At 39.8% G+C, this 121,896-nt stretch overlaps 1 protein-coding gene across 1 annotated transcript; it reads left to right on the plus strand.

Moving 5' to 3' along the window:
• Window positions 1–17,459: 17,459 nt before the first annotated feature.
• On the plus strand, window positions 17,460–112,101 carry usp43b (ubiquitin specific peptidase 43b; the record flags this gene model as incomplete). The annotated part of the gene is made up of 15 exons (XM_079252678.1): window positions 17,460–18,086; window positions 23,129–23,275; window positions 51,141–51,244; window positions 63,019–63,111; window positions 71,972–72,107; window positions 74,540–74,684; window positions 83,099–83,261; window positions 87,537–87,648; window positions 97,280–97,383; window positions 106,561–106,638; window positions 106,717–106,846; window positions 108,566–108,908; window positions 109,022–109,180; window positions 109,273–109,446; window positions 110,954–112,101. 15 exons carry the CDS (start codon window positions 17,460–17,462, stop codon window positions 112,099–112,101), a joined length of 3,663 nt encoding a protein of 1,220 aa, XP_079108804.1.
• Between the last annotated feature and the right edge of the window lie 9,795 nt (window positions 112,102–121,896).

Here is a 121,896-nt window from a genome sequence, read left to right on the forward strand (position 1 = left end):
TAATGATGACGCTAACATGGAATTGTGTTTATCTTGATCACCGTCATGGCTTAGTGTTCAGGGATGCTCAAACGTGCCAACTGGCACTAAACACTTGATTGCAAAATAAATCTGAGAGTGATGATTGCAGGTTTTTACTGCTATTTGTCATCTGGGAAACGTGGATGTGGTGACGTATTTTTGTGAAAAATACTAATGTCACCTTCAGGGTACGTGGGAACTTCAGGGAAAATTGAAAGTCTGCATGCAAATAAAAAGTTTTCCAGCTGATGGTTGATGAGACAGTTTTAGTCTTGAGTGTGTGATGATGTGATTGACATTTCTCCAGCCAATAAAAAAGGATTTTCTCCAGTTGCTCCATCTTTGCATCTACAGTGAGATTTTTCTCTCTTCTTCTTAAGAAGTCAGATGCTAAAACTGAGCACTTCACATAAAAAGCAACGTTATATTTGAAAATGAGCAGAAAATGTTTTTTTTGTTTTTTTTTTAAGCATTAAAACATGTAAACTAGGGGTGGAAGAAAAAATCTATTCGCATAAAAATTTGGGCTCTTTTGTTTTACAGTTTTTAAATAAATTGTTTTGGTCAAAAATATATATTTTTTTGTTTTATTTTAAATGTTAATACTTTAAAATGCCAGATGAAGAAGTAGTTACCGCTTTTTTCCAGCAGAGGGCGAAATGTTTCTCTTTGACTAACGTTATATCCATTTTGGAAAACACCAAAACAGAAGACAAAGCATGACGGACAATCTGAAAAGATGCACCACAATCTAATTTTATGTCAAAAGTGTGGACACATTCTGGATTTTTTGCTTTAAAGGGAAAAGCAGACCTGGATATGTCAAAAGCTATTTGTAAACTCTGTAACGCACATATCGTGTACTGCGGTAACACGACTAACATTACTTCCCTCCTAGCAAGACGTATCCTGAGGTAAAGGCAGCGCTAACAGCCAAACGTAGCGCAGCAGGAAGCCAAGAGACACTCAAACCAGCACTTTTATATGCAGTTCAAGCTTTTGAAACAGAGTAAGTCTGAACAGCTGGTTCAGATATATTACTGCTAAATAAATCTTTAAAAATGACACAGTTGATTTTCTTTTTATTTGGGAAATCTGGCTCGTGATACAATCTGTAAACTTGGACATTGTGTGACTATTTTACACTTTTTTGCTCTGGGAATTAAAAAAAGCAAACAAAAAATTGCAATTTAAATCAAATCAGCACCCAAACAATGGTTAAAAATCAAATTGCGAGAAAAGCACATCGTCCCAACCCTAATGTAAACCTAATTCAAGTCCAGGACTTGATCACTAAATCATGTATCTATAATTGAATTATGAAAATGTGTGTTTAATTTTACAAAAACAATGTCTGAGAGTTTCTGAGAGTTGAGAAGCTTGACACCTCTGGATTTTATAAGACAATATTTCATTTTTCTTTTCTTTAAATGATGCAAAAGCACTAAAAATTAATAATTTGCTACTGTAAATTTTATTTACCAAACGAAAAAGGCTGGACAGGAGATGTTTTTCAGAAGCTTTTCTTTAACTATATTTCTTAAAATCCCCTTCACACCCGAATTGCAGCCAAATAATTAAATGTTCCAACACACACACAAAAATAGTTACCAGTGGACTAAAAACACCATTCAATCATTTTAACCAACCTCTTCTAGACAGTTGAATGGTGTTATGTCTATCATACTAACATGCCATTTGTCCCTCCCGTTTTACACTTGTAAAGGCAACGGAGCAAGAGCCAGAGCTTGGCTAGCTACGTTAGCGAGGATTCATGAAAATCCTGTGAACCCCCTGCAACATTTTGTGTTTTGGAGCCGTGGCCTCAGGAAGAAGTCTGAAGAAAGCGCCCTAGACGTTTGTATTGTGTAATACCAACTTTCTGAAACCATTTTTCAGGGTCTCATACCTTTGTCTCATCTCCTTGTCAGTCGGTTTTACTAAATAAAAAAAACGTTGGAAATTTGTGTTTTGTAGATCACATCTTTGTTGTAACTATTCCCATGGCAAGAAACCTACTACTGTTGAAAGCCTGTTTATTTTAAATGATGTCACATTTGTAAGTAAAATACACTAGGAAAAGCAGCTGTTCACTATGTGGTTTGTACCCAAGAAAAACTTGCCAAATCTTGTCTGCCAATGCCAAACATCATCACCGTTTTCTTGTTTGTCTTTCTTTTTCTACTAGACCATTAGAAAATGATCAGATAAGCCTAATTCTTTAAATATGAAGTCATATTTTTCCCAAAATGTCCAATAAAAAGTACCAATTTCTTTTTAAGTTATATTCGATTTATTACCATATATCTCAATTTTTATAGTGTAATCTTCTGCTTCCTGGTGTCCATTAAAGGAGAGAAGAAATAAATCCCGTTTACAGGACTTTAAGCAAAGTTTGTACCATAGTGATGCCAAATGTCTCACAAACTGCATTTATAATGAACACCTGACTTAAATCAATGTAATTAGGAGACTTGTGGAGCGCTGCATGTCAAGCTCTGCACAAGTCTGATGTGTGTCGGGTGTGTTGAGACGAAGTCAGTTGAGTTGAGTGGCAGAATGAGATGAATGGTGGAGAAGGTTTTTCAGGGTGGCCACAATACACAGTTCTTTTCTCATCCCACAAATGCACTTTCCTTACAAAAGTAGCATCAATAACAGAGAGAAACAGACATTCCAACAGTATAACAGCAAAGAAGAAATTATATACTGTATATATTATGTTTATGTATGTATATATGTGTTACATGTAGAAAATTTAACATTCAGTGAGAGAATTTTCAATAAAGTCACAAAATTGTTAATAAACCACTTTTATTCAGTCTATGTATAACTCCATAATAAATGTATTTTTGCTATCTTCTCATGTTTAAATTTTACATGTAAGGTTTTCTTCTCCACAGGATTTCATCAAACAGGACAGACAGATGTACTGATACTCAAAAAGTGCTACAAGTAGACATGAATAAGGGAGTCATCACTGTTTTACAGCAGGGGTGTCCAAGTTCGGTCCTCGAGATGAAATGAAATGAAATGAAAAATACTTTATTAATCCCCAAAGAGAAATTCAATATTGTACTAGATAATAATTAACTAGAGGAGGTCTTGTTCCGGAGGCTGATGGCTGCTGGCAGGAATGATCTTCTGTATCTTTCAGTCTTACATCGGACCTGAAGAAGCCTCTCACTGAACACACTTTGTTGTTTCATCACTGTGTTGTGGAGAGGGTGTGAAGAATCCTCCATCATCTTCATCATCTTGTGCAGCATTCTTCTTTGGACAATCAGCTCCAGCGGCTCCAGAGTTACTCCAAGCACAGAAGCAGCTTTCTGGATCAGTTTGTTGATTCTCTTCAAGTCTCTGGTTCTGATGCTACTACCCCAGCAGATGCTGCAAAGCTGACTGCACTCTCCACAACAGACTTATAGAAGATATGCAACATCTTGGTGCAGACGTTAAAAGATCTCAGCTTCCTTAAGAAGTACAGTCTGCTCTGACCTTTCTTGTAGATGTAGTCAGTGTTGCATTTCCAGTCCAGTTTGTTGTCCAGCTGAACTCCAAGATACTTGTATTCCTCCACCACCTCCACCTCCTCTCCCAGGATGGAAACAGTGCTTTGTTTATTCTTCTTCCTCCTGAAGTCAACAATCATCTCTTTTGTTTTGCTGCTATTTAATATGAGATGATTGTCACCGCACCATGTAACAAACTGACTGACCAGTTCTCTGTACTCTGCTTCTTGTCCATCCCTGATACACCCCACAACTGCAGAGTCATCAGAGTATTTCTGCAGATGACAGGACTCAGAGTTGTACTGGAAGTCTGAGGTGCACAGAGATCTACTATCCTGAAACTTTTAGATGCAACCCTTGTCCAAAACACCTGAATCACATGAACGTCTTGTTACCAGGCCTCTGCAGAGCTGGAAGACATGCAGAAGAGGGAATTCAGCTATTTGATTCAGATGTCCTGGACAAGGGTTGCACCAAAAAGTTGCAGGATGGTAGATCTCCAGGAGCACCTCTGTTTTACACCGGTGCATCTTATCTTAATTAACAATGAAAATAACATCAAATTCATTCATTTTTCATTTATATAAACATAAGCAAGTATTTTTTTTTATTAATTTCAGTCATGTAGTAAAATGTAACTAAACAATCTGCTTGGACAAATAAAATGGTTTAGATGTTACATGATTTGATTTTTTCATGCAATGTGAGGACAATGAGTTTCATGAAAAAGAAATGCATTTATTAGACATAAAAATGGTGAAAATTGATCATGGAGATTAGTGAACTATTATCTATCACCAATCCACAGATTAGAAAACAATTCTGAGGGCAGAAATAGAGATGTATGTTCGAGATAATATTCTGTTTAGTCAGCTCTAACGACTACAAACATAATCAGTACAGCAGAAACATCACAGAGGATTTCATTAAACTGAAGATATAAAAGATAAAAGTCAGTAAAATCGTTACAAAGAGCAACACAAGCTCTTTCACACCAAAGAGAAGCATTACAGCCTGTCAAGGTTGCATGTTGTGATGCATTACAGTGAAAATCACTAACAAGGAAGATCATCACATGCAAACGAGGGATTGTTCAGAGCAATCAGTCTGTTGTATTGCTATTCTCAGAGTACACTGACTGGGAAACACAATGTGGAAGAGTTACGTTCTGCCTACGAAAAAACACTTAACCATGGGACTTGTAGTCGTTTGAAAATGTGGTGAACCCAATTATTTCCAGGATGTGAGCTCATCACAAGAATTTCAGATTAGACACTTTGCCGACTGCAAAGCCACATGTGTTGATGAGAAATTAGAGTTCTAAATGTGGAAAACATACTGAGAGAAGACTGAAAGGTAGCTGAACACAAAAAATGCCCTGTGGAGAAAAAAAAAAAAAAAAGCGGAGTCATGCTGTGTCACTACATTAAATGCAAATGGGACGTGATGATCCCAGTATGGTGCAGGACCAATATCAGAGGCAGTGTTCGTATATGAAGACTGGAAACATGTAACCTTTTGAATTATATAACTGAAAACAACAACACAACTTAAACTAATGGGTGAAAACATTTTCTTCATTTTAACCCACAGAGACCCGACCCATGAAAAAATGATTGTTCATTCATTCATTCATTTTCCTAACTGCTTAATCCAATTCAGCGTCGTGGAGAAGCTCCAATTTTTTTAATATGAGTTCTTCATTTGTCCCTTCAACAAAATGTAAATCTAGAAAAGCACCAACCTTTTTTTTTAGGTGTATTTATTATTTAATATTATGCAATATGTCAAATATTTTGGGCTGCGCGGTGGCCTCACATGTCGCTGGTTCGATCCTTGGCTGGGGCCAGTCTTGAACATTGGCCTTTCTGTGTGGACTTTGCACGTTCTCTCCAGGTACTCTGGCATCTTCCCACTGTCCAAAGACATACATGTTAGGTTGATTGGTTACTCTAAATTGCCCCTAGGTGGGAGTGTGAGTGGTTGTTTGTCTCTGTGTGGCCCTGTGATGGACTGGCGAGCTGTCCAGGGTGTACCCTGCATTTAACCCAAAGACTGCTGGGATAGGCTCCAGCTTCCCTGCGACCCTTCATCAGACTATGTGGTTAGGAAAATGAATGATTGTCAAATTTTTTATAGTGTAATCATCAGTTTTCTGGTTTCCATTAAGGCTTTGTACCATAAAGGAATGCCAAATATCTCAGAAACTGTACATATCATATATGTCACACGGGGTTCTTATGGCTTTAGTGAAATGCTGTCAATGATGAACAAGTTTTGTTTTAGGATCTTATGGATAAAGCCAGAAAAACCTCACAGAAAGAAAATATGACAAAGACCCTCCATTGGAATCCTGATACCAATCAAAACTTATTTCCTGTCATTCCTCTCAACTACTGGTTGACAGGAATGATTACATTTCCAAATTTTTACCTTAATATAATATAAATTAAAAAAAATTGTGTGAGTAGAGGGACAGAGTACAAAACTTAGTTTATAAAAAGAATTTTTTTTTTTTTAAATGGATAAAGATAATATTAGCATTCTTACCATTTTTGCAAATTAATTGCAACAAGTCATGTCAATATCATGCGTCAACATCACTCATACCAATTACTCTGAATATGATTTGATCCTGTTTCATGTATTCTTGGAGTGATGGAGGACAAACAAACTCAAACTCATCCCACACTTTTGCAATGATAATTCCCAGAGGTAAGGCAATGTTTATGTGGACTTAAGTAGTTGTCAGTTTCGGACACTACAGAGGGGGTCAGAAGCTATTAACCTGCTGAAATCTGACTTTTTCTGTCACTTGTTAAAGTGGATGGATTTGAAAACACATCAGTTGTGTCCCTTGCGACTTGCAAACCTGCAACTGGAGCTCCAGTCACAGGAAAAGTTTATAGGCATATGTACATTTAAAACAACTTCCTTTTTCATAATAATGTTTAATGTAAAAATGTAAAATACATAAAACATATAAATAAAATAACAAACAATTTTTCAATAAATTAAAATCAATAAAAACATGTTTATATGAATAAGGAATAAAAATATAATGTAGACAGTACAATATAAATTATATTAAGTTGATCAAATCTTTTTTAAATTATATATTTATTTTAAAAATAAATTTTACTTTAAAAAAGTTAGATTTATTTGATAAATATTTATATGATAAAATATTAATATATATTGTATTTAATATATTCTGTATAAAATATATATAATAAAATCAAATAAAATATATCAATATCTAAAATAAATTATATAAATATGTAAATTAGTTTACAGTTCATAAATTTCTAAAAGAATAGTTATATAAATACTGTGATGATGTGATTATTTGCACTAATTACAAAGGGGAAAATTTGGATGTTTTATTGTTTATTATCTTGTTTTGAACTGGTCCATCCTATCTGAAGCCAAAATGTGCCGAATATGAACCTGCCGATAAACCGGCACGCCTGGTTTAGAGGGTTCTGGGCTGAAATATCACTATTGACACAGCCAAAGATATTGTTTTAATAAGACTCGTGGTGTTCACGCACACTTGCACTGTGTGGATTGCTTAAATCAAACCCTGATCTGCTTCCACTGTACTGTTTCTTTAGAGTGGTGTAAATGCACATTTTAACTCAGATAAGGACAAAACATCTGAACTCTAGTCCACCTGGAAACCAACAGTCCTGGTTCACTTGTAAACAAATCCTGGTGCGTAGTTTACTTCCAGTGTGAAAGCAAATGTACAATCCGATGAACTAAAGAGAGGAAGGGATGTTGAACGTGACGTTGCGCAACATGCTGAACGTCTCGCTGTCTCTGATCACACTGGACAGATTCTTCTGAAAACTGGTTTTAGGTGTGAACATCAACGTTAAAACAGAAATCCCAGGACTGCACAGACGTGACGTTCCACACTTGTTTACTAACAGTGAACAGGTAGCCAACTGATGAGCTGGATTTTTGTCTTCTTTCTGATTTATCAGCAGTCCTTTAGGGGAATATCACCCCGTGTGAGTCTGCAGTCTCTGCATGACATTGTCCAGGCGGTTTGGTCGGCCTGGGTAAGTGCAGTGTGAAAGCAAACTAAATGTAAGGTTTGTTTGGAATGACCCGTCCAACTGGACCAAGTTTCCTGGACTGTCCGTATGCACACTTCATCATCCAATTCTTATTTTAGTCAGTGGAAAATGTATTTTTAATCCTGTTATGCATGTAATGAAATACTGTCAAATACCACAAAACTGGTTAAGTTTTGTCTAATTTCTAGTTATACTGTTTTAGTCCTACTGGCCAACACTACCATATAAAATAAAGGCTGTTACAAGGACCCAGAAGTGCATCCACAACCATGTCTTTCTGCTTTATGCAGTAAAAAATCTTTTTGTGCCCTGTTTCATTTTGTCTTTTCACTCCTTTTCCTGAATCTGTTCATGCATTTTTGCTTGTAATGTTTTTTTTCTTACTTGCATCAAGACATCATGTCTTTTTACTGATGTTTATAAACTTGTGCCGTCCAAATTAAATGCATAAATAAGTAAAAGCAGTTTTGTGTGACTGTTGCTGCATGAACATGTTTGCATTATGTCAGTAAGGATCTCAGTATAAAGCTGAATCAATAGGAGAGTTGGAGAGGAGCTTATGTTTCGCTTTTGCAAAAAAAAAACCAAAAAAAAAAAAAACCCAAGCTGTGTAGTGCAGGTAAGCTGTGTAAAATCTGTACACAGAGATATATCAAATGCATACCTAACATTTTCACAGAATAAATAGCTCACTTACATCCTGCTGTAACAATCCAGATAGGCACCAATTACAAGAGAATACTGTTTAGTCATAGCTGCATATTTCTTCCCCCATAATTATATCTTCAAAAAAAGAGAAAAAACAGTATCAAAGACATAAAACCTCTGAAGATGTGTTTCATTCATAACCTGCCAGCTGATATCAAAACAAACAAACAAACAAAAAAAAAAAAAAACATCTCTTATTCTTTTACCTTTCGATGATAAAAAAAAAAAATAAAAATAAAAAAAGATAAATAAATGTTAAAAATCTTCTTGGAAACAGGAGTGTGATGATGCTGTGAAGATTCGCAGCTTATCCAATTTGCTTTGTGCTAAGAGCAGCTAAGCCAATCAGACACATCTGAGGATCACGGTCACACTGAGGAGCTTCCAGATATTTAAAAAATTTAGATATAACTGCATTAAAGTACAAAGTGTTTTGTAGAGACCACGCAGTTGGTTTTTCTTATGGTTCTCAGATATCATTTGAAATAAAAGAGAAGAAAAATAAGAAAGTTTAAAGTGTAAAAATAAATGTTATTGCTACATTAAAGATAAGAGATTACATTTTGAGATTTTGGACCACCTAAGTGGTTTTCACATGTGGATTCTGAGTTCTTAGAAACTTCCTGTTTGGCTAAATTCGCTGCTAAATACTGCCCTCTTCAGGACAGAATCGGTACAAACTAGGTGAGTAGGAAAACACTACTGAATCTTTTTTTATACAGTCTATGCATTGAATCCATGGGTCATGAAGGAAGACCTTTTTAATTCTTGCATGTCTTTGGTCATGCTACCCACTCGGAGCCTAATGTCACACACATGGACTTCTAAAGCCAGTTTTGTGACTTTCATGTTTGGTATCATTCATTCTGCAAAGACGCCACCCTGAAAGTCAGCTATGGCGTTCCACTGAAGGCTCTTTGACTCAAGTCAGGTCATGTCTGTCATGGAGAGAATTATGACTACTTTTTTCGTCATTTGTCTTACATGGTGCAAAGACGCAAATGTGTCTCCACCCACGCAGCTGGGTGGTCTCCTGAGCTGAATGTGACCCCAGTAAAGACCTTTGTGCTGAGCAGTTGAGAGCAACGTCTGCTCTGCCATCAACCTCACTATTGTTCAAGTGTCATGGGGCAATGATTCACATCACACTATGGTAAGTATAAAGGAACAAATAAAATCTTTGTTTGTGGCTGAAATGAAGTGCAGGAATATTTGCTGAATTTCATGATATGGTGTAAAATGCTACTTATGTTCCTGGAATGATCGTTTTGTTTTTGTGCGTTTTTTGTAAGACTAATAGATCCGTCGTGAAATGGAACCAGGAGACCTGTCTAGACTAAATCATCACAGCATTGTGGCTCTTGTTTCTCCAGATGTGACCCTGAAATGTGGACCAACCCTCATCTTTTCAGCTTTTATTGGGCGTGTTGAAGTGAAATCTGGTGTCATTCTGCATGAAAAATAAATAAGTAATGCTTCATATCTACTTAGTCACTTATCACTGATTTGTAAGGGTGTGGTCCTGTGCCACTGCAGCTTAAAACCAACTTCCCAGCAGTCCCAGTGATGGGGTCTGGCTCTTTTCAAACTTTTGCTTTGGCTTGGTTCCCATATCAGAGCTCCCAAACTGTTTCATTTAATATCACTCTCACTCTTTAGCCTTTTTGTTTTCATTCAGTGCTTCATAAAAGTGTTAGTTTTAGTCATTTATTCATCAAAAGTACTGTCACTTTTGTTGAGGTTGAGATAGATAGATGATGAATATCCATCTATTCATGATAGATGATGAATAGATAGATAGATAGATAGATAGATAGATAGATAGATAGATAGATAGATAGATAGATAGATAGATAGATAGATAGATAGATAGATAGATAGATAGATAGATGGATGGATGGATGGATGGATGGATGGATGGATGGATGGATGGATAGATAGATAGATAGATAGATAGATAGATAGATAGATAGATAGATAGATAGATAGATAGATAGATAGATAGATAGATAGATAGATAGATAGATAGATAGATAGATAGATGGATAGATAGACAAACAGACAGATAGATGTCACATTCAGTCACATCAATCCCATTTCTTCCTCATCCTGATGCTCAGTTTAAACTTCAGCAGCTCATATTTATCATGTTTATCCTGCAAGGTTTTTTGTTTCGCACATTTCATAGATGACACGGTGTGTATATTAAATGTGGTTTAGCTAGTTGACCATCTGGTTTTGCTAAAAAGCAAATGAATAAGTGTACATAATGATACTACATATATGTATATACATATATATGTATACACATGTATATATGTATATACATATATATGTATACACATGTATATATACATATATATATGTATACACATGTATATATATATATATATATATATATACACATGTATATATATATATATATATATATATATATATATATATATATATATATATATATATATATATATATATATATATATGTATATATTAAACATACAGAGGTTTTAGAATAACAGAGCCAGTTGAAATCAGAAAACTCATCCTTTCAGGTTCTTTAAGAAGCAAATACTTATTAGGTAAAGTGATGTGCAAAGGAGGAAATGAGGCTGTTTTTATGGTCATTAGATTGGTGTGTTGATGTGCAGTTTTATGTTGCATTGATTTCTGTGGTTCTTTTATAATTTATAAACACTTGTAAATCCTGCAGCCAAGCAGACAGAACTGATTAATCAGGGAGTTTTTTCAGAGAAAATTCAAACACCTGAAATTGCATCAGTGTGTTTTTGGGTAAAGCATGAGCTTGTTATTCATCAGGAACACATCCCAACATGGGATCCACACTAACGAGGCCATATTTGCTGTTCAGGTGATGTCATGGTACAAGACTGGAGCTATGCAAAGACGTGGCATGATTTGTTTTGGTTGCAGGCGTTTGATAAGAGTGCCAGGTGGTGTAACTATGCCAGCTCAGCAGGTCCCTTTAACATGCACAGAACCAGTTTCCTGAATGACGCTGCAAACAACATGAGCTGGCATTTCTGTCAGACTCTCACAAACTGTGACAGTTCAGCTGCTGAGCTGTGCATGTCGTCACTCTGTTCAGCTGTTAAATATTCATTTATTGTTTCATCTCCTGATCTGAAATAAAAACAGCTGCATGCGTGCTTTACAGTCTAACAGTAGAGGGGGCCGTAACCTAATTAGTTAGAAGTTGCAGCATGCACTGTATGGTATCATCCATGCAGAATTTGTTTTTCTACATAAATAATTATCCCTTTTACAAGATGAATGAAACGGTTTGCAGTGGAGATCTTTCATACTGCATGCAACAACTCCATACTTCAGCAATTTACACATGATTAACACGGAATTATGGGAATTTTCTCTTGGTTTTTTCTAGGGATGCACTGATATAGATACCAGTATCAGTATCGACTCAATACCAAGCGTGTGTACTCATACTTGGTATTAATAAAAGTGTACCGATACCACACTGGTCAAGTCAGCACAGGTGTGTGTGATGACATGCTTCGGACATGTTTAAAAAGAAATAAGTGCCTTAAATGTTAAAATATGACATTTTTTGTTACGCTAAAAACTAGATCTTTGTTTCAAAACCACACATTTACAGTTGTATTTAGGTAAAATGTGCCAAATCAGAATAAAACATGTTGAAATAGTTTGATCTGTAATGTTATTATATCTGTATTGGTGAGGTAACTTCAGAAAGGATGGGTCATTTATTACAACCTAATGAAATCTTACATAGTTATAACAGCAACAATAACCATAGTCACAATAGTGTTCACATAAACAGATTTAGTATCGGCAAATATTGGTATCTGCAGATATTCAAATTTCAGATATCGAATCAGAACTCCCAAAAAGTGGATCGGTGCATCCCTAGTTTTTTCTAATATGGTGTGAAATATCTGTGTTTACTGCTTAAAATGCAGAACTGATGCTCATTTCTTTGTCTTTTTTTAACTGCCACATTGTTGCCTCTTTCTGAGGAGCAAGCGAGTGATGAGGAGGAAGAAGAGTAAAACCTGCAGTAGATCTGAATGAAAACTAGGTGTTATGTACACACTCACAGCAGAGGCTTGTGTAGAGGGAATAAAGAGCCTTCCTGCTGTAGCGGTAAATACGAGCCGGTTCAGTTCCTTGCATGCTTTTCTGGCTTCTCTCTGTAACTGGTAACAGATCAGATACAATGAAATCAGGACTGGTGGTGGATGAAATAGGGCATGAATAGAAATAGCTCTGTAGCCTGGCTCCACAGTCTCTGGAGGGAGTGCTGTGTCAGTTGCCTCGTGTGTGCTGTTAAGCTGATGGCTGTCTGTTCTCTGTCCAGGTGTGTGTATATGTGTGTGTGTGTGTGTGTGTGTGTGTGTGTGTGTGTGTGTGTGTGTGTATGATGCAGGAGATCCTGCCTGGGCCTCACATGCTCCTGGAAACCATGAGAAAGCATAAGGCCTCTGCCAAAGGCATTAAGATTAAAGGCACTGACAAGGAATGTGTTATTGCCAGCTCAGATGGGGCCTGCATAATCTGGGACCTGGTGGAAGCCAGGACTCGCCCACTCAACACCCTCCACTTTCTGCTGCGACGAATTCACGTCACAGTCGACTTTTAGCTACCATGAAGGTGATCATCTTGTTAAACCTTGAAAAAGTTTTGGGTGGAGCGGCGTATTTAGTCAGCGCTATAGAAACACATTAAGCAGCGTGGCTATTGATTTCCTCCCAGGGTGTGCTGTTTCATCACTCTGTCTGTGTAGGCATTTTGTGAGGACTCAGGTGGTCCCGAAACACAGTCATCAGCACTGTCCACTTTTTTTTTTTTTTTTTTTGGTGTTGTTATTTTTGTTGTTTTTATCAGCCTGGTGGGAAAAAAAAAAAACAAAAAAACAGGATTGTTGTAAAAGCAACAGAAAGCTGCAGGGCTATGAATCCAACATAACCTCAAAACATTTTATTGTGCTCAGAAGCCACAAAACTTGTGTTCTCATGTGTGTATGTGTGTGTGTGGAGTTTACTGTGCACAGGCAGTAAGTGCATTGTTCCTTTAGTTAAGGGATTGTTTGTTCCCTAAGCAGACACTGTATATGACTCAGGCAACCAGATGGTCTCCGTTGCCTACTTCAACTTTAAAGATGGCATCTTTTTTTTTTTTCTTCTCAGTGCATCATGGAGGCAGATTATCTCTCCTTTATAGTCATTATACTACTTCATTATTATCCCATAATACAGCCAAAACAATGCAATAACACTGCATGTACAGTGCCTGTCAACTTTTCAAAGTGTGTCCAGACTGATAGCGAATATTCAGCTCGATGCATCTTATTTGTTTGCTACTGTTTAATAAAGATCTAACATGAAAAGGGCTGCAGAATGCAGGCACTGAGAGGGGAAATGCTGCTGCAGATGCTGCAGCTTTCTCACCTGCCAGACGAGATTCTGCTTTTCATTTCACCATAAAAACTGACTCTGGAAAAGAAAATGTCAAATTGAACTGAGTTGGACTCTCCAACTCAATCTGTTGGTTTCCTTATATAGGCTATTATCATTAGCCTATATAGGCTATTAGCCTTATATAGGCTATTATCATATTATTGGCTTTCATTATGTTTTTTTTTTCTGTCTGAAAAGTGTCTTGAGACGGCATTGCCGTGATTTGACGCTATATAAATAAAGTTGAATTGAAAAAGAAAAAAAGCTTTAAATAACTAAAATATAAGAAAAATAAATCATAAAAAAAAAGCTTCCAAACAGGGTTGATTACTGCTTTACCACACATTTCTCCACAGCAGATGGCAGCAGCTCAGAAGAGCCCCTCGGTTACTGTTAACAGAGAGTAAAACAAAGTCACATGTTGGTGTGATCCAGTCTCTTGGAGTAAAATTATAAACAAAACAAAAAAAAAAAAGACCCTTCTGATCTTGGTCTTTTGGCAGCTTTGACACATCTTCTCTGTTCTGCCAGTGTTAGCTACCGCTAAGGTTATTTTAGCTGCAAAGTTACAAAGACTGTGTCTTCAGGTTGTCTTTGAAGCCCATCAGGGATTACACACGTCACATTCTGGAGTGAAGCTGGTTAGTACGGCTTACCGCCATTGGCTCAGACGGAGACATTTAATAGAAGTTTAGATTTACTTGATTATAGTTTGCTGCATCAGTTCACAGGAGCACGAGACATGTTTGTCACTTTGTGCGTAAGAGAGAAGATTATTATTTGCCTCCCATTCTTTGAGTCAGACGCTGCTGTGAAAGGAGGGCTTTGGCTTTGCTTGGCTGTATAGAGGACTCAGAAAATTAAGTTTGGGGTGCACTCATGGCTCTGTAACTCTCAGCTAAAAGGATTTCATGACTTTGTTCTCTCTTGGATCTGCGCTCCTGGTTAGATCCTTGCATCCCACAAACAACAACAGCAGTTCCTCTGTATTCTCATCAGCGCTAAAGGATGGGAAACATAGTTAGGAGGCAAAGACTTGGCTCCGTCTCACTCTTCAGGTCGTGTTAGCAGAAGAGGAGGAGGAGAGCTGGTCATATTGCCTTTGCTCACTACTGCAATAAATCTGCAGTTTTTAATGTTATTATATGTGACAACCCCGTGTGATTAAACATATCTATGTAGCGAGCGCAGAGATAAGCTCTCTTATAATTCACGGCCCAGTAATGAGAGTAATAATCCAGAATGCTGTAACCTGTGATAAATGTCTTTCCAGGCTGACTTAATGAATTTCCACTGAAGGCTGCTGCTGTCACTCACACACACACACACACACACACACACACACACACACACACACACAGCCACATGCAAGATATTTCTTTTTTAGCCTTTTTTCCAATTAGAATTGGAAGAAATCTTCCCATTAGACCGCCAGTGTCATTAACTGCTACTTCTTTAGGCAAAGCGAGAGAAAGAGAGTTTTTATTGTTTTTGCCTCGGCAGGAAAAAGTGTGTGTGTGTGAGGGAGCGACAGCAGCCACTGTTATCCAAGTGCATCATTTATTAAGTTTTAGTTTTTATAACCATGTCTCAGTTTCCTGAGAGCATGTGGATAGCATGAGTTCAGCATGACAGCACTAATGCAGCCTTTAGACAGAATATTGTCAGACTCAGATGGGAAAAAAAATCTCCATGACGCTGGGTGCTCTGGCTTGGGTCTTCCTCTGCCATCGTCTGGGTGGGTAGATGGTTGCCCCTGGGTGGGCTGGCTGGGTTTAATCCATAGGAGTTGCTTGTTTTTGAGGTCCTTTTTGTCTCTGATCCTTGGATGACGCTTGTGACATTTGCATCATCATTGTTCACAACTTGTTCTTTATATTTTGCACTCATTCATTAACATACATGTAGCTACAGGTATGTTTTCATATACTTGTTGTTATTGCTTTTTGTGTTTTTATAGGTGCTCCTGATGATTCTCTGCTTTGTTTTTTATTAATCTTCCATTAAGCTTCTCTGCAGGAAAAGCTGCTCTAAACTTGTTCTTTATATTTTGCACTCACTCACTAACATGCATGTTTTTTCTACAGGTTTTCATATACTTGTTGTTGTTATTGCTTTTTGTGTTTTTATAGGTGCTCCTGATGATTCTCTGCTTTGTTTTTATTAATCTTCCATTAAGCTTCTCTGCAGGAAAAGCTGCTCTGGTTTTCGTCTGTTTCTGTTGTACGACTGTTTTTGTTGATTTTTATGTTTTGTGTCTTTGTCTGGTTTTTCTGACTCTTACTCACCTTTTCCCCTCTTCTCCTCACTCTTCCACTTCCCCTGGTTTCCCCTGTCAGGTCCAACATTGACACGTAACTCAACCAAAACAAATAACGAAGAGTTTTAAAGAACTTTTTTCCTTCTGAATATCCATAAAGCTCCTCTGGACAAAGCATATTTGTTTGGTTCAAACATGGCAGACCATCATTCTGCTTAACATTTTGTTAAATGGGACAAGAGTTTAAACAAAAAAGTCCAAGTTATTTGTGCTGAGAGGAATGACGTCTTGTCGATGACACTGGAATTTGACTGCTTCAACTTTTCATCTGTCACGAGAAAAAAAAAAAATTGCTTCTGAGATAGTTGACAGTTTCCTTCCACATACAGCCCATTTCAAATTTCTCACAGCATTTTTTCTTAAAATCCGGATTTAGACTGAGACTTCTTCTTGTTTTCCTACACATCATTGTGAGCCGTTCCTGTTGTGCTAAGGATCATCATCCAGTTTAAAGGTCCACCTTTAGTCTCATCTACTCTTCTTTTTAGACAGATCTCCGAGGCTTTGAAGCAACGTTTAACCACACTTCTCCAGAAACAGATTTCTTTGGCCTCTCATGGCAAACATGTGCTTACAACGTAATCAAACAACACACTTTTCCAAACTATCTCTGCAATCTATTCCTGATTGGAGCTTCTATGCACTTTGACACCAAACAGCTGCAAGAACTGCCTGCAGATGCTGTGATGTGATTGGACATTTGAAGGCTTTTCTCTTTTAAAAAAAAAAACAAACAAACAAACACTTATCATAACTGTATATTGACTACATCACGGAGCCATTCATCTGCAGGGTAAATCTTTTAAGCACATTATGCAGATGATCCTATAGGCATATTTGTGTAAGCTCCTGAATGAAAGAAATAACATGACTTAACCAAACTATCCTCCATGATCTCTGAAAAAATGTAATCAAATCTCCACCATGAGTCTCAATTTTTATCCCTTGAATGCGCTGGAAAGTGGGATGGAAGGGGTGCAAGTGTGTGTGTGAGAGAGTGAGATGGGGGGGGGGGCTGACACACAATCGCAGGCATTTTCCAGGCGAAGTTAGTGGCGCAACTGGATGGTGTCGCGGCTCCTGTTGTGCTGGACATGACAGCCCTGCCGGAGCTCTAATGAAGGCTTTCTGTAAGTGTTGGGATGGACGAAGGAGGTGATTTAACTGCGCGGAATAACAGCCTGCCGTCGCGTCTCCTGGCTCAGAGATGGTGGCACCTTTGCGCGCATTCCCGTCTTCCGTCCGGGACCAGGGACACCGGCACCGACAAATAAGTCAGACGCCAGCCTCAACATTTGCACGACTTGACAGTGCCAGTGTCACAATAGAGGGCTAAGAGAGAGGTGCTGCTGCCATGGAAAGACAAAGCAGAGTCAAGGAGGAAATGCCGACGTCGAAGGAGGAGAAGCGCAAAGAGAAGAAGGCGAAATCCGGCAAGCTTTTCCGAAAGAAGTCGCTGAAATCCGTGGGGAGCTTCATGAACAGAATCATCAAAACTTTGGGCACTTTCGCCCACTTTGGAGACACTGACGCGCAGGACGCGGAGGATGACGACGGGGGGTTTGGAAATGGCGCACCTTGCACCCTCAGCGCCAGCTCAGGGATGGCGAAAGATGACGCGCAGGTGACTTGGGATCGAGCGGTGAAAACGCCATCGTGCGCGTCCTCTTCTCTGTGCACCGGCAGGGAGAAACTACTTTACCAGTACGGGGAGAAAATCCCAGGTGTTCTGGGGCTGAAAAACCACGGGAACACCTGTTTCATGAACGCGGTGGTCCAGTGTCTGAGTAACACCGACCTGCTGGCGGAGTATCTGGGCCTGGAGCGGTACAAGATGGACCTGAGTCAGAGCAGAGTGAACGGGCTGGTTAAAGGGGATGAGAGCCGAGTGCTGAAGGGAGAAGTCACGGAGCAGCTGGCATCACTTGTCAGGGCTCTGTGGACTCTGGAGTACACTCCTCAGCTGTCAGTGGACTTCAAGGTACAGAAAACGTAACTTAACCAAACCAAACCTGCAGGTGCACGCGAGTTGTGTCGACTAATGTTCAGTTTTTCTAGTGACAGAAGAGTTTAAATTCATCCAACCTGCTCTTCAGCCAAACATAAACACAAACAACGAGTTGGTTGAGTTCTGAACAGACATGTGATGCAGCACTTATTTGCACGCCACACCATGCAGTGTTGTGCCCTTTGACCTTAGTGCCTCCCTGCTAGGTGTTAATGAGGTCGCAGCACAAGTTCAGCAGGTGCCCGACTCACATGCTGCACTGGGAATCCTCCAGCAGAACGCCTCATATGCCAGTAAAAAAACCCAAAAGCTCAATAAAAAGCTGCATTCTGCAGAGATCAGAGTGGATGTTGTTACGATGCAGAGTGTGTCATCACATAAAGGGGCTGATTTACTTTCCACTATAGACTCTTTCCTCTGAGGATCAGGAGGGCTGTGACAGAGCACTATAAGGGGACCCTCAGGCTTTCCTATCTGCCCACGCTGGGGCGGGGGAATGCAATTTTATCCGCCTGCAGCGTTTTGCTCTGGATTTCTCAGAGACGTGGTTTAAGGCAAGAAGTAGATAATGTGGAGCGGGCGAACAAAGAAACTCACAATAGATCTATTCTTGGAAATGCTAATTACTCTGCAAAGATGACTGCTGGAGTGTCTTGACCACTTCTGCGTGCACATTTAGAGGCAAGTTAGATGTTTACCTGTGAGAAGAGCCGAGAAGGGTTGTCAGATTTGTGTTTTTTTCCCTTCATTTAAATCGGTTGTATTTAATTCTTTTGGTTTTTGTGCTCTGAAAAGCTCCCCCGTGAACACAAATCCATAATGCCTCCTCTTATCTCACATCGCTCTGATATTACATTTTAGTGGGATCAGCGCAGAGAATCTTGCAGAGATTAAAAGATAAATTAAAAGGAAAAAGACTGAACACGGCTCTTTGTGTGCGATGAGATGTTTTGGTGTATTAAAAGTGCAAAACACCGACACGCACTGCTGTTACTCTTGGCTGTGATTTGGTCACAGGAGGTCCTGAGTTTGCACAGGCCAAACCCTCTGAAATTGCCTGTTGAGTAATACCACAGCTGCCTGGAGGAAGGATTATGAAATGATCAGATAGCTCTGAGGTTTGTGTCTGGGAGGATGATATAACTCCCAATTGTAGGAACTCAAAACTGCAGAAAAAGGTTTGGTCTTTGTTTCAATTACTCGGTTAATTTGTTGCCTTTGTACGTTGATTATCAGTCATGCTATCCTTTAAAAGCAACCTCTGAAAACCATGCATTTTGCAGCTAAAGCATCCAGATTAAACCATTACAAACATTACAAACCTCTAAACTTGCAAGACAGTGTGCTGCCTATGGACTTTGTCTTTTTTTCACCCAACTTAAACATTCCTGCTCTTGTTTGCAGCTCATGTCTATGTTCTTTTGTAATCATATTATAAAAGTTACCACCCAGGTCATCTGGATTCAATGTCCCGCTGAGGAAAGAGATAAAACAACAAAGATCTCGCTCTAAGCCACATTCCAGAACCACCAGGCTCAAAAGACAATACAGGTGGAAGGAGGGAGGCAGCTTTAATAAAGGGTTCGCGAAAGATTAAACACCACTTGAGTGCTCGGGGATAAGTAAAGCATTCAGTGTGACTTCAGCTCCCACTCTCACAGATGTGTCTCTGCTGTTGCCGTTAAAGGGCCGAGTTTCTTCAACCTGGGAGCAGATGTGCAGGCTTTTGATCTGGACAGTACACTTGGCTATTTCTGACCATCCCCCCACCTTGCCCCGCACCCATCAGGGTTAGATGTTTGCACAGAGGGGCCTGGACAGGGATGGAGCCAGAAACTCAAACAGTAACTCCACAGTCACTGTCTCATTTAGCATGAAGGCAGACGGACGGCAGTGAGGGTGGAACAAAGAAGTCAGCATGTATTAATAGGCCATTTAAACAGGCCGCCATTGTTGGATTTTACCTGTCAGGATATATTAAAAGTTAATAGATCAGGTAGATACTCTGATGAACAACCATAAACAACATATTGGACCAGAGGTGCCCAGCTCTTGAGGGCCACAATCCTACATGCATCCCTGCTCCAACACACATGACTCAAATCAATCAGTCGTCGTGAAGAACGTCACAGGTTGCTCATTTAATGGACGCCAGGTGTGTTGGAACAGGAATCCAGCAAAAACCTGCAGGTCTTCAGCCCTCAAGGACACACTGTGGACACCCCTGTTGTTGACTGTTGGTAACAACATATTAGATTATTTACTTCACAAAAGTGATAAATAATTTGTAGTAATTATTCCATGGTCTATGTTATGAGTCTTTCTTCATCATGGAGGAATTTGGCTCCACTTTTCTTTGCAATGTTTTAGCTTACTGAGGTTTGCGAGGATACTTTAAAGCAGAGTATATATTCTTTTTTTTAAAGGTTTGTTGCAGCATTTCAGTCAGGTTGAGCTTCAGACTTTGACTTTGACCTTTGACTTTTGCAACATTGTGATTTCTTTGCTGGTATTGTGGCTACAAGGCAAGCCCAGATCATCAGCCCTCCACCATCGTGCTTGACAGTGTGTCTGAGGTTGTGTGCTGATGAACATGCTGCTCATTAAGGCCAGAAATCTTGTCTGCCAAATGGACATTCTCACAAAAATCTTATAGACTGTTTAGATGAAGTTTTACAAGCTGTGCTGTCATGTTGTCTTGTTTTTTTATGAGAAGAAACTTTTTTCTGCAATCCTTCCAAAGAAATCATACTTGTTCAGCCTTTTAGAAATCTTGTCATCATGAATGTTAATACTGAACATGCTGAGGGCTGGCAAGTCTGAGATGTAGATCCTGGTTTTTACAGTTCCTCTGTGTACTAGCTGGTCTGGTCTTGGGGTGAAATTACTAGAACATCTACTCCTGGGAAGGTTGGCAGCTGTCTTAAATGTTTTCAACTTGTTCAAACCTTTTTCACCGAGGAATAATGAAGCTAGAGACACCTGTTTTTACATTGCTGATGTCTCTCCACAATGGTGTTGCGTTAACACACACCTGAATTCTCCACACCAATACATTCCCACTATGATCAGTTAAGTTAAAGGGATAATGCCCGACGAGGTGTCCATTATCAGAAATTAATGGACGACGTGGGGGCATGAACCGTCCGACACAAAGCATATTCACCAAGACCATGGTATAATACTTTTTAAACGACAACCTGCAGCCAATCAGAATAAAGTATTTGCCACCATCACCACCACCATCATCATCATTTATTTGATCAGTAATACCTGGTTTGCTTATAACCCTTTTAATTCTTATGGAGGCTCCAAGGGTGTACATAGTTTTCCACGCATTGCTTCTGCAGTCTGGGAGTAAAATGTCAGCCGATGTTGGGTCTACCTCATGTCAAGACCATGTTAGATAGTTTTAAAAGGTAATTGGTTGAAATACACAACCAACAATAGCTGTTTAAACATTTATCCAGTAATGGATTGATGGTTTAATATTTAACAACGGCAACTTTTTTTGTTGTTGTTTTGTTTTAATCTTTTGTTAAATGCTAACGTGCATTAGCGTTGCAGGATGACCATTATGCCAGAGACGGCAATAAAAACCTCATGGCCTTTCCACCAGCCATAATTATATCACTGAGACAATTGCCACCTTCAACGAGCTGATGGTAATCACTGTTATTGCTCTTCAGTAATGACTGGCTGTGCAGTGGCTTTAAGTTAGTGCAGGTCATGCTTCGCCATTAATGCAAGCCTGAACGTTTCAAGAGCATCTGTAACGAGAAAAAGTAGCTGCTGCATTAGCTTGGATCTATGCAATAAAGTCAGATTCAGGCTGGTGAATAAGATGAGACGTTGTGTTGCATACAGTGCATCATGCAGCAAGATGGACATCCACATCCACACCACCCCAGCTTGGAGGTGTGCCAGGTGTGTGTTGATGCTTTTCTTGCTCTAAGTTGGCATGCAAGGTTTTGGTTGAATTAAAAATGCTGCTCGGCTTCATCATGAGCTCTGTTTTCAACCCCGTGATGTTTCCTAACTTACTTATCTGTCAGTTATCGTACAGGGTTTGATTGTTTGTTGACTTCCTTGAGATCTGTCAGGCAGAAGAAGCTTCACTTTCAACTCAAGATCATGAGATAATCTTATCGTGCTGAGAGTCAACAAGCAGTTTTTCATGTTTGTTCACATCTTTTGTTTGATCTCTTGTCCACATCTCAGTAACTACTCTGAACATGCAGAATGGCTTTGCTTCTGTTTAGATATTAATATGGTCATGCTTAACGTCTACTGCTTTGCTGAAGTGCACTTCAGTGCCTGCTAAGCTGAGATTTAATTCAGTGACTCGAACGTCTGGCTCTCCATTCACAAACGTGCAGCTTCATCAACCGATACGCTGCAGCATGTTGGCGTGCAGCAGCCGTAAGAGGTGTATCACATGTTAGTGATTACAGTGTGTCTTCCCTATGCCGTGATCTCTCATCGCTGCCTCTGCTTCCAGCTGCAGCTCATGAGGTGAAGTCTTTGTGAGAAAGAACCTAATTTTTTTTTTTTTTTTTTTTTTAATGAGCATGTTTTATTTTTTTCTTTTATAGTCTTAAGCAAAGGCAGAGCTGGCTAATCCAGAATCACAAATGACTCTGCTGGAGTCAAAGTGTGTGTTGGTTGGGGAAGCGTGAAGAGTATTAGTGGAAATTTGCAATTCTAGGATTCCTCTGATCAGCGTTCTGTGAAGAGGGCAGGGAAAGCCACCCATTCAGTAACCGCTGTTAAAATAACAAACCTATCCGGCCTGTGCTTGAGCTTCATATTTTTGTAAGAAAAGGACTTGCAAACCAAAGCAGGCATCATGGGAAGGTAATTCTTTTAGACTTTTTTTTTATTAAAACCTATCTTCAAATCATCAGATCTTTTTTCTATTGGTTACCATCACCAGCCGTTGGTGGATCTACACTACATCCACCAAAGTTTCATAACGACTCAGTCACCACATCGTCTTTTTCTCTTCCTTTCAGAATGTTGTGTCCAAGTACGGGTCGCAGTTTCGTGGTAACTCCCAACACGATGCCCTGGAATTCCTCTTGTGGCTGCTGGATCGCGTCCATGAAGATGTCATCCTGGCGTCTCACAATAACAACAACAAGACCAAAGCTCCTGGAAAGGTAAGCAAGCAGGAAACCACGCTGTGTTGCAGGCACGAGGTGAAGAAAATCCTCTTGTGCTTCTCCACAACAGATATGTGCAGTATACTTCCTTACAGTAGCGCTAAAAACAGCACTTTGGCAGAATTTGTGTTTATTTCCTTGTATGGGAATGCTGCAGCGGTTGTAGTCTGGGCAACCAGGTAGACAGAGACTGGCACGCCACGAGGGTGTGTGGGCATGAACGCAGTAGGGACTGAACATGGTCTGCACTAAGTGTATCACAGTGTACCGATTTTGACAATACAGCAATGAAAAATCAATAATGTGTTGATAATTGACATATATGGTTATGACTACATTCATTCTTCATTCATTATCCTAACTGCTTAGTTCAATTCGGGTTCGCCAGGAAGCTGGAGCCTATCCCAGCGGTCTTTGGGCGAAAGGCAGGGTACACCCTGGACAGCTTGCCAGTCCATCGAGGATGATTGTGACGTGATAACAGCTATTGAAATAAAAACTTTAATATAATCAGGTGGATTTATATACTATTTATTAAGTTTCATTCATCTATCCAACAGTTTCATTCATTTGATTCATAAAGTACACATCTATTTATTAGAGATGTCCGATATTATCAGCATGTCGATAATATCGGCATGCCGATATTATCGGCCAATATATACATTGAGATGCAATATTGGAAATGATTGGTATTGGATTTTACTTTTTTAATGACATAATGTTTACACAACATGCATATATTATATATCAAACTTTTAATCTACGTCTCCTTAAACTAAAAATGACAAAAATATATGAAATGCAATGCATAGGTATCCAGATATTTTTGTTTGTTTGGCAGAACTCGCCCCAAAAATATCAATATTGGTGGATCTCGTTGTCGGAAATTAAGAGTTGGACAAAATAAGGTGTTTAGGATATCGGTAAAAAAGCCAAAAACATCTCTACTAACTATCCATCTTTAAATCTATCTAAATATCTGCTCTATTGTCATTCAACTGCTTAACCAAATAAAAAAGGAGGAATCAGGTTGATAACAGTTCCTTTTTTTTTTATTGTAGTATTGTAATATTGTAAGTATGAATTTTTTTTTTTTGCCAGAATAATTGTGTTAGAAATTGAATATCCTAATAGCCATAACTGCTACGTGAACCTCATTTCCCAAAACGTTGTGAGACTGGGTTGAATGATGTTTAACATTGTGTAGCAACCCCTCCTCTTTTAGCAAGGTTCTGTAATCGTCTGGAAGTGGGATTAGCTGCTGGAGTCATTCCCATCCAGAACAACTAACATTGTTCTGGATAGGAGCAGATGTTACTCTAAAAGCTCCATCTACTTTCAGCATTGATGGAGCTTCACAGATGTGGAAGATGGCCACACAGGCACTCATGCAACCCCATGCTATCAGAGAAGCAGGCTTTTGTACGCTAACTAGCTGGATGGTTCCCATTCTCTTTAGCCAGCCGAACAGAGTCCATAGTTTCAAGAATGGGAACTTTTGATTGATCTGACCACAGATTTGCTTTCAGCTTAGTCTCTTTGGTCCAGGGTAGACAGGGTAGACATGTTCACCTCTGGCTTCTGCTTTTCATGATGGAGCGTTAACCTTTAACCTGCATTTGTGGATTTCAGTTCGAACTGTGTTCAGTCGGTGATTTCTGCAGGGATTTCCTGGAGAGAATCACTCACACAGAAATTCCTCCTGATTCTCTGAGTCTGTCGATGACGTTATGCTCCGCAGATAGTGGGATTCCCAAAGTATTATCAACATTATAAACCTAATTAGTGGTCAAATGCCGCAGCAGTTGTTCTTTGATTTGTGCCAACTACGTTTAAAGCCTTTTGTTGTCCTGTTACACCTTCTTACAGATGTGTTGCTGCCATAAAAGGAAAAAATGAGTTAAGATTTTACATAAAGTGATAAAATGTCTCAGTTTCAGTATCAGATTTGTTGTTTATATTCTGTTGGGAACATAGACTGTATATAAAGAGATGGACATAGACTCCGTGACGTCACCTGTAGGTTTCTGAAGAGCTGAATTGAAGCTCGGTGGGCGGTTCCTACCGTCGGCATCTTGGCAGCGTCATGCATGTCGTCTCACCCGGAAAATACATATATGGGCAAAGAGGTGGAGCTAAGAGGGGGGCTGTGAGCGTCATGGCTGATGATTGACATCAAACAGGAGCTAGGGCTAAAGCTAAGTCACGTTGTTAACCAGATAAAAACCGCGGTTTTTCTACATTCTTTTGACTTGAAGCGGGAGATCAGGTACCTGTCAATCAAAATGACACGCCCCTAAATATGCCGAACTTCTAGATTAAATTACTTTCAAACGGACGAGTTATAAAAAAAAATTCACTCCCCCTACAGTTGTCATGAAGGTAAACCTGACCTATAAACCAAAAATGGATTTTTGAACCAGGCTGTAAACATGTTTATTTCTGCCGCGAAGTTGGTCTTTTTAACCTGGGAGCCTATGGGGATTTGCTCTGTTTTGCAGCCCCTAGTGGATGAAGGGGGAACTGCTGTTTTATGCACTTCCACATAGACTTCACTTTTAACCGCCGGAGGTTGCCGCTTTGTTGGGAATAAAATATGTCTTTGTGGGATTTTTAAGTCATTGCATTGTTGTTGTAATTTAACATATTACACAGCATGATAATGTTCTTGGAATTGGGGTTATGAAACATTACGCATGTTTAATTGATGTACAGCTACGACATTAGTCATTATGATTAAATATGAGAAGATGAATTCCAGTGAAATAATGTGAGATAAACTCTTCACTGGTTAATGGCATTATAAAATCTTTAAGAGGTCATTACTGTGTGACATTTGAGGTGCACCTCGGCTAAATGTTTTATGTTACTGTCTTAAATGAGAACGTTTGTTTAGCTCTCTTCTTTTACAGTTTTATCAAGCTTTTTTTTCAAGCTAAAAAGTTTTTTAAGCAACTGAATGTGTTCATAAGAACTTTAAAAGCATCCAGCAATGAAACTAATGAGACTTCAAACACCCAGCATGCAATGTTTATGTTGACAAATGATTCTTATCTTGTTTCTGCTGCTTATTGTCAACAATATTGAAAAGGGTTGTTATTTTTATCATTCCTTTGACAGGACCATGACATGACAGAGGTCCCGGTTTGTTCCGCAGACCAGTTTTCACGCAGCGTGCACCCTCGTGCTGTGCCTAATGCATTGCCTGCGAACAAGGCGAGAGCTAGTGTGGCGATGTGATGATTTTCTCTCAGCATGTTTCCTTCTGGAGGTACGCCTGCAGGCGCCGTGCATCCTCCTGCCTCCAGATTGCAACTTTGAACTGCTCTGCTGTGAGCCATTAAAGCAGAACATTCATGTATTATTTAGAATGTGTTTTTACTTAGAAATAGATATCCCTCTAATAATATAGCGGGTTTGGGTGAGCGCTAATTTACAAGGAGCGCTGTGTTGCTGTTGGTGAGTCGTGTGTGCAACTTGTTTCATCTCTTTAGCATCACGCGGGATTGTGAATAACTGGGATTTTTGTCGTTTGTGTAATTGTTACAGAGTATTTTCTTGTAATTTGAGATGTACTCAGTTTAAAACGGGAAAAAATACTTTGTTTAGGGAAATGCACACTCAGAAAAGTGTATTATTTTAAGTCCAAGGTCATGCTGCCAAGAATATAAGCTGCAGATCAGCTTTATTTCCCGTTTATTTGTGTTTTTAGCCGTATTTCAACTGTTCAGACAAACTTCTGATGTCAAATAAGTAAATCCCCCTCCCTGTGTCAGCTGAGCTTCCCTTCGGCATGAGATTAGTTTGGAGGATAAGGTGAGGCCTTTTGGCGAGCGTGGCAGTCTGGATTGGATCTTTCTGTGCACTTGGGTGTGCAGAGGACATGACGGGAGGCAGGGACTGCAGACTTGCTGATAAGGTCTGCCTTTGGCGCCCTGGGGAACGTGTCGCCACACCTTGTTAACACCTAGAAGAGCCAGTGAGGTGTGGAGGACATGAAGCTTAAAAAAAATCTGTGTTGACTTGGATCCTGCTACATGATGGTGTTTGGCATCGTGACTCATGGAGCTGAACTCTTCTTGTGTACTTCCTCTCTCAACGTTTAGCTCTCTTCTCAGCAATAAATACAAACAACATTGCAACATCATGTTAAGGAGATTTTCTGTTAAGGGTGTGTGTGTGTGTGGGGGGGGTGTTGATAAATATCTATCTTTTGATTTTAGGTATTTTCCAGTTACTTCAGTGACGTTTGGTGAATGTCAGTGGATGACAGCATGTCTCTTGGAGAGTTCAGAAACAGGGACTCAAACAACAGATTTGATCCGTGTGATAAAATCTCTTCACGCTGGAGGACGGATCTTAAAGCTGGAGAGGATAAATTACACATTGACATACTGAAACACTGACTGAGGTCAAATCAGCAAAAATCTGTGAGATTTGCTTAACAACCAGTTTAGTTGTGTTGACATATTTTGCTGTGTTTCCAAAGGCAACATGATCAGATAGAAGCAGCGCAACACTGTGTGAGATGGTTTTATCAGATGCACAACAGAAATCATAATAAAGACGCACAACACAGAGTTCTACACTGACATGTTTGATTTTAACATGGGGGGGCGGATGAAGATCTGATCTAGTTTTAGGGGTGGATATTGTCTTACTTCTAACTTAAAGGTGGAGCATGTAAGATTTTCAATATTTAAAAAAAAAATTAACTAATAAAATAACTACAATCATAATTAGAAAGTTTTTTGAACATGTAGGTTCCAGTCTGTCCATATTTGATGTGTTATTAAATTACAAGTTTAATTAATGACAAATGACAAAAAGCACTTTTTTTTACTGATAGGCAAACATTTAAGAAGGGTCTTTGTCATTAATTAAACTTGAAATTTAATAACACATCAAATATGGACAGACTGGAACCTACATGTTTAAAAAAAAACTATCTAATTATGATTGTAGTTATTTTTTAAGTTAATTTTTTTTTTTAAATATTGAAAATCTTACATACTCCACCTTTAAGGTTTATACTTACTCTGGAAGACAACAGAAATGGGTTTGCTTTCTCAGGGTAGGAAAAGTTGCAAGAAGAAAAGAATCTCATTCTGGGTTCAAGATCTCAGAGAAACCTTGCATGAGGTGCCTCAGCAGTTCCTGGATGCGTGTCTTTCTCTGCCTGACATGTATTGTTTACATGTTTATTCATCCTCATCTGTTCATTGTTGATGAATCTATCGTATCAGTTGAGACAAAAAAATATTCCTGTTTACCTTTTAGCTGATCCCTACGTGTCTTCGGCTCTTCTCTTTAAGTAAAATGAAGAACATAATCATATCAATATTTGTTAAAAGTTAGCTTGGTTTGATGCTTGGTCATGTTTCAAAAAAGGGTTTTTTGTTTTAACCCAACAAAAACAAAAAACTATTTTAATATAAATGAATAATCAGGCCCAACACAGGTCAACATAGCAAAGCTCCACGGCGTTCCTTTTTTTAAGGGGTCGCCACAGCGACGCATCTCCTCCTACCTACCAATTCAGTACGAAAGCCGTATTCGCATATTTTCGTTGGCACATGTTTTACGCTGGATGTGCTTCCTGACGCAACCCCTGCATTTATCCCGGCTTGGCACCGGCCCTCACGGAACACTGGCTTAGGCCTGCATCAGGGCTGCATTGAGAGGGGCTTGAACCACTGACCTTCAGGCCAGTGGGCGACTGGGGTCCACCCCATAGCTACCTGCTGGTTCGCAAGCCACTGAAACTCAAAGGAGAACCATAACACCACAAAATAAACCACAATGCGCTAATTTTAGAATAGAATGATGCTAAATTAAACTAATGTCAAACAAAATTATGTTGGTCTGTAAATGATCTCTCTGATGCATTAATTATAGAAAATCAATGCCACATTTTTTCACAGGCGGTTTTCTACAGACATGAAGACAGACGTTTTTCTTTGTCTTTAATAGTATTTAACTTTTTATTTAGTTTATTTATTTTATTTACAGTACCCGTTTGGACACACTTTCCCATGGGATTAAATGGGAAAGTGTGTCCAAACTTTTGACTGATACTGTATTCTATAGAAATATTTATAAAAACAATATATTGTCATATTTATATAATAAAAATCTTCAATAAAAATTGACTAGTATTATTTTCTTGTCCTGTTTCTCACTGAGGTAAAGTTGGCCATTACATATATGTGTATCTAGGAAATTTTATACTATATTAGTTTATTCTTCAGTGAGTGTCAGTCGGGTTGGGATGCCCACTGAAGTGGCAAAACTACAACCACCCTCACTTATGGATATACTTGAAGACAGCCTTTCGATAAGTGTCCACTTATTTAGTAGACATGATAAAAGGGTTAAAAAAACAAATATAAGTTTGAGTTGAAGCGTATATGTGATGCCAGTTACCACCTACACCACCAGTCAAAAGTTTGGGCAGACTTTCCCATTGGATTTAATGGGGAAAGTGTGTCTGAACTTTTAACTGGTACTGTATGTGTAGACAAAGCGGTAACCTCCGGTGGTGAAAAAGGGAAGCCAATGCCTAAGGGCCAAAATTGCAGTTCCCCCCTCATCCACTAGGGGCTCCAAAACAGTGTGAATCCCCATAGACTCCCATGTTAAAAAGACCAACTTCAGTGTAGAAATAAACATGTTTACAGCCTGGTTAAAAAATCCATTTTAGGTTTAATAGGTTGGGTTTACCTTCATGACAACTGTGGGGGGAATGAATTATTTTTCTAACCCCTCCTATAGAAGTAATTTAATCTTGAAATTCTGCAAATTTAGGGGCGTGTCCTTTTGACTGACAGGTACGCAATTTGCCTCTTCAAGAAGGAGGAATGTAGAATAACTGCAGTTTTTAACCAGTTAATAACGTGACTTAGCTTTACCCCGCTTACCTCCGTTAGCTCCTGTTAGCCCTGGATTATTCGGTTAGCTCTTAGCTAAAGGCAGGTCCGAGTTCACTAGATGTCAATCATCTACAATGACGCTTACAGCCCCGCTCCTGGCTCTACCTCTTTGCCCATATTTGTATTTTCCATGAAAGACGACACGCGTAACGCTGCCAAAAAGGATACAGTAGGAACTGCCCACCAACCTTCAATTCAGCTCTTTTAGAAACCTACAGGTGACCTCACGGAGGCTACTTTCATTTTTTGCATACAGTCTACGGTTTAGACACAGCCACACATCTCCCTTCATTTTTGGTTTTGCTGTTTGTTCTTAGTTCTCAGGTCTTTTTGCATGTTTTACACTTTTGGTTAAGCCCAGTAGAGTTTTAACGTCCTGTTTGAATGGCATACTTTCAACAGGTTCACATTCATGCTTCTGCTCTGGAAGCTGTTGCTCCTCCCTTATGATCCAGATCCACAATTGAGTCAAGTCCCAGGATAAATAATGACATCTAAAGTGGGAGGCAGAACATCGATGGACATTTCACTCCAATCCAAGATCCAAGATGACATCCTCCAAACTTGACTGATCGGAAATTTTGTGAACATGTCATGTTAGTGCTTCAGTCAATCTGTTCTTACCTGAAAAATGTTGCAGACATGTCTCATTTATTGTGTCACACATTTTAATTCATTCTCTCATTGACCTCTTCAGCCATCTTATTCCTACTGGCCTGACTCTTGACCACATTTTAAGACTCATTTCTAGTCTGAAACAAATCAGCGCTTGACTCATTGGTGACTCTGCAGCTTCATAGTTTGCTATTGTTCTGTCTTGTTTAATTTCTGCTAAACACTTTGACAAAGGACTTGATAGGTGCTGTAAAGATAAACAGTTTTAATTAAAACAATGACAGAGGAGATGCTCGCAGTTCAAATGAGATGACTCACGCTGTGCTGCTGCGTGCGAGCAGATATCTCCGCAGTGAGATAGCAGCAATATGGCCTCTGTCCAGAGCAGAAAATCGCTTGTGACAGTTGTCTCTTATGTTTGTCCAGGCCTTCTGCTATCAGCCAGGGTGGGCTCTTTGCAGACATCAAAAGTAGTCATGCATTTCACTTTTATCCGGGAGGAAACATGCAAGCGGAGAAGGGAAGTAATTCCAGTAACTCTCTCTCTCGCCGTGAATCACGGTTTACTCCTCGCCTTATCAACTGCTTTGTCCTTCTTAACTCTGACGTGGTTTACCTCTGTAGGAATGCTGCGGTATGCAGACTGATATCACTGTTCCTCCCACAAGTGGACTTTGAAGTACTTAGAAGGGTAGCTGCTAGAGAAGAGGGGAAAATCCGTCAGGATTATCTTTGGTCCTTATTTTATGTGTTGTTTTGTTTTTTTTATTGGTGTTTGTTGCAGCATGTCAGTGTTAATCTCCTCCACAGCCCGGCTATGGAGATGCTAGCGGAATGACAGAGCCATCCAGGGTCAAAGCCAGTTTACCGGTTTACCAGTCCACGCACGTTCTCACTCCCAGGCAAGGAGTCGGCAAGCTGCGTCCTCCACCCAAGAGCTTGTGGCCTTGTGCTAACTATTTTTTTTTTAAGTTGGCGTTATTAGACGCCTTCAGCAAATTAGAAAAAGAGCCTAAAGAAACGCCAAGGATGAGGGACACTCCTCCTCTTCCCTACAGTATCCTACTCCATCTGCAGTCCTGTTGTGCTGACTTTGTCTCTGCATCCACTAAGTGTGTTGAATGCTTTGCACTTTTGTATTTGTAATGGATGGTGACATCTACGCACACACAAACAACCGTACACTGTGCACATTCCAGCATTTGCCGCTGACTCCCCATGGCTCTGACTGATGCACTGCACATTCTGTCTTGGTTTGTTGATTGTTTATTGCTTAGGAAACACTACAAGAGTGGATATTTCACCCTGTGTGTGTGTGTGTGTGTGTATGTGTGTGTGTGCCTCTGTCTTGGCTCCATGAATGTGCCTCTTTGTAAGTGGCTGAAAGAAAGGGACACTTGTTGTGCACCCTGAGATACAGAAAGAGAATGGCAGTAGATAGAGTAACAGTAAACAGTAAATGTAATCAGAGATATGGGGAATACTAAGAGAATTTAGGCCTTTTCACACATCTATTGTGCAACATTTGGTGCAAAACGAGTATCCTTGTGTAGCCCCATTGTTCACCTTTGCTTGTGGCTTAGCAGCACATGAGCATGTGCTTTCAAAAAGCAACACCAGCGTCACAAAATAAGCCGCAGGACTGTTAGTTAGAGCAGTGTGTACCGCTATGCTGCCTTTTCCTTAAACACACACATCATTTCAGCTCTGTGATTACCTCCACTGATGTCTTAATGACTTAATTACTATAACCACCCCACTCCATCACTGTGCCTTGCAAACAGGATGTTGCTGCTCTACTAGTATTGGATCAGTTAATACCCAGATATACATTTACCTTTTGAAAAAAATGTCCACAAATGATGTGTAGTTGTAGTTGTAAATGAATCTTTGTCGCATTGCAAAATGGATCAGAGAAATTGAGGTTTGCGCATGTGGAGAAAAGATTGGTATTTATCTTGATTGTCAAGTTGCACAAATTGACTTAATAGAGCCCAGTGGGACGTACAGTTGATATGTACAGTTTCTGAGACATTTGGCATCATTATATGGTAACAAGTTTGCTCAAGATCCTGTTGAACACAATCTGATAACTGCCTTTGGCTCCCTTATAGATAGCAGAAAAGAGAAAACTACACTATGATGGTTTTGATTTGTTGAAGGTCATAGATGGTAAAGGTTAATTTGCTTTATTTATTTATTTATCTATTTTATTTTTATTTGATGGAGACAAGTATGCTCCATGAATGATGGCACATACTGCAGTATTTTAACCAAGGCAAATTTACAATGCCCGTCTCTAGTTGGGCTTTTACACAATAAGAAAGTATACACGGTTTACATTGCATTGCAAAATTAAAAGTTGCACATATGTGCCCTTATATATATATATACATACAAAATACAAATACCAAAATGTAAAATTAAGTAAAATACATTCACGCACACATTTTAACATTTTGTTAAAGAGACAAATAAAGATCCTATATATAAAAAAAAAAAAAAAAACCTTACCATTTTTTGATGTGTTGGTTCTCAAATTGCTAAAAATATGAAGCTCATATAAAGCTTCTCCAAAAGGAGAAACTTAGAAGATGCGACTGTTGTTAGCTTGTTTTAACATCCAATCATTGTATGAAATTCACGTGTTGCTCTGCATATTTATTTTAGGAAACTGAAGGTTATGTTGGAGCCTGACAGCTTAACCGTCAACTTTCATTACCAAATTTCCAATCTGTTTATGTTTACCTCTGCGAAGTAAAGTGGAAACTGGAACTGGAGCCAGAAACAGAATGGTGTCTGTCTGAAAGCACTACAAGTATACTCAGTGCTCCTCCCTGGTTTTGTCAAGGCGAAATGCAAATGATTTAGTTATGATTCTTGTATGTTTTCTTCTCACTCTGCCTTTAACTCCATCTGTCCTTCCAAGCTAAAACAGCTTCCTGTGGATTCAGAGCCGCACGGGTAAGAAAGCAGCAAATATGACCAGTCTGTGTTTGAGCTTCTCACCATGACCCGGTTCAGTGTTGAATAAGTTGCAGTGACATCAGGATAGTTCGCTAGACTTGGTCTGATTGGAGACTTGGCTCAGTTGTAGGGGGGCGTATCCATCAGACTGAGATCGCGTTCATGCTACAGTCGGTCAAACAAGCCAAACCTTTACAATAATATATCCCCATTCCCACCAAAGGTGGCGCTGCACTAGTATTTAGCAAAAGAGAGTACAAGACCGGCGTGAAGAAGAAAACTCTGCTGCGAGTTAAACATGGAGATGAAACTATCGCTGCTTTGGGTTTTTATTTATCTTATGCAAGTATACTGCAAAAATACACTGCAACAATGGACGCAGTATGAACAACAGACGGGGCAGAGGACTCTTAATGTGACTTTCTTTACTTACCCACAATGCAATGCTGTCAAATGCAGGAAGTGGGGTTTTTTTGTAGTCCACTTCCTGCATTTGGTCCACTTGAAACATGCCGAGACCTGCGTTTGTAGACGGACCAAGTCTACATCTTTGGTCCGAATCAGAGTTCGTTTGGCACATTCACAGCTCCCCAAACGAAGCGGACTTTCCGAGCAAACAGACTCTAACTTAGATCAAAATGGCTGATGTGAATGTGCTCTTAGGCTAATGTTATTAAGATCCGGATGTGGCAATTCTTGGTCCAGAAAGTAAAAGTCCTGCCATGTTTTTGAATCTACCTGTACATTCAGAACAGGTGTTTTCACTAACAGGCTTGTTTACCTGGCAAATAAACTCTGCTCATTAAATTCAGCTCATTTGGTGACTGGCTGGAACAGCTGCCGGACAGGACTTTTACTTTCTGGACCAGGAATTGCCACTGCCTCAAAAATCACTTTGCAAATAATGCACCAAAAGGACCTTTTTTTTCATCTAAGATGTCTCCATGTGCAACCAAAGTGTTAGCCACATTTTAGTCAGCACCTCTCTGTCAGTGCTCCTTGCTTCCAGAGGCAGCTCTTTAAGCCCAAGGTTTGCTGACTGTGGCACAGACGCAATTAAGTCCTAACCGTCTGAATGCCCCAGACAACACAATGTATCACCCTTGATTTAGATAACACTTAAAGGACAGACAACTTCTCGTTCTCCGGGGAGAGCAGCCCCTCCCGTAAGTTGTAGACAGCTTCCAAATGAAAGAAAGCAGTGGTTAGCGTTGGCTTTCATGTGATCTTTGAGTTGTGACACAGGCTACCAGTTCTATTACTTTACACATTAAAGCTCGAATAAGCAGCATACAAAGCTTCAAAGGTCATTGTTTGAACGCTCATTGATTCGTCTACAAACACGCTCTAAGAGAAAAACGGCGTGCTCCATCTTATTTCGCAAAGAGCTGTAGTTAAACCAGCTGACGGAGTCCTCGTTTAATATAAAGAAATCACTCACAACCCCGTTGGGTGTGATTGGCATCTAGTACCGAGCTGAACCGTTGAAAGGATTCAGATTTGCTGAGTGGAGGTTTTCCAAAGAGCATGTCAATTCAGGTGCCTGAGCCCAGGCAGACTGGAATGATTTAAACAGTTGTTGATAGAAATTATTTAGGCAAAGACGCTTGCCTGTCACACAAAGTCCAGTTTTATGTTTGGAGTTGAATTGAATCTGCCTGGAAAGCAGTTATTATCCATCCAGCATTGCTATAGAAATGCTAGTTTAGAAAATTAGTTTTTACGGAAGGAGCAACAGCTTCCAGAGCAGAAGCATGAATGTGAAACTGTTCAAAGTATGCCATTCAAACAGGAAGTTGAAAAGTCTACTGGCTCAACCAAAAGTGTATAACCAGCAAAAAGACCTGAGAACTAAGAACAAACACAACAAAACAAAAAATGAAAAAATAAAGGGAGATGTGTGGCTGTGTCTAAAGCATAGACTGTATGTAAAAGATGGACGGAGTCTCCATGACGTCTCCTGTAGGTTTCTAAAGAGCTAAATTGAAGGTCGGTGGGTGGTTCCGACGGTCTCCTTTTTGGCAGCGTCACATGTTTTGTCTTTCATGGAAAATACAAAAATGGGCAAAGAGGTAGAGCTGAGCGGGGTGGCTGTGAGCCTGGGGGTAGATGATTGACTTCTAGCAAACTCGGACCTGCCTGTAGTTAAGAGCTAATTGAGCTAACAGGAGCTAAACAGCTAACAAAGGTAAGTCGGCTAAAGCTAAGTTAACCGGCTGTTCTGCATTCCTCCATCTTGAAGTGGGATATTGGGTACCTGTCAATCAATGCATTTTATTTAGTCTGTGAAGATTATATATATATATATATATATATATATATATATATATATATATATATATATATATATATATATTATTAAATGTGTTTTTATGATGTAAAACACGTTGCAAAGCTTTTTATGAAAAGTGCTTTATAAATAAAGTTTGATTTGCCAAATGGGCACCTTCACAGATTCAGGATCATTAATTGCGCCTCTATTACCTATTAGAATTGCACAAGACCTAAATATCACATTTAAAAACTGGCATTGGACACCTACATTTAGAAAAACCTCTCAAGTATCAAAGTCTTTACACTGTCATGAGGTAAATTTTCAGACGTGCCAATACTAAAAAATATTGCAAAAATGTAATGGAATGACATTTTTCGCATTTAATAACATGGGAATGACAAAGAACCTGACATTTTCATTTCATGTAAAAATGGCACGGTAGGAATAGAAGAAAATCTCGTTACAAATAGTTAAATAGAAAAAAATCCCTGCAAATGGCAATTTTACTTTGTCAGTTTTTTAAATATTGTTTTTGTTTTGCCAAACACTGTGTGGAAATGCAGCTGAAATGCATCTGGTGAGATCACATTGTCACATGACCATTTCTCAAGTGACACCTGTGAGTTGCTTAAGCCTTTACTGTACTACCTCTGCCATTTGGTAGAGGTAAATTTGCAGTGACTTTGGTGAATTCATGATGAATGAAAGAATGAATTTCTGAACCATCTTTACCAACTGGTTTGGGTATGTAAAACCCAAACTAAGCGTGTTTTATAAAACTAATGTTTCAAACTTCAACCATTTCACTGTTGTTATATTATTATCAACTTCTTTTTAACATCTCAACCATTTGCTAAAAAAACATTTCTTCTTGTCCAAAACAAACGGAAGAACACAGAAACGTTTTTTTCTGGCTTTTTTGCTAGTGTGAAAGTTAAATGGTTAGCTGTCAAGTCACAAGGTCTAATGCGTGGATGGTTGTTAAACCTCTGTGGGAGGAGAGTCAATATTGTAGCTGCTGGGAAGAGAACCACTGAGACCGTCTCATGCAGGGGTCTCCATCTCCAGTCCTCATGAGCTACCATCCTGCAGGTTTTAGTGTTTCCCCGCTGTGACACATGACCCAAATCAATGGCTCATTAACAGGTTGGTGCTGAAGATGACCACAAGTTGCTGGTGATCCTTTTCATTTGAATCAATTGCGTTGGGAAACACTAAAACCTGCAGGATGGTAGCTCACGAGGACCGGAGTTGGAGATCCCTGGTCTAATGAGATGGTTTTCCAATTTAACATAGCTGGCTTCATTAATCCATCTCTCAAACCATCAATCTTCTATGTTCAAAATGTGGACATTAATGTATTCAATGAACTGAAGAAGCCTTTCAAATGAGTACTAAAATGTCTTCAAAAACCAAGAAAAAGCTTTCAAGAGTTATTTAGACCTTGTGGGCATGTATGTTTGACTTATACCACAAAGATACTACATATGTAAAAAACACGAGCTTGCATACCTACTTACCCCCCTGAAGTTATTACTTTGTAGAGCCACCTTTTGCAGCAATTACAGCTGGAAATCTCTCAGGGTATTTTGTTGCTTTGCACATACATTGGGATTTTTTTTTTCTTTTTTCAAAGTACAACTGCTTCCTCTCTTTTAAGTTGGATGTGTTCTGCCGACATAGACAATCTTTAAACCATGCTACAGATTCTTGATTGGATTGACTCGGTCAACCAAACACATTATCCATTCCCCTTTAACAGGTAATCTAATAACACTTTACTATCCTAAAATGTACAGTCAAAGTGACTCAGTCAAATGTAGCCGAGATGTCTGGACATATGAAAATTATATCCCCTATATTCGGCAAAATTCACCTCCTTCTCATATTTCTCTCACTAATTTGAAGTCTGACTCTGGTCCAAAACTAGCAAAACTGAGTTTGGGTTCTGTGTCTTTGCTGGAGTGTTGTTTTATTAAGCAAAGTAGTCAAGAGGCTTTAGAATCTATATGTTTTGAATACTCTGCTCTTTAATATAGTGGGCTTATCACTACGTTTTTGTGCAAACATGTAAAATGTCCATTTAAGAAGGTTAGCATAAGCGCTATCATGACAAGTTTCCAATCGCCATGGAATCAAAGTGAAGATTTGTGTATGTTTGTTGCATTAAACCAAAGAGAAAGCAATTTCTAAAACCTTTTTCAGGCATTTTCCAAAATGTTTGATTTCAGTGGCCAAAAATTGCATTTTCAAATTTATAATAGGCACAAGCATTTTTTAAAAAAAATGTTATTCACAAGGATAAAAACAACTAAAACCTCACATTTTCATTTTAGGTTGAACACACACTATATAACAGGGATTTTACACCTATCAGTCATCTGTCAGACAGTTGTTTATGTTATTTTTTCAGATGAAGAACTTCTGCATTGTCCCGTGGCTCTGCATAATGTATTTTGCTAATGTGATGCAAAAGGTTTCCAATTTAATTTCAAAATTCAAATCAAAGGCCAGGAAAAAAACTTATTATGTGTTTAATCTTTGCAAAAGTCATGCTGACACAGACCAGAAGCTATTTTGAAAATAGCTTCCAAATATGATGCTAATGCTAGCAACCTTTTAGCTAACCTTAGCACAAGGCAGAAAATGGAGGGAAACTCTTCATTCCTGTTCCTGAGATGATGCTGCAACTGGGTAAAAGTAATCTGCTGCAGTGCCACCATGTGAGGTGAAACTGTTGACCACTGCACCACACTCAATGCCGCCACAAGTGTTCAGCCCATTACAGCAGAATCCCACAAGCCAGAGAGTCTCTCAAAGGTGTAGTTGCACTTGTGAGCAATTTAGAGCTTGCGGTCCATTTCCTGGTGAGAAACGCTGAAAACTTAGCAGGGCAGTAAACCTCAGACAGAGAAATACAGCAGCAGGTAATAAGGTCTGGGTCTTTCTGGCTATGAAGGACTTCCCTCAGAGACTAACTGGTGTTCAGAGAGATGGAAAGATGAAGAATGAGGCTTGCTTTTTTAAATTGTTTTTTATTTTCAGTTTATTCTCTCTTTTATGTATATTTTTTATTCTTCTCATTATTATCTGTTTTTATTATTTTTTACAGTAATTTGGTCTTATTTTTAAGTTGTTTTTAGTTGTAGTTTTTTTTTTTTTTTTTTTAAACTCCAGTATTTTCCTTTTTGAGATCCTTCACACCTGCAGCTTTGCCTGCTCAGTCTGCAAGGTTGTTGTCATGGTGATTGTCCTTGACTGGGTGGTTGAGGGTCCTGCACTGCAGCCCTATAGCTGTGGTGTGGACTCCGACCCACCTTGATCTGGATGGTTCCTGTGGGGGTGCCCTGTGTGGTTATGGGTGGGCTGACTTCCAGTATAAATATATTCCCAAAATATTGCTTCCTTTACAGCAGCATCAAGGCAGATGTTTATTTCATTTGTACTTTCATACATGCTTTCAGACAGTAATAGGATTTGGATTTCATGTTTGCCAGTGAGGGGTGATTTGAGGGGAAATATAAGGAAACCTGCCTTCGCCATTTATCCCTGTAATTGTATTTGGTGAAATTCTGCTTTTTGCAGCCTTGGTCAACATCCTTTTTCTGTGTCACTCTGAGGTCAGATTATTTAGGCTGCTGACAAAAGGCTTTAAGCAAAGTTGATGTCCTATTCTCTATCACTGACTCCATCTTGAGCAGCTTTTATAACTTATTTGTAAGACTCCACACCTCCCATCCAAAAAAATATCATACTACACCAAAATGTCATAAGACCAGCTTCTTGTTTTGTCTTTGCTTTTCTCACCATGATGCCTCATTTGTTTCTCTGTTCCTTTCATTGCTCTTGTTGAAAGCATATGATGATGAAACCCATTTTGAAGCCTGTGCTCTTTTATAATGGAGTTTTTGCTCTCAACAGTGGATTTTCCATTAGCAACCTCTCTTTGCCATAGTGGCATTCAGTGGATCAACTTGTAGGGCAGGTTTTATTTGATAAACAGGATACCACAGCTACCTGTATATGTCATGGTTTGTCTGTCCTTTGGCCAGTTCATCAAATTAGTTTTTATGCTGCAGTTACACATGGTTTCTCTATATGATTACCAAGTCTGACCCTTATTTAATTAGTCCTCAATTTCCCAACTAGGCTGAATGGTGACGTAGTGGTTGACACTGTGGGCTTACAGGAAAAAGGTTGCTGGTTCAAGCCTCGGCGGGTGGGAGGAGGTTTGAACAGTGGCCTTTCTGTTCTGGCTCTGGCTTCCTCCCATCATCCATAGACATGCGTGTTGGGTTAATTGATTGCTATAAATTCTTCCTAGGAGTGAATGTGAGCATGAATGGTCATTTGTTCTTCTGTGTTGACCCTGTGAAGGACGGGCATCCTGTCCAAGGTGTACCCTGTTTCTCGCCTCATGGTTGCTAGGATAGTGTGCAGCTCCCCTGTGACACTAAATTATACAGCAGAAGGAAGGAATGACTTTCCTCAATATAATTTCATTTGTTCAGTGCCAGATTTTTGCCATATTCCCTGTCTAGCTTGCTAGTTTTCCTTTGTTCTTGCTCTGCTATTCTGCTGTGGCTGAGCCTTTTGTTGTTTTTAATGATCCTCGGTTAAGTTCGGTTAAGTACCTAAAGTTCTGCATTTGGTTGCCACCTCTGCTCTCAGCTTTGGATTGTGACATTATACATTCGGACAGTCAGCTGCATTACATTTTGTTTTTGTTGGCACATTTGACTTTTGAAACAGTTAGATGAATCGATATTGACTATTTTCTAACTGGCTGTAGCTCAGGTGGTAGATCAGGTATGCCCTTGAATCACTCTCCCGGCCGCATTTCTGTTCATTAAATCATGCTGTCTGTAGTCTCTGCACCTATTCTGAACTGGAGTCTGTCCAAGTTACCATAGAGAATGAGTAAGGTCAACCCAGGACCCGTCATAAGTCTATCACAGGTTTACACAGACAGGTAGCTGTCTGTGTAAGCCTGCTTATACGACTCTAAAATGCTTATACTTTCAGCAATTTAGAGTCAGCTCAGAATATGCGTGTCTTTGGAAAATTGGCATAAACTGCTGTCAGAATACACGCGACTGAGGAGCCAGAGATGCCTCCAGAAATGTACAAGGTTAGAGAGAATGAAACACAACAGTACAATGGAAAGAGGTACACACTCTTTAGACTTTACGCATCCGGCTTTAACCCAAGCACCTGCAGCGGCCATCTCCAGAAGTTTTCTGATAATGCTGTTCTTGCTGGTTGCATGTCAGAGTACTAACTGGAGTGCAGAGAGGCCATCAAGGACTTTGTCAACTGGTGTGGAACTAACTTCACATCAATACCAGCAAGACAAAGGAGATGGGGATTTCACCCTGCTCCAGTGAATATCCAGGAACTAGATACTGAGACAGTGGAGGTCTACAGGTACCTGGGGGTTCACTTAAAAAATAAACTGGACTAGTTAACCAACACAATGTCCTGTACAACAAGAGTCAAAGTCGTGCCCATCTACTCTAAGGACTCAGGTTTTTTGGAGTGTGCAGGAAGGAATTTAAGGACACCATTGTTGCTTTGATTGTTTTCTATGCAGCAGTCTGTTGGAGAGGTGGCCTAGCTGGTGAGGAGAGCTGATTCTGTCCTGGGCTTCCCTCTGGACTCAGTGGAGGTGGAAGTTAACCAGCTGACACACATCATAACAAAGACCTCTCAACCTGCGCACGAGACTGTTGGAGCAACGTGCAGCTAATTCTGCCAAATATGTCTACATCCATGATTTAAAAAGGAGCGCTTGAATCGCTCCTTCATTCCCACAGCAATTAGACCCTTTAATGAGCACTACCAACCAGTAAATTATTTAACTACATAATTACCAGAATGAAGACTTGTTTATAGTTTATTTTAATCCCACTATTTCCATATATCTTATAGAATTCATTTAAACATTTTGTTTTCCATTTGGAGTTGATCTGTGTTGTTTTTGTATTGTTTTTTGTTTTTTTATGTCAGCCTGCAATGTACTTGGAGCTGCTCAGGTGCTAGAATTTACTCGCTATAGGACAAATAGTCTTCTTTTATCCAAGAGGGAGTGATTAATGACATAAAACCTGCAGGAAATGAAGAAGTTTTACGATTGAATAATGACTTGCTGGAGGTTGTATAAAGAAGTTTTATTCTAGTGTTTTGGAGGGTGGCAAACACAAGTTAACATTTTAAATCCAGTAGACTTGTCGGCCAGTTAAATAATATTCATAAGAATTTACACTTTTTTTCTTCGGTGAAACCCTGCCATTTGAAAAGTCCTCATAAAATATTGATCAGTGATGGATTAGCACTTTCAGTTGAGGTTAACTTTCCAAAATGGGAAAAGACTGATCCATTTTTATGAAAAATATGATAGGGTCAAATATTAATATCAGGAATTGGGATTACAAAAGGAGCATGTGATAGTGGTACATATGAACTTTGGATGATCTTTGCACTTTAGTGCCCCCTGACAATGGCTATTTCACCAACTGCCTTGCATCCTGTCTCTTCTCTGAGCTCTCCACCCTGAAAAATTCAGTTCGATGCCAACTCTTGTATCATCCTTTGCTCTGTAAATTTTCTCATTCTTAGATCTTAGTGTCCTATTGCATCTTGTTGTTGAATCAGCCAATATGCTAATTCAAAACGGTGTCTTGATATCCAGTTCTGGCATGTGACGCGATATTGCAAAGGAAAACTGCAACGTGCTGCCCCAGGCTGGAACACAAACTTGTAGAGCGTGATCTTTCAGCCTTAGGAAGCTGCATAATGATGTTGGCTCCAGCAACGTGCATAATAAACGTCAGCGTCCCATTAACCAGTCAGAAGTATGGAGTTTGAAAACAAATGTAGTATTGCTTTAAGATTACAATTCAGCTTGCAATAGACTTGAATAAAATCCTCATCTTATTGCCGTATCCAACAAAATCAACATTTAAGTAACTTAAAGTCAGCATCTGCAGCATAAATTCAGCCATACTTATGACGCATTCACACTAGCCTTTTTAATTTGAATCCAAGTCCATTTGCTTGGAAAGTCCACTTTGGGGTATTGAGGGTGTAGAGTGATACAGGTGTTTTAAAAGGTCTGATCCATCTGATAAGTGCAGCATGAAACAATTTGGGTCTGGAATATTGTTGCACCCCCCACTAACTGCACCAAATCTCCAGTCAGACTTAGCATAGCAGGCTGTCTTGATACAAATGCACCCTCAGATCTACAAAGAAGTTAGTAGCTGCAGAAAAACTTAAACCTTTTTTTAAAAGAGCCCAAAGACTGCATCAAACATATGTCAGAGAAAAGCTCAATTCCCCTCCCATGAATGTTCACTGGGACAAAGCAGAGTAGGCAAGTTGACAGGCCGGCCCAAATGTCTGTGTATTTAGTGAGTGATTGTCAAAAATGATTTAAAACAAAGATACTGATGCAAGAGTTCATCATAGTGGGATTGTCAGGACTCATAATTACAGCACAGATAAGTTCTGACTTTCTTCAGGGCCAGCTTGCCCTTCCTTCTGACCTGTCAGTCAAAACTACAGCAGATTAAAGTTGTTATACTACAGAGCTTTTAGCACACAGCAATCATTTAGATACAACCCTGAGGTCATTTCGAGTGCGTACGCTGGCGTTCGGGCACTCTGCATGCATAAAGACGGCCCTCCCAGTGTGTTCGCTGGTGGGTAATAATGGGCTGAAGGGTCAGAGAGAAAAGCTTCCTGCATCACTATTATTTATAGACTATTTATAGAGAGGTAACCACATGGAAGAATGCTGTGCTGAGGGAGACAGTCCATTATTTATCAACGCTGCATGTCAGCTGAATACACTACTTACTCAATAACCCTCTTTGCTCCAGATCCATCTGTATGTGTCTATCAATAAAGACACACACATGCATTGTCTTTCCGGATGCCCTTCTTCTTCCCTTCTTGACCTGCTCAGTTACAATCACCACGGGGTTTGAGTTGCTGCAGGTTGCACGTTCCCAATCACTCCACTTTAGGGCTTTCTTCCCCGCAGAAGTGCATGTCCATCCTTGTGTCTGTGAGTTTCCACAGCTTGTTTGAATAATTCACCTCAGGGCCATTACTGAGATCTACCTCCCCTTATGTCCCTAAAAACCCATCAGGCATGAGACAGGTGGTCGTTCAGTGAAGTTGGGGGGCAGGGGCACATTGCATGACTTCAACCGCCCCATACACTGAAGTGAGAGCACCTGAGTTCTTTTACAGGGGATCAACTCGCAGAGATGAATCACCCCTCGCAACAATTTTTGGCTGAATTATTGAAAGCCTCCCTGGTGGGACAGTGTGCATGGTTAATCTGTGAGATTTCAGGCTTTTATAGCAGATGTCCAGGAGTTCAGTCTCAGATTTAACAGAGACTAGAGAGTTCTCTTGTTATCTGTGTGTCTATGTTATTACTGATTAAATGAGCAAGTACATGTAGTGCTGTGTGCTGCAGTAAACATAGTTTAGTGCTGAAAAGCTCCTTGATAAAAAAAAATGCAGTCATGATAAAGAAAATACACAATCATATAATTCGGCCATTTTTCATTAGGACATATTAATTTGGGATCTGGTCTTTCAGGTTTTAAAAGGAGTAAATACAACCTTTTATTCACAAGAACATATGACACATTACAAAGTATCATTAGATATTTAACAACTGAAAAAAATGTAGAAGCTATTTAAAAGAAACTAAGTATGTCTTATAATTCAATAGATTTTTAAACTTTCTGTTTGACCTTATCAGTCTAACATTGTTTTAGGGAGTTTTCGTCCACCTCTTTTTATTTTACAAAGGCATTAAAGTTCTTATAGCATTATTTAGACATGGCTTTCTTAAGGTCTCTTTACAGTTTTAAGTCAAGTTTTGGTCTGCCCTTTGGCGAAATCAATTCAGTTCAATTGAATTTTATTTGTATAGCGCATTAAAAACAGCCCCTGCTGACCAAAGTGCTTCACAGTACAGAAAATACAGTTAAAATTATTTAAATTAGATAAAATTATTCAGCATGTAACATGTAAACACAGGCCTGTAATTAACATGTAGCATGCTAACACAGGCCTTTATTGAGTATGCAACATGCTAACACGGGCCCAATTAACATGTAGCATGCTAACACAGGCCTTTATTGAGTATGCAACATGCTAACACGGGCCTAATTAACATGTAACATGCTAACACAGGCCTGTAATCAACATGTAGCTTACTAACACAGGCCTTTATTTAGTATGTAACATGCTAACAAAGGCCTGTAATTAACATGTAACATGCAAACACAGGCCTGTAATTAACATGTAGCATGCTAAGACAGACCTGTAATTAACATGTAACATGCTAACACGGGCCTGTAATTAACATGCAACATGCTAACATAGACCTGTAATCAACATGTAACATGCTAACACAGGCCTTTATTTAGTATGTAACATGCTAACACAGGCCTGTAATTAACATGTAACATGCTAACATAGACCTGTATTTAACATGTAACATCCTAACACAGTCCTGTATTTAACATGTAACATCCTAACACAGTCCTGTATTTAACATTAAATATAATTTAAAGGATTTACTCTAATCAATTAAAATAAATTAAATGCATCAAGTAACAGATATCTTAGCTTTTCAAGATAAATGTCTGTTTGGAAACTATTATTCCCCACATTGCTGCAAAGGAGTTATCCTTTACTTTTTTCTGCTCTCCTTTCAGGAAGTTATGACTTTCTTCACCACAACTCGTGCTTTCTTCCTGTTTCACTAAATAAATATTCCACTTAGTAAACGCTGATGGTGCTGAGCCAGCGTCCAGCCTCTGGACCACCACTCAGTTGCTTTTTGTATCTTTGTCATTTATCTAAATCCTAAAAATCACATCACTCGAAGGTGGCAGGGTGAGAGATTGGAATTTTAATTTTCTCTCCGCTCCATGGACACTGGTTTAGTTTCCCGGCTCTGAGGCGACGGATTAAGCGTAGGTGGACAATTCTCAGGCTTTGCATATTTTGGATATTAGCTGTTGCACATCCAGTATTTCTTTTTCTGCATGTAATTCATCAGGGTTTTTTTTTTTTTCCATTTCTTTCTTTCTTTTTTTGCTGAGTCATTATTTAGTGTTTAAGCCAACTGTTGATCATCACATGGCGCCTTCCTCCTTCTGAAACTATCTATCATCCTTTGAAATATTTTCAACAAAACCTGAAAAATAAAGAGCAACTCTGCATTTAGACCATCAGTCTCATGAAAGAACCTGCTATATGTAATTTACCCTGTCTAAAAATTCCTCCATTGCACCTCTGTTCAGGCCTGCAGCTAAGCTCATGCCTTCCAAAGAGGTCATTGCATCACCAGAGTAACTTTGGCAGCAACAACAGGCCAATATGTTGTTCACTCTTTCAAAACAAACATAATCAGCAGCCACTTTGTGTGTTACCCGAGTCCACCAAGCCAAACAGGTCACAGCCATATTATGAAAACTACAAATTTAGCCTGATGCTAATTTACTCCTGGTGAAATAAATTTACAGCAGACAAGTCCCAGCTTGTTTCAAGTTGCCTCACAATAGCTGATATTAAGGTGAAAGCCAAGTTAATGTGGTGATAAGATGGTATTTATATAAATAACTTGGAAATAAGAGGTAATTCTGCAGTTAGCTTAAGTAAACACTTAAAATGAGGAGCCATCAGGAGGGTGGATACATGAGAAATGTGTTACTGGACTGTAGGCTGTGAAATATCCAAACAAATTGTGTGTGTGTGTGTGTGTGTGTGTGTGTGTGTGTGTGTGTGTGTGTGTGTGTGTGTGTGTGTGTGTGTGTGTTTGTGTGTGTGTTGTGGTCTGTAGGAGAAAAGAAATCCTGCAAGGTAAGTGTAAAAAACCAAAAAAAGGAAAGGATATTTCACACCCTGTGCTTTTCGCTTTTTCCCCCTGTCCGTCCTCCCTTCTGCTAAAAATAACTCCTCAGAGTTTTTTCTTCCTCCCTCTTTTGCCTGCCTTTTTAGTTGCATTTTTATCATGTTGAAGTTGGCATATTTTTCTGACAGGCAATTTCAAAGATAGCATCTCAATTTCAGACTGGCTCATGGCATCTCTTGAGATGCCCCCACCTCCTGTTCTGCTGGGGTCATTTCCCAACCTGTAAAACAATTTCTTGCACCAGCAGCAGTCGCAGCTTACGCCACGAGAACTGATATCTGTCCACGATCATTTAGATGACTGAGTTCTTATCAGCATTACATGTCTGTGGGCATGTAAGCTGTTCCTCTTTCTCAGTCTGCACCCATGTCCAAACAGCTGCTGTTAACACACAGCTGACACCTTGCAGTCTATTGACTTTGCAGAGCAGGGCATGGATTTCTGAGAGGTGATAAGACCAACTGGGTCTGGACTCGGTGGCCTCAGTGCTGTTATGTTATCTCTACATAAAGATAGCAACGGAATCCATCAAGTATGTGAAAGGAAAGCAGGGGAGAGGAATCCTGCTCTGCCATGTCTGCTCTTTTGATTAAAATGTGCAAAGGTTGCACTTTTAACCTCTCACATGAATTTCTCACCTGAAGACGAGCATGTCAAACAGGCCTCTTTTGGCAGTCCTGACATAAAACTAAGAGGTTATGACCAAGGAGTGAAAACTCCACAAATAAAAAGAAGAAAGAAAAAACAGGTTTGCATGAAGCAGAAGCAGCCAGGAGGTCATGTTTCAGTCTCACGGTTGGTCTTTTCAAAACTCGCATGCTTTTAGAAGAATAGACTCAGGATTTGAAATAGTGCTGAATAGCAAAAGACTCTTCTGTCTCTGATTTCTCGGAAGCACACACACACACACACACACAGGACTTCCACTTCCCCCTCATCCGTAGAAATTCTAAACCTCTTTTCAGTTTGGTTTGTGAGTGGAGGTCACGGTCGAGCTGCCTGCCTGGGAACAGCAGCAGCCAGCGCAGGACCAGCAGATCCGAGGAATAGTAAACAGAGTGAGTGCCTGCGTCAACAGAGCAAGCTCGGAGAGTGCATTTCCTTTTGGCCAGGTCAGACCAGCGTAAAAGCCCAGACGATATGATATGATGACTTAATGCATTCTTAAATGCTTGACTTTTACAACAGGCTGCTGTGGGACTGGTGGCATGGAGAGATATACTGTAGAAGCTAATAAATCTACTGCAAAAAAAAAACCATGAAGAGTTTTCACACATATTTCCTCCATCCGAAAAGGTATGAAACTGACATGTTATTGCAGAGAACTGTCCAGACTCACATGGAAGATTTAAACAAATCAAGTGTATAATTATTAAACTAAATTGTGAACATGAGAAAAACTATGTTGATTCGCAGTGAAACTCAGAATATCCCCAAAAAACCTGGTAAATGAAAAAAATTACTTCATCTCACTCAAGATGTTGACTGTTTCAACGTATCTGATAGTTTCTGTTTGCTTTTCATTCTGCTGTCCATCCATCTATCCATCCATCCATCCATCCATCCATTCTTCCATCCATTCATCTGTCATCCATCCATGGGTTCATCCATCCATCATCTATCCATCCATCCAACCATCCATCATATCCATCTGTACATCCATCCATCCATCCATCCATCATCCATATCCATCCAACCATCCATCCATTCATCTGTCATCATCCATTCGTTCATCCATCCATCATCCATCCATCCAACCATCCATCATATCCATCTGTACATCCATCCATCCATCCATCCATCATCCATATCCATCCAACCATCCATCCATTCATCTGTCATCATCCATTCGTTCATCCATCCATCATCCATCCATCTATCCATCCATCATATCCATCTGTTCATCCGTCCATCCATCCATCTATCCATCCATCCATCCGTCCATCCATCCATCCATCCATCCATCCATCCATCCATCCATCCATCCATCATATCCATCTGTACATCCATCCATCCATCCATCCATCATCCATATCCATTCAACCATCCATCCATTCATTCATTCATCCATCCATCCATCCATCCATCCATCCTTCCATCCATCCATCCATCATATCCATCCATCAATCCATTCATCCATCCATCCATTCACCCATCTGTCATCCATCCATTCATTCATTCATCCATCCATCCATCCATCCTTCCATCCATCCATCCATCATATCCATCTGTACATCCATCCATCCATCCATCCATCCATCCATCTATCCATCATATCCATCTGTACATCCATCCATCCATCCATCTATCCATCCATCCGTCCATCCATCCATCATATCCATCTGTACATCCATCCATCCATCCATCCATCATATCCATCTGTACATCCGTCCATCCATCCATCCATCCGTCCATCCATTTATCCATCCATCCCTCCATCCATCCATCATATCCATCCATCCATCATCCATATCCATCCAACCATCCATCCATCCATCCATCCATTTTCTTAACTGCTTAGTCCAATTAAGGTTCACGAGGAAGCTGGAGCCCATCCCAGCAGTTAATCAGAGAGAGGCAGGGTACACCCTGGACAGGTCGCCATTCCATCACATATGTATTCAATCATAATTCACTTTATAATTTAAATTTACAAATAATATTTTGCCCATCCCATTTTTAAGACAATTTAAAGTCAAAATCTGCAGGTTATTCTGGCAAAGTGTCTGAAATTTAAATAAAAAAAGAGACAACTCATTGAAATGTGAGCTACAACCAACAGCTGCAAATAAAAGTGAATATTCAGACCTGATTTTAGTAAAGATATCAGAACAGAGTGAAGGTTTGTGCTTTACTGTTAAAGAAAGAAATGAATAAGAAACCCTACTGAATTATAGTGGCATTGTTGATATGATTTGGGTTTGTTTTGACAACTTTAAATTATACATCATATAAAAAGAGCACTGGATATTATGGCCCTTAAAACTATATAGTGAGCCAAGCAACATGTCAAACCAAGAGGAAGTTGAGCGTTGATACAATGATGAAGCTTAGATTTAAAATTGGGAGTAATAAAGCTTTTCTGCAGCTAAAGGGGTATTTTGCTTTAATATATTTTAAAGTCATAAAGCTGTATTTAAAAGTTTAAAATACCACAACTGAACTTTGACATATTTAAATGCTTTTCACTAATTCAGCATCAGTCTTGCATCATGTCTCTTCTCTGAGCTCTTTCTGACCAGAAAAAGTCAGTCCATTCTTTACACATCTCTTGCTCTGTCAATGTCTCTCTTTCTTTTCCTTGTTTCTCCTGATAACACCTTCTTTTCTGAAACAGCAACTATGCATATTCATAACCGCCACTGTGTTGACATACAGCTGCTGGTGTGTGACGTGAAATGGAAAACATCTGTCACATGTTGTGAAGTACGATTATTCACCCCGGGGACGTTGCAGCGAACTAACAACTCCAGGAAAGTGCATTTGGTGTTTAGAGGGTTAATAAAGAAAGCCGTTACACTGCTCTTTATTTCTCACATAGATGACAGATTTCATGCAGTCATAGGAAGTAGACAAATAAACTTCTTTCTGTCGTAGGCTTTAACATTTCAGGACTTACACTATTATTTGGCTCCTCCCAGGTTTTAAAATAAAATAAATGCAACTTTTTTATTTTTTTAAACTGCCTAAAACCTTAAAAATGAAAAATGTTTTACTCGTGACTGTAGTTGTGCCGTGAACACACTATGCTGTTAGCGGGACCTGCTCCGTCTGTGCCATCCCACACAATTGCTTTCTGACCTTGCAAGTCTTTGACTGATCAGTCAGTTTTTTTCTCTCTCATCCTTTTATCTTCATCCAAGGCCAGCCTCCCCCCTCTCTATTGTAGGTAAACAGATGAAAGAGTAAAGTCGGGGCCTCTCAGGGGCTTACATTATGTGAGGTCCGTGCTTTCTGCCTCTTTTGAACGTGGCTCTTTTTGCAAAAGGAAAAGCAAAATGTGTTCAAACTGTTTTCCACAGATTTCAACGCTGCTGTTCATCTTTTTTAATAGATAACGCTAAAAAACTAAGCAATGTGAGAATGAGACTGTGTTCATGGGTGACCTCCTCTCCTCTGCAGGGTCCTGGTGGAGCGGAGGAGGCGTTGTATCCCGATCCGATCCAGTCCCAGCAGCTTAAGATCCAGCACAGCTTTGTCCAGGAACATTTCCAGGCGCAATATAAGTGAGTTTTCTCTCTAAACACACAACACTCACACATGCTTGAAATGAAATCTGCAATTGCAACAATGAAACAGCAGGGTCTTTCAGCCCAAGCGGCCAGTAAAGAGTACGCACTGGCTTTCTGGGATCCTGAGTAACCCATCATGTGATGATGTGATGGTGTAAGAAGTGTCGGTTCATGAAGCACCTCCCCTGATGTTTTATTGTCCGACTTTAGCTCCGTGTAACCTGGAACAAAAGGTTAAGAGAAGCATTGCTTTTCTCATTTTGAGGACTTGTATAGTCTGTTTTTAAAGAGTCCAGCGGGGTCTTTTGTTTAATTTATCATTCTTTGCCTTGTGAGTCATGTTTACTGTACAATAGCTGTACTGCTGTGTTGTCAGATGGTGGAAATGTCAGGTTTCCCTGCAACAGAAAGGTCACAACTTAAATAGCTACTGCACACAAGCAGTCCAGCTTTACACCGTGTGGGAAAAAAAGTGCTAAAACGAAACTAAAAGTTGTGCACAGACATCATATCAGCCTGTTTTAAACTAAAATGGGATTCAGGTTTCTCAGGATATAGATTCCTTTAACACAGAGAGGAAATCTAAATACATACCAGTTATTACCAAGCTGAGAAAAACAGTAGCTCTTAAAATTCCCAATTAACCTGAATTATTTAATTTTTTTTACTAATTCCAATTATTATGTCTAGACGTCAAAGGTTAAAAGGTTAACATACACTTACCATCCACTTTATCAGGTCCACATTGCTAGCTCCAGGTTGGACCCCATTTTTCCTGCAGAGCTGCCTTTATTGCTGGTGTCAGTGATTATAAAAGTTGTTAGAAACATTCCTCAGAGATTTTGAACCATATTAAGATTAACATTAAGATTAAGATTAAGATTTACTTTATTTATCTCCGTAGGGAAATTGAATTGTAGCAGCAGCATATACATTGAAAAATATAAATACAGTATTACTATAGGTCCCATAAACACACACACACACACACACACATAGCAGCAAGTATATTTATATAGCATAGAAATAAGAATAAGATTAAATTCAAATTAAGACAGTTAATATAAATGAATAGGTTTGTAGGCACCTGAGATGATGCATTAATGCAGTTATGTGAGCACAGCACTGACAGAAAGGGATGAGTTATAGAGTCTGATGGCAGACGGCTGGAATGACTTCTTGTACTGTTACTTAGAGCAACGCGGCTGCAGGACTCTGTTGCTGAAGCTGCTCCTCAGTTTGTCCACAGTGTTGTTTAGGGGATGGGAGGGATTGTCCATGACTGTCAGCAGTTTTGACAACATCCTGTCCCTCAGCACCTCCTCCAGACTGGCGAGTTTGAAGCCCACAACAGAACCTGCCTTCTTCGTGAGTTTATTCAGTCTGTTGGGCTCGTCATAAGAGACTGATAGAACATGTGGAGCATCCTGCTGCAAACACTGAAGGACCTGAGTCTCCTGAGGAAATAGAGTCTCATGGCCTTCTTGTAAACAGCATCAGTGTTTGTGGACTGCTCCAGTCTATTGTCCAGCTCAACACCCAGGAACTTGTAAGATGGGAGTATTTCCACATCTTTCCCTCCAATGCAGACTGGGGAGGTTGGGGACTTACTCCTGCTGAAATCCACCACCATCTCCTTTGTTTTTGACACGTTCAGCTGCAGGGGATTCTCCTCACACCACCTGACAAAACTCTCCACAAGGTCCCTGTATTCGTCCTCACGTCCATCTTCCACACAGCCCACAATGACAGTGTCATCCAAGTACTTCTGGAAGTGACATGTCTCAGAGTAGTACTGGAAGTCAGCTGTGTAGGTGGTGAACAGAAAGGGGGACAGCACAGTTCCTAGAGGAGCCCCTGTGTTGCTTATCAGGGATTCAGACACACAGCTCTGCAGTCTCACAAACTGTGGTTGACCTGACATGTTAACATCATAAATTTGCTGCACATCACGATGAGAATCTCCCGTTCCACCACATCCCGAAGCTGCCTTGTTGGACTGAGATCTGATGACTGTGGAGGCCGTTGGAGGACAGTGAACTCATCGTCATGGTGGAGATGATGTGAGCTTTGTGACATGGTGCATCATCCTGCTGGAAGTTTCCATCAGAAGATGCTACGGTGTGCTCATAAAGGGATGGACACGGTCAGCAGCAATACTCAGGTAGACTGTGGTGTTTAAACCATGTCATGTTGGTACTAAGGAACCCAAAGAGTGCAGAGAAAATCTCCCTCACACCATCACACCACCAGCAGCCGGAACTGTTGCTACCAGGCAGGATGGAACCATCTTTCATGGTTTAACCACTATATTCTGATCCTACCATCTGAATGTGGAACTGAAATGGTAGACCAGTTTCTCCATCTTCTATTGTCCAGTTCTGGTGAGTGTGTGAATTGCAGCATCAGTTTCCTGTTCTTAGCTGACAGGAGTGGCACCCGGTGTGGTCTTCTGCTGCTGGAGACCATCTGCTTCAAGACTGGACATGTTGTGTGTTCAGAGTGTGATATTCTGTGTATCTTGCTTGGAACCAGTGATTATTTATGTTAATGTTGCCTCTCTATAATCTCCAACCAGTCTGCCCATTCTCCTCTGACATCAACAAGACATTCTGGTCCAGACAACTGCTGCTTGCTGGATATTTTCTCTTCTTCAGATCATTCTCTGTAAACCCTGGAGATGATTGTGTGTGAAAATCCCAGTAGATCAGCAGTTTCTGAAATAAGCAGACCAACAAACATGCCACAATTAAAGTCACTCAGATCCCCTTTCTTCCTCATTCTAATGCTTAGTTTTAACTTAAGCAAGTTGTCTTCACCACGTCTACAGGACTAAATGTATCAAATTGCTCCCCTGTGATTGGCTGATTAAATATCTGTGTTAATTAGCAGTTGAACAGGTGGTCTTAATGAAGCTGTGGGTGAGTGTAAAGCTAAGATTCTTATTGATTCTTCTGTATCCAGCGTAGATTTGCTGTTTACACACTGCAAATCCTCCACATTTCTAAAATAGTTTATTTATATCCTGGCCAGTAGAGAGAAAATTATGCTATTACATTCTAGTCGTGCTTTAGGGGATATTGTTTTAAAAAATTTCAGAGATTTTTCTTTCATACATTTTTAACAAACTTGAGATCTTCTGCATCGTTTTATTTCTATCCCAAATTTTCCATCCTAACATCTTTATTATGGAACATGTCACAAGAATAAATGAAATAGAAAAGACATCAAACACCATTTTTCTCTGTCATGACTAAGCGGCAACCTCCGGCGGTTAAAAGTGAAGCCTATGTGGAAGTGCACAAAACTGCAGTTCCCCCTTCATCCACTAGGGGCTCCAAAACAGAGCAAATCTCCATAGACTCCCATGTTAAAAACACCAACTTCATGGCAGAAATAAACATGTTTACAGCCTGGTTCAAAAATCCCTTTTCGGTTTATAGGTCAGGTTTACCTTCATGACAACTGTGGGGGGAGTGAATTTTTTTCTAACTTGTCCGTTTAAAAGTAATTTAGTCTCAAAGTTCGGCATATTTAGGGGCGCGTCCTTTTGATTGACAGGTACCAATCTCTTCAAGTCTTCAAGTCAGAAGAACGTAGAACAACCGCGGTTTTTAGCCGGTTAACAACGTAACTTAGCTTTAGCCTGCTTACCTCCGTTAGCTGGTTAGCTCCTGTTATCTCGGGGTTAGCTCGGTTAGCTTTTAGCTACAGAAAGCTCGTAGTTCGCTTGATGTCAATCATCCACCATGACGCTCACGGCTCCCTTCTCAGCTCCACCTCTTTGCCCATATTTGTATTTTCAGGGCAAGACAGCGTGCATGTCACTGACAAAATGGCGACGGTAGGAACCGCCCACCAAGCTTCAATTCAGCTCTTCAGAAACCTATGGGTGACATCACAGAGGCTACATCTATCTCTTTATATACAGTCTATGGTCGTGACCTAAAGTTAGAGTTAACAGAGTAATCACTGAATTTTACATTTGTTTTGTCATTTTCACAAACACTTTATGATTTCTATTGTATTTTTTGTTATGTAATACTTTATTAATTTCTTCATAGTTTAAACTACAAAGATTTTTTCCAGTTGCTGTTTGCTGAAAGCCTTTATGAATCTCATTTTAATCTCATTAATTTGGAAAACATATTTCTTCATAAAGCAGACTGTTGATGTTTTTAATAAGAGGCTCAAGACCCACCTTTTCAGCTTAGCATAAAGAATTTATTTATTTTTTTAATATAATTTCATTATATGATATTTACCCTATTTTTTTTAGCACATTATTTAGTCCTTTCAAACATATTTTTATTATTATTGCTCTTATTTTTTCTTACTGTTTCTTAATATTATTTAACTTTTTTAACTCCAGTGTTTTTCTTATAGGCATCCTCCACGCTGGGGGCTCTACCTGCTTGGTTTGGGGTTTGTTGCAATAGTGATTGCTCCTGTTTGAGTGGCAGGGGGTCCAACACCGCAGCCTTACGGCTGTGGGGTGGACCCCGGCCTGCCTGAGTGCTGGATGGTTCCTGGCGGCGGCCCCTTTGAGCATGGGTGGACTGGCTCCTGGTGTGGATGGATCCCAAAGATCTCATCAGTATCAAGTCAGATGTTTATAACTTAGTTTTGTGTTTTATTTTGTTCAGTTAAAGAGACAGTTAGGGAGTAAAGTTATTGAGAGGGGATGGGGGGGAGTTGTCTTTTCTTGCGTGTGTATGAGTGTGTTAAAGTGTCACAATCAGCCTTGCTTCCTCCAGCATTGCTGCTTGCTAGGTGTGCTAGGTGTCCACTCTGTCGGCCCAGAGGAAAGTTACTCTGCCCTGCTCTGCTCTACTCATTGGGAACCAGAGTTCAACTCCAGCACCAAACCTCACCAAGTGGCTGAAATAAAAACTGTTAATCTGCCCAGATCTGTTGTGCTGCTTTTGGGTCCTTTCTCCGATCATTTCATAAAGAGAACGTGTTGAATAAAGATAAAGGAAAAAGCTTCACACCAGTAAATGAAATATCTATATAGCTTGTGATGCTGTTTTTATTTACACTTTTATTTGTGTGTATTAGTGTTTTATATTTATATTTATGTTGAATTTTTTTTCATCCTGCACTTTATTCCATACCGAGAGCTGCTGTAACTTGTGAATTTCTCCACTGTGAGAATAAATAAAGTCTAAGTCTTCTAAATTGTACAATCCCGTCCCGTTTCATTTGTGGCCTGCTATCACATAGGTGAAGATCTCTCACAGCCTTGTAGCCTCCAGCCTTTCATCCGTTCCACAAATCAGCTCCTCGTCCCGTGTTCAGCTCCTGATGCTGATGTAAATCGCTGAACCTATTAGGACTGGATCAATAAACCATTCAATAAACTGACCAGTTATCAAGCTGTTAGATTCTATACCAAGATCTGATCTAATTACTGCGTCTTTTCAAAAGCGCAGTCCTTCCACACCGAGCAGCTATTATCTTGTTTGTCTGTACCTTCTTCCTTCTGCTAATTCTGTGGAAAATTGACAGCTCTGCGCGACTACCAGTAATGCATCTGTCTGAGCGCATCTCCTAATTGCTACCCTCATTGTCAAATTCTTCAGCCGTGACATGTCGGGTGTGTCTGCACAGGAAGCACCAGTCTGTTCCTTTCTCCCACTCAAACACTGCTCCAGCTAAGGAGTGTGGGTGAGATGGTACAGAGAGAGTGTATAAATTCTGTCCATGACCAGGTTGGCTTTGCAAAGGAATATAATGGACAGCTTGAGTCTGTTTTAAAAGTGCATGAGCTTGCATACATGTGCGTTCTAAAGGTGAGATTTTACATGAATACTGGCACTCAAATTTAATCAAATACATCTTGACTCCTGTCCCCCTTTTTCACTGAAGCAACTCATTCTGGAGGCTCCACTGCTTCCTCCGTAACACTTTGCAATGCAGTGTCCGATGTGATACAGCATCCAGAGTTGACAGACCGGAGAATTATTCTCAGAGCAGCCTAGTTTGTCACTGTACAATCATCACAGCCATTATACATGTTCAAACAAGTTGAATCACAGTGTGGGGGAGCCAAGCTGAGGGTTATTTGATCTTAATTTATGTTTCGTGTCATCACATTATGGATCTGATCAAAAGGGTTTTTTTTTTCCTTTCTGTCATTGCTGATTTAATAAATCTCACTCCTTTTACCGCCTCCTACAACAAATTGAATTATTCTAAGATTGAGATCTTTGACTCTGTGGATGACTCACCATTTGTGCGGTATGTTTGTGGAGACTGCAATGAAAATGTCTGTCAGGCTGCACTCGCTGCATTGAAGCCAAGTGACGGGCAGCCGAGCGTTTCGGATTACAGACGTGGGGCAGTTTCTGTGGGAGTGCAGCTCGTCTTACTCTGCGCCCACTTTCTCTCAGAGACTCTTCAAACTGGCCGTGGTGGGTTGTTTTGGCCAAAATTCTGTTATTTATTCACCGGGTTTCTTTCCAGCCCTGGTAACTGGGCTTTGTACTGCGTTGATGTACCATGCTAATGTGGAAAATAAATGGCTTTTTATCACCGGAGGCTAACTGAGAATCATTTTTATCGTCCACGTGAGACTCTTGTCATTGCTTTAGGAAGATAATGACTGGTTGGGTTGGTTTTATATAGAGATAACAAGTGTTTCTCTACAAAGTTCAAATCCCTGGCAGTGACCCCATCCCCCCCCCAACCCTTCATCTCTTCAGCATGGCTGCATTACAGACAGAAGGATACATACCTCTCAACCTTTGCACGCTTCCTCCATTAGAGTACCACCAGAATATCACCTCTTCCTCTTCTGATGTTTAGAGCATCACCGGGCACATCTATGTTTTAGTGGTGTCTGAGTGTGATTTGTATGCATGACGTGCAGTTACCCTCGCTCTTTCCTGGCGAGAATAAGACATCCGTAGGACAGCCATTCGACTCTGCCAAGAGGGATAGATCCACTAAGAGCCAGTGTCAGCTGGGCTTGCTTGAATAGAGCTTTAGTTACTCACCCGACTCTCCAACACTACCATCGCCACCCTCAGCACCCCCACCGAATCTTGGGGGTGCCCTCCAATATGGAAAACACATTTCAACAGGTCATTTATGGCTCACTTTCCCATGGTGGGACTCAGGTTTAGGGTGTTAGGTGCTGTTTGTAAAGCCGGTGAAACTTAAGCAACACCAGATCTACTAAGAGTGTGTCAGCTGGGCTGCTTGAATCAAGCTTTATTTACTTCCCTTTTAATTCTTTTTAGATTAAATTCCAAATTAGACCCATCTCCAAAAGAAAAAGAAGACAATGAGCAGAATATAGGCCCTTTTTTTGGGATAACTATACAATAAAATTGGTGTGTGTAGATTGGGCTGTATGGTATGAAGCAGGATTCACATCATGTATCATATATAGTTTGAACGTAGAAACACTTTTCTTAAGTTACAATCCAGGATAATGAAAAAAAAAAAACCTCAGAAGTCTCTAAACAAGCAAGAGCATGGTACGGTTTCTGAACTAACCAGATGATGCCAGTTTCATATCTCTACTCTAGCAGCTTGATTGGTCTAGAAGTTAAATAACTTGACTGATTACAGCCAGTTCACCCAGGCTGCAGCCTCATGAAAGAAACATACCTGCCAAGCGCCCTGTTTCGACTGGGAAACTCCCATTTTTTTACCCGTCTTTCCCGAATTGTTTTCCCGTAAATCTCCTGGATTATGACACGGGGAGGAGATACACACACACACACTCACACACACACACACCACCTGCCGATCAACCCGAAGAAAGGAACCTGTGACCGACACCTCCCTTTCTCCCACCACTACCTTCTTGGCTCATGGCGGGTGCAGGCAAATTTCCCTTATCTTCAAATCCAGAAGTTGACTTGTATGCAGCCGGGATTCAACATGCAAAGGAGGAAACTTTAAAAAAAAAAAAAAAAAAAGCCAGCAAGAAGTGTTTGACCCAATGTGTGACCCAAATGGGCATTTTTATTTTTCCCTAACTTGGTCCTGATTTGCAGTGATGACTAAATATGAATGTGGCTGCAAAAACTCAGCTGCAGAACCATCACACGTGACCAACAAGGAAAATGAGACAGGTTTCCTGCATTAGGACCACGTCTGGCCCATAAAATATTTGCTGTAATCCACATCCAGACCAACAACGGACTCCTGGATTACAGGAGACTTGCCATAACTCAAGTCAAATGACATCCGGTCCAGTTCAGACCCACACAACACTTGCCAGTGCCATAACTAAGCCATTAGTGCCAAAAGTAGCCCAGATTTGGCCTAGACATGTCTGCTATCAGGGAGACGTTTCCTTTGAGATGTTGGATGATTTGGTTGCAGCTGATAAATCTGCAGCTACTGTGTAATGCTTCATGTCAATATGGAGCAAAATCTCTGAGGAATGTTTCCAACACCTTGTTTAATCTGCAATAAAAAAAAAAAAGAAACACAAGTTCTGAAGGCAAAATGGAGTACGGACTGGTTTTTTAACACTAAAATACTAAAATGAATGTGAGTTCAGAATACCCAGTGCTCAGAGACACGGCCAGGGAGAGAAAAAAAGCTGAAAAATTACCACTATTGCATAAGATCCCAAACTGAAACCTCAGTGTTCAGCCAAGAAATGCCTGCAGACAGAGCTGTAGATGGATGTGGGTATGCTGGGATGCTAGCACTGAAAATGAGTCAACCTTTTCAGGGTGAAGATGGACTCAAAGTGAGCTCCCAAACCCACTGCTATTGCAACATGCTTTCTTTCAGCTGTAGTCAGAAATAAAATCCACAGAGTAAAGGAGGAAAATGAACTTTAAAAGACATGAAAGGTGACCAGACACTGACATTACTCCTTTTCTCACCTGAGTCAACTTGTGGTTCCTTCTTAAATGTGACCCTTAAAGCGAAGGAAGACAATACACCTCTGAGCAGGATTTTGGAGGCTGTGGTTGCTGCTTCAGCGAAAGATGATCATGAACATCGGGAAACTGACAGACTAATGGCATTTGATGTAAAAAAAAAAAAAAAAAAAAAAAAGTGTGTCTGTGTTCTAGTCACATTGTTTTAAAAAGCCAAAGAAGTGTAAAATTAGGAACCAAAAGCTGCGTTTCCTTTACATTTTTTTGCAAAATAAAATCGACAATTGAAAATTTTGACAAACAACATTTGTAATTTGAAGGTGTTTCCACTGAACTGTGTTTAGCGTATAAACCTCTCGTTGACTGGATGAAATTTTACGAGAATTACGGCTTGTGCAAGGTAGCCACGTAGAATATTTGTGGGTTTTCTACTTGCTACGGCTTTTCAAAGCTTTTGTGCCTGATTTTCATTTCTAAACCTCTGAAATTTGTCGTTGTTTACTGCACCATCTTTACCGGAGATAAACTGGTCACAACCCCCCTAGTCACGTCCGGGGACGCGTAAACATGAAAAAAGTGTTATTACACTTTTGCGATATGTTTCTATATCTAATGATCTCTCCCTATGAGAGCGTAAAACCAGAAGATATTTGAGACTTTTTTCTAAGTGTAGGTGTTTCCATCAGTTTGTTTATTGCTATATTTAGTTTTTTGCACAATTCTAGGTGTAATGGAAATGCAGCTAATCCATTCATATATTATCCATATCGCTTAGTCCGATTAAGGGTCGCGTAGGAACTGGAGTCTATCCCAGTAATCTGGGTAAGTGGCAGGATACACCCTGGACAGGTCACCAGTCCATTGCAGGGAAACACAGCTAATAAGTGTGTATGTTCTGATAAGAAAGTCTTTTGTAATTAACTTATATAGCAGATTAAAAGGGTCATGTTTTGAGTTTTCTGATCTTTCTACAGTGTTACAGTGCTGAATCCTCATCAGACATGTGAACGACACCATTTTTTTATCACCTAAACGCATGTTTGAGTTTGACTTTGAGTTCCAGCACTCTTTCCGTTCGGTTTCCATGGCAACGAAAAACGCGTCGTTTTAGAGAGTTTTTCGGGTGGAAAACATGGGATGAAGTTATTTCCAACGATGGCTGGTGAGTTTACCAAAGAGAGACATCCTGCTGCATTCGTTGCTGTGGGTTGCTGTTTTCCACTTTGTTTTCAGGGTCTGATTCAGGTTCCAACATGTAGGGCTGTATGCTATGTGTTGACATTGTATTTTGTTTTTTTATTGAGTTCATATGAGCCTAATCCTTCTGTTTATAAGATGTTACAATGACGGCGAAAGCAGGTGCGGTGCGCGCTCCCGATGTAGTGCAGTGGCGGGAGGCGGGGCTTAATGTGGAAGAGTCTCAATCCACTCGTTTTGCCCGCAGGCTGATCTGACAGCCTACGGAGAGGGTCGGTCTGAATATAGCGATTTGTGACAATAACTCGATCAATCCCAGCCCTTCTGGTCTCAGAAATAAAAAATAAATTAGCCTGAAATGCACATAATAGTTCCACTTTAAGCTTTCTGAGGTATATAGTTCAAGTTTACACTAACTATGCTGATAGTATAAAAAAAAAAAACCAGACAAAAAACCAGAACCAGCTGAATATATTTTACCCATCATTTCCTCTGATATAACATCTACAGGCATCCATCATGGTGAAACTCTCTGTTCTAGCAGAAAGGTTGCATTCCTGTAAATATGTTTCTAACTGGCCATCCTCCACATTTACACAGTGACTGAGTCACATCCAGGTCTGGCAGAGTGCAAGCGCAGTGTTTTACTGTTACGATTATGAAACTGAGCCCTCAAGAATCTTTTAACTTACCTTCCTGCAGAACATATTTCCCAGCTGGTTTGGAAATTAAACTTCCGAGCCTCCGAGGTGTCTTCCTTAACCCCTGGCTTCCGCTTTGCTCTTAGAAAGCAGATTAAATTGGTTATAGCTTCTAGTTGTGGATAATATGGAAAACATCCACAGAGGGTTGTGGCTTAAGCATCAGGAGCACGACTCAGTCTGTTAACTGCTGTCATGGTGGAGATCGGTGTACATGAGAGAGCCGGGTGCACCAGAGATGAACCCAGAATTAACACATCAGGTCTTTATGGGACTTTTAGACTATTTCAAGTGTTTAACTTTTAATGTGAAAAGTTTTGGGGTTTTTTTAAATTTGCGAAAGGTCTAAGTCCAACAAATTTTACACAGATTAACTTAAAAATACTGGACAAAAGATTGGCTTTACACACAGAACAGTTAACAAAATTATTGCCAGCAATCGGCCCCAGCGGGCCCTCTGAGTCATTGTTCAGGCAATTATCTCAGCTGAATGAATTATTTCTTCCAGTGAAATTGAGAGGGATTAATTAAAAGAAGCATAATCGTGTACAAAAGGCACCAAACGGAGAAGTGTTGAAGCAGAAAAATCAATGCCGTGTGCTTTCATTCATTTCTTTTGTTTTTGATTCAGATGCAAAAGGAACAAAGACCATCGCTGTGGAAACTTACTTCTACTTCTCACTAAAAGTGACGCAACATGATGGAAACCTCTTCGTGGGTTTTGCCTTTACAGTACCGTTAAGCCCAGGGGGGGCTTCCTGTACTAATTCTACCCCCACCCTCATCCTCTCGCGCTCTCACCAGTTGCATCACTCATCCTTTCTTTTCCCACAATCAGATCAACGCACCTGAATAGAACATTGTGTTCATTTTTACTGTGTTGTCCACTTGTGTAACAAGATTAGGCCGTCAACGTTCCTGCCAGACCTAATCAGGACTTTATTTGGAAGCTTGTGTCGAGTTGTTTTTATTTCTCCTATAACTGATGTGCTCATGTTTCTTCCTTTTTCCTCAGATCCTCCCTGACATGCCCCCACTGCCTGAAACAGAGCAACACCTTTGACCCTTTCCTCTGCATCTCGCTACCCATTCCACTTCGCCAGACCAGGTGAGATCAGCCGAAGCTGTGCTGAACAGTGCACAACTTATTAGTTAAATAATTGTATATTAAAGGGAATTCATGCTTTGCTCATTTGCTCACTTTTAAAACCCATATAACAAAACTTTAGCTGAAAAAAATTAGCCAGCGATGGGGTCTACTGGACACCTCTGCAGTCGACTGTGTGCAGCAGAAAAAATGCGTCAACCTAAAAAGTAAAATGAGAAAAGAAAAAGAAGACAGTGAGCAGAATTTAGGCCCTTTTTTTGAAAAATTATGCAATAAAATTGTGTTATTTACAACGGTGCAATGTAACATAGACTGATAACATGATGAAAATAGTCTGCATAGGACTGCATGCAGTTTCAGCTGGTTGACACAGAGAGCATGAATTCATGAATTCCTCTTGTGAACATAACTTCACAAACCAACTGGTAGTATCTGAAATGATTAGTTCTTCAGTTGTTAATAAAACAATTGTTCTCATATCAGATTATCTTTCCAGATTAATTTCTCGCCATAGGAAGCTAAGCAAGCTATCCAGTCTTTCTGTTCACCACAGAAACGTCGGCTTCTTTACATGGAGCACTTTTAATCCAATCAAGCGCCAGTCAGAATAAAAATCCATCATGTAAATTGCCAGCTGATCAGATCGAAATTTATCTGAAATTATTTTCCAACCGATCAAGAAGGGTGGTTTAAAAGCAGGAACATTTCACTATGTATACACTCCTGCCAATCATACCTGTGGTTGATGCCGCTCTGGGTAAGCTTGAGCCCAGTGGGGGTTGCCTGACGTAACTAGTTTCTGGAAAATGAATGGTGACAGCAAAATAGAATTGGACTTTGGCAGATACAAGTTGTTCATGCAGGTATTTGAAAAGAATGAAGGAAGCCATAAGCTACGGATCTGTTGATCAAATAAAAAAACTCCTGGAAAAATCTGAAGACTTCATATTAAAAGGCCAGAAGTCACAGCGGGAAAAGTGGTGCAGACTGAGCCAGTTTTACACTTTACAACCAAATGGATCAACTAATGAGAGATCGACTGCTAGCATGGTCGCATAGCTATGGTGTGGTTGTTCCATCGTGTAAACACGCAGCTGATTGGATCATTTTATCCGGCGTTCATGTGAACAGCTGGACTCTGATCGGACTCATTTTGATTGGATGTATTAATAATTTGTCCATGTAAACAAAGCTATTGAGGCAGGAGCTTTTTTTTTTTTTATTTATTTATTATTGTTTTTAAGTCCTAGTAGTCAGTGTCTTCCCATTGGCACACAGAATGCTCTCAGTCTGGAGAATCAGATGGTTTTGTGATTCGCAAGCTAAGTGTGAGAAGAGCAACTTTTCTGTTGCCATCAAAAGAAAACTTAAACCTGAAGAATTTCCTCCCGCATCAGAGAGTTAGACAACGAGTCAGAGTAACAGGACCCACGTAATAACACCCTGTTGCAGCCTGGACATTCTGCAGTTAAAGTGTAGAAAAGCTCTGTGTGAACCAGGACTGACAGGGTGTGGATATCTGCAGCATAACTCTCACTTGATCACTTAAAGCTCGGGGTAGGTCATGTTGGGGGGCTAGCAAGATTTGAAAGTGGCGTCCTGTCTTGGCTCCTCCCCCTCTGGTTTTGCTCCTTGCATGATCCAAGGCTTTTTTTGTTTGCAGCTTTTTCCACCAACAATTTTCTCTTTCTCAGCCGAGTTGGGAAATCGTTCCTGCATTTTCTCAGCCATGTTTGCCTTCCAAGTTTCTTCTTCACTACTTTGTATTTTCATCCTAACACGCTGTTTTATATGCAGGGTGCGGCTATCAGGTATGCACTGCTGGAGGGGGAGGAAGCCTACGAAATATAAGAAACTTCAATTCGGTCCAAATGTTTTGATTGGTCAGAGTTTTTACAGATTTACAGTAAACTGAGGGGTCTAACTATATTTCTTATTGTTCATGATTAAATAATGTACAGACTACTATCAGGACGAGGAACCACTTCACCCAGAGTAAAAGGAAATGTCTCGGAGCAAGATTACCTCCTGTAGGTTTGAAAGTTTTTCGGAATTTTATATGTTAGAAAGGTTTTTTCTGGTCCTCCTGGGAGTAGCTTTTAGCTTAAGGTTAGCTGTCAAGATTAGCCGTTTCTGACTTTTCAAAACTGGAAGCACTTCGTTTTCTGTCTACCACCGTTAAGACACTGACTACTCATAAGCATGACACACAGTCCCACTGTAGCAAAGAGGCCTTGTCACACATCCCGCCGAGCAACGCCACACACACACACACATGCCCACGTCCACACACCGGTACTTACCTGACGGTTGTCCCGTGGACCAGCACGCCACCGACAGACTATCTGCCATTAGCAGATTATTAGTGGTGCATACCTGGTTGTCTCACTATGAATACTGTGGATAAGCTGATGGACATTTACTTCCAGTGTGTCGCCATGCTGGTTGGTCAGTTGTGTAAACCAAGGCAACGTTTGCGCTGAAGACGCAGATGTATGCTGCAATGTGGCAGCGACATCACCATTATGTGACGCACTTAAACACCACATTGCATCATTTACCTTGTTTTTTTTCCCTCTGTATAATGCTGATTATCAGGATGTTAGGGTTGTTAAGATGTATATCCATTCTGGTTTGTTTTGGTATGTCTAGTTGTTATCAGTGTGCGATTTATGAAAAACCAGAGGGGGGATATTTTAAAAAATCTTTTTTTTTTTTTTTTTTTTTTAAATAAAATAACTGGCAACAAGTTATCTTTCACGCAGGTTTCCTCATTCCAAACTGGAAGAAAAATCTGGAAAATAAAAATAAAGTCAGTATAATGTACCCAAAATTTTGGCTTATTTAAAAGATTCCTATTATTTCTTAATGCCCTTACCTATAAACTTAGCAGAACAGTCTGGTATGGGGAGGGATCTTAGCTTTGTTTGACCTTTTCCCTGTGTATATAGTTTTTTTATAGAGCTTTCTGAGTGCCTCAACCAAAGACTGGAACATTAGTCTATCCCCCCCCAGGATAAAAAATGAATGACCAGGGGGGGCATCAAAATCAGAGGGGGGGGGTAAATCCCCCTCATTCCCACCAACAAATTGCACCCTGGTTGTTGTGCAGAACTGTCATTTAAGAAAAACCTTATTTTCCCTGATAATTGGGGTGCTTCCTGTAAGGGGAGGAGCTACAGGTTTAAAAGGAGCTAAACATGTGTGTATGTGTATGTGTGTGGATAGAGGTGTGTGTGTATATGTATGTATGTGTATATGTATATGTGTACATATGTATATATATGTGTATATGTATATATATATGTGTATACATGTGTGTGTATATGTATGTGTATGTATGCGTATGTATGTGTGTGTATGTATACATCTGTAAGTTGTTTTCTTTCTTTTTGTTTTTGGGTTATTTTTTAGTTGGTTTTTTTCTCTCCCTTTTCTCTCCCTTTATCTCTTTCACTTTTCTTATGAGGTGTTTTTTCTCCTTTCTCTTTCTGTCTTTCGTCTGTCCTCTCTGGTCCAGCAGTACAAACTCTACAATTCAAACAACAATACAAAATAAATATAGAAATAAAATAAAAATTCAGAAAGTCAAGGGGATCATTATATCTATAAAGCTTCCCTTGGCAGAGAAAATTTGCTCAGCAGAACACAGCATCCAAACCATCATTCTGCTTGCCTAAATGCTGGACAAGACAAAAAAAAAAAAAGGAGCTAAACAGGGTGGCGAGTAGTTTGGATTGTGTTGCAGAATTTGCATTTAGAGAACGTATGGTGAGAAACCCATACATATTGTAAATATTGTACATATTGCATGGGAACACTGTATATATTGCTGCACTTGGGAGGCGTTATAAATAAACCACTTCAACGGAACCACAACGTTGCCATCATTTATTGGGAAAAACAAAGAATTCGGTGACACCCACTTAAAACAATAAACATATCTTCAAGCTAAAGGTGGAAAAAAGGAAAAGATTGGGAGGTTCATTGCAACTGAAGGCTGAACAACACCCGGCTTTGTTTATCCACTACAATCAATAGGGACACAAATTTTGTGTCAAGCTGAAGGGGCTGGTATCAAAACGGAAATGCTGGTGGAAAACTCGCTCAGCGCTCAGGAACAATGTCTTATTCAACTTAACATCACTACACCCACCTAGCCTCAATGTCAGGTTACCAGGGGTCAGCCTGTTCAGGAAATCCTGACATTTTCCAACACGATGAATCTGTGGGAGTTAAACTGAGAAGCAAAGCTCTCCTCTTTTTTTTTTTTTTCTGTCCTGTCCTGCAGCTGAGCATTTATTTTCTGATGGAAAAAAAACTGGAGGAACTCCTGCTGAGACACGCAGCCCACCTACCGCTACCTGACACAAAACCTTGCATCATTAAACATAATTATCTGACATTAACATGTGTGGTTTTTACACTGTTTGATGCTCATTCAGCCATACTGAACACTCATCTGAATATTAACATCCGCTAACAGCGAGTTAGCTCAGCATTGTGGCCTGGAATGAGTCTGCATTGCTTTACTTAAATGGTAGAAAGTCAATACCATCATCTGTGAAGCTTGCTGATTGGTACTTAATAGTTAATCCTTACACAAAAAAAGGTGTGAAACTAGCTCATACCGCATATGAGTTAAGTGTTAGGCTGTCTCTTGGTTTGGCGAAAACCGACGATTTACACTTTGTTTTTATATAAATAGCCGATAACACATGCGGGGGATTGTTTTGGGTGGATTATATCAGCTTTACAGGAGAGCTTTCACTTATTACATCTCAGTGTCCGAACAAGGCACTCGTATAGTTCCTCAGTTTGGAAAATCAATCCTTTTTGCAACTTATTTTTCCTTTTCACTTTTAATAGCTTATAAAAGTTCAACCTTTTTAATTTAGGAAATTGTTTTTAAGAGCTTCATTTTGACAGGCGGTCACATTGAACGTCCTCTTTTCTTTGTCATCTGTGACAGCTAAGGCGACGGAAAAGCACTTGTGAAGGGGCAAACAGAGCAGAAGACAGATGGATTGTCTTTTATAGCTTTTTTTAAGATATTTTCTTGCGTGAAGAGTTCAGCTCGCGCTCAACCAGTCTGTCTGTAAGCCACAAGCACACACTGTTTGTTAGCAAACTAACATTTGCTGTGCTTTGGCCCAAACACCGCGCTCTGTCCCCCTCAGCAGTTATGTGTTATTTTCGTTTCAGAGAATATTTGCTCAGACTACACATATGGTCGCGTGAAAAAATAAAAATATCCAATGGAAAGTGTTGACTTCTTCAGCATACAAGAGATAAATTTCTTTAAGACAGTGCCATGTAATGAAGATTATAATTAAGGCTAATTTATTACAGAAAGAATATCCAATTTCTTCTTATTATTTGTTTTCATATTTCTAAAATATGAATATGGTACTTTAAATGTGCTCCCTTCTCTCCTGAGTGACAGTTCCCTGTTAAACCTCTGACATCTGTGGTCTGTTTTTGTCTTCGCTACTGAAGTGTAGAGTCTCATCCCAGGAGCTTAAGAACTCTCTAAGGCTCTGCTCTAGCTTGATTTCTTTTTATGCTCACTTGAAGCTCAGTAGAGGGTGTGCACATGATGTCATCCGCCATGTGACTGCTCCGTTACGCCTGGCTATGCCCCACCAAGTGGCAAAAAAACACAGATGTTTCTATGACTGTGGACTGTTAGACTAACTGGAGTTATTGGTAACATGATAATTAACACTAAAGACAGCTGAAATCTATGAAGAGTAATGTCATGGATTTATATCTTAATTAATCTATTCAGTGAGCTACATGTAAACAACTTCTCCTGGAGTTGACTTCATGTAGCTGTATCTAATATTGCAAGAATGTTTTAAGTTTTTAACTCATTCAGTTCATGTTATTCTATTCATTCCAATTATTATTATATAATACAATTGATATTATATTATATTATATTATATTATATTATATTATATTATATTATATTATATTATATTATATTATATTATATTATATTTAAATTACATATATAATACAGAAACAAATTCCACAATGTTTGTTGCATTGAACTGGGCTAAGTTCTCCAACTTGCGAATAGCGGAAAGCAAAGTTAAACTAAGCGCTGAGCTGTTCCTTGAAGAGCTGATTCTTCAATTTTCTCTTAGAAGTAGATAAGGACTCTGCAGATTGAACAGATTTGGCAGGTTGTTTCACCATAGTGGAACAACAGAGGAAAAGAGTCTGGCGACTGATTTAGCCCCATGTAGTGGTGGTAACGCTCGGTGTCTTTCACTGATAGAGCTGTTGAGAGGGAGTGTAGCTCTGGAGCTAGGAGTGACGGAAGACAGGAGCCATTCGAGGGGTTTTTTTTGTAAGCCAGAAGCAAAGCTTTAAAATTGATGCGTACTGCAACTGGGAGCCAGTGAAGTGGGATTAGCAGCAGAGTAACATGAGCTCTTTTGGGCTGGTTGAAGACCAGATGTTCTGCTGCATTTTGAATCATCTACAGAAGTTGTTGATACAACATGATGTGTCATCATGTGGTGTCAAATGATCTCCACAGGGGAGTTAGGGATGACTCTGACCAGATCAGTTCAAGCCATGCAGTAATGGTTCCAAAGCAGATGGTTTGTTTTGTTATTATATGCTGCACATGTGGCTGACACCTATTTGGACTGCGGCTTGAGGAATTAAGCCATTTTGGAGTCTCCACTTTCCAACCCAAACAGCAGAACAAAAGTATGCACTAACACTAGTGGATCACTCCCAAATCAAAATCTTTAAATGGTCTTCTACTTGGTTTTACTTGGCAACTTCAATGTGTTGCTCGTTGTAGGAGCCATAAATGTAGTTTATGTTGGGAATTATCACTGGTGGATGGTTGATGTTATATTGTCATGGTGATATGAATTGGGGTCACGTGGATGTGGATCGGTATAGGGCTGAGGAGTTAAAAGGGCACTGTCAGCCAGTCACTCGTGGGTTTTGCTAGAGAGGAGCGCTGGGAAGCTGTCATTTTTGTTGACCGCTCTAGATACACATTTGACGTTGCACACTGTGACATATTATGCTGGTGAAATAACATCGTACCCGATCATCAGGCAGTATTTGTAACAGTTTCGATAAATAAATCCACGATATCTGCGACCTATGTGCGTCTTTCATGGGAACCACCAACAGCGTGTCAAATAACAAATAGACCGGACCCAGTCGTCGCCTCAGTAGCAACTGTGGAAGTCGCTACACTCGTTTATGGATCACTTTATTGTTTTGTTCCAGAAAATATTTCTGCTCTGTCTGACTAATGTCATAGAGCTCTTCTATCTTTGAGGAAAAACACGGTTGATGGTGGCAAAACTAACATGAACTTAAAAGCTGTTTGGAGGCTGATGTTTAAAATTCAAATGTGAACATACTGAGATATTTTACAAAAATTATGGCCGAATGGACTGTCCAGTTTAATTAAGTATCTTCAAATCCAGTGGAAAGTCTCAGATCCTTCTGATGGGTCTCTCCACATTCTTCAGATCTTATTCTATTCTATTGAGTTTTAACTCTGTCAAAACCTCTGTCCTGGTTTTTCCAGCTCCCCCAAAAAAAACAAAACCAAAGAGAAACAAGTAATTTCTTTAAACTGCTCATTTGAAGAGAATCAGTTTTTGTCTTTTATAGCCCAGACTGTTGTAATTTACAATGCTTAGGTGTAAGTGTAGGCTGCCTCAGTGCCTTTAGTTGATTTGAAATGCTGCAACTAGGCTCATCAGGATAAATAAAACGAAAACACCACCTTTGTGTTTACTTTCTTACACTGGCCTCCTATTAGATATTATATTGATTTGTAAACATTATTTCTTACTTTCAAAGCCTTAAATGGCCTTCCCCTTCAAAAACATTGCAGAATCATTGACCTGGCATGTGCAGATTGAGATCTGTACACGTTGCCCTGCTGACTGTTCCCAGATCAGAGATCAAGGTTGTTGTTGTGGTTTCTTTTGCTTTTTATTTTACTGATAAATTAAATTACCTTTAATTTCCTATAAATAAAAAAGGCCTTTTTTTTTTTACTTACAAATCCCAGACCACTTTTACATTTATCCATCTCTCACATCAAGTCCAACATCCATTACTTTTTATTATGTTGGTCCAGATCCTCCTTGTAAATTCCAAGATCTCCTGTTTTTATATTATTTTCCTTAAAAGTCACAGAACTTTCATTTAAACTCAGGTTTATGATCAATAAACTCATATCCTGTCCTGTTATTTAAATAAACCTGGTACCTGGTTTAAATTTAAGGGTCATGGGTATTATTTTGTTTATTTGGCTCATAGTTAAACTGATATACATCTTTATTAGGGGTTGAGTTTAATGGTAACAGGGTACATCAAATTTTTGTGCCGTTTTCACATATTTATGAGTAGATTCTTGACCTTTTTTTGTTTGTTTAAATTATTTTCAACTAAATATAAGTGACAAAAAGAATAAATGAACTCTCCATCAATGTACTTTTTCTCAGTCACATCTTCCTTTGAGACCATTTCTTGCACAAATGGTGAGGTATAGACAGCTACTTCACACACTTCCTGTATCCCCTCAGTTTGTTGTTCCAAGACACTATTTTATCCCAGCTCATGTCAATGCTGCCTCTTGAGAGGTCAAAGCCAAGTGTTCCCTAGTTTTAAAAAATGCAATAGAGACTCCATTATTTTTCACAGATAAAACTAAAGTCCTAATGATTTATTATTAATGCTAGAAATGTCTTGATTTATTCATGAAAGTCTTCTTTTGTCCCCTCTTGGCTGTAGACGAAGCTGCAGTAAAAGTGGCACAGAAATCAAAGTTTAAGCCATCCTATGTCTTTGTTTACGGCAGGCCTTTGTGTGTGACGCTGGTGTTTAGCACCAAAGGACAGCGGTACCTGCGGGTCGGGCTGACTGTGCCTCTGTTTGGCTCGGTTGCCTGTCTGAGGAGGATGGTGGCTGACGAGGGGAAACTTTCCCCAGACCAGGTAACGTAAATAAGGAAGAAATAAATGCTGGATTCTTGGTTTGAAAATGATATATTACTCTATACAAGATTAAGGGGGATAATGTTTTAGAGGTTGATGCTCTAGTAGGGACGGCACTGGCCACCTCTGAAATCTGACTGGACATCCCAGGTGCTACATCAGGTATACGGCAGGTCACTGGAGGAGACATGGATCACCACTGTCTCTACATCCACCTGAAGTCAAAATTAGGTAGTTTCTTTTAAAAATATAAACAAATGGCTGCACATTTTGAGAGCACATTTTGTCCCTGTGTAAGTACGCCTTCTAATATTAAGTTGCATGAAGCAGCATAGCAGTGCTAATCAAGTTAGCCTATATGCTAGCATTAGATTAGTTTTAGGATAATGTGGGAAAACAAGTCATATTAAGTTTTTATTTAGTGTACTTAAGGACAACACATCAACTCAGTTGGGCAAGTTTTTCACATTGGAGCTGAAAATAAACTATAAAGATGTTCAAAGAGTACCTCAGAAACCATAATACTTAGCAATGACTAAGCTAGCGCTACATAACCCCGCCTAATTTAAACTAGAGGCTAGCAAGGCTGCTAGGTGATTTAAAAGTAGCTATAGCATTAAAATATGGAGAAATATAACTTGGAATAGGCTTATTTTATATAGTAAATCATAAAAATGAAGAGAAAGAGTTATATTTCAGATTTTTAATTAAAAGATAGGACACAGATCAGGATGAGGCAGGCCCCATCCTCTATATCAGCATGATAGCTCTCAACATGCAGATAGTCACACAAGGATCCAGTCTACTATTGGTGCCAAAACTGCCCACCCTACTACCCCGACTAGCACAACAAGCGCACATACTGCTACCAGAAACAACCAACATACCTTTCTATAAACTATTAGAAGATGTTGCAAATGTTTCCACTTGGTGATCCAGATTATTCATGTGGAAATGTTTTATTTCTCATGTCTCTCTAATGTGACCAGAAAGTATAACAGCAGTTTGTTTGTGCTAAGCTTGTTACATACTCCACGAGAAGCAAGAATTGAGTTCTGGCTCTCGAGGCGGCAAGAACAAGAAAGAAATTCTTGCAGCGGGGAGGGATCACTGCGGGGGGCGATGTCTGCTTTTATGTGCAATGAACCCGGTTGTTACCTCCACCAAGGAGGTTATGTTTATTCCCGGCGTCTTGTTGCTCAAGAAAACTTAAAAGGTTACAGAGGGATTTTTTTTTAAAATTTAAAGAGTTGTTAGAAATGGGAAAATGAAGAACTTGTTAAATTTTGGTGGTGATTCAGATCACCGTTTGGATCCAGGAATGTTTTAAAAGGATTCTTTAACATTGTGCTTGGCAGAGGTTTCCGCTCTACGAGTGCTTTGCTAGTTTCATATTTAACGAGCAGCTTCGTCCGCGGCGGGGCGGGTCGTGCACGCGGCTGGGTCCGAGTGTTTTAATGCCAGATGTAAAAATGTTCATACTTTCTCACCACCTCGATCAGCTGTTTCATCAAAACAATCAGTTTTACCTGCAACAGCAAAAACACGGAAGCAGCAACTCCGCCTCATGCTTTTTCCGTGTTAACGACGCCCACCTCATATGTCCAACCAATCACACGATACTTCTCAGAGCCCCGCAAGAAAAAAGTTCTGCCAGTCCGATGTGTTGCGAACTGTCTTCAAACGCGTCCGTGAGAACAAAATTACCTCATTTTCTTCTCCGAGCCTTGAGAACAAGAAAAAAGTTCTCACTTCTCATGGAGTATGTAACAATCTTAAGAGATTAACACAATCATTTCCTTTTGTAGTACATGGCACCCCCTAATGAAGTCTTGCCCATTACCACATGTATGAATGTCTAGCTCCACTACTAACCTCCAACAGGTGGATTCAAAGCAAATTTTGGAAAGTTTGTTTCTCCCTTTTTTATAATTCCACTGCATTTTATTGTTAATATAGAGTGTCCACAACATCTAAAACCAGTTGTCATAGAGTTGTAGTGGCTTATAAAACCCTCCACTGCTGAGTGAGCTTCAATGCTGGCTTGTTGAGGTAGCGTAAGGCCTTCAGTTCATCATGGAGGATATTTCTTTACAGACTAATTAATTAGAGAGTTTTTCTGTCACAAGGAGCTGTAAACCTGATGCTGCAAAAAGTGTTCCGTGGGGAGAAATAAATCATCTTGCTGCTCTTTCAAAATGTTGACTTGGCACCATGGAGACTTTTAGCTGTGTCACATCCGGTGCATCCGAAAGCTGGCAACTATATTCCCACGTGCAAATAAAGGGACAGCAACCGAAACCAACATGTGTAGGGTCGAGTTTTTGGAAAGGCCTGAATTGAGCTCTTGATGGTTGGATAATTTAATGTACAATGGCACCACTTTAATAAACTAAATTGTGTTTTGTGTGTTTGCATCTGTTGATACGCAGGTAATCCTGACAGAGATTTACTCCACCGGGTTCCAGCGCTCCTTCTTTGACGATGACAATTTAACTAGCATAGCCGAGAATGATGTCATCTACGCTTTTCAGGCTCCACCACTTTACATCAGAGGAGGCTCTGCTCGGATCTCAGGTACCACTGAGGACTGAAACTGAAGTCCTTTTTATCTTCATTCATATGCATATTGTTTTATTTTTAACCACAACACAAAGCATACATTATCTGAGTATTACAAGCAGTTTGTGGTGCTACATTTGTATTTTTTTTTTACTTCTTTAAAGTAGATGCGCGTGCAGATCTGTAAGCAAATAAACCCATTTTATTAATTTAGTTTGCTTAATGAAACCCTGAAGGATAGCACCTACCTGCATGAGGTCCTCGGGGAGCACATTAAAAAGTATATTACTGCAAAGAACTCTGTGAATTACATCCCCTCTTTGCAGGTTTCTCTTGTGCTATCAGATTTATGTCTTCATCTTTTCTCAGCCACTGATGTAAAATGTGCACTCAGAAGTACTTCAGTGCATAGTGACCCCTTATTTCTTCACTGCTGCCTGACAAGCTCCCCTGGCTTCTCCATGGCTTCATCTGCAAGATACAGCGACTCTTTATCAGCTTTCAACACTCTTGTGTGCACAGCGGATTTTCCTGTCAGTCACAGTGGCATTTTCTCCCTGTGAGAATACATGTTTCATCTTATAAGGAAATTGCAGGATGTTTGCTGTGAAGCGAACGCAGCACGTTAACCGAGCAGCCACAGCAGATTTAACCCTCCATCTGTGCCAGCACAAGTTGAATCCGGCCACCTGCATTTTTTTTCTGGAGTTTTGTGTTTTGTTTTGTTTTTATTTTTTTGTAGTTGTTTGTTTTTTCAGAGTGAAAAATCACAGTGATCCTGCATAAAGGAAATCTAGCATGTATTGCATGTTGAATATATTCTCAATAGAATCCCCAAAAGAGGAAAAAACAAGCATTGATGAATGTGGAAGTGTATCTGTTCCACCAGGCACCTCTTTACTGATCTGAATTTTAAAGATACATCAGCTTCATAAAATTATGATTGCAAATTAAACAAATCTTGGGTAATATTCACTTAACAAAAATTTTTGCAAAATTCACAACTTGTCCTTCAAGCTTTCCCACATTTCAGCGTGGTTGCATCAGATAGTATCAATGCAGCTTTAGCACATGGAATTTAGATACCTGTTATAAATATCTGCTTGCCTTTTTAAAATATTTTTTAAAAATCACTCATGCAAAAGTATTTCAGACTGGTACAGTTTTCTGAGCTAATAATTAAGTCTCTGAATCATACTTTGATTTAAAATAGGAGAATAATACCAGCTTCCTTTTGCTACCATGAAATTTCACCTTTATTCAAAGTTTCCTGGTGTACAGCAATAGAGTGACCCACTTACTTATCTGCACATCCCCTCCTGTGCAGGGTCAGCCTCTTGGAGCACATAAATAAACTTAGAGCTCAGGCTAGCACACAGGTAGCACACACAGCAAACCCAGCTCAGACTAGCACACACCAAAATGATTAGAAAAAATGTACTAATTTTTTTCTTTAAGAATAAATGAAAGAACAGCTGCATTTAGTTATGTTATGTTCAGTCATGTCCAGATGTGGCAACAGTACTGACATCCTGTACTGAAGTAGAAGTACAGTTACAGTGGTGCTCATAATTATTCATATCCTTTCATTAATGAAGGAAAAAAACAGCGGCCTCTAAAATAAGCTGAAATTGACTAAAGTGATAATTAAAATTTTATGAAAATCATTACATTATTTTCTAATTCTGGTTCAACAGAATTATTTTTTTAAAGCAAACAAATAAGATAATTTATTACATATTACATCACTCATAAACTAATATTTTGTTTAACTTTATTGTTTCCGCTACAGTCAGGTGTTTTCTGTTCCTCTCAGTCAGACTTCTGCACCTGTTGACAGATATTTTGTCCCACTGTTCAACAGAAAAGTGCTCTAATTTGTCCCGGACCAATTTGTTTGTTTGTTTGTCTTTTTCTTCCTTTAACTCAATTAAGTGAAAAAACAGTGTCTTATATTACTAAATTATATTTGTGCAAATTTTGAGTTATTGTTCCTTTTTTAAGTCTCCAGTTATTTGAGTGACTGTTGTAAATTCAGCCTTTTCTTTAATGAAAGGGGATGAATACATATGAGCACAACTGTACTTGTGTGAAAAAATACTTTTGCTGATAGTACTAATTCAACTTCTTTACTTAAGTTAAAAAATACAACTTCTTGACCGTAAGAACAAAAGTAAAATTACATTTTTGTCATCAGTGAAACAAAACTTCTTTGCTGCTCTTTGCTTTGTTAAAGGTTCCAGCCCCCTGCAACGCTGAGTTGGACTAATAGAAAATAAATGAATGACAATAATTTGAACTTAAATTTTCTTGAATATGAAGATGAGAAGGCTCCATAATTCCACTGAGACTGGATCCAGGGAACCCTCACCTAAACATTTGCTCTTGTGCACAGAAAAAAAATAGATATATTTATCATAATTTACCCCTTGTTTTAATGGTGGTGTATTTTTCTGGAGAAACACTGCATCTCTGCCAGTATTTTCTTATTATTATTTCAGCGGGCTGACATCAACCAATGACAGCACTAACTATGTAGCAACATCCTCCTAAGGTGGTTGCTCTTAAATTTCTGCTTCAAGCTGTAAAAACACAGAATCAATAGAGAACCAAGTTTATTTTTCTTCTGGGCTTGACTCTCAGATTGCAGTTATCTGTCTATTGTTGTTTCATTCTCTCTACTGCTGTAGCTTCATCTCTAACATTAACATTTGACTGGTGGTTATGAATGATGGCTGCAAATAAAACACATTTGCAACCATTTCACTGTAGAGATTTTTTTTAAATGCAGTAAAATCAAGCTGTAATAGGAGGAGAATTGCTTCATATTTCAGTTCAAACTTGGCTGCCATTTCACATAAAAATCTGTTCTTTTCATGGAACCTAAATATTGAATGCATAGCCCTTCAAAAACCGTTTATAGGTTACTCATAAATACTTAAAAGAAACTTGAAATCTCCTCACTAGGTCCTACTGACGAATAAAAGTAGAGTTTTATGTGCATTAGTAATGTAAAGGAAAGGTTATCACAGTAGCGGATGTCCTTGGACACTGAATCCAAGCAGACAGTACAATAAGTCTCGAGTCTGCAGAGTAGCTCCTTACAAATGCACATCTCTGTGTGCAAGAGAAGAATAAGAACTCTAACTCTGTTTTATTACGCCACACTACTTCTTTATGGGCAATTTCTCTGTTACACACTCCGGATTGGTCGACTTTCAGTATTTAAAGGTAACACTGAGGCACGGTCATAAGTTGGATTTAAAGCCTCCAGATGTGAAAGGTTGCTAGAGACAGCATGAGGTAAAGAGCTGTTGTGAATGATAAAATAGAAAAAAGAGACATACCCTTGGATTAAGCCAAAGGCGAACCAGTGACGGTATGATCTTTTCTTCCCTGCTGCAGTTTTCAAATGAGTCTCTTACATCATCTTTTCATCCCTGCATATATAATGTTTCCTCTGCTCACTAAAATCTATAGATTTTGGTCTCTTTCCTATCACTTCTTATAAAATCATATCAGATCTTAGCATTTTTAATTGCTCATCATTACTGGGATTGTTTTCTGTTGTCTTTTGTAATGCAGCTGTTTTTGCAGAATACTTGTATTAGCTTGTGACTGCATCGTCGCTTGAGGATGTTGGATCTTCCATGCTGTGTTCGAAATAGCCAGCTGAGCTGCAGATATTGCCCCCCCCCCCCCCCCCCCCCTCCTGCCATGTATGCCACGAGCCTGCTGTAAACAAGCTGGATCGGGTCATGGCCTCTTACCGTACCTGGATGGACAGGACATATCCAGAGCTGTGGAGATGAGCTCACAGCTTATTTGTTCGCTGTCTCTGTAGACGTTAATATCAAAGTCAAGCAGGGGGTTTCTTTAAATAATTCATGTAAATTTTGCACATAATTTTTTTCCCTGAAATTGTTGGGGTAAGAGACATCCTGGTTGTAGCTCAGCTGCATGTATGAAGTTCCGTCAGGTCTATAGTTGGTCTTAGACGTTATATATCATGAGTATGTGGACTACTACGTACGTCAGCAGCAGGTTTGATCAGAGTCTGAAATGAACAGGAAGTCTGGTCCAGTTGTTTTGGTTGATATCGAGCCTCTCCCTGCAGTTTGGATTGCACAAACATTTTTCCACTGAAAAAGCATAAAAATAAATAGTTGAATTTGAATTTATTTCAAACATGTAAAGGCACATAATAGTTATACAGTATTAACAGACAAAAACTAGTGCTTTTATAAAGCAAATATTGATATAAATGACAACTATATTATCTTTTTATATGAGTGGGAGAAAGTAAAAACTTATTTCATCCCACCCCTATCCTCATCATTCAGTAATAACATATCTCTTATCTTCCTGTCAATAGCATGATATTTGTAATGATTATGCAGGAAAAAGATGCATGAATCCATTATGTTGTTCGGGTCAGTGCAGGATTTTGCAGGTTGGTAGATCTACGTCTGATGGCCTGGTTGAAACACACAACTACCCACAGATTCTGGTATTTAGGAAAAAATGGCAAACACATTTTGTACAAATACTGATAATATTAAATAGTTACTGCATTTTATGTAGTGCTTTTCTATTCTTGCTGCATACTTGACGCTCATTTACACCACTTCACACTATTTACTCATTCAAGCTGCATTTTCTGCTGGCTTCAGACTGCAACGTGGTGTGTGTGTGTGTGTGTGTGTGTGTGTGTGTGTGTGTGTGTGTGTGTGTGTGTGTGTGTGTGTGTGTGTGTGTATACTCTGATGGTTTTGACCACCACGTTAATAGACTGGAGTTTTTTTCTGTAGCTGCGTGAGATCCTGCATTGCAGCCCACAGCTTGAGCCATGCGCCTTTGAGCGTTTCAGGAAGGATCCTGTTTTTAATCAGCATAGGTCAGCGTCCTGGAATCTGCTTTCTGCAAGATCCAAAAGGTAAAACAGATTTTGGCTATCACAATGTTTTTATTTTGTTTGTTTTGTTTTGTTTTTTTTAAAAATCAAACAATTCAGTTTTTACTTCAGTTCACAGCGCACGCACTGCTCATGATAAAGACAACTGAGGTGCCAACTGAGGTGTAAATTGTCGACCAATTACAGTTTAAACTATGAAACTCGTGATCTCCAAATGCAGGTGGAAACACAAAGAACTCAAGAACATAGAAAATCAATTTGCATTGAGCGAAATAAAAAAATTTTTAAAAAAGTCAAATACTGCACCTCTACATATTTACCAGGATTATAATATTTTGGAAGATTAGTCAGTGTTCATGAAGATAACTTTCAGGTCACGCTAAATATGTCCAATGAAAAAGCTGAAATCTAATCTGGTTGCGGATTTTTTTTTTTGTTGTGTGAACAAAATCCAGAAACCTTCCAGTTTATCTATGCAGACAATTTGGATCGGCTCTCATCTTTGACCAACTTACAGTAATATTACTCAAATTTGTTACCGGCCTTCTGCATTACTGGACACATTATGAATGAAGCTTTGATTATACCAAATCAAGCCACAGCAGCTTCACTGCTTTGCCCAATTAGAGTAAAAAGATTAAAAATGGACAATATAGCAATTTGGAAGATTAGATTATACATCATTAGTTCAATAGTAAACGTTGGAGAGAAGTTGCACGAACATACAAAGTTTGTAGTTAGCTTGAATGTATTTTATTATGCATAATATTCTCAGCCATAGGTGTATTTTAATTTAAAGTGGAACTATTATGTGCATTTCAGGCTAATTTATTTTTATTTCTGAGCCCAGAAGGGATGGGATTGATGGAGTTATTGTCACAAATCGCTTTATTTACTTCAGACCGACTCTCTCCGTAGGCTGTCAGATCAGCCTGCGGGCAAAACGAGTGGATTGAGACTCTTCCGCATTAAGCCCCGCCTCCCGCCACTGCACTACATCGGGAGCGCGCACCGCACCTGCTTTCGCCGTCATTGTAACATCTCATAAAAAGAAAGGATTAGGCGAATATGTTCTCAATAAAAAAAAACAAAATACATTGTCAACACATAGCATACAGCCCTACACGTTCGAACCTGAATCAGACCCTGAAAACAAAGTGGAAAACAGCAAGGAATGCAGCAGGATGTCTCTCTTTGGTAAACTCACCAGCCATCGTTGGAAATAACTTTATCCCACGTTTTCCACCCGCCTGATGTATTTGTACATGCCCTTGTTAACCAGTAGAAGGTAACCAATCACCTAACCTTATCCATCGGGACGTCACAAGGATTTCCAAGTAGAAAAAACTCTCTAAAACGACACGTTTTCCGTCACCATGGAAACCAAACGGAGAGAGTGCTGGAACTCAAACTCAAACTCAAACATGCGTTTAGGTGATAAAAAACAGTGTCGTTCACATGTCTGATGAGGATTTAACACTGTAACACTGTAGAAAGCTCAGAAAACTCCAAATACCATAATAGCACCCCTTTAACAGATGGTGTGTTTTGAGATAAAGACTTGTGTAACTGGAGCTCAATTTTTACTTTTCCCTCAATATCTGTGACGACTCGGAAGACAGGACCCAAAAGAATTAGACGACCTCAGGATCAGGTTTAAGATTTTGACATATGCTGGAGTCAGGGAAGCAGGAAGCCAATTCCAGTAGAGCAAGAATTTTTCTTTTGGTTTATCCACAATGAAGATGACAGGGTGGGGGGGGGCATTGAGTGGCACATAGAGAATGACACTCCAGGGAGAAATAATGTCCAAGAGGAACAAAAAATAATCTTCTCAGCAGAGACAAATAAGGGTAAGTCCAGGATCCAGGATCCAAATCCGAAAAGCAGTCCAAGGTCAAAGACTGACGAGGAGAAGAGATCAGGGAAACGTCGGGGCAGAACAGCCGTTTGGTTTTACAGGCTGGAGACAAACAGAGAAACTCGATGTGGCAATCAGCAGTCCTGGGCTTGCTGCTCAAACAGAGAGAAGTTCAGGTGGAACCATTCAGCAAATCAGCAGTGGAGGATGCCTTGAGGTACTGCTGGGAAAAAGCATGACAACATCACTGGAAATGTGCTGCAGGATTGTTTATGGTGCGTTTACAGGCGTCATTCAGCTACAAAGAATTAGTCTAAACATTGGGATCAACAGGTACTTAAGCAAAGTTAACTTTTATTGAAGTGTGTGTAAAGTCTATATTTCTGTAGCTGGTGTGTTTTTCTGTTGCAGAGCTCCCATAGTGTTAACCACACACACACACACACACACACACACACAACTCATTCTTTGATGATCATTATTCATCAGTGAAAGCAGGGGAGAAGTGGCAGGAGCCTTGATAAACTGTCTAGAAACAGTTCATTTTTTGACAGCTACTCATAAAAACTAGTGTTAAATGTGCAGTAAGCAGTATGCCCCCCCCCCTCCCTCCCTTCAGCTAGCTCTGTGTAAATCTTAGTGGGACAGGCCAGGAGGTGACCCCTGCATTTCACTGCTGTTTTTTTTTTTCTTAACCTGTGTCACATGGAATTTAAACAGAGATTTCCCACATAAATCTGTACTACAGCTGTCGGAGGTCTTTGCTCGTGTAAATTAAAGCCTGTCATTAAGCAAGGTTTCTCATTTTGCTTGATTAGAGCGACATTAATAAATGAAAAGCTCTGCATACTTATCATTACACTCTCATTCTCCAGGTCGAGACACTGCAATCAGAAGCCTCATGTTAAAGCTTCGGTGGTTTATACGTAGACTGATTAGTTTTAAACCGATCTTGCCCTTCATGCAGCCGCTGCTTAATGTTCTCACCATTTATTTGTGCGGTAAGGAGACGTATGCCAACAGGAGAGGAAGAGGTGGCATTTTCTTCGTCAGTGATGAATCATCCGTCTGGTAGAAACAAGGTGTTTGATGAAACTTTGTGGTTTTGACGCAGCCATCACGGCCAATCAGTACGTTTCTCGTCTGTGTCTGCAAGTCTAATTCGCCGTGTGATTTATCGCCTTAGACTTCTGCAGAGCCGACCCGCATGTTAAGTCCGTAGATTGTCAGCTGCGCGATGAGAAAGCGGCCTCGCTGACGTCACGTCTCGCGGGGACCTTATAATCTCGGCATTTCGCTCAGTCAGTCACACTTCTCTGTGCTGTGAGAGACACAAGGCGTAGAGAGAGAGGGAAAGACGCCGTTTCTTGGCGCCCCACCAAGGCAGGATGTGCAGCAGAAGCTGCATCAGATAATGCCTCCTGCTGCGAGTGCAGGCAGCCATTGGTCCATCTGCTCCCCCAACTGAATCACTGATCCTCAAATAGAAGGCTGTCTCACCACTTTAGATGTCTCAATCCTCTTTTCTCGCTCCTTCTCTGAGGTGTTAAGTTCAATAATCATATTTTTAGATCAAGAAATCAGTTCAGGGAGAAAATGTGAAACGTTTTCCTCCCCTGTCTCAGATTCTGTCCTGTGTTCGCCGTCATCCAGGGTACCATCACAGCTTGCCGTCGTCTCCATATTCCACTGGTCCGGAGGGTCAAAGGTTACCGACTTCTGGAGCATTATCGTCTGAGTTCCTGAACCAGGGAGTTCCTCTCAAGATTCTGCTGCTGGTGTGCAACGCTGCTGGAGCCGGCCAGCAGACCGTCAGGTAACTATGATAACTAGCGGTTCAAGCCTGTCCTCACACACGCAGCAGTTTGTTGACCAGACTGTACTTAGTCTTTATCCATTCTGCCCACGTAAAAGATAAAATATGAAATTTTAGATAAAACACAAACAATTAGGAGTGTTCGATGTTGACTTTTTTACTTATATCCAATGTGCTGATTTTGTCCAATTCTTAATGTCCAACACTGACAGCAACTGATACTGAGGTTTTTAGGAGTGAGCAGTACCAAACAAACAAAAATATCTGGAAAACTATGCTTGACATCTGTTATATCCTGTCATTTTGACTTGGAGGAAACTTAGCTAAAGAGTTTGATATATAATACGTGCATATTGTGTAAAAGTTGTGTCATTAAAAAAGCGAAGAGTGAAAAAAAAAAAACTGATAAATTCCAATATTGCATTTTAATGCCGACATTGCTCAATACCATTGGTAAGTCGAACAAAACATCTCTGTACAAAAAGTACGTCATTAGGGCAGCAGTGGCTCCTGTTGTAGAGCAGGTCATCCAATCAATGGAAGGTTTGAGTCCTGCTCCCCACAGTCAATGTGTCAACGGGCCAGACACTTCACCTTCCTTGCCTCCAGTGTCGCCATCGCTGGTGTATGAGTGTGCATAAATGTTCGATGGTGGTCAGAGAGGCCGTTGCCATGGATTCGCTTCCATATTTCTATCAGTCTGCCCCAGAACTGCTGTGGTTAAACATGTAGTTTCCCATCACCAGTAAGGATGAGTAGTGGATGAACACCGGTTTTAATGTAAAGGCCTTGAGAAGTGTTGTTGAAATCTGATCCATCGTTGTTATTATTATTATTATTATTATTATTATTATTATTATTATTATTAAGTAATAGTTATTCTGTAATACAGACTACTGGTCAGTTTACATAAACACGTACATTTATTTTGAATAAACAGCTACGGTATACAAACATTTGACTGCTTAACAATAATGGCCCATCATTACTTCCACCTTATGAGATTTTTTAATAAAAGAAAATACTTTATTAGTCCGAGGAGGTAATTGTAAGATAACGAGAAGACTTATTTATTTATTATTACCTTCTAATCATCGAAGCATCTATCTTGTATTATTAAATATTCTCTATTCTTTAATGTCGTCCTGAATATTGAATATTAAGTCAAAATTGGTGATTCTGTCTTCGTCTGTAGTTGTTTTTTTGTTTTGTTTTGTTTTTTTCTTTATTTATCTCAAATACATACACAATACAAAACAAAGATGCACATTTGTGTAACATTATACCTTGTTTGAGAAGGAGCAGAAGGAAGCCCAAGGCTTATTTAAATACTACTCCTCTCTTCAGGAAGATAAAAGTCCGGCATCCAGATAAACTTAAACTACAGTATTAAATTAGTCAAATTCGTCACTTATTATTTGTTTATTCTGAAGCTCACCATGTAAGACTTGCTGAAAATAAAAATATTATGCAGCTTTTCTTCTACAATCCTTTTCCCAAAGGGGTTCCCGTATCAAATTACAAAAAGAAGAGAATTCAGTGATTTTTCAAATCATTAAAACTTTCTTAAAATGATAAATATGGCAAATAAACATATTAAATATCAAAACTGAGACTTTTTATTGTTTTTATGCCCATTTTTAATGTGACATCATTTTTAAAAATTTGTTATAGGGGCATGTGAAGTGATTTAGTCAAATATAAGTTTAGATGAATTACATTCTGCTTTATTTGAGGCAGGGCTGAACATAAATAAGAAATGTAGAATATTTAGACCCCATTTTCAGACCTCTACTGTAAAACTAATAACTCCAAACAGCTGTTTGCATCTTTTGTGGATTTTTCCCTGTGAAGGAGCCGCTCAAGGTCTTGTTGGCTCCCTTTAAAAAAACAAAAAAAAAACCTCACATTTCACTTTGTGATGCGACTTGGTGAGATTAGTTCCAAATCAAACAGCTGAGGACTCTGACATCTGGCAGAAAAGTTCCATCAGACACCCGTCTCTCTGACAGAGTCCTGAAAGATCAATACGTAGGTGCTACACTGCTGTGAGAAAGTCCGATCCCATCCACAAGGCACGGTATCTCAGTTTCTCCTTCAAACGCCTCTGTCATTGCTCAAACCGCCCACACATCTCGCCCTCATCAGATGACAGCTGGAGCACCGAGCTGTGCCAAGAAAATGACATTGGAGTCACTTACTGGTTCTCACAGTGGTTCTGTGTGAAATATCATGGCAGGTATTTCAGAAAACCAATGCAAGAACTGGGGTTTGTTTATGTCTTTGAACTGTGAAACTGTATTTTATGTGCAGAAACCCAAATGTTCACAGTTCTTGCATCATATCTTGTCAAAGTCAACAATGAATCTGTGATTTTTCACCTCAGCTGCACCTTAATGCCTCTTCTGTGTGCGTGTGTGTATGTGTGTGTAGAGAATAAATACACTGCACACCAGGAAGTGGAGGATAGATTTCACTGCCTGATCCACATTTCTTTTTATGTAGATATGGAGTTGCAAATGTGTCTCGCTGAGAGAAAAATTAAAAGAAATTCCAACCTCTAAAGGTGCATTTGTTTATCTCATGGAGGTGCTCATTTTCTTTCTCTGTCAGTTTCCACTTCCACCATTGGCTGCTTCCGTCTTTTCTTTTTAATCTTCTGTTTAGTTAAAACTCCAGTTTTGAAAAAGGCTTGGACCCTGTGAAAAATAGGAATAAAAACATAATATAATGATATACAAGTATCAGAAAATCGTATTGTATTCCAACCAGAACATAATTAAAGTATCAGACATTGAAATCAGAACATTTTACTTGAGACATATTTGCTCATTTTGAATTTGATGGCAGCAGTGCATATTTAAAAAAAAAAAAAAAAAGGTGAAATAGGGGCAACCAAAGGCTGGAAAAATAACTGGGACACATGAAAACTGGAGGAACACTTGACAACTAATTAGGTTAATTGGCAACAGGTTAGTAATATGACTGGGTGTGAAAAAAGCATCTCAGAGACAAATGCTCACCAATGTGTTATAATGTTTCACAACATAAAATCAGCATCTACAATGAATAATATTATCTACTGATTCAGAGAATGAGGAGGAATCCCTGTACGCAGGGGACAGGTCAGAATGGTATGCTTATTTTTTACAGTGTTAAAACATGATTCTCTACTGGAAATCACTGCAATGAATTCAGGAACATTCCAGAAATCACTAAAGTACAACAAGGTTCTGCCAAGCAAAGGAGCTTTATGTGAGCACACTCCAGAAATGCCTCAATCTTCTCTGGGCCAGAGATCATTTAAAATGGGCTGAGGCAAAGTGGAAAATTCGCGTGTGGTGGATCAAAATGTTAAATTCTCCTTGAAAACCATGGACCCTTTGTCCTGTGGACTAGAAAGAACCATCCAGCTGGTTATCAGCAGATCAGCAGTGATGTGGGCAGCTTCCACATCTGTGAAGGCTCCATCAAAGCTGCAGAAACATGGATGCTTTAGAGCAACATCTGCGAGATAACATCTCTTTTAAGGAAAGGTGTTACTACCTACTGTATCTGTCAAAACAGCTTTGCTGAAGAGGTTTGATCATCTGATGTGTTGACTATGTCCTGAAAAAAAGATATGGCTCCATGAGATTTGCAATTCTTTGCATTATGTTTTTTATTTATATTTTACACAGCATCAAACTCTTTTAAAATTGATTATGTATTTCTTTACACTGTGTTCATTGCATTTACTGACTCACAGCGAAAAACACAACAAACACTTTTGGTATGTGGAACAAAGACCCATGCTATGATTGTCTTTCTTTATTTTTATTTGTTTATTTATTTTGCAAGAAACAAAAAAACTATATTGAAAGAAACTGTTTTATTTTTATTCTTATGTCTTTTCATGCAACAATGTTTTGTTTTTATGTGCATTTGTCACTTTATAGATGTGTATAGTCACATCATCTCACGCTAATAATGTCATCAGCACAAGTGACAGCTACCCTAGATTAAATGTGTAAAATGATGGTCACATCACGTGATCTGTCATCTCACAAAGATGATTTTTCCCTCTCATCATCAGCTATTTTCACTCCTTATTGTCTCTCTGTCCTTCTCCAGATGTGGCATAATGAGATTCTGCTGAGGGGCAGCTAATGATGATAAATCATTACATACATGAGGATGAAATGTGTGAGCTGTTCAGGCAGGATTTAGGTGGTTTTTCTAAGAGTGGTTGGAAACCTTTTATTCTGAAACAGTTGTTTTCTATGTGTGTTTAAGGTTTGGACCTCCATTCCTAATGAGGGAGGACCGGTCTGTTTCCTGGGACCAACTGCAGCAAAGCATCCTCAGCAAGCTTTATTACCTGATGATCAATGGAGCCCAGCCCCAGGTAGGTGGCAGCTAATAATCATGAGATGATGGATTTAATCGAGGGGATTCTTTTTTATTTCTCCTTCAAGCCCTTTGAGTAAAAGGCAAAAAAACACACAGCATCAGGAGCTGGTTATGATTTACTCGCATTTTAACACAAAAACAAATTTATCTGTGCATCCAACTGTGGGAAGAAAAACAAGACTCACGGCATCCAGTTGAAGCGGTGGGACGTGCCAGGAGAGCAAAAGTGTGGCATCAACCATTCATTTGTGGGGACTGAAATCTAACTGCACCAAGGTATCAAACAATGTTAGCTTCATGATGCTTGTTAGACTCATATTTAATGTCCATGTGTGTGTGGGTGTGTTTTGAGCACCAGCCGAAGCTCAGACACAGTTCCCTCCCGCTGTGCCGGCTGGCGCACCTGCTCCTGAGCAGGTTTATTGGCTTGAGACAGACTAAAGCATGTCCGCACAATAACACAGAGTTTCAGCGGTGGAAAAGCACGAGGTGGAAGCAAAGAGATGCTGGCGTCCGCTCAGCGCGCCCACTGGCTTACCAAAGCAGAGTCGGGTGAACTAGCTTGGCCAGGTCACGGTGGACAGGAATACACATATGCAACCGTGTGTTTCATGTTTTAAGTGTGTGGAAAAGGCAGTTATACCAGCTTATTGTTTTACTCACCCAATCTCTAACGAAGACCGTACAGAGGAAACTCATTTCAACCGCCTGTATGTGAGATCTCGTTCTTTCGGTCACGACCATAGGTGAGTGTAGGAACATAGATCAACTGGTAAATCTAGAGCTTTGCCTTCTAGCTCAGCTCCTTCTTCACCACGACAGACCGGCGCAGAGTCCGCAATACTGCAGACGCCGCACCGATCCACCTGTCCATCTCACGCTCCATCCTTCCCTCACTCGTGAACAATTCCGCAAGATACGTGAACTCCTCCACTTCTAGGACCCCGTTCCCGAAACAGAGCGGACACTCCACCCTTTTCCGGTTGAGTACCAATAGCCTCTTTCCCACTGTAGGAACCATTTGACGTTCCTGTAACCTTTTCAGTTCTTTGGCGCATTCGGACAGATCGGAACTTAGGGACCATGCCCCTGAGTTCCTATAACCATTTCAGCGCCTACTCAACTTCCGGGTCTTTCTTTAGTTCTGTAGGAACGCATGTGACGAAGCAGGCTGACGTAGGTGATAGCTACGCCCTCGCGCTGAGCGCCGCTACTTAATTTCCGCATCGTCAGACCCCGCCATTTTTAAAAACCACTGTTTACGGAAGCATGGAGAACGCAGCTGATAAGTGGACGGACGACGAAGTCAGAGCCCTGCTGGCCGTTTTTTCAGCCGAGGAAATCCAGAGGGGGTTCGAAAGCACACAAAGAACACGATGGCCTTGTCGCTCTCCATTTTTGCTCCTTTGTGGTGTTTTCCTCTTCGCGGTTTGTTTTGTTGCTGAGTGGCGCTAAAATAACACGTCACTGTCGCAGATGGTTGCGTCAGATCGGTAGCGATCGGGTCTCCGACTCATGTCCAAATGCAAAGTGACACGGTTCTCTGGCGAAGGACAGTTCTTAGAACGCTATTAGTTCTCAGAACGCAGTTCTTAGAACGTCTCTGTCCGAATGAGACTATTGTCTCAGGTTTGGAGGTGCTGATTCTCATCTCAGCCTCTTCACACTCTGCTGCAAATTGTTCAATCTACCGTTGGTAGATTACAAACCGCATCATCTGCACAAACCCAATTCCTCAGAGATTTGGTTCCATATTGATATGATTGCAAGAAACAGTTGCTGCACATCCACGATGAGAACCTCCCGTTCCACCACATCCCAAAGCTGCTCTGTTGGACTGAGATCTGGTGACTGTGGAGGCCGTTGGAGGACAGTGAACTCATCGTCATGGTGGAGATGATGTGAGCTTTGTGACATGGTGCATCATCCTGCTGGAAGTTTCCATCAGAAGATGCTACACTGTGGTGATAAAGGGATGGACATTATCAGCAGTAATACTCAGGTAGGCTGGTGTTAAAATGATGCTCCGTTGGTACTAAGGTGACTGTTACAACTGCTGAGTCATCTTCGGGGGAAAGGAGGTGGCAATGGAAACTATTAGAGACAGTAACAATTACAGTGATTAATTCACAGACTGCATAAATAATAAAACATTAATCTAATTTATTTCTATATTTTAACAAATGAAACAAAGGCACAACTTAAATCTTCTTGTTAAAGGAGCAAATAAACCAAAATAGCCAACGAGGCAAATAACCGAAAGAAAAAAAAATTCTGTTACTCTACAGTCTGACAGTTGCCTTAAATGAAGGTGATCGGATGCTTATATCGCCAGCAGTTATCATGTCTGGCCAATCATGAAAGAGATGGAGCTGCAGGCAACCAATCCTGGAGGAAGGATGACACAGGTGGCGAGAATCACAGGCACAGGATCAGCAGCCAATCACCTGCGAGCGCTGGCACAGTCTATTTACATGAAGGCCAGCAGGCCTAGGGCCACAACAATGATTAAGTGTGCCAAGAAAATATTCCCTACACACCATTACACAACCAGCAGCCTAAGCTCTTGATACAAGGCAGGATGGATCCATGTTTTCATGATGTTTCCACCAAACTCTGACCCTACCATATGAATGTGGAGCTGAAATGGTCTGGAGACTCAATAGACCAGTTTCTCCATCTTCTATTGTCCCGTTCTGGTGAGTGTGTGTGAAATGTAGCCTCAGCTTCCTGTTTGCAGCTGACCTGGTGTGGTCTTCTGCTGCTGGAGACCATCTGCTTCAAGCCTGGACGTGTTGTGTGTTGAGAGATGATATTCTGCATATCATGGTTGGAACCAGTGTTTTTTTAACCTCCTGTTGCCTTTCTATCACTCCCAACCAGTCTGTCCATTCTTCTCTGACATTAAAACTACATTTTGGTCCAAACGTGCTTCTTGGTGGATATTTTCAGATCCATTCTCTTTAAACTCTTGTGTGTGCATTTCTGAATGTGTTGAGCTGCTGACATGTGATTGGCTGATTAGCTATTTGTGTTAAGCTGTTAGACAGATGTACCTAATAAAGTGACCAGTAAGTGTGTCAAAATAGTTGAATATTTGACCCTTATCTCAGATGCATCAATAAAGACACTTTTCACTTCTGCACCCCTCCATAAGTATTTTTGTTTTGGGGTTTTTTGCACATATTGATATTATAATATTGATAAGTTATCTATACGTTGTGCAGCCCTAATATCTTACTATTATTTTAATGGCTATTCCACCTCAGTTTTAATCACTCCTAATCACAGATAAAATCTTTTTTTAATCTATTCAAATGTCATATTTGATTTAAATTTAACCTTGATTGATGTGGTCAAACATCTACGAACTGGATTCTAACTTTAACAACTTTTGGAAACTGTTTTCATCCTCCTCATTTGCATTATATTATATTTGCATATATATTACTGCGACAGGCACTGATGCATATTAATGGCGTTTGATCAGGCAGTTTTGTTGGCCCATCAGTCTCCTATTCTTGGTTAACAACATAGATTAGTTGGTTTGTTTATGTTTCCAGTGTTGGTAGAGATACAAATACATACTGCGTCCTGTAGCTTGTTTAGATGCACCTCAGCCTTTCTTCCAGTCAAATCAATATTCTCTGAAAAGCAAACGGACCATTTTCTTGCTTGTTTTTGGTTGCTTGCTGAACATACTCCTGTGTTTCAGCATGATTATGTGCCGTAGCGTGTTGTTAATCATGCTCCCAAACAAGAGTTTTTGATTGTGCATCCTTCTCTGCAAGGAACCAGGTGAAACTTGGATGCACTAAACAGCCATGCGGGGCACGGTGTGAACAATTAAAGTGCTCGCTGCAAATTACCTTGTGTTCTTTGAGAAGAGATAGAGGAAGAGAAGAGGCAGGTGCACCACTTTCACCCACTCAGTTAGAGATCTCTAGTCTTCTTTATGCCCCATGCTGTCAGCCATTTAATTAAAACCAATCCTGTACAGTATAATCAGTTTTATGGCGCCCACCTCCACCAAGACGGGCGTACTGCTCAGAGCAGATGTTGACTCCGAACCTTTCATCTCAACTCTCTCTGTACTTTTCTTGCATCAACAAATTACTCACGAGATGAGTTTTCCACTTTCGCCTAATTTTAGCTTCACCAAAGACGCAGCTTTAAACTTGAAATGTGACGTTTGAAAACCATTTTTCCTGCCAATGACATCGCTTAGCAAATGACTTCATATGGTTCAAATGATTCTCACTGAAGCAGGCCTAATAATATGACACCACACAGCACTATGAAGCTGCACACTCAGCAAGTTGGCACTTTTTTTGTTAGATGGAGTTTTGCTGTAATTTTTTTCCTGGAATATTATTTTATTCATTGTTGAAAGGGCATAACTGTATAATGGGGGCTTATTTAGTCTGTTTAGTTTAGTTTTTGAGTTAGCTCATTTTGAGCCTTTTCAGACTGATGCATCACAAGATCCAGTGCAATTACAAGTCCAACAAGTTGTAGACATGGATAAATAGGATTCTACTGTAGATTTATATTTTATTAAAACTGGAATTTGCAGCCACTGCAAAAAAAAAAAAATGGGAGAATCCTAAATCCACTTATCTTTGTCATCCAAAATGTTATTTATATTTACTCTACAAAATTGAGCTGTTTAACTTTCCTGTCTTTTCTCAGAAATTGGTAACTTGATGTGCCTTACATTACTTTACAAAAATGTCTGCTTATATCTGAAACAGCAGACCTGTCTGAGCCAAATCAAGCCCACTTTGACACTGATGGCTCAATGAGGGTATGAAAGATAAAGCTAGTTACATACTCCACGAGAAGTAAGAACTGAGTTCTTGCTTCTCGGCGCTGCAAGAACAAGAAAAAAATCTTTTTCGTCAGGTCCATACATACTCCACAAGAAGCACGTCTGCAGGGATCACTGCGGGGGGCGATGTCTGCTTTTATGTGCAATGAACCCGGTTGTTACCTCCGCTGAGGAGGTTATGTTTTTCCCGGCGTCTTTTTGCTCAAGATAACTTTAAAGGTTACGGACGGATTTTTATAAATATTTCAAGAGTTTTTGGAAATGTAAAAATGAAAAACTAAATAAATTTTGGTGGTGATCCGGATCACCGTTTGGATCCAGGAATGTTTTAAAAGGACTCTTTAACATTGTGCTTGGCGGAGGTTTCCGCTCTCCGAGTGCTTTTCTTGTTTCATATTTAACAAGCAGCTTCGTCCGCGGCAGGGCGGGTCGTGCACGCGGCTGGGTCCGAGAGTTTTAATGCAACATGTAAAAATGTTCGTACTTTCTCACCACCTCGATCAGCTGTTTTATCAAAACAATCCGTTTTACCCTCAACAGCAAAAACGCAAAAGCAGCAACTCCATTTCAGGTTTTTCTGTGTTTAACGACGCCCACCTCAAATGTCCGACCAATCACACGATACTTCTCGCAGCCCCACAAGAAAAAAGTTCTGCCAGCCCGATGTGTCGAGAACCGTCTTCAAACGTGTCCATGAGAACAAAATTACGTCATTTTCTTCTCCGAGCCTTGAGAACAAGAAAAAAGTTCTCGCTTCTCATGGAGTATGTAACAGGCTTAAGAGTGAATTAGGCCAGAAGTGGACCAGATATCAGCTGCCAGTCTGGTTTGGATGATGGCAACTCACCTGTTGGTGACATGTGGTCCGGATGTCACTTGTTCACCAGGATGTGGGTTACAGCAAATACTTTGTGGTCATACTATGTGCAGCCTATCTTATAGCAATGTCCTTGTGGGCCATGTGGTGGTCATGTAGCTGAGTTTTAACAGCCACACTCACAGTTAGCTCAAGTTGGAGCCAAATGAAAATACACATTTGGGCCATATTTATGCAAAACATTTTTAGCTATCTGTACTGTGATACTTTGGCTAAAAATACCCAAGGTTCTGTAGGGTGTAAATCAGGTGTACTTGGGCTTCTCGGCCAAAGAAGAAACGGTGTTGCTAGTGCCAGTGCTTAGGTGGCTCAGCTCTAGTGCTAGCACAGAACCAGTTTTGGTTTCGACCAAAAGAGTCTGGTCAGTGCTGCGTCATTGCCGGTCAGTCACCAAGAACAGAATTCGGGATCTGGAAATGTTAGGTTCTTTTGGGTCGTTTGTTGCTGTTCCATCCCAGCTCCATTTCCTGGTGCCCAGAAATTTCCTGTAAAAATTGTTAAACTAATTTGTTGACCAGTAGTCGGAGCCATCTCTTGTTGTAGCTGCTCAAGCCCAGCCTTTGTCTGATTTGCCCCATCTATCAAGGTGGCGGTGGGATGTGGACCCAAATGCAGGAGTCGGGAAGCCAGGATGCAGAAATCAGACATAATTTAATGCCATGAACATAAGCAAGGGCAAAACTAACAAAATGAACCAGCAACTCAAGACAAAAACTGAGGGGTATAAATACACAGAACACAACAAGACACAGGTGAAACTAATCAGAAAATCAAACCAGGTGAAACTAATGAACAGGAACCTAGACATCAGAGAACAAAGGAAAACTACAAACCAAAACAGGAAACCAGAACTAAGGAGAAACACAAAATAATACATCATGACACCATCCAATTTACCTTGGATCCCTGCGACAACCATAGAGCCAGGAAAACCTCCTCAGACCAATTCTCCTTTTTTTTTGTAGTCAATTTTGTTAGCTGGTATGAAGATGTTGATCCAAATTTCCATACTCATATTTTGGCCAGGTAACCCTGTCCCCAACTGCCAACACACACAACGTGACGTGGTTCTCAACTCTGGCCCAGCAAAGAGCTGATGTCAGGATAGAACTGATTTTGAGAACCAGGAGCCGGGGCTGAGGCCGTCAAAAGTCAAAGAACCGGTGCTACGTCTGGCTCTGGCTCCCAATGAGCTCTGGAACCAGCTCGGTCGAAAAGCCCTAAATTTGGTCCTACAAGGGCCGCAGTCCAGCAGGTTTTCCATGTATTTTTGCTCCAACACAGCTGAGTCTTTGTGCAGAACCCGATAGGCTATACGATCTATTTAATTTGATTCAGGTGTGTTGAAGCTGGAATGCGTCAAAAACCTGCTGGATTGCAGCCCTTGTAGGACCGAATTAAAAAACATAATGATAAACATGGCAACAACAAATTTTGAGATCAGTGCAGAAAAAATTTAGCAGTGGTATTGTACATGTGTGAGGCCCTGAAATCAAGCTCAATGTGTTTTGTCTGTGAAACTTCCTGTTATTTTTACTACTGTTGACCCTCTGACCTCACATATGGTCATACTGGTCTCTACACTGCCTCCACTCGTCACTTGTATGGTGCAGCTTGGGAATGCATACAGTCTTGCAATAATTTCTGAGGAAATACATAAACGAAACTGAAAACAAATCTAAAATACACAATAAAATGGTAACCATTAATTTTTGCAATTAAAAACAAACCTTACTATACCACTGCATACATGGGTCTCTAAGCTACTCCTACAACTTTATGTACTTAAACAATTGTTGTGCTGGTTGAATGAGACATATAGCCAAGATGATGTGTGTTATGGGCCAGTCTGTGTTACAACAATAACTGCTTGATAATGATCTCGCTAAAGCAACAAATGATTTTTCCTTGTTCTAAGACATGCAGCACAGGGCCAGGAGACTTCAGTTGGTTTTACATGGATGCTAGCCAGACCTCAATTGCTCACATCTTCATATTTCTTCCAAAAATTACTGGCTTTTTCTCACATCCTGTAATGTGCTTTTGGTGTCTCACTCGTGACTCATCTGCCTGAACTACATACTTTAATCAGCACATTTACTTGTTAGCTGTTAATTATTTTGCTGTTTAACTAAGCTAACATTAGCTTTGTGTAGCAGAGTTACTTCAAAGTAAAAGATTGTATTAATCTTTTTCATTGTGTTTATTACAAGTTGGAAATATTATCTCTAAAAATTGTTTTAATTAAACTGTTTCGAACACTGTAATGTAAAAAATTGGCTATATGTATTAACATTAAATTAGCCACCATGCTATCTAGCTCTGTATCTGACAGTCAGCTAGCTAGCTAAGTGCTCAGCCATAATCATATAGATCTTTAATGGATGCTGAAGTTGGCAAAACTTGTTCTGTTTACTATAAATGCAGATGAATGGTGACATTAAAATCAAATCAGATTTACTTTTTGAAGGGTAAAGTTGAAACATGGGTCCACAACTGGCAGTAAGAGTTCAGAAAATCTGATTTATTTTCTGTGGATTGTAGGGCAGTGTTTAACAAGTTGTCCCGGTGTTATTAAAGGACCGTGTGTGCGTGTACTTACTGAAGTTGCTACACACCATGGATTAACTTTGTGAAGAGTCAGCAACACTGTGGGGTTTAGAGGGCTGCGTACCTGTTGTTCAGCTGGATTTGTGCAGAGCCATAGTCGTAGAGAGGTGATTACCTCCAACTGTTGCCACATTTTTCACCGACTGCCTTTCAAACCTCCGAGACAGCTGGGGCAAACAGATACACAACTTTACCAGCTGGATTGAGTTCTCCCTCTGTGCCTATTTTGCACAATGATTGAATATTTGGGCTTTGACAAAAATAAGTTGCACAATTTTTGACAACTTAATTCACAGATGAAAGACTGAAACATTTCACGTCTGATGTGTGTGTATGTGATCTTAAGATTGGAGCAGTTTGGCTTTTTTAAAACTTGCTCAGCTCTCCAACAAATCTACCAATCATCATCTCAGAGCAGAGAAAACGGCTCATTTTCTTATCATTTAGAAGGCTATCATTTTTGTAACTGATAGTTTTAATCATTCATGTCTGGCTGAGTAATAAATAACACATTTTTGTGGGATGTGACCAACTTGGAGCACATTAAGATCAGCTTTTACCCAAATTTTAATACAAAACTTTATGAAAAATGGCAATAAATGCGGCAAAGATTATGCTACTTTTGAAGACTTGTAGGTGAATTTGAAGCCAGCTGTTTAGATTGCAATATGTTATATTTTATGAAAAGCCTAACCACATCATTACAACATGTGGAGGGAGCTGTAGTTCAAACTGTCCGATGCATGAATGAGTGGGAAAGACTCCCTGGGTGGTCTGCACATGTAAACCAGTCTTTCACTGGAACTCACTGTAAGCCTGACTAAGAAAACAACAACAGCTTATTTTGCATCATACTTGTCCTCTTACATTGCCTTTTTTCTAAGCAGCAGACAGAAATGAAAACAAAAAGAATCTTCAGAGCTTGAACAAAGGAAGTTACACCACTCAGCTATATAATTCCAGATTTTTTATCTCCATGTGTGGGTTCACTAGCAGATAAAGCTCTTCAGATTTAAAAAATCCTTATGTCTGTAATTGGTTGAAGTCTGCGTGGAAAAACCGCAGTTGACATTTAAGTCAAGCAGCCCAGTGAAGTGGCTGAATCTTGGAGTAGCACCATCTTCAGATTCAGCAAACCGTTCTCATCTGCGGGTCCAACATAATTCACCTTAAAATACATCTGCATTTATGAATCTGGTGCTTCGGTAAAAAAAAAAAAAAAAAAGGTTTGAAAAGTTCTCATTTATCTTTTTTATATAAAAAGCATCAAAATTCTTCCATTCATGTGGTTTTGTACCTCTCTTTCAGAATACAAGAGTGCTTTTTAACATCCGTGTGGTGGGAGGATCGGCGTTTTACAGCTACTTGTCGCCTCAGGATGGTCGGCCACTCTACCACCCTGCTGTCGACAGGTGAGGGAGTCACAATACACCAAAAAAGATTGTTTGAAAGGGCACTAAAACCACACACACACTGATTTTGCAGCCTCCAAACACACTGATGAAGTGAGACCCGCTGTTATGTGCCTCATGTGATAAATGATTTTTCCTTCCACTACCAGAGCTGATCTGAGCAGTATATAATTACCAGTTCTTAAGCTTTGGGTGTTGATTGCACTTCCTGTTGAATTGTAAATCATCTGCAGCTTTGGAGGAGCACCCATCAGCGCAAAGCCTCCTCTTCTAAATTAAAATGAAAAGATATTCATGCATTTGCAAGAATAGTATCCCACTGATGCTTGTTGACAGTTTTCTGCAGTAGATATACAACTTCTTGTAGTTTTATGATTCCTTCATTTCTTGTTCTTGAAAAATGGAAATAAGATTTGTATTTTCTTTGTTTTAAAGATTTTTATTTATGGGGTTTTTTTTTTTCAACTATGGAGCACATGCAGCCTCTTTGTTTTAGATGTGTCTATTAGAGCTTTATTAGGTTTCTTGTAGAAATTTCAGACAGATAAGTTTCTATGTACATAATATTTGTTTGTAATATTTACTACAAATTAAGACATGACATAAACCATGAAGTCCAAGAATTCTTTGAGCACAAGTACAACAAACTCACTGTAAGGCATCAACGTAAAACAGGGGTGCCCAAGTCCGATCCTTGATCCACCATCCTGCAACTTTTAGATGTAGCGCTTGCCCATCACACCTGAATCAAAATAATGTGTCGCTACCAGGCCTCTGCAGAGCTGGATGACGTGCAGATGAGGGAATTCAGCCGTTTGATTCAGGTGTGTTGGAGAAGAGTTGCATCTAAAAGCTGCAGGATGGTTTCCTGGACCGGACTTGGGAACCACTCACGTGAAGTTATTTTTAAAACATCAAAAATCCTCCAGTCTGATTAACATGCAGGCTGCCTCTTCTAAACACAGCATCTTCTAAAGAAGCAAACATACTGAAATTGTCCATTTTAAAGATGCACTGCGTAACTTTCTGACCTTAGACCTTAAACCCTGCGTCCCAGACTTATTCGATGACACAGTGACACCTATCATGTGCATTTTTAGAGCCGCTGCTTCCCATCAGCGTCTCGAGTCTGAGAATCCACACTATACAACTTTTACATCTGGGGCACGACATGTAGGTGCAGCAGTTTCGCTTTACGGTAGAATAAGGAATTGGCTGTTTGGAACATGTGACAATGCTGAATCAGCAAAAGAACCTTGCAAGATTAAAAGAGAGAAAGGGACAAAACAAGATTCATTGTAAGATTGTCTTTTACTGCTGGAGAGAGCTAACCCATCAGGTAGTGTTGTGGATAAATTCTATTCTATTGATGCTACAGAGAGGACACAGCAGCAGCCGATGATGGCAGGGAGAAATTACATTTATTACAGACTAACACAGCTCCAGTGGGACAAAGGGGAAGGCCTTCTTCAGGAGGAAGCCAGTCACTTATATAGGGCTCAACCCTGCAGTGAAACTTCTTTACATGGGAAGTCATGTCACAAGTTGCTAATTATACACTGTCCAAGTTCACCACTGGTGTTGATGTTACTTCAACAGATATCATTGTATACTAGGTGCAGAAGTTGACCTTAGATCAAATCTAACTTCCACTGTAGGATGCGAGATGCATGCCGAATTAGCCGTCGATAGGGAGCGTCTGACAGTGAAATGGCAAAAGTTCTTTAGTGTGTCTTTAAAAGGACATTTTTCTTTTGCAGATAAAGCAGGACCTCCTAGTTTTTAGTGAATATTATATTCCTACAAGTCCCGACAGATCTCCACAGCGCAATTTTAGCATCTTAATACTCTGATATTTGGAAAGGACACAGAATATTTGTTTCACTGTGAAGCAGGTTGTGTGTTGTGCAAGGCTCAGAACATCTCTGTAAATTAACTGCACCTTCCAAATTGCATGAAAGCTTTTCATTGTACAGGTTGCTGCTTGGGGCTCATTTATGCTCCCTATATGCGAATAGGTGCGTCTGTCTCAAACATTATCAAATGCCACTACCTGCTTATTCCCACGTGTCCTTTACACTGACGTGACTGTAATATACAGTATAGCCACTAGATGGCTGAGTGCAGAGCAACAAACATGGCGGTGGTAGCGTTCTCAGAAAGACATCAAAAGAAGAGGCACAATGGTCGGTGGTGGTTGGTGCAGCGGTTAAATACACTGCTTATTCTTCATCATCCTCTTCAACTAATCAATCCATCACTTTATTTATATTGCACATTTCACAACAAGACCTTTCCAAAGTGCGGCACACAAATTCAATATCTTATTCTTCCTCTTTGTTTTCTTTTTCTTCGTCTTCTTTGCTCTCTTTGTTGGTTGCCTGTGATATTTACTTTAGAACGCTGGTCCCACAGTTTCTACTGGTGCTCCTCTGTTTGCGCCACATGGCAGCTCTGTGAAAACGTACAGAAAAGTACGTGTAAAGGCCTTTACACACCTATTCCAAATATTTTGTCTGATTTTTTCACACCGCAATATTTCTTTCAAATCAGTGTAAAGTCAATGTGAACATGCGCATCAGTGAAGACAATCCATCCAGCGATTTTTCAGGTTTTATTTTTTTTAACTGAAGTAGATTGTTCTTGTTGTTTTTTTATATATATTTGTATCTGACAGGTCAACCAATCAGAGAAGGCATGTTGACTGATGGATCACTGGTTGCGAGCAATGCAGGCGTCACTTTCGCTGCTGTTTCATTCAAACTTTGTATCATCATGTCCGAGCATCATTATTATTTCTTCACTGCTTTTTAAAACAAGCAGCTTGCTGCTAAAGCAGGTCCTTCAACTTTCCCACGGACGTCCTAAAGTCAGTCCTGAAGTGGCCGTGGTCCAGCTTCAGCTCATGGATTAAACTATGAAACTCCCTAAGTTCTCCTCTCTTTTCTGTTATAGGATGAACTCAATGCATCTTTTGGTCTTTTCTTTTGCATCATCAGCATACCGTTGTTGTGGCTTGATTTGAAATCCACCTTGCGAGTTCATTTTATAATTTTCATCATTTATTCACTACTTTGCATCGCACTTGTTGTGTATGGATATATAAACCTCAATAATTCACCTCCAAATTATTCGCAATTTTGTGTCATTTACTTGCATTGGTCTTGGTGTGTAAAGGACTTAAAGAAAGCAGAGGACTGCTAGAAGGCTTTGTCCACATGCAGATTTAACGTTGTGGATGGATGAGTACTTAGAGGTTGCTGTTATGATTTACTTATTGGGAAAAGGTGGCATATAGAGGATTGATGGAGGAGCCACTTGGAGTGAGAATCTGAATCAGTTAGCTTAATTAAACTGGTATGTAAAACTTGAATGGTTGTTATGATCAATGAAGAATGTTCAAAGTTGTATTTAAACTTGCAACATCCAAGAGAAACAGTTCACCATGTGAAATGAGAATCTGGTCTGTCATAGTAAAAGGTAAGAACAAGACTATGAACCAAAACTGGAACCAAGTAAACACAGAAAGGACAAAAAGCTTTAGTACAAATATCTAATTCAATCATATTGCTGGAGCACAGACTCAGTAACGCACCTATGGAGAAATCTAAAGCTGCTGTTTAGATGCTTCTCATCCACTACGACGATGCTGGAGGGAATCAGTGAGGGAGATATGGATAAACTGCCCAAATCCCAGCAGGCAGAGCAAGTAGAGGCTTGCCCATGCAGACCGCAATGGCTGCCAAAAGGAGCATGTCATTCCACTGCTCTGTTTCCTCATATTATCTTTCTCCATCTCCTTTATTGGTTCCAATAAAAGCAGATTTAAAACTGTTCAAGACTAAAGGAACTTTCCATGCTGGGACTTGTTTATATGTCATGTTTTAGTGGGCAGTGAGATCCGCTCTACAGATCTGTAAGCATGCGGGACACTTTCAGATGACCAGTTGTTCCCAAAACACTCAAAGTTGATCTGATATCATCACTTTTAATGCTGCTGTTTGAATCGGTTCTAATTTTATGTAACAAAGTGCTTCCTGAAAGAAAGATTCAGATTCTTGCAGGCAGCCAGCTGCTGGAAGTTAAAAATCTCTGTCCCAATAGAGACATTATCCACAGCTCCTTATATTGCCATAGTTTGGCGTTGTCTTCTACTTTTTGTGTTTATCAAACCTGTTCAAAATGCTAGACACGATGTTGCAGCAGAACCTGAAGTGTGAGGACATTTTTACTTTCCTCACAGATGCATGTTTGATGGCTTTCAGTTGCACAAACATTGTGCTTTTTTTTCCAAGAGGAATTTTATTAAAAGGACTTCCATTTGTGTAGCTGTAAAGCACAGTGCATTCAGTCAGTGAATGGTGCTGATGGGAGCAAATGCTTTTTAAATCTTTTGAAATGCAAATGTGAAGTACGTTGTATCCTAGAAACTCGTGTGATGACAGTGTTTGAACGCTAATGATTCAGAAATATGCTCTGTCCCAAAGTTAACCCAAAATGAGGAAGAATGCATGAGTGCTACAGTTTAAGTCCAGAGCATTCAATAATAACATCAGCAGTAAACTGTGTGTATGAGAAAGACAGGCTGACGACCACAGCAGCTCATCCTTACTGGGATCCAGTGTAAGCTTGCGTTGTTAGGCCGCCGTAAACCATAATAACCCAGCATGACACATATGATACATTCATTTTCTGAGATATTTGGCATCATCCATCAATTCATCCATCCATTTCCTTGGAGCATATCCCAGCAGTCTTTTGGGGAGATGCGGGGTTCATCCTGGACAGGTCTACAGTTCATTATGGGACCAACACAGAGAGACAAACGACCTTCACGCATACACAGTGAGATCATGCAAACTCCACACAGAAAGGTCACAGGTTGAACCCATAGACTGTATATAAAGAGATGGACGTAGCCTCAGTGACGTCACCCATAGGTTTCTGAAGAGCTTATTTAAAGCTCGGTGGGTGGTTCCTACCATCACAGGCATACATGTCGTCTCGCCTAGAAAATACAAATATGGGCAAAGAGGTGGAGCTGAGAGAGGGGCTGTGAGCATGTGAGCATGGTGGATGATTGACATCGAGCGAACTACGAGCTTTCTGTAGCTAAAAGCTAACCGAGCTAACCCGGAGATAACAGGAGCTAACCAGCTGACGGAGGTAGATTTTACATGTTGTTAAGCAACTAAAAACCGCGGTTGTTCTACGTTCTTACTTGAAGCGGGAGATTGTGTACCTGTCAATCATAAGGACACGCCCCTAAATATGCCAAACTTCGAGATTAGATTACTTTTAAACAGGCGAGTTAGAAAAAAATTCACTCCCCCCATGAAGGTAAACTTGATCTATTACACCTTAAATAGATTTTTGAACCAGGCTGTAAACATGTTTATTTCTGCCGTGAAGTTGGTCTTTTTAACATGGGAGTCTATGGGGATTTGCTTTGTTTTACAGCCCTTAGTGGATGAAGGGGGAACTGCAGTTTTATACACTTCCACATAGGCTTCACTTTTAACTGCCGCGGCTCCGTCCATCTTTCATATACGGTCACTGGTTGAACCTCCCCCAAGCCGAGGCCCAATCCAGCAACCTTCTAGTTGTAAGGTCACAGCGCTAACCACCATTTGGCATCATTTTATGGTAAAAACTTTGCTCGAAATCCTTAATGGACATCAGTAACCTGTTTTGTTTGCCTCCGCAAAGTCCATTAATTTCTGATAATGGACACCTCACCTGGGCATTATCCCTTACACAATGCAATGCACTGCATTGCAATGCAATGCAATTCATTCTTCATTGTGTAATTCTTAATCTACTTTCTGCTCTTCTTGCATCTGGTTCTATATTTCTATGCCTTTCTGGCTCATCTTCCTTTTGCAGCAATTTTTTTTTTTTTTTTTTTAAAGTACAACTTTAGTTCCCACATCTTACTTGTAGTGGCTTCACCTCGTATACCATGTGTCACACTTACGTCCAGTTTTTTTTTCTTTGTTGTGTTGTTTTGTTTCCGATATGTCTGACATCAAGCCTGTTTTTTTTTACTTTTTGTGAGATGAACAAAATACCCACAGCTATAAGCCATTCAATAACCATCTTTTTCACCCATGAGTTACACTGGGCCAAACAATGTAAAGCACAAGTTCTTCATCTCAGTATCAGCACAAGTATCTCAGTACTTCTCACATACAAAGCTTGAAATCTGCTTTCAGAGTGGCATTTCTTACCCATTATGTGATACAGTACAGCAGTGTCTGACTCAGCACAGCGTTTTCATGCTTCATTTTCTGCTAGACCAGCATCCCTTCGCTGATCGGCTGTTTATCAGGGCAGCCTGCGTGAAGCTGACGAAACAGAGGAGATACCCAGCTCCGCTCACTTTGTGTGTTTTCACATTGCATTATATATAGATTTAGCAGACACTCGTATCCGAACCTCATCCTCCAATTAGTTCCCACAGTGTTTAACATCCCCACCGAGATGTTCCAGTATGGTGGCATGTAATGGAAAAGCATTGCTGAACAATTGTCCAGCACTTTCTTTTGCCATTATTGAACAACTGTTGCTCTCACTATACCGTCTCCACGCTGAGTGAACAGTAGCTTTATTTATTATTTCTCCTTAGATGCTCCATTGTGATCTCATTAACCTAAACCCTTTGCCATATATTCGATACTTATTAACCTCATATTTTTCCCCGTAAACAAGCAGTAAAGCACTTCTGAACAAATTAACTGTCTAATAGAAAGAAAGTCAAATATAATTTCTTCTGGAGAATAAAGTAATTAGTTTACATGAGCATTAAGTAGATTGTAAAGGACAGTTTTCATTTTTTTGGAATTTTAACGCGATATTAATCTAATTAAGTATTATGTAATGTAAAGATGAATATATATAAAAACAAAAAAAATAACGACTTAGCAATGACAATGTAGTTTGTTATCCAGAAAATATGGTTGGATTGGTAGAAAGATGTGTCTGTGTTTCTGTATTCCAGTGTATAAATACATGTAAAAAGCATGTATGTTGTGTTTGTGAACCAGATAACCTGCACAAATCCTGAAAGAACATCGTCGGCCCACTTGCAAGAAGGTTTGTTTGGGGTGTGATGATGATGCTGAAGGCGATCTGACCAGCACAATAACCTCAAACTTTGTGTTTCCGTCTGGTACAAACAACACATCTCTTGACTTCTTGCTTGGGTTCTGCTTGAAATCGTTGTTTCTAACTGGATTTAAACAAGTGAAACATCCCAGTCAGGTTTTTCCACATACCTCAAGGCTAAAACGTTGTGGTCCAGCACTCCTGATTCTTATGATAAATTTCTGTGAAGGTGGGTAAAAAATAAGAGACTCGGGCTGGTCTTATTCTGAAGCATGTTCACATGCTGAGTAAAGTGGTTCAGAGATGTCTATAAAGATGCAAATACTGTACATTTCTATGGGACTGTTTCATCTTCAATGGGTGTTGCTGCTCTTTATGTGAAATCTGTCTATCTCTGCAGTCCGCTCACTATGGATGTAGCATGAACGTGTGTGCAAGCTATGCTGTTTTAATCCAAATAAGTCAGCTTTTTGTACCGAGGTGTACGTGCAGTCCTTCAATTATTATTTTATTTCTTCTTATTCATCAAATATGCAGAAAACATAAGTTAACCTCGCTATGCAACAAGAAAAATCATGAAAAGAAAAATATTTTATTTATCCCAGAGGGAGGAATTTGTTGTTGTAGGTTATTATTAAATAATGTATTTTATCCTAATTTATACTTTAGATAATTGAGTAAATATGTTATAATTTTGTACATTTGCAAATCTAACATCTGCAGAGCCTGTGCAAAGTGAACAATTTGCTCGTTTTTTTTGCCGGGTGCAATAATTTATTTCTCTTCTGACTGGCTCATCTCCTATATTATAATATATAAAACAGCTTGGAAAACATGAATGTTTCTGCTGAGAGGGTTTGTTAAGGTTTGTAAGAGGAGCAGCAAGGAGACACGTCATTATTGCACTTTGGAAAAGCTCTTTGGGACATTCTGCAGTTTCTGTAAAAGCAGAAATAAATGTTAACTCGGTTTACTACAGAGCTGGACATATATAGTTTATGGAAAGCTCATTAACAGAAAATGTTCATCAGCTGTGTCAGCATTAAAATTAATTTTTGATTTTAGACGGTGAACACCTGCTACACACCCCGCCTCTGCATTCGCTCCACATTCCTAGCCAATATTCTTCCTCATTTCTCATCTTTTTTTGTTGTATTTTTTTTTCTTAAATATGATTGTAATCATGACATTTATAATTATTAGTTATTAGGTTATTACCAAGTTATGGGTAATCTTTCTAAGAATTTTATGTTTTTTCATGTGTGTTTCATCATGACTTGAATAACAATGTAATTCTGCAATCTGATTTAAAATATTTTACTAATTTCATCTTCAAATATTAATTTTATTACTTTATTACTTATTAGCTGACTTTGTAACATTTGCTCAGGGATATGAAACTTCTTGCCACCATTTCTAAATAAAAAATGTTCAAGTATATCAGAATCATGAGATTTAAAGTCATTATTGTGACATTATGATTTATAACTATAAAATAATTAGTTATTAACCAAAAAGTTTAAATAAAATATATAAAAATATATTTTTAATATACAGGTGGGAGGAATAGGCATCTATACAAAGATACAATAAATTATTTTATTTTATTTTATTTTATTTCATTTTATTTCATTTTATTTTATTTTATCCTGTTTTGTTATATTATATTTTATCATATTTTGTTCTATTTTATTTTTATTTTATTTTATTAATGTCTATTAATGTGTACTATTCCTGATAAATTAAGAATGAAAATAAATTAATTTTAAAAATCAAGTGTCACAAATCTGACATGTGACTAGAAATGGGTGTAGAGTGTAAATAATTGTGAAAGTTCCCTCATGTACTGATAAATAGTTTCCTTACCAGAGCTTCTGAAAGTGCCTTGATGATGGGTTTTCAGGTCTGTTCCAGTGCTGACATCTAGTGGTCTAAAAACTTAAACACATGTATTTAAGCATTAACATTGCTTCTGGTTCTCTCTCTTTGGTTTTACATTTTTAAACATCACACTTTTTCCTACGTCTCCTTCATCTCTGCTCTCTGTGAACTCCTCTTTATGTGTTTCAGAGCTCTGAAGCTCTGTGGCGCAGGAGGACCTCCTCATGTGAAGCTCATCATCGAGTGGGAACACAGAATCAAAGACTGGTCAGTGTGTTTCTCTTCATTTTGCTGCATTAGCTTGCATGTTTTTCCGTAACAAAGTCTTGCTGTTCTTGGCCGCAGCCTGTTTGGAAACATTCAGGAGGAAGTGGTGAAGGATGCAGAGAGCGTGAGGAATCTGCAGCAGCAGCACGTCCAGCAGTACAGCTGCACCTTAGATGAGTGTTTCCACCTCTACACCAAAGAAGAGCAGGTAGTCCGTTTGTTGGTATGAACACATGCAACATGAACAACAAATACAACCTGACCGAAACTCTCCTGAATTAATGCTTGATTGTAGCGACAAATCTGTTTTATTTTGCTTTAAGTTATGAAGTTTTCTCTTTTCCCATGTAGCAACAGGAACAGTATAGAAAACCTAAGTTCCTGTAAAGAACAGCTGATGGCAAGAAGCTGCAAAAGCATATCAGACACTACATTCTCACTACTTTAAACCCTTCTATTATAAATGAAGGGTACAAACACATCATGCTAGTCGGAAACAGTGACTTTGCAAAGAATTAAACTATTTATTTGTTGATGAACAATCTGAGCTGTAACACTAGAGAAAAGCGATTATGTTTCCAGCAACGTTGCAGATTTGTGCTCCTGCTCTCCTGAAGGTAAGGTGGGCGGTGAACATGTAACCATGCCAGTCCTGGTATTGACTGGTTCAGCTCTCTCTTGGTTAAAGTACTCTGCGTTGTGTTTAATAAAGGCGCTGAAACAGTGGTTTGGTCTCGCCTGCATCGGCCATTTATTCTCAGACGCCTCCGTCACAATACTGCAGTGCTGGTCAGGCACAGTTAACATGCAGTTGGTTTACATGACACTGTAAGGAAATGAAAAGACTTAGACGGTGGAAAAATATTCCCGTGCATAGAGTGCTAACTAGAACCGACTTATTGCCGTCCCAATACTGGCAACAATCAAGCGTAGTTGATGACGCAAGTATGCCAGTATTCAAGAGGAACGCCCACAAGTCACCACACACAGAGTGCATAATGCAGCCCAATACCGTGACAAGTGGAATACACTATTTATTCTGTTACAAACAGAAATGTAAGACATACCCTTCGTCTCATTTCCCAATTTGTTTTTTCCCACCAGAGACCGGAGCAAATAGTCACAGAAATACATCAAATTAGATCTTTGCATGAACTCATATGTTGTGGAACATAAATGCATCATTTAATCCTAGTTTTGTTTTTTATTGTCATATTAAATTTTCATTCAAATGTATTTTATTATTTATTTGATTTTCCAAATATTTTTAGCATTTTCCTGTCAAAGATTAACCCTTAAAACTCAGTTTCTGCTTTTTGTGTTGCTGTTTTTTTATATATAAAAATGAATGTAAAACGTTAATCCAGACATCTTGCACACTTTTTTTTCAGAACAGCCTCAGTTGTCAGATTATGAAGCTAAAATGATGCCAAATGACTGTATCCACAGATTTAGCACCATAAATGCCAACCAAAAACAACTAAACTCATTTATCATTTAACCCTTTATAGGGCACTCATTGAAATACTTTGAAATTAGAAATTTTAACCTAAAATTGTCCCTCTGGTATGTACCAAGACCTCCATTCTGTTGTTACATTACCAAAAAAAAAAAAAAAAAAAAAATGGTATCGTGCAAATATGAAAGAAAATGAAGAGATAAAAAATAGTCACTTGCCCCATAAAGGGGTTAAAAGTACTTTCTGGAAATGACATTAGATCACAGACTATCATCTGCATCTCATTCTTTCAGGAGATCAACAAACATGCAAAGAAACTATTTACGTAAATAAACCTTTTTCTTGGGGTGTTTTTTATTATTTACATTTATTTATGCTCCTATTTTTCTATAATCCTCACGAAGTCCAGTTTATAAACAACAAAGCTGAAACAGATTTTCTTGCTTTTGCTGGTCTTTCCCGTTACAGCTCGCCCCTGATGATGCCTGGAAGTGTCCGCACTGCAAGCAACTGCAGCAGGGCATGGTGAAGATGAGTCTGTGGACCCTGCCCGACATCCTCATCCTCCACCTCAAGCGCTTCAGGCAGGTAGGCGAGCGGCGGAACAAGCTCACCACATTTGTGCACTTCCCCCTGACGGGCTTGGACATGACTCCTCACATGGTGAGCCGCAACAACGGACCCCACCAGGCTCCGCTGCAGCTGGGCTGGAACGGGTCCAGAAGACCTGACCTGGTTCCCCCGGACTTCCTGTATGATCTGTACGCCGTCTGCAACCACCATGGAGGAATGCACGGTGGACACTACACAGGTATGCTTGTTTTTTTTTTTTATCTTTCTATGAAATTGTCACTAACTATTTGACATGTTGCTTCTGTGTTCATCACACATACATGCATGTCGTCCTGTCTGTTGGTTTTTTAGCGTTCTGTCGGAACTCAGTTGATGGTCAGTGGTACAGTTATGATGACAGCAGCGCCGAGGCGGTCCCTGAGGCGGAGGTGTGCACGCGTGGGGCCTACATTCTGTTCTACCAGAAAAGGAACACCATCCCCCCGTGGTCTGCAAGCTCCTCGGTCACTGGTTAGTAATGGCCGTCCCTCTGGCAAGTTTTCTGTTTTCAAACTAAAAAATTAAAACCCTACTTTCTTTTTTTTTTTTTTTTTTTTTTGCAGGTTCCACCAGTTCCTCCATCTCTGACCACTGGCTCGTCAGGCTGACAGGGGGCAGTAAGAGGGGCAGCGTGGTGTCAAGTAGTCCCAACCCTGCACATCTGGAGGCCATTCAGGTTCCAGAGTCTCCTGAGTTGCCAGTTTTTGGAGATGAACCTCCAAAAAACACAGAAACAAGTAAAGGTATAAAATAAAGGAAAAAAAATACTAGTGGAACAAAGAGGCGATAAAACAAAAGACTGCTCCACTTTTTAGGTGAAGTACTGTGAAACATTACTGCGCTAACTAGCTCATGTAGTTTTAGTCAATCACTACAGATTAATTATCCTAATAAAACCGCCAGATGTAAATACGTTTTTCTGATAAGTGGTTCATTCATCTAGTGAGACAAACTTACCTCAGCTCTAAATGGACTGGCCAAATCCTCCCAGATGATGGACATAATGCTGAATAAAAACAAACTATCATCATCATAATGTTAATTTAACTCTGCAGAGTATATCTAACTACTGTTAGAGCATAAAGTAGTCCTTCGTTTGACATGTTCTTTAATGTAAAGAGTTGGTGTCTACTTTTCAGAGCAAGCTGAAGACTCGGCTCTTTAAGGAGCTCCTAGTTGAACTCTGGTTGTCAGAGGAGGTGGAGAACTTGGCCCAGTTCTTTCTAACAAATATTGTGGTATTTATTCTCAGAATTTTAACAAAGGGAAATTTGTGAGGAGGCAAAGAAAAAGAACAGCCATTACCACTACATGCTGTAGTCCAACTAGCATCTACCTGTGATGTCCTCTACTGTTTCATGTTTGTGTTGTTCTCACTCGCGTTCGTATGAAGCTTTGGATAAAACGCTCAATGACCAGAATAAAATTGACATTATATGAAGTAAAGGTTCAAGAAAGTTGAAGGCATCTCGTTACAAGTTGCTCTGCAACTGGCAGAGGTGCCACAGCAGTCATGGCAGAGGGACCTTTTCGGGTATTTATTAGGATTTATTTTGTATGCATTGCTAAAAGGCGACAAATGAAGAAGCTAGGGTGTGCAGCTGCTGTCTAAAGAGCTCCGGTGCTCTATAGAGCAGCTTAGATTAGCTCAAAAAGAGTCATTCATCAGCATTAAATCACAATCCAGTAATTTTTCTTTGCTTTTCTCTCGCTTGTACACATCATCCCTTTCTCTTCACTTCTTCTATAACGTTAGCATTGTTTTGGACCTCTTTGCTACAGCTGCGATGTGTTCGTTGTGCAAAAAGGTTTAACTTTTATTCAAAGCATATTATCATCCAGTTGCTGATGTGATTTAGAGGAGAATGGTGTGATCCAGGGCTGGAAAAGTTGTGAATCTCAGCATTTCAGCTCCCTCCTTTAGCATTAGCGCTGTCTAAGATCTCTCTACTTTATCCAAAATATGTACTGTCCTCCCCCACTTCTTTACTTTACTTATTATGGACAAAGAAAGTTGTTTTTCTCCCCAAATACCAAAGTCCTATTTGGTTAATGCCTGTTTTTGAATCAAAGATGTCTGATTATGTCACCTTCAAAATATTTAATCCTGAACAGAAAATCCACATGGAAGCTTGTTTATCGTTTGTTCCACATTTTCTCTGACTACTACTTCATCACATTAGATCAGCTCAGCATTATGCAGCATTTTGGTCTGGATTTTAAACTAATTGTGTCTGCCAATAGGTGGGCCTGGACCCAACCAGTTTGTCCGAAGTACCCAAGGCAGGAGTTTAAGCATGAGGTCGCCAACTAAGCCCAAGGACGCTCTGAACAAAGTTCTCCCTCTACGGTGGTCATTTGGGAGTAAAGACCGCATCAAGCACTCAGTCCAGTCCCAGTCTGGAGAGCTGGTGGAATACTTGGAGTCAGGGCGCCGGCCACGATGCACCAAAGACCCGATTATCTCTCTGGTGGCCTCTCCGCCACAAAGGAACGCCCAGGGAAGAGTACTAGACGTAGGTCAGGACTGCAGCTCACCAAGTGGTAGCAGCCTCAGCTGTACAGACAGACTCAGCTCTGACATCTGTTACTCCCCTAAAGTCCCAGAGGGACAGAGTAGGGTCTGCATGGACAGAACCATCGGCCATGGCTTTGGGAACGGTTGCTATGCCAAATCCAGAGAGGATGAGCCTCTGTGGCAGGGATCATCAAAGAGAGCGAGGCCAGATCTGGGCAGGGTTCTGGACTTTCAGCTGCACAGAGGCGCCATTCTAGGGGGTCACATAAGTCACAGCGCTCCTCCAAGCAGAGACTCGACACTTAGAAGAAGTAAGGTTCAGACAGGTGGCGCCCAGAGGGGACAGAAAGACCTACATGTGACTATTCAAGCTGAGGAAATGAGGGGTGAGGAGGGTCGAGGCCAAGACAACCTCTTGTCATATCTCAAGCCTGCTTTTGTGAAGAGGGACATTCCCAGATCACCAGTCATGGAGCACGAGAGGAGAATGAATGTGCACGGACAGCTGGGGAAACTGGCGAGCAGTAACTTAGCCAAGCTTTCCCTCTCCAACGGGACGCTGACTGCCGTGGCGTTAGAGGAGAAGAGGGGCGGCGGCGTCCACGGCTGCGACAACCAGAACTGCAAAGCACATCTGCTCAACGGCAGAGCCAGGAACTACGACCCCAGTGACATCAAGCGCGCTCACAGCTCCAGCAACATCCAAACCAAGCTAGACTTGACATTTCGCAGGTGCGCCTCCCTGCAGAGGAACGGAGAAGTGGCGGTGCCTGCATCGCACCGCGTCCTGCTGTCAGACAAGCCCGGCTACGCCACTCTGCAGCGGACACGATACAGTACCACCTCACTGGGTACGCAGTCCACCTTCACCTAATCAGGTCCAGACGCATAAATACAGCCTCACCTCCTCATTTTTACTTTTTTTTCATTGTGATTTGCTTCCTGAAAGGTCGCTGTGTGACTTACGGTTTTGTATTTTCTCTGTTTAGTGCCTATGTGACAGCCCAGAATGACTGCTGAAAACAAGGATTTCTCCATTGGTTGCCGTCCAGAGCAGCACCCCACCCCCTCCCCTCCCACCATCACAACAGGAGGTGTCACCTGAATCAAAATATATCTTCTCTCTCTCTCTTTCAGAGTACTTTTATAAGTTTTTACCTGTGTGTGTCTTAAACTAAATCTATGCAGACTAAACAAAAAACACGGAGGGAAGATACGACTGTAGTGGGATTTGTTCCCTTCTTATTTTGTTCTCACAGTTTTGTCTACTGTTACTTCATTGGATGTGATTGAATTTATGGTCAGCATTTGGAAAGTCAAGGGTTATTTGATGAATTTGCATGTTCAGAGTTTATTAGACAACCTTAAAGAAGTTTGATGTTGGTTTATGTGGTTTGCATTGACAGATGTGAGAGCATAGCACTGCAAGAAGTACTAACTGCACTGTAAATTGGCTGCTGTGTGAACATCATTCGTCTTCTTTTGTTTCTTTCAGTAGATTAATATCATATATTACTATATTATTGGTGCACTTTCTTTAAAAAAAAATATTTTTTTTTTAATGATTTTACCAGGTAACAGGAACATCCATGCTGCTTTGAAGGAATTATGTTCAACAAAAATGGACAAAATCGATCTCCTAAACTTAGCACAAAAAGTACTTAAAGTGAAGTTTGGTAGCTTATTTTTCGCCTTAAGTGACACCATTTGTTGTTGTGTTGCTCATCGCTGGAAAGTGTAATTAGTTACCTTTCTAAAAGGTGTAACTTGTGAGGATTGTGCTTCTGTTGAATGAGAAGCACAGGTAAACATGAGCAGTGACTCCTTAAAACATCCCCAGAAATATTCTTCTGTTACTGTTCCTTCTTGTTGGGAGTGTCTTTTGGTGGATTGAATGATTTTCTTTTCTAACAGTAATAACTAAAAACACATATTGACCATTTTTAACCATTTCAGTCTTTTAGACATCTCAGTAACTCAGTAACCTCCTCATGCTGGCCACCAGCCTGGTCGCATTTCGCTGTGGGGCGGCATCCCGTTCCTCAACCAGGACTTCTTGTTCACTCTCCCACAAACAGCTGATCCCATAAAATGGTCACTTAGGTGGAAATCTGGACTCGTTGCAGGTCATTCCATCTTCTCTGCTCCCAAACTCTGGAGATATGATGATCCTTGTGTGGAGTAGAGCGTGATCTCAGAAGCATTTTCATCATGATTCATCCATACAGTGTGTGTAGTTTTTACTGCAGTTATCATTTAAATGTTTCACATCAAGTGAATTTTACTTATTAGATAAAGACAACCTGAGTAAATACAAAAAGCACTTATTGAAAAGAGAGATGTGATGATCCTTGTTCTGTGGAGTAGAACGTGATCATCGTAGATCAAGATTAAGTCCCAGATTCTGAACGTATGGGATTACCATTGTTTCCAGAATCTCATTCTGATGTGTGTCAGCCAGATGCCAGTCAGGTTTCAGCCATACATCTGTGACTAACACACAGCTGGTAGCACTTCAAACTCAAAGCAACAGGGAATAGAAAAAGGAGAATATTTTGGGGGATTTTTCGCTGCGTTGCTCGTTCCACAGATGCACAACTTTTTATCTCGTTGTAAAGGTGACTAATCTGGCTTTCATCCATGTATGACACAACACCAAGTGCTGCTATTAAAGAGGAGAAATAATCAGCTAAACACTCCTTTTATTTTTTTTGTTTTAACAGGTTCTTTCTGTGTGGGAAAAAAACTATGTCTCTACTATAGATTATATATATCAAGAGACATTCATAAAATATTTCCAGATTATAACACGGAAATTCAAACAATTCTTCCCTCAAAGTGACCAGGCTCTGTGATCAGGTTTATGTGGAAGGATGCTGTTGACTCTATTTCTTCAGAAACAAGCAATCGGATTAATAAAACACACATACATACAGTAATTGTCCCTGCAGCTATTAGTCAACAGATCCCTAGATTGCTTCTAGACCAATAAACGACTGATTTGATATCCCAAGTCCTGCCTCTCTGTTGTCTGAGGATGTTTTCACTGTAGTGGGATTTGGATCCCTACGGAAACTAAAAGATTTCTCTTTTCATTTGGGATATATAAGGGTATTCACACTGCGTGCATACAGTAAATCTGCCTCTGCCTCATCATATTCTCATAACTTATAGTGAAGAAGGCCTAAATAGACTTAGCAGTGGATCCTCCTGCTGCATATGTAATGTTATTCTGTCATCGGTCACAATCCCAGTTTCAACACGTCTGTATTTTCCATCGGAGAAGAAAGAGGCAACAAAACCTCAAGTGAACATAAACCTTTTTTTTAAAATCAACTTTGATCTTTCATTCTTATTTTTGCTATCTTATGCATTGCAAATTTCCCTCTGAGGTTTGCGTGTGCATTGCTTGCCAACACTTCACCTCTTTATTTTCATGTCAGTTTAACAACACTACCAAAAGTAAGTCATAGTATATTAAATATGTGTCTAAGACATTATTGGGGAAATATGGTTAGATTATATTTTAGTAACTTTTTTAAAAGTCTACATTTTGTACCTGATGTGTAATTATGTAATTTAAGTACCAGATAAAAACCGTATGTTTCAAGCTTAGTGTTTAAAGACAGAATAACATGGCAAAGTGGGTTTGAATTGGACGCTATCCACTGAATTCTTGCATTTGACTGTCTGTAATGTGTGCTTAATCTCCTGCAAATTTCAAGTATTGCAAATTAAACATTTTTCTCACAAGTGACTTGAGTGTAATGAAATGATTTATGAACATGTTGCTCATCCAACAGCCGGGCTGTTTTGTTACGAGGGCTCACTTCCTTGAAATCTTCACAGTTAAATGAAATTAGAGGATTCTCCTGTCAAAGTCGTGATGACTTCATAGACTTTGCACACATAGTAGGAAGGCGTCAGGAAGCACTTTTCAAAGCTTTTTTCAGTCCAACCAGCCATCATCAGGGTCAGCATGTCTTCATTCACTGGTCTCATGCAAGATCAAGTTGGACCTGCTGCAATATTACAACAACACAAAAGCTCTGGCTCAACCAGACCAGGGGAAAGAAACATCTGTCTCCAGTGTTTTGGGTGAGCGGACAAGAAGAGAGCATCGACATGAAGTGCAATGAATACTATGCAGACTTGTGTGGTGAGTAAGAGAAGGTCAGAAACTGCTGCAGTAAGCGCAGGATCTGATCAGGTTTTTCCAAGCTTAAGTCTAAATGTGATTGTTGATACTGGCCGTGCAAACCAGGAATCACTGCCAGGCATTAATGGGACTCCACAGCTTTGATAAACTAGTCTGTGATGGCGACAGATTGAAGGCAGTCAGTATATATATATATATATATATATATATATATATATATATATATACATATATCGAGTTATTGTCACAAATCCCTTTATTTACTTCAGACCGACCCTCTCCGTAGGCTGTCAGATCAGCCTGTGGGCAAAACGAGTGAATTGAGACTCTTCCGCATTAAGCCCCGCCTCCCGACTGATATAAGTTGCCACTGATTGGTCAACTGCCACTGCACTTCATCGGGAGCGCTCACCGCACCTGCTTGCGCCGTCATTGTAACATCTCATTAACAGAAGGATTAGGCTAATATGAACTCAATAAAATAATAATACTAATAATAATATAATGATACAATGTCAACACATAGCATACAGCCCTACATGTTCGAACCTGAATCAGACCCTGAAAATGAAGTGGAAAACAGCAACCCACAGCAACGAATGCAGCAGGATGTCTCTCTTTGGTAAACTCACCAGCCATCGTTCGAAATAACTTTATCCGACATTTTCCACCTGCCTGATGTATTTGTACATGCCCTTGTTAACCAGTAGAAGGTAACCAATCACCTAACCTTATCCGTCACAAGGATTTCGAGGTAGAAAAAACTCTTTAAAACGACGCGGGCCGGGGGTGGGCAAGATGGCGTCGCTGTGAGTGGAGTCGTTTTTCCGAGCTCCTTACTAACTTCAACGAAAAGATGAAACAACCCAAGATAAAATCATAATACAGACAGTAAGTTAAAACTATATGCCCTGGGATATATTCTCGAACAAACAGACGTCGTCATCCTTGAACATTTCTTCATGGGCAAAACCAAAAGAAAAGGAGGGAAAAGTATCAATGCTAATATGCTCGAATCAGAAGAAGATATGCTAACTGCTAACACTACTGGCCAGTTGCAGATTGACTTAATAAGCAATCTCGATGTCGGCGGTATTACTGGACAAACTGACTCCAATTCAGATCCCGGAAAGAATTCTGTATCCATTCCATCGACTGTGGTTGATACTCCGGAGAAACCACAGTATAAGAAAAAGAAAAGGGAGCTAACACCAACAAACGAAAAAACGAGGAAATTAATCTGGATATACTTTCAGCTATCCGTGAGCTTGCTGCGAAACATGACATAACCTTCCAGAAGATATCTGCAATTGAGAAAACCACCGACTCCACATTGAAATTGATTGGAAACCTGTCCACAACTGTACAACAACTTGTGCTTGATGTAAGTGGACACAAAGAAATGCTGACTCTTCTGCAGTCTGAAATACAAACACTGAAGAAAGAAATTATGGATTTAAAAGTCAACTTGGAGGAGTCCTGACGCCACAGCTGGAAATCCTTTCTAAAACTGCACGGTCTGAAAGAAAAAATCGACGAAGATGTGAGGGAGAGAGTCATCGATGTCCTTGCGCGTGTGGCTCCCGCCATTCGCGCCAACCTGCAAAAGTGTCGGAGTGGACATCGCACACCGTGTTGGTCCCAAGGAACCTGGAAAAACCAGAGCAGTCATCATCCTGTTCGCAGTGAGACGCATCTGTGACGCCGTGTGACTTGCTGCCAGGAAATCTGCATTCCTACATGAAAACAACCTGCGCATCTCCGAGCCTTTATCTCAAGAAGACAGAGCAATCAGACAAAAACTGTGGCCATTGATTCAAAAAGATAGAGAGGAAGGTAAAAAGGCAACCTTCAGAAGCTAATTTGCTGTGATAGATGGAAAAAAAATCCTCTTTTCTGATGTGAAATGATAAAAAAAGAAGAAAAAAAAAGAATGAACTCATATTAACACTTAATATGATGAAATCCGCCCTACTCTGCCTGTATTTTCTACTTGAAGTTTAGATGTGTATTCACATGTATACACATCTACATTCAACATAAGTTTAATTAACATTGTGTCAGTTCTACACTGATAACCGATTCTTGCCTTTTGGTATGCCAAGTTTCTATCCTGGTTAAAACTTTAAATATTCATTTTTGTAGTTCATGTTTCTCCATTATATTAAAATAAAATAAAATTTAAAATGGCGAATGATATAGAAGAAGCCCAAAAACAAAAATTACCTGCCTTTCTATATACTGTCATACTGCCATATGGTTGTTTCACTTCGCTTCATAAGTAGATGAGTTCTCAAGTTCTATCCATATTCCTGTTTAGCATCTGCTGTTATGAATTTTAGTTCATTGTCTGTTTTGTCTTTAAATGTGAGAGGCATTCGTGATATTATGAAGAGGAAAGCCCTTTTTTTATATTGCAAACAAAAAGATGTTGACATTATAATGCTGCAAGAAACCCACTCTAATGAATTTGATGTCAAGTTCTGAACAAACCAATGGGGTAAACCAATATATTTCAGTCATGGGAGTAACCATTCAGCAGGGGTAGCTACCCTATTACATAAATTTAAAGGAGAAGTACTGGAAGTTTGTCAGGAGAAGGTAGATTGTTGTTCACGGTTATAAAACAAGACAGAACATCTCTGTTGATGCACAGATGCTTGGTCAAGTTTTCTCCAAACTTAATCCAACAACCTGCCTTTTAGACCCGATTACCACATCGCTTTTAAAAACTTTTTATGGTTTCTTTGAGTGTGAGCTTTTAGACATAGTAAACTACTCTCTTCAGATGGGTGTCTTCCCTTCTGCTTTTAAAACGGCGGTGGTAAGGCCCCTTCTGAAGAAGAGTGGCTTAGATCCAAACATGGTTGATAATTACCGACCTGTATCCAACTTACCGTTTTTAAGTAAAATAATAGAAAAAGTTGTTTTTACTCAATTACACAAGTTTTTGAATAAACACAACATTTTAGAAAAATATCAATCTGGTTTTAGGACTAACCACAGTACAGAGACGGCCCTCTTAAAGATTGTTAGTGACCTTAGATCTAGCCTGGACTCACAGAAACTTTCGGTTCTTGTTCTACTGGATCTTAGTGCCGCATTCGATACAGTAGATCATCAGATTTTATTGAACAGGCTCAGAAGTCTGGTGGGCCTCTCAGGGATTGCTCTTAAGTGGTTTCATTCCTACCTCTCGGATCGACAATTTTTTGTAAGTATGGATACATGCTCCTCACGAACCTATGAAATAAAATGTGGGGTTCCCCAAGGATCAATTTTCGGCCCATTACGTTTTAACCTGTATATGTTACCACTTGGGGACGTCATCAGGAGACACGGTGTTGATTTTCACAGCTATGCCGATGATACACAGCTTTACATCGCCGTGTCCCCTGATGACTTAGAGCCACTAAATGTTCTTTTAAATTGTATTTCAGATATAAAGTCATGGATGGCAGCAAACTTTTTACAGCTCAACCAGGACAAAACTGAAGTTTTAATTATCGGTCCTGAAGGCAAGAGAGAGATCCTTTTATCAAAATTGCAACATTTTAATCCCTCCCAGTGTGTGAGAAATTTGGGTGTTCTTCTTGACTCTGAGCTGGATTTTATTCCACACATAAAAAATGTAACAAAAACAGGTTTTTATCATCTAAAAAATATTGCCAGAGTCTGTCCATTTCTCTCTCTTGCCAGCACAGAGGTGCTGATGCATGCTTTTATTTCCAGTAGATTAGATTACTGTAACGCCCTGCTCTCTGGTCTTCCTAAAAAGTCTCTTTCCAGCCTACAATTACTACAGAATTCAGCGGCACGAGTTCTGACGAGGACCAGAGGGCGGGAACACGTCACACCAGTTTTAAAATCGCTGCATTGACTTCCTGTGCGCTTCAGGATTGATTTTAAAATTCTTTTACTTGTTTATAAATGCCTTAATGGTCTTGGGCCTTCTTATTTATCCGACCTTCTTTTTAATTATGAGCCTTCGCGGACCCTGAGGTCCTCTGGTACTGGCCTTTTAGTGGTTCCTAAAGTCAGAACTAAGACATACGGTGAGACCTCTTTCCATTGTTAAGGTCCTCGACTGTGGAACAACCTGTCAGAGAGCCTCAGGGCCGCGGAGACTGTTGATGTTTTTAAGAAGAGGCTCAAGACACACCTTTTTAGCTTAGCATTTAACTGAATTTTATTTTACTTTATTTACTTATCTTAATTTACTTCATTTATTAATTTATTTATTTTTAAAATGTTTTATTAGATTTCTTATTTTTAATACATTATTGTGAAGTCCTTCTATGTATATATGTATATTTTCTTTTATTGTTGCTCTTATTTCTTACTGCTTCTTGAAGTTATTCATCTTCTGGTTTTAACTCCAGTGTTTTCCTTATGGGGATCCAGCACGCTGGGGGCCCTGCCTGTTTGGTCTGGGGGCTTTTGTCATGATGACCGCTGCTGTTTGGGTGGCGTGGGGTCCACCACTGCAGCTTCACGGCTGCGGGGTGGCCCTGTTGCTGCCTGGGAGTTGTGCGGTTGCTGTGGCAGCGGCCCCCATGAGCATGCAGGGGACTGGCTCCTGGTGTGGATGGATCCCGAGGTATTGTCTCCTCAAATCAGCACCAAGTCAGAATTTTTATCACTTACTTAATGTTTTTAGTCGTTTTATTAACCAGAATTCAGTTAAAGAGACAGTATTCAGGGAATGATGTTTTTCGGGGAATGTGGGTGGGTTCTTTGCTCTATGTCCTTGTGTGTGTGAGTGTGTGGAAAGAGCTTGTGTCTATTATTTTTAAATGCCTTTTTATCCACTGTTTGTTTTAATCCTTATGACTTGATTTTATCCTGTAAAGCACTTTGTGTTGCCAGAGGCATGAAAAGTGCTCAAGAAATAAAGTTTGATTTGAAAAAACGGTGCCGTTCACATGTCTGATGAGGATTCAACACTGTAACACTGTAGAAAGCTCAGAAAACTCAAAATACCATAATAGCACCCCTTTAATGAACTGATTCATTCTTAATATGAAATTGTAGTGTTGGAGAAGCACACAGCCCCTAGACATGGAACCCCCCTTGCAATATGAGCAGCTTTGTGTTTCTATGCTTGTGGTTTGAGCTTCCCAGCAGGGTATCTGGTCACTGGCAGGACAAAGCTGTTGGTTGTCCAGATCATGTTTTTGCCATTGAGCTGACTTCTCAGGACATGCCTTACTCGTTGCAGGTATTTCACTGTTGCTACTTATCTTGTGGCCTCTTCGTGGTTGCCATTTACCTGTGATATTATGAGGTACTACTCGCTCTACAGCATGGGCGATTCGGCCACCTGGGAGTGCAATGGCCTCTGTATGAACTACTTTCTCTTCATCTGAAATAGTTCTGAATAAAACTTAATAAAAGAAAATTAATTCAGCCCTTGCTTTTGTAATATAAAAATAAAGCAACTTTCTGATTTAATTTATTTCAATTAATTTCATTTCATCACTCCCTTTTTCCAAGTGTCTCAATATAAAAGCTTTTTTCCACATTTTACCTTGAGAGAAGCAAGATGCCAGGCCCGTTGGCTCGTTGGCTTGTACCATTACGTGTTGCTGTTGTTGTTGCAGCATAACAAGAACTGTAAAACCCCAAACCTTGGCACAAACCTTCAGCAAGCTGCTCATTTTCATCCATACTGAGAAGAATCCTTTTGAAAATTCTTGTGTCTAGAACTCCTTCCTGATCACTCCCAGAATTTAATGGAATATATGTTGGATCAAAACCCATTCTTAGAAATAAAAATCTACCTGGTGGTATTTGTGTAAAGTTGCAAACAAACAGGCAGATGGACACAGACAAGAACATAACCCGCTTGGCGGAGTTAAGACCAGTACGATCCCATTATGAAAAGCTGAAAATCGCTTAATCAATTATGATAAATGGGAATGTGATCAAATTTATGTTTTTATTGGATCATTTCAGATTTGTTTAATGAAATCTAATGAATGACTGAAAAATGTTTGATATACTGCAGGAGGAAATTACAATGGATAAATGCAACACAACAAATGTCACATCCACAGTTTCACAAAACAAACAGCCACATATGTTCATTATAGTCATGATGTAACGCAAATAAAGGCCTGTAAACCGCCATCTCATGGAGAATAAAAACCCCTAAATCTACAGTAACGTGCACTTTGTACATGCTTGCAAAGTCATCCAACTTACTTTCAGCAAATGATTTAGTTCTAAACCTGCAGTCATGAGAAATTTTACAAGAATTGCATCTTCCATTGGCCACTAGTAGGTCTTTTAGATGCCATCACATGACTCATGCACCACCTGCAGCTGTGTGCAGCTGCTGTAATGGTGCTGCACTGCTGCATACAATCACTTTGACCTTTTATTTACGTGTATTGAGTATGTGTGACTCAGCAGACAATCACTTAAAACACAACACTATATATATATATATATATATATATATATATATATATATATATATATATATATATATATATATATATATAT

Source organism: Telmatherina bonti (assembly GCF_933228915.1).
Source record: "Telmatherina bonti genome assembly, chromosome: 14".
Taxonomy (NCBI): domain Eukaryota; kingdom Metazoa; phylum Chordata; class Actinopteri; order Atheriniformes; family Telmatherinidae; genus Telmatherina; species Telmatherina bonti.